General features: G+C 46.2%; 1 protein-coding gene across 5 annotated transcripts; it reads left to right on the forward strand.

The window, feature by feature from the left end:
- Positions 1-23,039: 23,039 nt before the first annotated feature.
- Adck1 (aarF domain containing kinase 1) lies at positions 23,040-112,346 on the forward strand. Of its 5 annotated transcripts, none has more exons than XM_051196117.1 (11): positions 23,040-23,129; positions 30,280-30,425; positions 33,965-34,048; positions 58,397-58,600; positions 83,204-83,362; positions 92,838-92,996; positions 98,163-98,279; positions 105,862-106,011; positions 107,158-107,355; positions 109,644-109,837; positions 111,654-112,346. In XM_051196117.1, exons 2-11 carry the CDS (start codon positions 30,291-30,293, stop codon positions 111,823-111,825), a joined length of 1,572 nt encoding a protein of 523 aa, XP_051052074.1. In that variant the 5' UTR covers positions 23,040-23,129; positions 30,280-30,290; the 3' UTR covers positions 111,826-112,346. The 5 variants fall into 5 exon arrangements, with proteins under 5 accessions (XP_051052074.1, XP_051052073.1, XP_051052076.1 ...); XM_051196116.1 differs by lacking the exon at positions 23,040-23,129 and adding an exon at positions 23,160-23,309; XM_051196118.1 differs by lacking the exon at positions 23,040-23,129 and adding an exon at positions 23,375-23,490.
- The last annotated feature ends 31,833 nt before the right edge of the window (positions 112,347-144,179 follow it).

A 144,179-nucleotide genomic window follows, 5' to 3' on the forward strand; every position in this document is an offset into this window, starting at 1 on the left:
AAAAAAAAAAAAAAAACCTCAATGTTAAGATGAAAGCTTCACCCCAGTCGCTGGCATCCATATACCCAAAGAGTCGGGAATGTTATGGTGGAAGTTCCACCCAAGTCTCCCACATCTCCTTCCAAACCTTGCTGTGTCTCAGAAAGCCTGCCAAAAGAGGACCCCACCCCGGAGCAAATATACTCAAGACCACTCCCACAGGGTATTTAAACTGTTCCCCAGAGCACAGACTTTTTTTCTGGTCTTTTCCTCTTCTCTCCAGGGATCGGGAAGGCTGTCCCGAAGCTCTGTATCCAATAAACGTGGGCTTTTTCTAACTCGGTTTTATTTGGTGTGATTTGGATTGCTGTATTGGCAGAGAGGTTTATCACGGTGTAGAATTTTTTTACTCAAATTCTAAACCGGAAACTTTGGATAGCAAATTTAGGAAGGTTTGCAATCACTTCAAGGCTGTGTGACTCATTCGTTTATTTGCTATAGATTTCAATTGTTCTTGATGATATTATTGTAGGGTCTGGGGTCATAATGCTGTCCTTATTGATGCTTTACCATGGTTCTCTGGTACGAGGTAGAGTTTCTCTGCTTGTCTTTTTAAGATGTCTTTCACAGATGCTTCCAAACTTAAAATTAATTTTTTTTTTTTTTTTACAAAGTATTGGTTTTCATTAAAAGTATGGTTTAAAAAGGCTAGGCTGCAAAAGAAAAAACACTGAAACTTTACAACTTTAGCTATCTTCTGGTTGGTATCACTAGTCACTGGATAGTCTGAAACTAGGTTTATGTAAGAGGTATATCTCTAATTTTCTTTTTTTCTTCGTTTGAGACAAAGATGTTCTCATTATATAACTCTGGCTGGGGCTTGAGATCAACTGCGTAGAAAAGGCTAGTATTGAACTCACAGAGATCCATCTCCCTTTGCCTCTCCAGTGCTAGAATTAAAGGCATGAACCTCCATGCTCAAGTGGTATTTCTACTTTTCTTATCAAGCTAGGCCAAATTTCCAGTTCAGAAAAAATTCAGGAAGTAGTTTGTTTTTTGAGACAGGGTTTCTCTTCAAAGTCCTGGCTGTCCTGGAACTCACTCTGTAGACCAGGCTGGCTTCAAACTCAGAGAGCCACCAGTCTCTGTCTCCTGAGTGCTAGGATTAGAGGTGTGTGCCACCACTGCCAGACCAAAAGACAAATTTTTAAAACTCAAGGAGAAACATAAAGGTCTAGAATGTGATAAATTACATAAGATATCTGACTTCAACTCTTCAGAAATGTAAATACAGGGTTGGAGAGATGGTTCTCAGGGAAGGAGGGCTTGCTGTTTTTAATAGAAGTTCAGAATTGGGTTCCCAGTCCCCACACTAGGCAGCTTCCTCACAACTGCCTGAAACTCTAGCTTAAGACATCTTTTCCTCTCGTGTATGCATGCATATACACACAGAGAATATACCTACATACTTACATATACCCATAAGTAAAAAATGAAAATAAATCTTTAAAAAAGCAAACTTCAAGGAGACAAAAAAAAAAAAAAAAAAAAAAAAAAAAAGCATCAGATGTTATCCATGGATGGGAAAGGAAGATGACTGTTAGGTTGAATGTGTGTTGAAAAATGAGGAATGGTGATAGTTGTAAAGCTCTGTGAATAGACTTCTGAAAAACTGGGTGTGGCAGCACATGCCTTTAATCCCAGCACTGGAGAGACAGAGGCAAGCAAATCTCTTGTGATTTCAAAGTAAACCTGGTATACAGAGTGAATTCCAGGACAGATAAGAGTTACACAGAGAAACCCTGTCTCAAAAAATAAAATATAAAAAATAAAAAAACCCCTCTGATCTGTAGATTTTTAAAAAATAATTGTTTAGAGGTTGTTTTAGTGTATGCCTGTGAATGTTTTGCTTGCACATATGTAAGTGGGATTCGTGCATACTTGTTGCCCATGAAGGTCAGAAGAGGGAACCAGATTGCCTGAAACTAGATTTCAGACTGTTCTAATCTGTCATGTGATTGCTGGGAACAGAACTCAAGCCTTCAGAAAGAGCCCCAAGTGCTCCACAGTCAGGAGATTTTCTTAAAAGGCAAATAAATTTGGGAAGTGGTGGCACTCCCAGCTCTTGGGAGGCAAAATCTTTTAGTTCAAGGCCATCCTGGTTTACAGAATGAGTTTCAGGATAGCTAGGGCTACACAGAGAAATCCTGACTCTTTAAACACACACACACACACACACACACACACACACGCACACACACACACACACACACACACACAGAAAAATAAACAGCAAAATAATTTGTTTACATAAACTAATTAATTATTTTTGTTTTTCAAGATAGTGTTTCTCTGTGTAATAGTCCTGGCTATCCTGGAACTCATTCTGTAGACTAGGCTGGGATCCCCGGCCTCTGTCTCCCAAGTGCTGGGATTGAAGGTATTTGCCACCACCACCCAGCTAATTTTAAAACTTTATTCATTTACTTACTTATTTTTTTGATACAGGGTTTCTCTGTGGCTTTGGAGGCTGTCCTGGAACAAGCTCTTGTAGACCAGGCTGATCTCGAACTCACAGAGATCTGCCTGCCCCTGCCTCCTAAGTGCTGGGATTAAAGGTGTGTACCACCACTGCCAGGAATTTTTAAACTTTATATGTATGGCTCTGTTGCCTTCCTTTATGTCTGTGTATGTACTGTGTGAATGTCTAGTGAGGCCAGAAGTAAGATTTCCTGGAACTAGAGTTGCAGACAGTTGTGAGCTGCCATGGGATACTGGGAATTGAACCCAGGTACTCTTCAGTTCTCCTAGTTTGTTTTATTTTATTTTAATTGTAGGGGTTTTGTTTGGCATTGAGTTATCTGGTAGTTTTATGCTTTAATGTGCTCTCACACACTCAGGAGTATGTTTAGATTTTGACTTATTAAAATTTTCCACCACTAAAAAAAAATCTTTCATATCTTCTAATAACATTCTGAAGTTGGCTTTCCATAGATTGTACACATCTCTCAGGATATGAATCCTTAGGTATTTCATCTTTTTCTCTATCATGAGTACAATCTGTTTTTATATGATTACTAAGTAATCATATAAATTATATATTATATTATATATATTATATCATATATATAATATATTATATATGCTATATATTATTAAGTAAGCCAAAAATGTTCTGGAATGTCAAGAATCAAGTTTTGACTGAAGAAGGCTTAGAGTTGGGGTCACCTTGCGTTGGCTGAGACTCGATCCTATAAATCCTTTGGACTGAGCTGTTCTTTGAGTGGGTGAGTAGGAGAAAAGTGTTTCTATTGGCTGCTTCCTCTCAAGCTCCGAGAGTTCCTGTTTAAAAGCTCTGTGGGACTTGCAGACCCCGTTTCTTCCCAGGTATAATTATTCCTTTGGAACACTGGCTCTAATCTTAAGGGGACATGGAACACAAGGATCTAATGGGGGTGAAGCTTTAGGTCCGAGATAATGATTCCTTTTTCTATTGAATAGCTTAGCAGGGGAACAATTAACCCTTTGTTCTGAGCCCTGTCATTAATTTTGATCGTTTTCATTACTATCCAGTGTTCTGTGGCTCAGAAGGCAGCCATGTAATATCTGAGCCCACTCCTTTACTGTCTGTTTGCTTTCCTGTAGTAATAAGATAGATACCCTATTCAATCAGCATAAGCTTGCCTGTGAGCAGAGGATCTGCAGAGGTGTGGTGTAGATGGCTTGGGTTTAATTACCCTGAAGGGAAAATCAGTGATACAGTAATACTGGTTATTGGGCCGGGAAGGTGGCTCTACAGACAAAGGCACTTGCTGTTAAGCCTACAACCTGAATTGATTCCAGAGACTCACATGGGGGAAGGAGAGAATAGATTCCTGAAAAGTTCCCTCTGGTCTGCACTTAGGCTTTGTGGTGGGTGGGTGCCTGCAGGGATCCAGAGCTTGCTTCTCATCTCTATTGGTATCAGACATGTATGTGATGTACAGATACAAAACATCCATACACACAAGCAAACAATTTTTTTAGTTAATTTTTTTTTTTTTTTGAGACAGGGTCTCTCTGTGTAGCTTTGGCGCCTGTCCTGTAACTCACTCTGTAGACCAGGCTGGCCTCTAACGCACACAGAGCAGCCTGCCACTGCCTCCCGAGTGCTGGGATTAAAGGTCTGTGCTACCCCTGCCCGGCCTTCTTTAACAATTTATTTATTGTGTGTATTATGCATGTAGAGGTCAGAGGGAACTTTCGGGAGTCAGTTCTCTCCATGTACGGTGTGGATCCTGAGCTTCAAACTCAGCTCATCAGGTTTGGAGGCACACAATTTTACGTGGAGATAGAGCATCATATACATAAAGTAAATAAAAGAAAGAAACTAGTTTATCTGGGGCAGGTGGAATTTTCCCACTTCATGTTTCTCCAAACAACCCACCTCTAAACACCTATTCCTAACAAAGGTAAATTTTAAAGGTAAATTTAAAGGTAATAAAGTGCAATAAAGAGACATTTATACACGAGACTGTTTCTTGGGGAGGGAGCCAGAAAACTGAAGAAGGAAGGAATCTATCTTCTATCTAAATGGATAGGACTAGATTTGGCCCATAGGAAAATATGATGTTCAAGACTGAATTCAGTTTACCACTCACTAAGTTGGCTGGAACCAAGCAGACAAAAACAAGCATAAGTCACAATGTGTACAAAGTTGTGTGATAAAACTCTTCCTGGGTTTCTGGGCGTTGTTGGCGAACACCTTTAATCCCGGCGCTCCGGAGGGGTAGGTGGGAGGGGTGGCAGAGGCAGACTTACATTAAATGTTCAGAAAAGGTATATTCACATGGAGTACAGATTGGCAGTTGCCTGGGGCCAGGGTGTGTGGGAAGCAGGGGCTGGGAATGAGAAATGGTTGCTCATGGGTGAGGGTTTCCTTTTGAGGTGATGAAAAATTAAAAAGCTCCAAAATTGGAAGATGGTGGTTGCACATTGTGAATATAATAAAACCACCAGATTATGTACAACTAAAGGGTAGATTTTTCTGGGTGTGGTAGTTTACACCTATATTCCCAGTGATGAGGAGGCAGGGACCAGTGAACCCCTAAGTTAGAGGCCAGCCTGGTCTACACAGATTGAGTTTCAGGATGGCCAGGGCCACACAGTGAAACCCTGTGTTGAAAAACCAGAACCCAAAAAGGTAGAATTTATGATATGTGAATTATATTTCAAAAAGCTTTTAAAAAATAAATCTCTACTCCAAGCATCCTCAGACTGCCTCTAAAATAGTCAGGATCAACAGTGCACTTGGCCTTCTATCTACTTTCTTGATTATGTATTGATTGACTAGTGGGAGTCTCCCTTTATTAAGTTAGCCTGTTTTCATTCCAAGTTTCCCTTTAAGCTGTGTGTGATGGTATACAACTTTCATCCCAGTGTTTGGAAGATGGCGGCAGATGGATCTCTGGGTGTTCCAGGTCAGCCAGAGTGACATAGTAAGACCCTGTCTTGGAAAAAATGAAAACCACATAAAAATGAAGTTCTGATTTAGACCCTGTTCTGGTGGTTATGATTCAAGGAGGCTTACTTTCAAATTTACCACTGTCCCAACACTTTTGTGATCTTGAGTAAGTTAATTTCTTGATCTCAATTTCCTTCCTGGAAATACTAATAGCAGTATATTCTTACTTGATTATTATGTTCTTCTGATCAGCACCTGGAACATTGCAAATTTTATGTTATTTGTAATGACAATTCTTATTTTTTTTTTTTTTCCAAGACAGGTTTCTCTGTAGCTGTGACTGTCCTGAAACTTGCTTTGCAGACCAGGCTGGGCTCAAACTCACGGACACTGGCCTGCCTCTGCCTCTTGAGTGCTGAGATCAAAGGTGTGTGTCACCACTCACTCGGCTAATTTATAATATTTAATGATTATTTTGAAACTTCACATGTGTGTACAACCTGTTGTGATGGGAGAGGTCATTCTGTAAATATGTTTTTCATACTGTTGGCCAATAGGAAAGAAAGATAGGTGGGACTAGGAGACAAGGAGGATTCGCGGAAGTAGTAAGGAGGAGTGAACATGGAGAGAGTCTGGAGAGAGAAGAACACCAGCCCCTCTCTCAGGTAAGATAAGACCACGTGGAAGCACTTAGATTAATAGAAATGGGTTAATATTTAAGACAGAGCTAGCTGATAAGAAACTAGTAACTGGACAACAGCATTATATCAATTACAGCGTCTCTGTGTGTTATTTGGGGCTGGTGTGGCTGTGGGACCGGCAGAGGGAAAAACCTTACTCGCAATGCTGTTGTGATTGCATCTCTCATTCCCCTCCCATTCCCAATGGTCCCTCTCCTAAATTCCTGCTTTTGTGTGTATCCTCTCGTGAGTGTCCCACACGGATCTTATGCATGTAGCTACAGCACGTTCCTGATCACAGTGGCTGTCCCGCGTCCAGAAGACAGTGTTTTATGGCCCTCCCCAAATCTTCTATCTCTCACAGTCCTTTTGCTTCTTCCAGCATGCTCCTTGAGTCTTAAATGGAGTGATAGAGATGGTCCATCCAAGGCCAAGTATTCAACGGGTACGTATTTTCAGCACTTTGATTGTCATCTATCTCTGCATTAACCATTACCCACTGCGGAAAAACAACCAAAAAGAGCACTCCTGTGTCATAGGTTGAGAGCGGCACTAGTCTATGGGTGTAACCATAAATATTTAGAAGGCAGTTTAACTGCATCTCTATTTAACCAAGCATAAATTTCCCCACTAGGGCCTGTGACCTCCCCGGCCATAGGCTTTTGGCCAAGTTTACTAAGCCAGGTATGTTTTCTCTCCCACGGAGCAGGGCTCAAATCCAATCAGAAAGCTCTTGGGCTCTCACTACTTTTGTCACTATTGCATGATGGGCAAATCTTGCCTGGCATGTGATATTGTAGCACCCAGGGTCCGCAGCAAGGTAAGGCTCTTGGTGATTTCTCCCTCCCAGCAGCTTGCACAGCACCTTCTGGGACTGTGCTGTAATCACCAGGGAAGATGCTTCCCACCCAGCTCTAGTTTGATTTCTCTGTATTTTGTTTCCAAAGCCTATGATGTCTTCAGCACTAGGTTTTCACAATCTAGTTTCTTGTGGAGACATAAATTCAACTTTGGGTGTTATTCCTCAGGCAATGTCTACTTTTCTTTTTTGGTAACATAATATTGTTTTTAAATCTTTTTGAAAAATTCATACAATAGATTTTGAGCACACCCACCTCCCACTAGCCACATGACTGCTTCAAGATCTACCCCAACCTCCCTAACCTCTCTCCCCTCTTTTCTGAGACAGGGTCTCACTGTGTAGCTCTGGCTGGCCTAGAACTCACTATAGACCAGGCTGCTGTCCTTGAACTCACAGAGATATACCTGCTTCTGCCTTTCTAGTGCTAGACTTAAAGGTTTGAACCACTGTAACCAGCATTTTTTTTTTTTTAAATAAACTACTGATTGCAATTCGTGCAGCCCATACACTTAGAGAAGCTTTGGTCTTTCCACTGGAAAGTGTGGTTGGCCTACTAGGGGCCTGCATTCCTAACAAATACAGACTCCCATCCCCTAGAAACCATAACTATGAATAGTTCCTCTGCTAGAGGTGGGTACTCATGAGCTCCTCCCCACTCCATGCTAGGGCATTGACTGGATGGGTTTTGTGTAGATCTTGAGCAGCTGACAACAACTGCTGTGAATTCTTGAGTCAGCAGTCCTGTCATGCCCAGGTGACACTGTTTTGTTCTAGACCTTCCAAACCTCTGGCCCTTATAATCTTTCTATCCCTATTTTTGAGATAGGTCCCCGGGCCTTGGTGGCTGGAGATGGGTGGGTTGCTCTCATATGACTGAGCACGCCACTGATGTTTATTCTCTGCATTTTGGCTACTTGGTCAACCATGGTTCACACAAAGAGTTGTTTGTTCTGAAGTGGGGTCTCCTACTGGGACTTGGGGGTTTCCAAGGCTAGGCTGGCTGGATAGTGTATCGCGGTAAATAAGGATCAGGATAAACAAATAGGCCGAATAGATGTTTATTCAGGGAGAAATAACTTACAACCTAGACAGATGAACACCAGGAAAATCAACCCGATCCTCTCCTGTCCGAGTCACGTCAGAAAGCTATCGCCTTTCCTGGCCCCCTCCGACCTCCTTCCACAGGTCACTCCGCCCATGGCTCCACCCCCCCAATGGTCGTGGTCAGTGCCACAGAACTATCTCACTACAATAGTGAGCCCCAGGGATCCATTTGTCTCTGCCTTCTCAGACAACCCCCCCACCCACCTGTTACCTAAAGAGTTACCTAAAGAATCAGATGCCCACTGAGTCATCTTGTCATTCCTACTTTTGATTTCTTTTTCAACTTACTTCTGCGTTGTATGATTTTGATGCCAGCACTTGGAAGACAGTGGCAGACAGATCTCTGTGAGTTTGAGGCCAGCCTTTTCTGGCCTACAGCTTGAGTTCCAGTTCTAGGACAGCTATGGATATGTAGAGAATAAGATTTAACAGGATGGAACGGGACAAGGCCTTTCTTTTCCATGTGGAAGTCAAAGAAGGAACATGGGCTTTGGTTCACATTAGCTTTGTTCTAGTGGTACTAGCATAGTACTCAAGGCCAGAGCCCAGAGAATCATAAAAATAGGCAGTCTGAGTTCTTCGTATCTCCAAGCACTCCAGCTACATCAACTTGCCTTGGAGTTTCTGTTGCTTGCAACTGCTCAAAGCACCCAAAATGTATCCAGGAGCTATCTGAAATGCTCAGTGAAAATACATTCCCTTCATGTAAAGGAAAACCATTACCATAAAACTATTAATTTTATTCCTCCAGTCACCAAGCTACAATAGAGACATGATGACAGTTATAGCTAACATTTACCTAGAGAAGAACTGTCTCCGGGAAAGAATAGATAATATATCATAATTTAATCATTTCATTCAGTGGCCATGACCTCTAAGAAATGTGACTTGCTTGTTCGCTATTTGTGCTTTTGAGACAGGGTCTCATTTTGTATTCCTGATATATTCCTGGAATTCACTATTTAGCCCAGGCTGGCATTGAACCAGAGGCAAAACTCCATATTTAGCTTTCCAAGTACTGGGCTCACGGTGTGACCCACCAAAAAGAAACCATTCATTCCTCTGTGTTAAAAATGAGGAGACAGGCCCAGAGAGATTCCACAACTCTCCCAAAGCAGTACAGCTGATAGAAATTAAAGACAGGCTGGCTCCCACACACTTCTCAGATGCTCTTTTCATTAGGACTCTTTATTAAATCTGGCAAATTAAAAGTGTTCAGAAGGTTGCGCTGGGTGGCGAACTGATTATATGACCAGTTACGGATTTCTTGCTGGTTGTGGCTGCACATCCTTAATCCCAGCATGCAAAAGCCAGATAGTGAGACCCTGTCTCAAAAACAGAAACATTTTAGGGAAAAAGGAAATTTCCTCATTACTCTCATTACTGTTAGGGAAGTGCATTTATAAAACCCTTTGGTGTGGAAGGGGGTTTGGCAGTACTAAGTACTTGAAAAAAATGTTTATATTCCCTCCCTTACTCCCTCCTCCTCCTGGTTTTTTTTTTTTTTTTTTTTTTTTGAGACAGTGTCCTTTGATACAAAACCTTGGCTGTCCTGTAACTCACTATGTAAAACAGGTTGGTTTCGAACTCACAGGCATTCACCTGCCTCTACCTTCCAAGTGTTGAAATTAAATGTTATATTCTCTTTTTAAAGATGGCTGAGTTGATACATTGTTTATGATTCCTTAAAGCCACTGGAGATTAAAATAGCAAAGCAGCCAATCTATTTAGTCATAGAAGTCAGGAAGTGGTGGTACACATCTTTAATCTCAGGACTCAGGAGACAAAGGGAGATGGAACTCTCTGAGTTCAAGGCTACCCAAGGCTACACCATATTGAATCAGTCTATAAGAGTACCAGAGCTCATGCCTTTAATCCCAGGACTCATGAGAGGTATTTAAGACAAGAATAAGCTCTCAGAGCTGGCATTCATTCTCCAGCCACATGGAGGAAAGGCAGCATTTTGAGGCTTGGTCATGGAGACAGGATCAGCCCTTTCAGCCCCAGGTAGAGATACTTGATGGGAGATGTCATTCTGTAAATATGTTTCTCTTATTGGTTAATGAATAAGGCACTGTTGGCCAATAGGTAAGCCAGATAGGCGGGACTAGGAGACTAGGAGGAGAGAGGAAGTAGTGGAGGGAGGGATCCAAGATGGAGGACGGAGAGAGAGGAATGCCAGTCCCTCTCTCCAGTAAGATAAGACCACATGGAAGTACTTAGATTAATAGAAATGGGTTAATATTTAAGACAGAGCTAGCCAATAAGAAACTAGAAACTGGCTTACAGCTTTATATCTATTACAGTGTCTCTGTGTGTTATTTGGGGCTGGCGTGGCGGTGGGACCAGACTGGTGGGAAAAAACTACTCATAACAGGTACTGGCTTGGATGCTTTGCTTCTCTGGTCTTCAGCTTGAAGCTTGAACCCCAAGCTTCTGTCTTTTATTTTGTGTTACATATGGGGTCTTTGCTATGTTGGCATTATAGTTCTGGAAAAATCTCTATATGTACTAACCCGGCATTTTGGCTTCTGTGGTTCTGCTTCTGGCTAACTATTCTTGCTAACTGAACTATGTCAACCAAGGATGTGGTTTTGTGTTTGAAAGTTCACCCTGAAAAAGGCTCAGGGCACACAGGGATCTTGAACAGTAGCTGGCTAATAAAGACTCATTATTGGCTTAAGCCCATGCCTGAGTAGTGTTCTCTGGTGGATAGCACACAACACCAGCACAGCAGGTCACACAAAACCAATGGAGAACACCTAACCTTGTGGCATGCACTCACCCAGATGTATAGACAAAAAATAAAGAGGATTGAATCAATAAATATTAGAATCTAAAAACAGAATTACAAACATTAAGAACAATATGGGGGGGGGGGGCTGGAGAGATGGCTCAGCAGTTAAGAGCACTGGCTGCTCTTCCAGAGGTCCTGAGTTCAGTTCCCAGCAACCACATGGTGGCTCCCAGCCATCTATAATGTGATCTGATGCTTTCTTCTGGCCTGCAGGTGCACATGCAGATAGAGCACCATATACATAAAATAAGTAAGTCTTTAAAACAAAGAATACTATTTTGGTACTTTTAGTGACAAGACATAGTATGTATTTCTTGAATTAAGCAGATTACAAAATAATATTCATAGCAGGATATACGCAGTAGATACCATTTTAAAGGTTAGAAGGGTATGCTGTAAAATGATAAAAGCGATTATCTCTGAAAGGTAGGATTATGAATATCCTAAGATGTATTTTCTGAAATTAAAAGTCTTTTTTTAACACGAACCTGTAGACTATTTGATATATGAAAAGTCTCAAACCTACTCAAAGGCTGGGAAACTAGGATGTAGCCAACATTAACAACATTAAAATTATTTACTTGTATATGATTGTTTTGCCTGCTTGTATGTCTGCAGACCACATGTGTGCCTAGCACATGAAGAGGTCAGAAAATGGCATTAGATCCTCTGGGACTAGAGTTACAGATGGTTGTGAGCTGCCCTGTGGGTGCTAGGACTTGAACCCAGGTCCTCTGTCAGAGCATTATGTGCCCTAAACCACTGAACCATCTTTCCAGCATCCCCCTTTATTTATTTGCATTCACTATTTTATCAAAGAAGCTGAGTCATTTGACTTGTAGAGTTTCCCACAGCTTTGATTTAGTAACTTCTTATTTATTTATTTATTTATTTATTTATTTATTTATTTATTTATTGTGTGCTCACACATGTACATGTCATAGTATATATGTGGAGGCCACAGGAATTCCTTCTATCCTTCCAGTATGTGAATCTTGGGTATCAAACTTGAGTTGTCAGGCTTGGTGGGAAGGGTCTTTATCCTCTGAGACATCTTGCTGGTCAGTCATCTAACAGCTTGAGGCTATTCAACACTTTGTATAGAATTCTGTCTGTTTTACATAGATCCTTCATTAGTTACAGGGAGCAGATAACATTCAGAGATTTGCTTTGTTTGGGCAGTGAGGTGGGACAAGGCTAAAACAATGTGGGGATGTTTGCAGCTTTTTGAAGGATCAGAGGGCTTGCTAGCTATCACTTAGGGTTGATTTTACGTCTGTTAATCATTAAGGATTGCAAGTTGGTGATGGTCTAATTCTGTCATTTATTTCCCCCTTTTCAATTGGAATACTTCTTTAAAGGAAAAAGTTTCAGCAACACATAGTGGCACATATCTGAGCATCTAACACTAGAAAGACAGAGGCAAGAGGATCAAGAGTTCAGTGCTAGCCTTGGATACATGAGATCCAGTCTCAAAACAAACAAACAAAACAACAACCTGTCAACCAACCAACCAGTCAGAAGAAAGAATCCTGCATAAATTTCCTTTCATCAACTATTCTATTGCCTCTCAAAGTAGAGCACAAAGGAAAAGTTTTTGGTTCTCTTTAATAACCACACTTTCAATGTTTATATACATAAACTATATGATCTGTAAAATAAATACATAGACATTTTTGTGTGTGAGGTACTGGTGATTGAACCTGGGACTGTATACGTTACAGACAAGTGCTTTACCACTGATTGGCATCTCCAACCCTCTGCTGTGGTGATGAGTATCAAACTCAATCAGCCCTTTGCATGTCAAGTATTTCACACCGTGGTGAACTTCTGTGGCCGTGACCAAGCACCTGCCATACACAAGTTAGAGGAGGGAAGATTTAATTCCCAGTTTGAGATGGTTTGGTCCACAGTCACCTGGCTGCATTGCTTCCAGTCCCTGCATAGTGAGGCAGAACAGCAAGGCAAAGAGCATATGGTACAAGAAAGTGGGTTGCCTCTTGGAGGACAGGAGAAAGGGGTGAGGATGAAGGCATTCTATGCAAAGGCATGATTCCAATGGTCCTCCACAACAAGGCTTCACTTCAACAGTTCCACTACTTCTCCGAGTCCATCAGTGTGTGAAACCACCGATGAATCAGAGACCTCAAGAACCAGTTATACGCATCCAGAGCTATGCTTGGTGAACCTCCTAGGTGACTCCCAGTGCAAGCAAGCTGACATTCAAGATTAACATCACAAACACTGAGCCACGTTCCCAGCCCCCAGCCCAGGTTTTAAAAGTAATTATGTGGTTTCCTAGCAGCTCTCAGAGGTGACTGATTATTTTTGTATCATTATGAACTCAAGGAGTTGAAAATAGTTAACGTGTTTTAATCCATTCATGGTTTTTAGCTCACTTAACATAAATTATCTCACTGTTTTGTTGAATTGTTGAGAAAGTGCTTTTCTGTGTAGCCCTTCTTGCTGTTATTCGACACGCGGGGTCATTTAGTTCCTTTTGTAATGTTTAAATCATACTCGTCTATGTGTGTGTACTTGTGTACGAGGGCAGGAATACAAGTGCCATGGTCACGTGTGAGGTCGGGAGACAGCTTGTGGACATCAGCTCTCTCACCACCTGACCGTCAGGCATCAGCCTTTACCTACTACACCAATTCACTGTCCCAGTTCCTTAAAAAATAATTAGGGCCAGAGATATGGCTGGGGAGATAGACATTTACCATGTAAGCCTGACAACCTGACTTCAATCCCCGAACCCACTTTAAAGGTTGAGGAGAAAACTCACTACACAAAATTGTGCTCTGACCTCCACATGCTCACTATGGCGCGCAGACCAGCGCATGCATGCAGCGTCCTTGGCAGCCAGAAGAGGGGGGTCTGATCCCCTTGGACTGATGTTACAGATGGTTGTGAGCTGCTACGTGATGAATGAACATGGAAGTAGTTGATACATACCACTGTGATTCTAGTTCTTGATTAAAAAAAAAAAAACCTTAAAAATGTATTAGCTGGTAATCTGTGCTTACTGTCAAATGTAAGAATCTGCAATTTGGAATTTAGCAAAAGGGGCATGAGAGATGATGCCAAAGCCCATTTGTCCCTCCTTCTGCAGAGATGCCAACCTACCCACCTGCAGCCATCAACACATAGACCCTTTCCTCTCTCAGGATGCCAATGGCCTCAGCGTGACTCACATTTCCAATTACCTGTCTCTCCTAGTGAGAGAGCCCTTGCTGTTTGCTCTGTCCTCCTTTCCTGGCAGCGGAAGGCTGGTATGAGACTTAATTTCCCAAGACAACTAAAAAAGACACTAAAGTTCCTAGTCTGCATCTCACATGAGCCTGGTTCTTCTTTGGCTGCAGAGGGTCCAGGAAGACAAAGCAGCTCTCATCACTTATGATGGTTTTTCTGCTTCTAATTACAGAACACATTTAGCTATTGTCCTCTAATTGCTCACTGAAGTTGCATTTGGCCAATTCCCCCCCCCCCTTTTTTTGGGGGGGGGCAAAGGCCTGGTTTTTTCTTTCTTCTTTCCATCCTTTTTTCTTTCCTTTTCCTTCCTTCCTTCCTTCCTTCCTTCCTTCCTTCCTTCCTCCCTCCCTCCCTCCCTCTCTCCCTCCCTCCCTCCTTTTCTTTCTCTTTCTTTTTGAGACAGGGTTTCTCTATCCCTGGCTGTCCTGGAATTCACTATATAGACCAGGCTGTCCTCAAACTTACAGGGACCCACCTGTCTCTGCCTCTTGAGTGCTGGGATCAAAGGTGTGTGCCACCACTTCTGGGAAAGCCTTGTTTCTGATGTTTCCCCTGACCCACCTGCTTTTTCCCCTCTCCCTCTCTCTTTTCTGCCTTGGTCCATTGCCACACCAGAGCCTCATCTTTCTTTTGATGGACAGAAGGACATGGTAGCATTTTTGGAGAAGCCACTTCACTTCCTCTAGTGGTTCTCTGTGGCTTGACAGTTCATTTTGCCAACTCGATGGGGCTTAGAAACATCATGAACACAAACTCCTAGGCATGTCTGATGGACTTTGTAGATTAGGTTAATGGAGGTGGGAAGATCTACTCTAAATGTAGATGATCTGCTCTAAATTAACCATCTAATAGGCTGAACAAAGGTGCAAGAAAGAAGATGTCAGGCTTACCATGAAGGCTGGAAGAGCCCTTGGAGTTTTACCTATGAAATTCTTTTGTTTTACAAGAGAAGACCCTGAGACCCAGTGGTCAATCAGTAGTGTGGGCAGGGTTGGTACTCAATTCTCCAATACCCGTTTGTTCTTTAATTCGTGAGGTATGGTCAATGACTGGCCAGTTAGAAAGAATCACCATTTGTCATTTTGGTCAGTTCTTATTAAAATGGGCTGAAGATCTGAGGGTGTAATTTTCTTTGGCTTTAGATATTTGTCTCTCTTTCTGAATTCATCACTGGTCAGAGTGGGCTTCCCATCCCAGGGGGCAGTCTTGGACTTGGTCTCAACTTGGTGTCTATGGGGTGGCCTTGTACAAATCTTAGGTCTCAGGACCATATTTTGCTCAACTGTAAAATGGGAGGTAATGATGATAGTGACAGCATGTATCATGAAGAGTAAATGTAGAAATATACTAAGCATTCAGGCTACATTGAATGTATACAAATATATACATATTAATCCCACTCCAAAACATTTGTTTAGGATTCTGATTCACACGGGATGCTGAGCAGAGAGCTCAGTTGGGTAAAGTGCTTGTCTTGAAAACATGAGCACCTCCATTTGATCCCCAGACCCCCACATCCCACCTCCAAAAGCCAAGTGTGGTAGTGAAAATTTGTAATCCTAGCGCCAGGGAGATACCCACAGAGGGATTCCAAGAGCTTGTTGGCCAGCTACCCGGCATACTTGTCCAATTGCAGACCTATGGGATTTTGTCAACTAAGGGGTGGTGGCAACTAAGAACAGACATTGAGGTTGTCCACAACTGCTACATGGACACACACTCATTGTAAACTCCCAGCATGTGCACCTTCACATACAGATATGCATTTGCAAAAGCACAAACACAGAAGAATTCATATAGCTCTTGTAATTGAGATGGGTGAACTATTTTCACGAGGGGGTTTTCTTCTCAGGACAGATGAGGACAGGGATATTCCCAGGTGCTGTGGGGTTCCTAAGCTTGATAATTGTGATATTCTAACCTGCAGGTCAGAAATTCTAGATTACTCCCTGCATTGGTTGGTTTTGTGTGTCAACTTGACACAAGCTAGTGTCATCAGAGAGAAAGGAGCCTTGGTTGAGGAAATTTCTCTATGAGTCCCAGCTGTGAGGCTTTTTGTTAAGTAGTGAGCAATGAGGGAGGGCCCAGCCCAATGTGGTGGAGCCATCCTTGGACTGGTAGTCCTGGGTTCTATAAGAAGGCAGGCTGAGCAAGCCACATGAAGCAAGCCAGTAAACAGCACTCCTCCATGGACTCTGCATCAGCTCCTGCCTCTAGATTCCTGCCCTGTTTGAGTTCCTGTCTTGATTTTCTTCGATGATGAACAGCAATGTGGAAGTGTAAGATGAAGAAATCCTTTCCTTCTCAACTTGCTTTTGGTTTCGGTTCTTTGTTGCAGCAATACTGATTCTTTTCAGATATCAAAAACACATTCCTTTATCTCAGAACAGCTTGACCACACTGTAGGGCAGGTTGGACCGATGTCCATGATATAGACTAGGTGCCTAGAAATTGTCCAGACCCAAGATGGTCCCTGTCCTGTCCTCTGGGCCCTGGGCATTTCCAGCCCTCACACACCAGTGCAGTTGGGGTGGGGACTGGCATGTGGATGTCACAGCACCCTCTGAGGGAGCTGGATTGTGACCAGCTTGGGTCTGAGCTTCAGGTAGTTCCTGCTGGGACTTTCTGTCCTGGGCAGGTATTGACACAAGCCTTCTTAGCACTGAAGGTCACACTGGCTTTGCTACTCTCAGCACAGGCTCTTTGTTCTTTCCTTTGCCCCAGAACACAGGTATCTTAATTAGGGTTTTTTATTGCAGTGAAGAGACACAATGACCATGGCAACTCTTACAAACAAACAAACAAACCCCCATTAAGTTGAGGGTGTCTTGCTTACAGTATCAGAAGTTCAAGCCATTATGGTCACAAAGGGGAGCATGACAGTGTGCAGGCAGATGTGGTGTTGGGTACATCTTGGCCAGAAAGTGTCAGGAAGTCAAATGAATCCCATTGAGTAAGGCTTGAGAAAAAGACCCCCAAAGCCCACCCCCATAGCGGCACACTTCCAACAGAAGGTGTGGCCCAGATGAAAGGTATGATCTCCAGCCTCAAGGTCTGGATTAAATGTGTGTGTCACCCAGCCTCCTCCAACAAAATCACACTTCTTCAACAAGGCCACACTTCTTAATATCCTAATAATGCCACTCACTATGAATTTATGAGGACCAAATACATTCAAGCTACCTCACTAGTGAACAGAGTTTCCTCATCACTTCCTCTACAGCCTCAGAGGAACCCTGTGCTTTGAGTCTTCTTGCAGATGCTTCTCTTCTGGAACAGAGACATATAGAATCTTTATTTTTTTTCTTATTTTACATAAGGATCCCAGTTCCCTCTCGCACCCTCCCTCTCTTTTTCTCTCCTTCCCATGCCCCCCATCCCATCCCATCCCATCCCATCCCATCCTATCCCCCCCCCCCATTCCACAGGGAGGGTGATGCCTTCCAGGAGGGATCAACAAAATCTGTCAAGTCATTTGGAGTAGGGACTAGGCCCTCCCTCCTTCCTCCAGGCTAAGGGAGTATCCCTCCATGGGGAATGTGCTCCCAAAAGTGTGCCCCAGGGATACATCCTGGACACATAGAATCTTGGATGAAACCCTAAATACACTCACCAGCCTCAGGTTTCCCTGCTGCAGAAGCCTAGCAGGGTCTCGGGAAGATTCTGAAATGTTCCCCTTCTGGCTTTGGTTGCTTAGTTGCATTTTCTATTGATCTTCTCTGGTCAGATCCCTTCCTGGTTTAAAACCCGCCAGTGGATTCCTATCACACATTGATTAAAATCTAAACCCTTCAAGCTCTATGTGGTGTAGCCCAGGCCGACACTTCCCACCTTCTTGTGCACAACTGTCTTTGCCTCAGTCATACCGAGTTCCTTTCAGTTTCTCAAACACACCAACCTTTCCTCCCTCTTTGAGCTTTTACACTTGCTGTTACTGCTGTCTGGAACATTCTTAGCCCTCTCCCTCCAAGGCTGGCTACCTCACTGTCAGGTTGTAGTTTCCTCAGAGACATCTTAGCTGACAATGCTATCCAAAGTGGGGATCAGTGGCCTCTGCCCAGGTTCTCTCTGTCACACTCCTGCTTCTATCCTCCCTAGTGTTTATTACAGCACATGCCTATCCTGTTATTTCTTTATCTTTTTCTTTCCTTCTCCACCTTTGCCCAAGGATGCCTCTTCTCACCATTCTGCCTTCATCATGGAATAGTGACTGATGTCAGACACCATGGATCCTAATCCTCGCTATCCTAGAATTTCTATTCTAGCAGTGGATAGACAAAACCATTTGAAGAAATGAATGATATCATTTCAAGTAAAAAATGCCATAATAAAATGTTACAAAGGGGGTAGAGTAAGTCTCAGAGAACGTGGGGGTGGCTGGGCAGTTGTAAACAGGGATGGTGTCCTAGTTAGGTTTCCATTGCAATGATAAAACACCATGACCAAAAGCAACGTGGAGTGGAAAGTGTCTGTTATCCAGGTCAGTCAGGGCAGGAGCTCAAGGCAGGAACCTAGAGGGAGGAGTTGATTCGAAGGGCCTGGAGGGGTGCTGCTTACTAGTTTGCTACTCCTGGTTTGCTCAGTTTGCTTTCTTACAGAATCCAGGACCACTAGCCCAGGAAGTACTGCCCACAGTGATATGTCCAGTGCCTGCAGATCAAGATGTAGAACTCTCAGCTCCTTCTCCAGTACCCTGTCTGCCTGATCACTGCCATGAAGATAATGGACTAAACCTCTGAAGCTGTACTCCAGCCCCAATTAAAGGTTTCCTTTTATAAGAGTTGCTGTGGTCATGGTGTCTCTTCACAGCAATAGAAACCCTACCTAAGACAATTGGCCTGGTGAAATCATCCATGGGTCTTTGGGGGGTTATTGAGGTTCAGACCCCAAATTAGACTCTAAAATAAGAATTGTGTGTGTGTGTGGGGGGAGGTCAGGGCTCAGCCACTACTTATTTTAAAAGCACCTCGGTTGCCTGTCAGCTTTGGAATGTCTTTCACTGATTTTTGATTTTTCTGTCTGCTTTGTCTTCTGTGTGTTCTCCTTGGGTGAGACACATTTCCTTCCTTCCTTCCTTCCTTCCTTCCTTCCTTCCTTCCTTCCTTCCTTCCTTCCTTCCTTCATTTCTTCCTTCCTTCCTTCCTTCCTTCATTTCTTCCTTCCTCCCTTCCTTCCTTCCTTTCTTTCTTGTAATTTTCATGAGATTTCAGAAGGGAGAGTGTTTAAGTAGGTGTATTTAATCTATCATGTTTAATTGGGAGTCTGCAAACTTGAAAAATCAATTTAATTAAATTTTAATATGAAAGTTTACACATTCACTATATAAGTTGAAAGTGCTTTACACTTTCTATTCCTCAGTGACAACTAGTGGCCTATAGCACCAACAGTTTCTTAGTTAAACTTACTGTTTAATTATAGCAATCCAAACCAAATTATGTGGTTCCTCCCCACCCCCTCTGCCTCACACACACTAGGCAAATACATTCATTTGCTCTTATCTAGTGTTTGAAATTTTTTTCTTTATTTTCTGTGGTCCTGGGGCTTGAACTCAGGACTCTGGCCATGCATGTGCTGTATGGCTAGGCTCCACCTCCAGCCACTTAAAAATGAAATATCTGTCTTTTGCTCTACTTTGCTCAATCTTTAAAATTTTATAAGTGACTTGATGTTATTATTTTGTCTAAGTTTGTGTGCCTGTGTGTACATGCACATGCACTCATGTTGAAGCACACAGGGGGAGGTTAGAGGGCATCTTGGTGGAACTGAGTCTTTCACCAGTATGTAGTAAGATGATGTAACACATATCACCAGGTGTGTGTAGCAAGCACACATTTACTCACCGAGTGGTCTCACTGGCCTGCTTCTGTTCCAGCTCAATTCTGATTTTGGATGACTTTCTCTGTTCCTGGATTGTTCCCAGACAAGCACCTTTTCCCTGGGGAGTTCCCAGCATACAAGTCACCTTTTAGTTTCCTCTTGGACAGAGTTAGTGCTTTCTTCTTCGTGCCCTATGCCACTTGATTCATACGCACCCTGCAGGCCAGAAGAGGGCACCAGGTCTCACTACAGGTGGCTGTGAGCCACCATGTGGTTGCCGGGAATCGAACTCTGGAAGAACAGCCCATGCTCTCTCCAGATCTTTCTTCAATCTTTATGTGGTCTTTACCCCTCTCTTAAAGTATCCCCCCCCTTTTTTTTTTTGTTGAGATAGAGTCTCTTTATGTAGTTCTGGCTGTCCTGGAACTTGCTTTGTAGACCAGGCTAGTCTTGAACTCACAGAGACCCATCTGCCTCTGTCCCTTAAGTGCTGGGATTAAAGGTGCACTACCACACCCAACAATGTGTTTTTTTTTCCTTTATGATGCTTCTCAATGAAGCTAAATTCTTAAATTTAATACAGTTCCAATTTACCAAGGCTCCCTTTACAATTTGTGCACGTGACTCTTAAGCCCTATCAAACTCATGAGGATGTTTTCCTTTAAACTTACTTTAATTTTCTCGTTGTACTTTTGACTTAAATTAGTTTCTGCATGTGGAGATAGTTAAGGGGTCCAGCAGATAATTAATGTTCAGCTCCTGTCCTGGAACCCCTTATCTTTCCCCAATGATCTGGAATGCCAGCCTACCAGAATCAAGCTTCTGCAGATTTCTGGAGGCTTCTGGGCTTTTTAACAGGTTCCATTCTTCTACCCATGCCTATGTCAATATCACAGTCTTAATTTTCATAGCCTAATTGGAAGTCCAAGTCTTTGAAGCATGTTCTTTAATAATATTTTGATTATTATCCTGTGTTTCCCCGTATAATCTTTAGATTAGCTTGTAAAGGGCCAGGTAAAAATCCTATTGAAAATTTGATTAGAATTACAGATGACAGATGAATCCCCCATTCATTCTTTGTCTTCCCACAGTGGGAACAGCTTCTTATGTTTATAGAATGGGCATCTCATAAATATTTTCAAAGTACATCTTAGAGGTCAATACATCAGGATCACAGATAGCTCAGATCCATCTGACCATTTTTACTATTTAGCAACTATCAGTAAATTTCTTCTTCACCAACTCATTCTAATGCCTACTTAAGATCTACAGTTCTACATTTTCATCCTCCCACTGAATATGAATCCATACCTGATTCCTGAAAAACATTCTGAATAAGATTCTGTTTTGTTCAAGATCCAGCAATTCCACTCTTAGGCACATACCCCAAAGATGCATTTTCATAAAGCAAGGACAACTGTTCAACTATGTTCATAGCAATATTATGTGTAATAGCCAGAACCTGAAAGCAACCTAAATGTCCCTCATCTGAAGAATGGATGGAGAAAATGTGGTACATTTACACAATGGAGTACTACTCATCGGGAAAAAAATGGAATCTTGAAATTCACAGGCAAATGGATGGAATAAAAGAAACCATCCTGAGTGAGGTAACCCAGTCACAAAAAGACAAACATGGTATGCACTCACTCATATATGGATTTTAGACATAGAGCAAAGGATTACCAGCCTACAATCCACACTGCCAGAAAAGCTAGGAAACAAGGAGGACCCTAAGAGAGACATACATGGTCCCCCCAGAGAAGGGGAAAGGGACAAGATCTCCTGAGCAAATTGGGAGCATGGGGGGGGGGAGGGGAGAGGGAGTTAGGAGACAGAGAAGGGGAGAAGAGGAGGGCATGAGGGAGCAGGAAGATTGAGTCAGGGAAAGAATAGAAGAGAGCAAGAAAAGAGATAACCATAATAGAGGGAGCCACTATAGGTTTAAAGAGAAATCTGGCAGTAGGGAAATGTCCATAGATCTACAAAGATGACCCTAAGTAACAATATAAGCAATACTGAAGAAGCTACCTTAAATGCCCTTCCCCAATAATGACATTGATGACTACCTTATATGCCATCCTATAGCTTTCATATAGTAGCTGATGGAAGCAGAAGCAGACATCCATACCTAAACACTGAGCTGAACTCCTGGAATCCAGTTGCAGAGAGGGAGGATTGATGAGAAAGGGGTCAAGACTAGGCTGGAGAAACCTACAGAAACTGCTGATCTGTACAAGGGGAGCTCATGGACCCCAGTCTGATAGTTGGGAAAGCAGTATAGGACCGACCCAGACCCCCTGAACGTGGGTATTAGGAGGACTGGGCAGTCTATGGGGCCTTTGGTAGTGGATCATTATTTATCCCTATTATACGAATGGACTTTGGGAGTCCATTTCATGTAGAGGGACACTCTCTCAGGCTCATGGGGGAGGGCCTAGGCTCTGCTCCAAATGATTTGACAGACTTTGAAGATCCCCCATGGAAGGCCTCACCCTCCCTGGGGAGCAGAATGAGGATGGGATAGGAGTTGGGAGGGGGACAGGGAAGGAGAGGAGGGTGAGGGAATTGGGATTGACATGTAAAACAAGCTTGTTTTTAATTTAAATAAAAAATATTATCATAAAAAAAGAAAAGAAGCTAAAGATAAGTTATTCAGCTTGGCTTTTGACCATGTAAACATTAGAGCAAAGCGAATGTGTGTGGTGGTTATCATCTTGACAGCAATCTAATATCCAGCTATGTTACCATTCAATAGTAGATATCGCTCTGAGGGTATTTAGTCAATAAAAGGTACTTCATCACACACACACACACACACACACACACACACACACACACACACATCTGAGGGTATTTAGTTAATAAAAGGTACTTCATCACACACACACACACACACACACACACACACACACACACACACACACACACAAATTCCGTGTTGGTATCTCAGACAGAGAAATGACAGAGAAAGACTCCGCTGTGGCTCTGGGATGGAGAATGATGGAATTCATTCAAGTGTCAGCACTGCACTGGCTTTGGCTGGTGTCCACGGACTAAGGAACCGAGAACTACAAGTCCCGGCAGGCCGCGCGGCACCGGACCGGCTTTTGTAAGCGCCCGGGTGGCGGAGGCACGGTTTCCTGGAGTTTGGGATCCCGGCTGCGGCGGTTCTGCTTCCCTTCCTTCGGGGTGAGTAGCACCCACGGACCGATCCCAGGCAGAACTCGCTGCGCAGCACGTGGAGCGCGGGGGAGCGGGTGCAGTTGTGGTCCTCACGGCCTGAGCCCAGGCTTTGCAACCCTGGCGAAGCTGGGAGGAAACTCGGGATTGTGACCTTGTCACCCTAGCAGGCGCGATCACGTGGCTCAGGTGACTCCCAGTGCCCCGCCCCCCTCCTCTGCGACTCTGTACCTCGGTGCCCTAGCGGTCGTGGACTTCACTTTGGCGGCCCATCCTTCCGTGCACCGGAGTAGGTGGAGGTGGAGAGGGGCTGCGAGTGGCCCTACCAGAAGTATTCACACCTTGGTGGCCTGTGGGCGCTCACGCAGAGGTAGCTGGGGCGGTGAGCATGGAGTGTTGAAGAGCAGGAGGTTCCCCCTCAGGTCACCTGGGCTTGCAACAGGCGCCAGGCTACTTCTGATCCCCGGGTCTACTTTCCAGATAAAGCTAGCTGATTTGTGGAGAAAAGCCTGCAGAAGACACCTAGTACAGCTTTGTCCCAGACTTGAGTGGCAATTACCAAGTGGGAAGCTTAGCGATTAGTAGGCGCTCAAGAAAGAATTGCTGAGTTGATAGGATTAGATTTTTGTGCTGTCACAATTTTCTTTAAGCGTCTTCTTGTCACTGTAGTTATCAGGCTGTATAGGATGCATCAGAATTGCGTGGAGGGCTTGTTACTATACAGAATTCTGCCCACTCCCCCTTCAAACTTCTGATTCTAGTACGTTATTTGAAGTCTGGAATAGGCATGCCCAACATGAATCCTGGAGATGCGACATTGCTGTCCTGGGGACCATGGTTTGGATGCTACTACTTTATAAGATAAATCCATATATTCTTCATACTTGGTTATGGTTGTGTTTTCTGCTTTTTGCTTTGTCTTTGTTTGCCAGCTTGACTATTGTAGTTGTGCAACCCTTGGGAATTGCTTCACACAGTGTACCCTCCACCCCATTGTGTTACACATGCATATTCATGCAGTTTCTTCATTCCTGTCTTTTTCTCCCCCTGGGTTATATCATAATTTAGCTTACTGTGTTATTTACTTGGTATTTACAGGCCTTATGGTGTGAGATTTTTACCTCTGCTGAGAGAATTTGCATTTCATTTCTTTCCAAATATAACTCCCCCTCATTTTTGTCAGAGAACGGACTGGCGAAAGAGGAGAACGCTTGGTTTTGTCATCCATCTCTGTCTTGTCCAACCCCAGTAGATTGCCTAGGTTTCAATGTCCACCACAGAAAACCACTGGCCGCCCCAAGGCCCAGGCAGTGATTTGTCCATATCAACCTGTTTTGGTGGCGGAGCAGACACCCCTGGATCCAAGCTTCTGCTCCATTGGCTCTTAGCCCTTTGGGCAGATCCTTCCACCTCCTTTCCCCTGCAGAGGGAAACCCCAGAGACAGGCACCCAATGGTCTAGTGCCATTTGTATGACTTGCTTCCTTTGGGAGGCTCCCAAAGGAAGCAAAGGAAGCACCTTTGGGGGGCTCACTCCTCTTATCTGCTGCTTACCCTTTGCTCTTGGCCTTACGCTGTTAGACTCCCTTTCCTGAGATGAACTGAATGGAAGAAGGTTTCTCTTCTGTGCCTTATCTGCTGAGGAACCTTCATGGTAGTTGGGTATTCCTTAACTTAATTAGTATTGAACCAAGCAACTTGTAGCTTTTACACACTAAGAAGTGTAGCTAAAACTCACTCTTGCATTGATCTTTGCCACAATTTGTAGGATGAGGAAGACTATGAGCATCCTCGGGTCAGCTTATTTGTTCTCTCCATGAGTATTTTTGGGTCTTTTCTGGTTTGGAGAGCGTTTTAGAAAATAAAAATAGTGCTTATTTGCTCAATAATCTGTAGGAAGTGGGAGGTAGCTAGGATCACTTTTGGGGAAAATTGAATTGGCTCCCTAAGTGACTTCCCTCGGTGGGGTTTTCTAGTTCACTAGGGGGGTGGTGTGGTAAGTAGGGGTATAATTTCAGGTCTGTATTTTTAGGATGTGACCTGGGAAGGGGGAAGCCAGTAGATGGTAGTTGGAAAGGCCATTTACAGGAAGTGCTTGATTTCATATTTAGTTCTGTCCTTGAGATGGACATTTCTGTTTGACCATCAACTTCCACTTGTCCAACTTCCTGATGTATGGTGTCATGATGAACTGGGGTGTCTCCTCTGGCCCAGGGACAAAGTTCATTCTTCCCATTGATTTGACAATTAAACAGCCACATCAGTGCTTCAGGTCGAATGTCTTATTTCTAGGGAGAAATATTGCTTGATCTTTGACATGTTATTGATTTCCAGAGCTGGAAACACTGCTTTCCACAGGCATCGCTCTATGGGGGCTTGGTAGCAGGTCAGAAGTGATGGTTTCTTTCTGTAGCAACTGTATTTACTTCAAGCCAGTCATAAGGACTTAGTGTCTTGAGGTCCAAGTATCCCCATCAAAGAGATATGTCATAAAAAAAAAAAAGAAAGATGAGGCTGGAGAGATAGCTTATGGAGATGAGCTCAGATGTGTTTCATATCCAGGGATTTTGAGTTTTGTTCCTAGAGCCCACATTGGGTGGCTCACAAATGTGTAACTCCAGCTCTAAGGGATCTGATCTCCATGGGCACCTGTAGAGAAGTTTCTGTTCTACCTGGTCCTGCAGCCTAATAGTCCCAATTTAGCACACAAAGATTTATATTAATTTTTAAACTGTTTGGCTGATGGCTAGGGCTTTTTACTGGCTAGCTCTCTCTTAATTATTAACCCATTTCTATTAATCTAAGTTTTCCCATGTGTTCTTAGCTTACCCGGTAATGCCCTGGCATTCCTTCTGCCTCTATATGGTCCCCCAGGCAGCTCCTTTCTGCCTTCCTCTCCCCATCCTTCTCCTGGTCTGGTGGCCCTACCTATGCTTCCTGCCTGGCTACTGGCCAATCAGTGTTTTATTTATCAATCAATAAGAGAAACATATATACAGAAGGATATTCCCCCATCAGGCACCTGCACACATAGACACAGGCACATACATACACAGAAACATACACAGAGACACACACATACCTAGATATACACACACACAGACAGAGACACACACAGAAATACACATATACAAAGAAACACAGATACACACACAACAGACACATACATACAGAGACACACACAGAAACATATACATGCACAGAAACACACACACACACACACAGAGACACACACAGAAATACACATATACAAAGAAACACAGACACACACACAACAGACACATACATACAGAGAGACACACACAGAAACATATACATGCACAGAAACACACACACACACACACACACACACACACACACACACACAGGCTAAAATAATATTAAAAAGAAAACAAGAACTGGCTGAACATTTGCAGTGGGCAGGCTTGTTCATATCACTTTTTTGCTACTTTACTGGCTGAGCCACCTGGGACCGAACACTTACTCTGTGCCTTCATATCCTCCCTATACTGGAGAGGATGATGCTTGCCTCATCTCTGTGTGAAGTATTAACATGATGAGTGTACCATGTGGGGGATTAAAAGTGCGTGCTGCCCAACCCCACATGTGTGCAGAGGACTCTGTAAAGGTTAGTTATTGCTAATAATGTTATTTAGTGACTACATTTTAGACTCTTGGTAGCCTCAGACCTCCTGAAAGGTGTGTGGCTTTATGAGAGGTAATGTAGGTGAAAGTCAAGGCAAGTAAACAGAACAGACAGGTGATTCATTAGCAGAGGCCTTAATAATGAAAGGTGTTTCTCATCGACAGACATATTTCATGCATGACAGGCCTTTTAAGATATCCCGAGGGAAGCAGCTCATTTATATGTTGAAGACTCTCTGACACCGTATGGAAAACTCCAACTCCAATCTATTTAGATACAATTTGGCTCTTATATCATCTATTTTATGTATTTCAATTCCTACCACTTTTATTACTGAGGATGGGGTTGCCTCCCTGTTCCTTTGATACCTAGAGGTGGTCTCAAGGGTAGGGGAGACTGCAGTCCATCAGGGGCTGCTGTCGGGGATGGTACAACAGGAGGATGGGGTTCGGAGGAGCAGAGGTTGGAAGGTGGTATGGGGGTAACAGGGAGAGAATGACTATTGAGTTGCAGGTCTGGGGTGTTTTCATCTACAGAACTTTGTTGTTACTGGTTCTACACAGGCCTCATGGGGAAATAGTTGATCTGTTCATTGATTAATTCAATGTTTTTGGAACACTTATGGTGTGCTAGGCTAAGGTCTGGCATATTACATCCCGGGGACCGCTTTTGTCCAGGCCCATTGCTTCACGTGCCCTTTTTAGTTGCCTTGCACTAGAATGCAGAGTTGAGTAGTTGTCTCAGAGGTGGGGTATCCCCCAAAGCTAAAAGTAGTTACGGTATGGTCCTTTGTAGAAGAGCTTGCTGGCCTCTGTTCTAGGCAGCGAGATGAGCAAAATGAAACTCTTGGAGTGCGGTATGTGGCATGTTGGAAAACTAGCAAGTTGGATAGAGTGAGTGGAGGCCAAAGTGGAAGGGCTGGAGATCCTTTGAGAAATCTGGAAGACAGATCTGTTAAGACCTTGGTTCTGAGATTATTATTTGCTGAGTGTATAGAAGTGAGTAGTTGGACTTAAGTTTCTAAATACAACTCAACTCAGGGAAGCTGAGTGTGTTGGTGAGTTTGAGGCCAACCTTGTCTACATAGTGAGATCCAGGCTAGCCAGGGCTACATAGACTCTATTTTAAATCAGTCAGCCAATCCACCAGTGAGCCAGTCAACCAGCCAACCAGCCAACCCAATCAACCAACCAACCAACCAACCCAAAACAAACAAACAAACAAACAAACCTACCTACCTACTGTGGGGGGAGAGAATTGCTCTGTCTAATAGCTGACTTACTGTGTTTATCTCTGGTTTGGTCTTGAGGTCTTAGAGCAGTGATTCTCAACCTGTGGGTCATGACCTTTTACAGTGGTTATCTAAGACCATTGGAAAATACAGAGCTTTATATTATGATTCACAACATTAGCAAAATTAAAGTTATGAATTAGCAATGAAAATAATTTTATGATTGGGGGTCACCACCACATGAGGAACTGTATTAAAGGATCACAACATTAGGAAGGTTGAAAAACAGTTTTAGAAAAATGACTGTCTTAGTTAGGGTTCCTATTGCTGTGAATAGACACCATGTCCACGGTAACTGTTATAAAGGAAAATGTTTAATTGGGGCTGGCTTACAGTTTCAGGGGTTTAGTTCATGATCTTCATGGTAGTGTGCTGTCAGGCATGTTGAAGAAAGTGTGTCATTGAGGGTGAGCTTTGAGATTTCAAAAGCCCACACCATACCCAGTCACTCACTCCTGCCTCCTGTCTGCTGATCAGGATGTAAGTTCTCAGCTTCTGCTCCAGCACTATGCCTGTCTACTTACTGCCATGCTCCCCACCATGATTGATGGTCATGGACTAACCCTCTGAAACTGTAAGCAAGCCCCCAGTTAAATGCTTTGTTTCCAAGTTGCCTTGGTTATGGTGTTTCTTCAACATGCCTCTTCAACATGGTTTCTCTTTTTCTAAGGCAGCAGCAAAAGGCAAGGCAATAGAACTCAGTGAAAAGTATCATTGAGTCCATGAAAAGTCTAGAAAGGAGAGAAAGTGAACTGGAGGGATGGCGTGGCAGTAGAGAGTGCTTGCTGCCCTTTCAGAACACCAGATATGGGTTCCTGGGACCCATGTCTAGGGGCTCATAACTGCCTGCAACTGTGGCTCCAGGGACTCTGACATCCTCTTCTGTCTTCCATGGGCATGCAAACACATAGAGATTCATACATATGCACATATATAAAATAAAATCAATTTTGCAAAAAGAAAGGAGAGAAGAAGGACAGGTAGGAAAAATAAGAAGGGTTGGAAGAATTACAATACAGATGTATAAGCTATGTTGAATGTAAGCCTAGAAAGCCAATTATATGCTCTTTAAAGAAATGGTATAAAGGCTAAGTTGAAAGTAAAAGAAAGGAAAAAGATGTGCTTTGTGTATATTTAAAGAAAAGCCTGTGTCTGTATTATGAAGCATGAGTCAAAATAGACTGCAGAGAAATGGAAGACAAGGCTGTTTATAGCAGTAGCTTCCTTGCAGGGAGAAACCAAGTGGCAGAACGGGGCCACAGCAGAAACTTATGAGGTGATGAGCTGCATCTTGCTGCTAGTCTCTGAAGTCTTCGCACTGTTAGAAGGCTTGGTGATGTTCCTTTCTGTCTGGGGCCTGTCCCTTGGCATCTGCTGCTGAGTCAGAGTACTCAGGGATTGCAGAGGAGGTAGTCCAGTGGATGCAGTGTTCCCAAAGAATGTTGGTGTAGCCCCCTGGTGAGTTATGAGTAATGAGGGTAGGGTCTTTCTGCCCAGTGGTATAAGTTTGGTACCCAACAGGACTCCCGGGACTGTATGTGGATAGAGTAGCATCATTCATTCCTCAGGCACACCGCCTAAACTATGTGATTGTAGTAAACATTTTGACTATCAGCTAGGAATGGAGGAACTACTGGCTGCTTCTGCCTATCTACCATTTTGGCAAGGGCCTGCCTACTTCCAACCTGTGCATCAAGGCTAATGGTGCCTGTGCCTGTATGCTGTTGTAATACTAGTGACAAGTGCCAACCATGAGCATTCTTTGCTGCTTTTCCTAGCTAAAAAGCACTCACTTCTGGATCCTTTACCCCTCGACTCTCTGATTCCTACCAGTTCCTGGCAGCTCTGATAGTGCGCTATGTATCTTTTTGCTTCTCCTCTGTCCCATTCTAGAATGTAAGCTCCACATAGGCAAAAACTATTGATTGTTCACCTCTTCTACAGTAGCTGGAACAGCACCTGGTGCTGTCAAAGGAAGGATGCTGGGAGCTGATTTGTACCAGGTGCTACACTAAGCACTGTATGTAATTATTTCACTTCATCTTAATTTTGAGGTTAGGTATTATCTTGTTTTATAAAAGAAGAAACTGAGATCTCATGAGATTAAGAAAATGACACAAGGTCATACGATCTGCGAGCGGCAGAGCTGGGATTTGAATTCTGGAATGACACTCTGTGAAAACCTTAATTGCTAACCTCTCTTAACCTTCCTTTCTTGCACAGGGTCTGGGGACATGGCCAGAAAGGCTCTCAAGCTTGCTTCGTGGACCAGTATGGCTCTTGCTGCCTCTGGTGTCTACCTCTACAGCAACAACTACTTGGACCCTAATGACTTTGGTGCTGTTAGGGTGGGCAGAGCTGTTGCTACGGTAGGTTTTGGGGGTAACAGAGGAGTTGCAACGTTATCTGTAGGTGTTCTATAGGTGTGGCAGGTGGGCATGCTGACATAAATGGAAATGCAGGCATTTCAGCTCTGTCTACAGAGCTACAGGGCTCGGATGTGCACCCTCACAGTTCTGTCCTGTAGCAGCCCATGCCACTCTGCAGCTGAACACAACAAGGTCGTACCAGGCTCCTGCTCTGAAGACTTAGAGGCTCCGTGTCTTATGGTAGTGATGACTCAGAAGGGAAGTGCTCCTGGGAAAATGCCAAGGACAGAAGACTTTGTGGGAAGAAGACTTTCACTGTTCCGTTCTGCCTGCCATCTTTGAGCTTCCTGTCTGCTCTGAGGCGAACTCTTTGGGAGGCTTCCCTCACCACAGGTTCCCACCACCAGAATGTTCCGAAAGAGTGTGGAGCTCAGTGCACATGGACTGAACACTCTGAAATCACAGGTCAAAAGAAATCCATCTCTAGCCAGGCATTGTGGTGCATGCATTTAATCCCAGCACTCTGGAGGTAGAGGCAGGTGGATATCTGTGAGTTTGAGGCCAGCCCGGTCTACAAAGTGAATTCCAGGACAGCCCGAGCTATCACACAGAGAAACTCTGTTTTGAACCACCTTCTCCAAATCCTGCTTTGGAAAGAAAAACTGTCATCAAACTTAATCTCATTCCAGCAAGCTAATCTGGCACTTACATGTTGATTTTTTGGGGCTGGGAGAACTCCATCCATCTCCAAGTAGAGACTCTGATTTGAATATTTGACTTCATATGTTTTCTCTGGTAGTTCAATAGCAATGTCCTTTTGGTGTTATGTCTCTTTAAAATTTTTTATGTAGATTTATTTATTTTATGTCTATGAACATGTTGCTTGCATGTGTATGTATGTTTGTATGCATGTGTACCATGTGTAGGCCTGGTGTTTGGAGGTCAGAAAAGGGTGTCAGATTCACTGGAACTAAAGGTACAGATGATCGTGAGCCACTAGGTGTCGGGAACCGGAACAAAATCAGAATCTATACAAGAGCAGGAAGTCACCTTAGCCACTAACCATCTCTCCAGCACCCACCATGGCTTCTTGACTTACAGCTCTTCTCTCAGACACCGCAATACAGTCTTTGCAGAATAGATTGCCAGCCATGTGCATCATGCTTTTTCTCCTTTGTTGCTGCTGGTGAGCCTAGGTAACAGTTGCTGTTGTGCCCCCATTTGGATATGAATCACGGTGTAGCTTGTTTAGTTTATTTCCTGAGAACTCAGTGTTATCAAGTGTTCTCAAGGGAGGCCCTTGACTCGGTGCCTGTCCTCAAGGAGAAACTGAGTTAAAGAATCAAATAGACAAACGGGCTTTGGAATAGCAGGCTATGGGATATGAAACCATTTCTAACTGTTTACCTAGTGTCCTTTGGGGCCCACTGTTTTCTTTTGTGTTTTGATGGGTGAAAACACACTGTTCCAGCTAAACCCAGCTTTGAAGGAGCCTCTGATCATGGAGCTCTCACATGGATGCATTCAAAAGCAGTCTAAAGCCAGGCACACATCAGGATTGCTGCCGTGGTCAGATGTAGGAGTGAGCATGGGGGTTGGGAGTCAGGATGAGTATCCGGAGGAAGCAGGCTTTGAGTGGCACCTTAGGGATTTGAATAGCCAGAAAGAAGACAGGGAAACATTAGTGGGCACTTTTATAAAACCAGCCACTAATATGTTCATTCTTTCCCTTTTTTCTTTTTGAGACGGGGTTTCTTTGTATAACAACCCTGGCTGTCTTGGAACGCACTCTATAGATCAGGATGGCTTGGAACTCACTGGGATCCACCTGCCTCTGCTTCCCGAGTGCTGGGATTAAAAGCGGATGCCGTCACTGCCCGGCTTTCTTTTCCTTTTTGAGGACAGTTTTATTAGAGTGTAAGGGAAGAAGTTCAGGTTAGGCAAACTGTCAGTCTCAGCTGCCCAGAAGAGGGAAGAGAAAGAAGAACCCATGCCGTCTGAGTTCAGCTGGCATGGAGTCAGCCCCGTGGCAGACAAGCGCCACATGGAATGGGATGGAGCATTAGAAAAGGAGTGAAGACCCCCCCCCCAATAACAGAGAAAGCATACTTGGGTTCCAGCTACCATCTTCAAAAAAAAGACAGTAGGAAAGATAAAATTAATCCCAGCATCCAGGAGGCCTGTGAGTTCGAGGACAGCCTGGTCTGCAGAGAAAGTTCCAGGACATCTAGAGCTGTTACACAGAGAAACTGAGTCTGAAATACAAAACAAAACAAACCAACAAAAAAGGGAGTCTTAGAGTTTCAACTCAGATAGGTGAGAAGACCCACAGTGAGCTGTCCTTTCTCTGAAGGCCTCTGGTCGGAACATCCTGGTCTATTCAGTGAGCAAAACTTGCTGCTAACTGGTGCTCAGCAACTACAGGTGAATGGAATTAGTACAAATGAACACTTTTTTTTTGGGGGGGGGTAGGCATTTGGAGACAGGTTTATCTGTGTAGCCCTGACTATCTTGGAACTAGCTTTGTAGACCAGGTTGTCCTGGAACTCATAGATCTGTCTACCTCTGCCCTCAGAGTGCTGGGATTAAAGGTGGGTGCCACTACAGCCTGGCTGCTACCAAACACTTTTGAATATAAATTTCAGAACATTCTATCTAAGGTACTTAGTTGCTCAGTCTGAAAAGGGAAGTTTGAGCTCAGGGCTCCTCCATGCTGGAGATATGCTGGAAGCCTGTGATTTTCTGGTTGACTGTACATAAGGGCCCCTTATTGGAGGGTTTTGGCCCGAGGCTCTAGAATGGAAACTCAAAATTAACAGCATTCGTTTGGTTACTATTTATTGACTGCCCGCCTGTGTAGTGTAAAAGATGCTGGAGAGAAGTAATAAGTACCAAGGTCCAGCCCTTAAATTCAGACAGTTCACAAACAAGGGCAAATGAGTTGGTTATAATCAATTAGGGGCAGTTTATGGTGTCAGCAACTTGAGGTCAGACCTCTCTGGAGGAGTGTCAGTCATGCCCTTTCCTGAAGGCCAGAGAGGAACAACCCGGTTAAGATCTGGGGGCTGAGCATCCAAGGGGTGGGGCCAGCTTCTATCTCTCTCTCTCTCTTTTAAAATTACTACTTTTAAAATTCATTTGATATACCAACCACAGTTTCCCCCTCCCTGCCCTCTTCCTGCTCCCTCCGTGTCCTCCCACCCCGTCCCCTCCATCCACTCCTCAGAAAGGGTAGGGCAGCCTCCCTTGGGTTGAGGCAGGACCAAATCCCTCTTCCTGCATTGAGGCTGAGCAAGGCACTCCACCATATAGAATGGCCTCCAAAAAGCCAGCTCATGCACCAGGGATAGATCTTGGTCCCACTGCCAAGGGCCCCACAAACAGACCAGGCCACAGAACTGTCACCCACGTGCAGAGGGTCTAGTTTGTGACCAGCTACTCTTAAACACCCAGCAGCTCCTATGTGGGTCTCCTGGCTCTGGCAGAGGTGTGATATTTGATGTCCTCAGTGTTAAGCTTTCTCCTCCTTTGGTTTGCAGACAGCTGTTATCAGTTATGACTATCTCACCTCCCTGAGGAGTGTCCCATATGGCTCAGAGGAGTATTTGCAGCGTCGATCCCAGGTAAGGGACCTGTGGGACCTATCAGAGCTGGGCTAGGATGGGGCATATCTGAAGAGTGGGCATAGCTAGTTTACTTTCTATGGAAAGTTGGGCTGAGGACAGAGTGGGCATTGAGGTAGTGGTCGCTGGCCATGGGATTTTGGACAAAGGGAGCGGAAGGTCACCTGCTCCTTCCTATGCAGGTGCCTTAGTACCTGTGAGTGGGACTGCCATCACACATCAAACTGGGTCTTCCATACAGTGGTGGTTTGAAAGAATGGCCCCCAAAGGGAGGAGGCGGGGCTTTGTTGGAGTGGGTGTGGCTTTTTAGAGGAAGTATGTCACTGTGGAGGTGGGCTTTGAATCGCATATATGCTGAAGCCACACCCAGTGTCTCAGATCACTTCCTGTTGCCTGCGAGTCAAGATGTAAGAACTCGCAGCCGTCTCTTTAGTACCATATCTGTGTGCATGCTGCCTTGCTCCCTGCCATGATGATAATGAACTGAACCTGTAAAATTATATAGCAGTCCCAATGAAATGTTTTCCTTTGTAAGAGTTACTGTGGTCATGGTGTCTCTTCACAGTAATAGAAACTCTAAGATACTAAGGTCATTATCTATAAAGTGCTGTTGGTGAGGTCACTGAGTGTTTCTGGTGACAGTAGGAATGTGAACTGCTTTCGGAGGGATAACAACTTCCAGGCTGTGTTAAGCGGAAAGAAAAGGTCCTCTGGAGGCCATTGGGACCTTTTGTAGGAGTAGAGCTGTGTGTAACCTCACACACCTCCTCAGTCAGAATGTGGTAGTTGATGTAAGTGTATTAGCGATACCAGGGAGATGGGGGGGGGGCGTCAAAGATGAGGTAAAAAACAGAGAGGTGGACAGTAGGCTGGTGTGCCTTTGCTCAGGGGGTTCCTGTGCTGGACTGTCCTTAGACTGCTTAGTTTTGGGCTCAGTGTGGACATCTCCCCCCTGTGCTGCTTTCCTTCCAGGCATCCTTTGTTGGATGGATTAGTTAATTAAAACGTTAATTTAAACTTTTTATTATCATATTTTAACTATCCACAAAAGCAACAGAGAGCAGAGCAGAGTATAATGACCTCACCCCTCCCTCCCATGGAACTGCCCAGCCTAAAGAGTGATTGGTTTGTCATTCTCTGTTTTATTTACTCACTCTGAAGTGTTTAAATGAAACCTCAGGTGCCATGTTGTTTCATATATAAATTCTCTAATAGAGAAAGACCTTGAGAAACCACAGCCATAATATGTGGTCACCTTTAATGAGACGAGCAGTTCCGCAGCACCGTCTGATTCATGTCGATTGCCCTTCTCTCAGAAATGGTTTTTTAAAGTATTTATTTATGTATGGGCATGTGTGAGCTGTGTGAGTGTATACACTGGGTGTACTACTCTGCCACTCTTTGCTTGATTTCCTTATGCCGGGTCTGTCACTGACCCTGGTGTGAGGCTGGTGGTCTGCAAGCCCCCAGCGATCTTCCTGTCTCCGCCATGCTCACAATGCTGGGGTTATAGGTGTATGCCACCACATCTGGCTTTTTACCTGGACTCTGGGAATTTGAACCCAGGTCCTTATGCTGGCACTTTTACACACTGAGCCATCTCCCTAGCCCTGAGATGTCTATTTATGGTTAGTTTGTTCCAACCTGGATCCAGACATGGTATGTATGTATGTATGCATTGCATTTTGTTGACATTCCCTGAGTCTTTTAGAATCTATAACATTTCTTCCCTCTTCCTTTATTTTATTTTTTATTTGGTTATTCACTTGTTGCAGAGGCAGATCATTTATCCTGTAGAATTTCCACACTCATGATTTGGCTGATTGCACCCTCAAAGTGCTATTTAATGGGAAATGCTTTCAAACGACTCGCAATTCAAAATATACAATATTTGAAACAGACAAAATGACCCATGTTCCTCAGGTACCCAATTTCCCTGCCTGGAGGCAATCATCATTTCTTGTGTATCTTTCCAGAGCTATCTTCCTGGAATTTAATCACTCTGTCTTTATTCCTGCCATAGTTGATAGTTAGTTACACATCCTCTCTCAGGCTGTTGCTTCTCTTATACTGGAGATGGGGGCTCTTGATTTGCATATTTAATCTTCAGCAATAATGCCCAGGATGGGGGCTGAAGAGATGGCTCAGTGGTTAAGAGCACTGGCTGCTCTTCTAGAGGAGCCAGGTTCAATTCCCAGCACCCACATGACAGCTCACAGCTGTCTGTAACTTCAAGATCTGACAACCTCACATAGACATACACACACAGGCAAAACTACCAATACACATAAAATAAAATAAATGATAAAAAGTAATGCCTAGGATGGAGTAGATTTAATGTCTGTTTCAGTGTCAGGTTATGCCCTCGCCTTTGGAGAGGCCACAGAAAAGAGTCTAAGGTTTTCATTTAGAAATCCCGAGTTTGTGTCTTGGCTTTGGGAAAGTCATTTAGCCCTGTGGAGTGACTGTTTTCCTTGTTTGTGACTAGAGATGGTTATTCTTACTCACCAAGGATTATGTAGTCACCATTGGAGTCAGTGAAAGACAAAGCAGATGGGAAGGTCTCCTAGAAGGTGTGCTTCATGAGGACAGACCAGTGTACGATGCGAGTTTCCAGGTCTGCAGCGCCAACACAACAAGTACCTGGGATATAGCTAGCTCTGAATAAAGACTTGAGCAAATGAATGAATGGCATAAAGGGTTCGTTGGAATATCTCAAAGCCCTTGTCTTTGAGGTATGGTTGCCCTCCATGTTTCTGCATGTCCTTTCTCCATCAATTCCAAGCTGCATCCCTTGGAATCCTCCAGAGTGACAATTCTTCAGAGGTACCCAGGTCAGGACTAGGGTAAGGGTTGTCTTGGGGAATCTAAGGAGCAGGCGGGCTGTGAAGAGATTCACTCTCCAGTATGCCAGTCATCTGAAAGGCAGTGATGCTTTAGCTCCCCCAGAAGCTGACAGCTCTGGGGAATCTGATGAGGCAAGTACAGCCAGGCCTTTGGTGAGAAGGCAACGTGTGGTGGCTGGATGTATCAGATAATGGAGTGTAGGCTGGTTCCTGGGAGTTGTGCCTGGGAAGAGGATCCAGCAGGCACAGAAGGGCCTGCATAAATACTGCAGGAGTATTCTCATCATTGTGATGGGTAAAGGAGTGATCAAGGAGAAGCATCATTATCTCACTGGTCAAGCCAGCATCTCCAGGTTCCAGAGTGTGTTAGAGCCAAGGGACTAACAGTGCTGCAGTCAGTGACTTGAAGCTCCTTCAAGGCTGGCACTGGCAGGCTGTTTCGTGTCTCACACTGCATCGTGAAGGGGAGGAAGAGAAAGCACATGGTGCTTTGCTAGGCAGCTGCGGGTGTAAGGGTGGGTCCTGGAGAACTGGACTCCTGATGCCTAGATGCTTGTAACTGAGGTTTGTTTGGCTGGAAATGTTCACCATCCAGAAGGAAGTTGCTCCTAGTATAGTCAAAAGGCTGGAGGTGACAGGACAGGATGGAGTTGATTCTGAATGAAGGATTGGGCTATAGTGCATATCCTCTTCATAGGGAACAATTTCTGGACTTTTCTTTGATGATCTACCATATTGTATTTTCTCTGTATGTTACACATACACAGTTGTATGAGTTTTAGGTCTCCACAAGCAGTTGATGGAGTCAATTCTGCTTGTTATAGGAATTATATAAACCCAGGGACAGATTTTGGGGTTCAAGTCGAAGATCAGAAAAGCAAAGCAGCCAAGGCAGTAGCTCTTACCTCTACCAAGCTGAAATGGCAGAGATTCCTTTCTCCACTTAGCCATATCACTCCTGTCTCCACCTCCCTAGTGTTAGGATTAAAGGTATGAGCTCTGTTACCCTTTAGACTGATTCACTCTCGTGTAGCCTAGGGTGGCCTTGAACTCAAAGAGCTCCACCTGCTTCTGCCTCCCAAGTGCTGGGCTTAAAGGCATCCATCACCACTATCTCACTCTATGGCTGTGGCTATCTTTGCATTTTGATCTCCAGAGGCTTTAAATCATAAATAACTAATCACCACATTTGCTGGTTCCAGGTATTGATTTAGGGACGGTCTCTAGACTAGTTCTGACCAATGAACAGTATTAGGTCTAAGACATTTCTTTTGGAACTTCAGCTTCCTCTTTCTGCTGGGTTAACTGAGAGTGTAGGCTGTTGCATCTTGCCACTGTAAAGAAAAAAAAAATCCATTTGTGGGTGAAGTTGGTGCTGAAGAGTTGGATTATTTGAGTTCCTGTATCTAGTCAAACCTGAAGCCAGCCTTTCAGTAGACTTCTCAGTTATGTCTTCCAGTAAATTCTTTTTTGTCGTTTAACGTGATTTGCATTTAATATTAATTCAAACCAATGAGTCTTGGTAATACTGGGAACTCTTGGAGAAGGATGCCTGGGTTGGAAGCATGATTGACATTTTGACAGGCCACAGAAAGATCAATAATTCAAGGGAAATGATGGCAAGGAGAGGTTTGTATGATACAAGGTTTAAATGGAGCCACTGTGGACCAGGAACCATCTCTCTAGCCCTAGTATATTGTCTTTTTTTGTTTAACTCTAGACAGTCTAAGACAGACAAAATTATGTACATTCAGGGTGATATTGCCATAGACAGATGCCCTAAGGCAGATAAGACCTCTAAGGAAGGCCTACGAGAGCAGAATGGCCTCAGATGGTTGAGGTTGTATATTAAGGCAGTATTGAAGCTCAGAGTGGAAAGGTGGAATGAGACATACATTCTCAGGGACAAAGTGATTTTAGCTGAGGCTCATGGGTAAGATTTGGGGGACTGCCCATAAGAAACAGAGGTTAGTTCGGTGTGTTTTGGTTACATTTGTGTTGCTGTGGGCAAATACCTGACAGAAACTTCTTCCAGGAAGGAAGGTTCATTTTGGCTCAGAGGTTTGGAGACATTTCAGTCCGTCATGGAGGGCATGCAAGGTGGCTTTCACCAGCTCTTGCTGCTGAGTTGTCCCTCTGCCTCTGAGCCTGAGTCTGGGTCTAGCTGCTGCTGGGGTGGGACCCGAGGGGTACAGAGGAGGATAGAGCTTCTTCCTAGGAAGTTCCTAACCTACCTGATCAATTAGACAAGCAGTTAATTCCACAAACATTTGGCATTGGTATTCCCCAGTGAAGGGGTGAGTGGACCCTCCGAGGGATGAGTAGATGTCCGCTCTTTGCTTCTGGAAGGAGAATCAACTCCAGCTGTTGAACAGCTGCTTGTGTTGAGGACAGTTCTTCCTCCAGCATAGAGAAAGGATGGCCATTCAAAAAGCATTCTAAGGATCTTGGTTTGCAAAAGGGAACCACTGTGGTACGGGTGGTTCTTCAGAAATATTCTCTGAGATGTGAGTACCATCTGCCCAAACCATTCTTCTTCTTCCTCCCCCAACTTTTTTTTTTTTTTTTTTTTTTTTGAGACAGGGTTTCTCTGTGTTGCCCTGGCTGTCCTGGAACTCATGTTGTAGCTTAGGCTGTCATGCAGAGCTGTCATCTCTGCATATAGACTTGTATTCTAAAATATGTGATGACTGTGTTTGACCCATCAGCCACTGGCTCCCAACAGAGTGGGGGGTGGGGTGGGTGCACGCTGGAGAAAGCCTCATCTGCAGCGTGGGGACTGTGTAATTGTTCCAGAGTTCCTCTGCACACGCAGTGCCTGCCCACCTGGTGGGGGTCCCTTTCAGTGCATTTTCACACCCTGTGCCCCAAAGACCCCTTTTTTTCTGCTTCCCCTGGTTATCAGGAGCGTTTGCCTGCAAACATTCTGCATAGAGAAGGGAAATTGAATCCTCGATATCTCTGTGACTGGCTTTCTCAGGGCTTGTGATAAATTTCACCTGTAATGTTCTGGGGTGGGGTCACCTGAGAATTGGTTCTCTGGGGCGAGGGAGGCAGTCTGTGATTGAGCATGCACCTCTTTCTGGCCTTCTGTGTCCCCAGGTCTTCCCAAGCTCCCAAATCAGTGCAGTTCTCTGTAGAGGCTCTGAGCCTTTCTGATCCTGGGATTGGTTGACAGGAGTAGGCGTAGGTGCAGTCTGGGGGACTTAGAGAACTCTGCCCTCTCTTGTGGGGAAGCATGCTGGGCTGCAGCTTTTCCCTGGAGCTGGGCTCACTGGTGGTGGCCTCTCTGTAGGCCCAAGGACATGCCAGTACCTTCTTCCTTCCTAGGCTCATTCGTGGCCAATGGACTAGCACCCTGTTTTGTCATCTCAGCATACAGACTTGTATTCTAAAATATGGGAAACATTTAAGAACTAGTATTGGTAAAATTGGTTTTGAACTCTTTCTCTTTTCTTTAAATTAAAAAAAATTAGACTCATTAATTTTACTTTATGTGTGCATATTTTGCTTGTGTGTATGTATGTGTGGTCATGTGTGTGCCTGGTGTCTGCTGAGGTTAGAAGAAGGCATAGGATCCCTTTGCCCTGGAGTTATGGGTGGTTGTGAACCACCGCGTAGGTGCTGAGAGTTGAACCTGGATCCTCTTCAAGAGCAACAGTGTTCTTAACCAGTGAGCCATTTCTCTAGTACACACTTTGACGTTTTAAGTAATTACATTTACTTGTTTATGCATGTGTGTGCATGCGTGCTTTCACATGTCTTGCAAGAGCCATCTCTCTCCTTTTGTCATATGGGTCCTGGGGATTGCACAGGCTTGGCAGCAAGTGCCTTTACCTGATAAGCCATCCTGCTGGCCCTCTCTCCTCTTTAATTATAAATTAATGCTAATGGCATTCCTGTACTATCTACAGCTGCCTGTGCACCCCCCCTTTTTTTTTCCACACTGCAAAGGGTCACCTTATGAGAAGCAAGCCTAAACCATCGGTAGGGATGATGGACCAGATTCTGGATGGCACCCACTCACCATTGCCATCTCCTCTCCCCTGCTGAGTCTGGCCACTCTCTTTCCATTCTTCTCCTGATTCTTCTGTTTGCTTTCTCTTTTTTTTTTAATTTCTGGGACTGCATCAGGCTCACAGAAGCCTGGAGTTGGGTTTTACTTCCGCTGTCCAAAGGCTGTGGTTGGAGTGATGTGAAACAGGCCCCTACACTTTCGGCAGTAAGAATGCTATTTCCGACTGTCAGGAGGTCAGGAGCACCTGCATTAGCTGAGTACCTGTATGTACATGTCTGTAGTCGCTTGCCTTCTCACTGTCAGGACCCTTGGGGCTGCTGTCAGCTTGTCCCTGTCTTCTGGCTCCACGGGATGGTGGGGATGGTGATAGTCCTATTTCCCAGAGAGAAACTCATAGACTCTGCACCCAATTGAAGGCCCTCAGCAGGGCGGGAACTGCAGAAATCAGCTTCTACCTGCTGTTGCCTAATTTAGATGCATCCCAGCCTGACAAAAACAGGTTCTCTGATGCTACAGGCAGGTGTTCAAGACAGGTATGATGGTAAGGACTCTGTTACCTGTCCTAATTCCCAGACAGTCCAGCAGTATAGATACGGTTGTTCTCATAGTAAAGAAACTTGAAAAAATAAATTTCCTAGGTTAGAATACAAACTGGGTTTCCCAATGTCATTCTCACACATATGTCATTATATTTTGTTCTTGTTTGTTCCTCCTCCCACTGATCTCTCCTGTGTCCCTCCTCCAGCCCATCCCTTCTTCCCTAGTCAGTCCCCTTTCAGATAAAGAAACTTGGGCACAGGTTTGTTAAGTGACTTGTCTAGGGGTCCACAGCTAATCACTGGGTCCACAGCTAATGACTTAACACAACAAAACTATATCTTCCTATAGTTCCAGAGGCCGGAGTCCAAGTCAAGGGTTGTGCTGGTTCTGGGGGCTCTAGGGAAGAATCTTTGGCTTCCTCTGGAAGCTCCCAGTAGCCCTATGGCTGCATCTCTCTAATTTCCTCCTCTACTTCCTCCTCTTTTCCCTGAAAGGACCGTTGTCATTGGCCTTAGACATGCATCCCTTCTCTCCCAGGTCGCCTAGGCTGATCGCATCCGAAAATGCTCACTAATGTTGGCAAAAGTCCTCTTTCTAAATAAGGTTACAATTTTAGGTTCCAGGGGCTAGGATGTGTCTGCATCTCTGTGTGTGTGTGTGTGTGTGTGTCTGTGTGTTTGTGTATGTGTGCAGATGAGCTGCTTGGTGTGGCCCTTTCTAAACCTGTGCCCACCACTTCCTGACTGGAGCACCCAGGACTCCTCCAGCCTACAGTTGCACAGGCATGGGTTTGCTTGTTGTATTAAAGAGTACGGGCTGTTAAGTCTTGACGTTCTGCTATTCTCCTACCTTCCATGCCTTCAGCTCTTGGCCATTTCTTCTGAAGACCTTTGGTCTGTTCATATCGGATTTAAGGATTCTCACACCTTAATGTGTTCAGGCGGTCAGGCCTCAGGGGCTGTGAGGACAGCTTTGTACCTGGGGAGGTATGATGGATGTGGTACTCTTGCCTCAGTGGCCGCACCTCTAAAATAGGACTTGAGGAGCAGCGCGATCTTACTAATGAAGTGTGGAGGAAAGGGCTGCAGCCGCAAAGGTGGTCTGGCTGCTCATTAAGAGCAGCAGCAATTGAACAGGCTGCTCTTCATTCCTGTTTCTCATTCACTGTTGTGGCCCCAAGCAGCTATTTTCTACCAAATTAAAATCCACTCAGCGCTCTTCCTGTCCCCAAATAAAAACTCCTCTCCAAGCTCTTGCCTGTTACAGCAAGACTTTTTAATAGATTCTGCCTCGTAGAACCACAAGACATATGTCCAATTAGCAGAATAATTTTGCTTAAATATACAAATAAACTGTTGACTGACAACAGTGGCACATGTTTGAGGCTAATTTAAGGCAAAGTAGTTTGGGAACTGGGGTATTGTCGCCCCTCCCTATCTTAACCCATCGCTAGGCCTTTCCTTAAGGCACAGTTCTCCATCCTGACCATTTATATGATGGTGGGGGCATCTCCATGCTATGCTTCATCACTTGGCAGAGTATCCAAGCATGAATATTCATAGAACCAATGGAGCAGCCACTGCTTAGTGAGCATCTTTGGTATGCCAGCCACTCTGTGGGATGCTGGGCTTACAATGGACCATTCCTGAGGGGACAAGAGGTGACTAACAGCTGGGGGACTCACAAGAGCATCTGCTCCAAGAGCACAAGGGCTTGGTCTCTCTTGTATGCTGCTTCGTCGGTACACTTGGCACAGTAGGCTCAGGGTATATTCTTAGATGAGTTGTCGAGGGAAGGAGCAAGATATTTTGAGCTCTTATTGAGTGTCTTAGAGGAGATAAAATGCAGCCACGGGATTAAAGCAACTGAGGGCGGGGTTAAGGAGAGCTCTCTGACCTGGGCTGTGTCTGAAGAGCTGTCCAACAGCCAGCAAGTGGAGAGGGAGGGGGGTTGCTGTCAGAGCTGACTTTGCAGTTCCTGGGGCTCTGTGCAAAAGTGGCTTTGGCTAGGACTAGGTGAGCCTGTTTCCTTCCCTGTGTCTATTTTACCTTGCCACACTGATAATGGGTACTATCAAGAGATTGCAGCCTCCGTGCTAGTACATGGTCAGGGTCTGTGCCTGAAAGTGATGGAAGATCCCTGTCATGTGACCTTTTGACATTGCTGTGGCCATTCCGAGCCATGGTTGGGGATAGATGCTATATGGCTATTGTGTGACCCTGATTCTCCTCGTGCCTGTACGAGGCGCCTTGCATGGCTGCAGGGCAATGGCAGAATGCAAGCCAGCGTGGGCAGAGCTTCAGGGATTTCAGGGCAGAGGTAGGGAGGCTGGGGTTGGGAGAGCCAGTGTGCCCTAGCATGGGGAGTAGCCTCCAGGAACCCACCCTAAGGATGGAGAATCCCCCAGTCTAGACTCCACTGCACTGTCAGATTTCACTTAGAAACATCAACTCAGAAATAAAGTATTTCAAGGCAGCCACTGTGCTAGTTTCCTGTAAAAAATTGCTATTGAATGGTGGCTTAAAACAATACAGACTTGGAGGGTTGGAGGTCAGAAACCCAGAATGATTCTTTGTGGGGCAAAATAAAGGTGGTGTTTCCTGTGGCAGCACGGGAGGAGGATCCAGCTCTTCTTTTTTTTTTTTCCCCCCAAGAGACAGGGTCTCACTATGTAGCCTTGGCTGGCTTAGAACTCATCATGCAGACCAAGTTGGCTTTGAACTCATAGAAATTGTTCTGTCCCTGCTTCTGCTGTGATTAAGCATGTGTGTCATCGTACCTGACTATTTTCTGGATTTTAGAGATGCCCCAGGTTTCTTGGCTCATGGTCCCTCTCCCCATCTTCAGAGCCAGCAGCATCTGATCCAGTTCGTGTGCTGCTTTCTCCCTGGTTCTCTTCTGCCTTTGTCGTTCACTTCTAAGAACTGTGGAGATTACCTGTGGGTGCACCTGAGCAACGCCACTAATCTCACTATCAAGATTGGGGGGTTATTAGCAACCTTCTTCTTTTTTTTTTCTGTAAGCCTGTGAACCGCTGTTGGATCTCTCAAGAAAACAAATCTCCCCATGAGAAATTCCAAATGTCGTCACAAAGAATAGAGAGTAATAAAATGAACGTTGTACCTGGTGCCACCACCTAAAATATGTTGCCGTAATTCTTTTGTTTGCTTACTGCTGGAGAACTTTAAATTGTAATTTCAGTCTACGTCTCTAGACCAGGACAATTTGCTAAGAAGTCACAGTGTCATTAGTACGTGTAACGAGATTAGCAGGCATTAATGTCATCTGTATTCTTAACTTTCCTAATGCTGTGACACTTTAATACAGTTCCTCATGCCGTGGTGACTCCCAGCCATAAAATTATTTTCATTGCTACTACATAACTATAATTTTGCTACTGCTATGAATCGTAATGTAAATATTTTTGAGATAGAGGTTTGTCAAAGGGGTTGCCACCCACAGGTTGAGGACCACTGCTCCAGAGAACAGAAATAGGGCATGACTGTGCCCAAAGTGAAATGATTAGACTGACTGATGTGGACACGTTGGGTAGTCCAACAGTGGCTGTTTGTTCGCTGGAAAGTCTGAGAGCACCATAGCTTCTCAGAGCAGGAGGACAGATGCCTCTGAGTTCCAGTCTGGCATTAAAGATGTAGAAGATTCCCAGTACCCAGTGTTCTTCAGTCCTCATAGGAAGGCCCAAGAAACTGGGTTCTAATGTTAGCTAGCAAAGGTTGGCAGCAGCAGTGGCAGCAACAGCAACAGTAACAGCAACAGCAACAGAGTAGATGGGCTTAACCACAAGAAGCAAAAGCAGGCAGGCAAAAGCAGCTCTGCCATTTCCTCAGATCGATTTATATCTAGGCTGCTGTTGTAAGGTACTGTCCACTCTGGGGGAGTGTCTTCCCACTCAGATAATTCTTCTGCAAAAGTGTGTCTCTTAATTGATTTCAGACCCCGTCAAGTTGGCAATCACATCATCTAATTGCTCCCTGTAGTCAGTTTCTCTACCTAATGCCCTTCACATACCCCTGAACCTGCTGCCTAGCCTCATGCCCTTTCTAAGAGTGAGGCCTTCTTTTCTTGCCTACATTTTTTGGGGTTTGTGTAGGTGGAAGTTTCTGTCCTGGCAGTAGCTCCCAAATAACCAAACACAGAGGCTTATTTTAATTACAAATGCTCAGCCAATAGCTCAGGCTTATTACTATCGAGCTCTTACAACTTAAATTAACCAATTTCTATTAATCTATGTATTGCCACATGGCTCATGGATTTACCTGTCTTCCAGCATATCATGCTCCCTCTGTGTCTCCTGGCCACTCCACTGACTCTGCCCTTTTTCTTCCAAGCACTCCCAGTTTGGCTGTCCTGCCTAAACATCCTGCCTGGCTACCAGCTGGTCAGTTCTTTATTAACCAATGAGAATAATACATTTTCATAGTATACACAAGGATTATTCCGCAGCAGGTTTGGGTTCATTTCCTGCCATCAGCCATGAGAGCGTAAGGCTGTGTAGACATGAAAAGAGACTGTCATCCCACATCTGAGAGACAAGAGGGGAGACAGGCTGCCTGGTGTCTTATTCTGGTCATGGCTGTAGCATTTGTTATTCTTGTCTGTAATCACCATTCTAGAAATGCCCTCACTCTTCCAGCCACAGAGCAACCGTGAGAACAAATTAATTATGCATCTTCGTACCGTGTGTGATTAAGGGGCAGGTGGAGGGAAGGGTTCTCTGCAGCTTTTTTGGCCACAAGGCTCCCAATGGATAGTTTCCAGATGGAAGAGTACAGGTCCCTAGCTCCTGTGGGCATCTGTGGAGGCAGGCCTGCTCTTTGGCAGGAGGAGCTGCAAGTTGCCAGCAATAACATCATTAGTCTCTTAAATTTGCAACTCATTTGCTGAGTGCTTGCTGTCATGACAGCTCATTTGTGTTGATTCCAGGGATGCTGGGACGACTGTCTTTGGTTTGTACCTCCCTAAATGTTTGTTAGTAGTTTTAATTCCATCATTAGAGACTAATTTCTTCAGTCTAAAACTCTGTTCCCTCTTATGGTGCAGGTAGGTATTGGGCTGGGGAGATGGTGCATGCTGTGCAAGCATGAGGAGGACCTGAGTTCAAACCCCAGAACCCATGATCTAAGAAAGCCAGATAGCTGCAGTGGCACAAGCCTTTAGTCCCAGAACCTGGGAGAAAGAGGCAGGTAGATATCTGTGTTTGTGAGGCCAGCCTGGTCTATATGGCATGGTCCATGCCTGCTGGAATTTGGGTTCCTTTGTTTTAGTTACTTTCCAGTGCTATAATAAAACACTGTTGCCAAGGCAACTTATAGAAGGAGCTGGGGACATGCACTTTTTGGTTTGGAAAGTGTCTTTTTTAACTTCTATTTAAATATGGCATTTAAGTATGGTGGCATTATGCACTCAGACTGTCCAACTCACACTCCTCCTGCCTTGGCTTCGATGCACTTTATAGTCTGGACAGGTTTTGAACTTGGGATCTTTTGCATTAGCCTCTGAGTGCTGGAAATACAGGCCTGCATCACCAGGCTGGGCATTAATGTTATTCATTACTAACTGTAGCATTGGTTTCAGGTCTGAGTTGATTTTGTTTGGTAATTTGTCCCTCTTCTCATGACAAGTGCTTTCTTGTTGCTCTGCATATCTGTTCATTTTCCTTTAGATCTTGAAATTTGATCTGGGACATTGTTCAGTTTCTGGGTGATAGTTTTGTTTTTTGTTTTTTGTCTTTTTTTTTTTTTTAAGTCTTTCTTTAATGTTTGTTAGTAGGGAATGAGATAGTATTTAGGCTGTCTCTGGCTACTGAGGCTAGAATTTCTTAGTTATGAATAATGTTCCATGACTTAGGAGACTTTTCCAGTCTGGATGGTAAGAGTAGGCCACATGTAAGTCCTGGAACTTAATTCTAATCTCTGGGGTTATTCTTTTTCTGGGCTCAAGCGGTTTTTGCATGGATGTGTGCTGATCAGCCTAAGTTGAATACCAGGGACTGGCTCTGTGCAGATTGCCAGTTTTCCTTTGTTATTGTTATCCTTTACTTCTCTCTCCTGCCCTGTGGACTCTTTCTAGACTTAACTCCATCTCCTTAACTCAAGGGTCCTTTCCACAGAGACTCTGCACTTAACTGGGGCCACCGTTGGCTTCACTTCTTTATACTGTCATTGCATGATGCATAGGGTTTTGAAAATCACTGTTTCATGTTTCAAATGGGAAGGTAAGGGAAGCATCCTTTTGGGACATCAAGGTCTATGGCCTGGGAGACTCCCAAGTTTAGAGTTGCCATTTCCTAAGGTGGGGAAGCCTGGGGTAGGGGATCATATTTTAGAGACATGGGTGTGGTGGGAAGGACATATCATGTTTGAGGCACTGATTGGATACTAGTGTGATGTCAGAGAGGCCATTGGATCTGTTCAGCTCAAGGCGGAGGAACTTCTGGGTAGGTGATGCTGATCTTTGTGCCCATAATGTATGGAGCTGGAGGATACTGCCCCGGGAGTAAAGCTAGAGGATCATACTAACTATTGTTTAATTTTCTGTTATTTTATTTTTTTGGGACAGGGTTTCTCTGTGGCTTTGGAAGCTGTCCAGGATCTAGTTCTTGTAGACCAGGATGGCCTCAAACTCACAGAGATCTGTCTGAGTTCTGGGATTACAAGTGTTCACCACCTCTTCCTGACTTAATTTTCTGTTGTCTTTGATTCCTTTGAAGTTCTAGGTCTTGTTGGCATTAGAAGGGTTTTTCTTCTCCATAACTGAGTCTGGGAGAGCTAGTACCTCTCCTGGCACTGTGACTTTCACATGCAAACCAACTGATGCAGAGTCCTTATTTCTCAACCACTTCCATTCAGCCTGTACACTCAAGGAGACATTCCCTTAGCTCTAAATGGTCAGGACCAAGTCCCAGATGACTAGCCATAGCTTCTGTGCTCCAGAGCCTGCAGAAATAACTAAGCCAGCCCGTCCTAAACTGTCCTGCCTCACCCATCTTTCCCATAGAACCCGCAACTCAGACTTTTGCCCTTGTTTTCTAGCTACCCTGGTAGTTTCCCACATAGCCCTGTGTGGCATGCACTGACTTCTAGGGGTGTGTGATTAAAAATTCTAAAATTTCCTTCATGATAATTGTGTCTGTGTTTATGAATCTTACCATACTTGTTTAAAACACTTCTCAGGTTCCCTTACAACAAGTATAGATGTACCAGCTTTGACTAAGAGCAGCATTTATCTGACTTCACTTCCCAGCAACCCCCTTGAGGTAGATACTGTTTATGGATGTGAAAACAGTTGGGAAGTTCTGTAATTTGCCCATGGTGATGCTGCTATCTATTCATTGTTGTTTTTGTCTTTGTGCTCATCTTCATCTTCTTTGGCATATGTTAGTATACAGTGCAGGGAGTTCATTATGATATTGCCAAGTGTGCACACATTATACTTAATCACATTCAAGACTCAGTTGGCTTTGTTTGGAATCGATGACTTTGTCTTTCATTGTATCTCCACTCTTTCCCATCTTTGAGTGGGGCACTTGTGTATCTGTCCCCTTGTCTCATGCCATTCCCAATCCTTGATCAGTTCTGATGAGGCCTCTGTGGATTCAGTCTGATGTGGGTACCTTTCTGGCAGGTTTGGGGAGGTGGGGTCCCTGCTCCCAGGGGTTGAGACAGGGAGAGAGACAATGGTCCTGCTTGGGCCTTTGCTTCATTGGCTCAAGTCGGCAATTAATCGGCACCGAGTTTATCTTATTAGTCACTCATTGTCTCCCCTCTCAAACCACAAACCAAGCTGTTGAGTAACAATGCTTTTTAATTAATATGAAGCAGATTAAAAGCCATTACAGCAAGGTGGTAATGAGGTAATCATAAGGCGTGTTATTGAGCTGGGAGTGGAAAGGGAGAAGGAGCCTGGGCAGGGAGACCAGGCCAGCTGTTCTGTGATAGTTCAGTGGGGATGGGAGGCAGGTGTTGGGAATCTTGGTGAGGAGGTGCTGCACCCATACATCCAGCTGATCAGTGAAGCCAGGTAATAGGTCAGGCCACAACTGGGGTCCAGTGAGCAAATAGGTACCAGATGTTAAAGGCAGAGGCAGGAATTGGGAGTTCTCCGAGGGGACCTGAAGTCTATATGTCTAGAATGATACTCTACTTGTGTGTTTCTGTCTCGTCCCTCCCTCCCTCTTCCCCTCTAGCTCCTTCTCTTCCTTTTGCGAGAAGGCCTAGAATTCTCTAGTTAATCCTAGGTCTCAAGCTCATGAGCCTCAGCCTCCAAGTGCTGGGATTATAGGACATGTGTGATTTGCATTTCTTGTATAAAAATGCTTTACAGTTTAGGTGACAGTCTGTGAAAGTAGATTTCGTTTTGTTAGGTTGTAGGGACCAGGTCTGTTAGACTGAATATGCATTTGTAATGGGCTAGACTGGATATGTGTGGGTGGTGGGTTGGGTTTCTTTCTTTCTTTCTTTTTTTTTTTTTTTGCTTTTGGCCTGGAACCCAAAGTGATCTGCCTGCCCCCCCTCCCAGTGCTGGGATTAAAGGAATGTGCCACTATTCATGGTTTTTTGATTGTTTATTTTTGTATTTTTAAAAACACATTTATTCACTATTTAATTAGTTCTTTGAGCATTTCATATATGTTCTGGTCATATTTATTCTCCTTCCCCTAGTTCTTCAAGACCCATCCCCCTCCATTTTCATTTAACTCTTAATCCACCAAAGGACATTTTTCTGTTTACCCTTCCTCTCCCAAAGCAAAGAATTGCCAAGAGCTCAGCTAGGGGTGGATCTGTGCGTTCATGTACTTTCTTGTGATGGGATTTGGTTAGGTTTGGGCTTGCATAGGACTCGTATGTCACAACCACTGTGAGTTCATCTGTGTGGTTGCCTTGCTGTGCCTTACTGTTTCTCTGCAGTCATCCACCACCTCTGGCTCTTAAACTCTTTTAGGTCCCTCTTCCATAGAGATCTCTGAGGATCAGGTGTGGTACTATTTTTTTCTGGTTTGTTTGTTTGTTTGTTTTTTGAGACAGGGTCTCTCTGTAGCTTTGGAGCCTGTCCTGGAACTAGCTCTGTAGACCAGGCTGGTCTCGAACTCACAGAGATCCGGCCACCTCTGCCTCTCGAGTGCTGGGATTAAAGGCTTGTGCCACCACTGCCCTGCTCCAGGTGTGTACGTTTGTTCCCCTTAGGGCTGGCATTGTCAGTCTCTTATTCTCTTCACATTGACCAGTCATGGATCTCTGTGTCACTCATCATTTACTGCAAACAGAAGCTTCCCTGATGAGGGTTAAGAGATGCTACTCTATTAGTATAATGGTGGGTTATTAGGAATTAGGTTACTACCATTTACTTTAGTGCAATAAGAGTGGTAGGTTCTCTCCTATGGTCTATGAGCTGTCTCACCAAGTTTGTGGCCTGATAATGGTGCCAAGTGCAGGTTCCATCCTGTGTAGTGGGCCCCAAGTCCAGTCAGGGAGTGGCTGGTTACTCCCATGACTTTTGTGTTCCTTTTGCACCAGCATGCATGTCTTGCCAGATAGACTGTGATTGCAGTTCACAGATTTCACAACTGGGCAAGACTGCTAATTACTTTTCACCTCTGGTAGTATGCATAGCACCTTCTAGCACAACGAAAGCTAGCCAGTAGGGACAAAACTTTCAGGTTAGTTCTGGCCTGATTTCTTCATGTTCTGTGACACAGTATCTTTAGCAAGAGGGTCTTGCTGTCATGTTCTGGAGAGCAAGCAGTAACACTGGTAATGGCCTGTACTGTGTAGAGGTCTATGGGACCTCGGTAGCCAAGAGAAGTAACCTATTTTTAGCACCAGACTTTTTATTTGTTAGTCTCTGGTGTCTTGTAGGGGCCCTGTTGCCCTTATAGGGTAATTCCAGTTTGACTCTTTTTATGTATGTGTATAGATATATTTTAGGAAGGTTCTTCAGTAGGAGGTTTCCATATTATTTTTCTGAAAAGTTTTTAGAGTTATTTATCCTTCCCAGTTTTCCTCTTCTACCCACCCTCCCCTTCCCCACCAAAATTTATTCCTTCCTGTCCCACAATTCCCTTTAAACCCTTTATATTTATCTCCCATCTCTTGAAAGCCCCTCTCATGGTCTGTTAGTAATTTCCTAACTTCTGTGGGTATTCCAATGAAACACACATATCTAAGGATTCAAAACTGATATCTACAAATGAGGGGAAACCTGTGACCTCTGCCTTTCTGGGCCTGGGCTACCTCACTCAGATGACTGTTTCCAGTCCTTCTCAGTTGCCAATGGACTTTATGATTTCATCTTTCTTAGTAGCCGAGTAATATTTCTTTGTATAGATATACGGCATTTTCATTACCCATTCATCCGGGCGTCTGGACTATTTCCATTTACTGGATATGGCGAACAGGGCAGCAATAAACATGGAGCAAGTGTCTCAGTAGTAGGATAGAGTTCTTTGTGTGTATGCCCAAGAGATAGAGAGAGAGCTGAGTCCTGTGTAAATTATTTTCAGCTTTTTGAGAAACGTCCACACTGATTTCCATGGTGGCTGCATTTGCGCTCCTACCAGCAGTAAATGTGGGTTCCTGCTTTCCTCACATCCATGCAAGCGTCTGTACTTTGGATCTTTCTTCTTCTTCTTCTTCCTCCTCCTCCTCCTCCTCCTCCTCCTCATCATCATCTCTCTCTCTCTCTCTCTCTCTCTCTCTCTCTCTAAGAAAGAGTTTCTGGCTATCCTGGAACTCTGTAGACCAGGCTGGCCTTGAACTCACAGAGACCTGCCTGCCTCTGCCTCCTGAGTGCTGGGATTAGAGGTGTGTGCCACCACCACCACCCAGCTGTAGCTTTGGATCTTAGCCATCCTGACTGGGGTGCAATGAAATCTCAAAGTAGTTTTAATTGTCAGTTTCCTGATAGCCAAGGATGTTTAACATTTAAAAAACTGTTTCTCAGCCACTCTTTTGGGCATTTTACTCCCTGGAAAGATGGATTTGTCCATTCCCCCCCCCCCCCCCCCCCCGCCTCTTTCTGCTAATTTTTGTGCATTGACTATATGCTGGACTTGGAGCTGGGCTTGGTTTTTATGCATTGCTGTATTTAACCATCGTGATGAGCATAATTATGGTCCCCTTTCTGCTCAGGAAGAAATCAAGGTTCTGTCAAGGTCTGATGATTGGTAAGTAGCAAAGTAGGATTTGGGCTCAAGTCTTCCTGCCTGTAGTGTCAGTGACTTTGACTAGCAAGTCATATGACCCCCCCCCCCCAGCTTGGTTAGAAATGAATCCATCTTTTGTAGCCATCTAAAATGTATACGCTGGATCCAACTGTCAGGGCCACCTCATTTTCCTAACCTGGTGACCATTCAGAGCCTGTCACATGGAGTGACTGAAAGCTACCTCTCTAGACTGCTGTTGAAAGTTTTGGCTTTATGTTCATATGCCCCCTGCTCAGTAATTGTAGTCTTTCTATGCAAAAACCTTGGTGTAGAACCCCCCTGCAAACCCAGTACACACAAAACCCACATCAGTGCTCATTTCCTTGCACCTGGTGCACAGGATACAGGGCTGGGTATCTGATGTGTGAAGGCCACATCATGCTTTTACCACTAATTTCCTGGCTGTGAGACTTTGAGATTATCACTGAACTCTGAGGTTATTTAATCTTGATAGACATATCAAAACTCTGTGCTCTGGAGCTGGGGAGGTGGCTCAGGTGGTAAATGGCTTGCCTTGCAAGTGTGAGGCTTTGCATTTGGTCCCCAGAGCCCTTATAAAAAGGTGAGCTTGGTGGTGTATGCTTGTAATCCCAGGGAGGGGGGAGATGAAAGGTAGAGGCGGGCAGATCCCTGGGGCTCACTGGCTCTTGAGCCTAGCCTCCATGCTGACAGAGCGGGAAGGGATAAACACATGGAGAGACACATGGGGTAGAGGAGAGATCTGGTTTCCAGAAGTATGCAGATTAAAAAAAAAAATCTGAGTTTGAGGCCAGCTTGGTCTCAAGTTCCAGGACAGCCAAGGTTACATCCTCCAATCCTCCCCTCAACCAAAGAAATCTGAATCGAGTGCTCACTCTAGGACACGTGTGTACTTACACCAGGGTACTGAAGGGATGCCTTTGCCTTAATTATAGCTGCAGCTGTTTGGTGGGCCCGTGTTGTTCACTGTGGCAGCCAATAGCTCCTTAAAAATCACTATATGTAATGATTCTTTATAAGCAATTTAAGATGCAGTTTCTCAGCCACACTAGCCACATTTCAGGTGCACAGCAGCCACTCTGAAGGCAGGAGAGGCATGTTCATGTCACAGAAAGTTGACTGGGCAGTCTTGTTTGTCAGCTCATCCCTCCTGAACTTCTGTGTGTGTGAGCTCAAGGATGTGTGCTTAAGGACTGGAGTCAAGAGGGTGAAAAGGTCAGGAGCTCCTGGAAACTTTGTTGACCTAGCATATGTGTGTGTCTGGGAGGTGGTCTATGTGTGTGTGTCTGGGAGGTGGTCTGTGTGTGTCTGGGAGGTGGTCTGTATGTCTGGGAGGTGGTCTGTGTGTGTCTGGGAGGTGGAGTTGCCATATGCAGTAGGTGCTAACTCAGTTTCATGGATCCTGGTTTTGTGAGGATACAACCTATCTTTGTCCCCATGAGTCTACATTTTTGGTGTCTGGGTGGCTTGCCTTGAGGTACACAGATTATATTATAGACACATATAGCCTCTGTACCCAAGAGCTGATGTGCCAGCTAATAGTTGAGCCAGGGTTGACTAATCTCTCTGGGCTTGGGTGAACCAAGGATCCCCATATTGCTTAGACAACCTTTGAAGGTGGCCATCCTTTTGTGTCAAGAGATCTCCATTTGACACTATTTCAAGTTACAAGTGAGGGACAATAAACTCTGTTTCCTTGTGGAGGGGCTGAACAGCATGTGGCCAATGTTTTTTTAAGATCTTGTAGCAATAGGGACATGTAGATATGAATCTAGCTTAAAAAACACAGTGGACAGGTCTGCCACACACACATCCACACCCACCCACACCCACACCCACCCACACCCACACACCCACACACCCAGGGTACCTCACAACATTTGAGCACACACAGCAACACATGTTGCAACCTTCAGGATGCACAAACATAGTAACACACACACACACACACACACACACACACACACAGCGGCTTCAGTAGTTCTCTTGATCTGAAAAATCCCTCAGTTTTCATCTTAATCATTGCAAATTTAATTCCAGGGCTTAGCACTGTGTGTCACCCAGCTCCTAATTACATAAGTAATTCGAACAGGGGAAATTGAATGTAAAGAATTATTAAGTAGTGAAAGATGGCTAACTCCTAAAAGAGATCCAATGAGATTCTAATGGCGGTAATGGTAAATACACACAGCAGCTACTGGAGACGATGGGCCAGAGAACAAGACTGGGTCTGATGACTTAGCTGAGTTCTCCTCAACTCTTGGGCAGCCTGTTGGCTGGCAGAGGAGCTTGTTAGTGGATATGACAGCAATCAAATCTGTAGGAACAGTCTATTGGGTGCTCAACATATTATGGAGTGCCTTGATTGGGCTATAGGAGGGGACCACAGGTAGTGGAAGGTATGGGCCACTGCTAACCTGTAAGGTTCTGGAGTGAGCAGTACCTGCCCCAGCTGGCTGCTCATCTCTTATGGATACTGGAGCCATTAAGGACATCAGAGAATCCCCCTGCTGCCCAAACCTGATCCCTAGCTTTGGGATCAAAGGAGAGGTGGATCTATTGCTGAGAGGTAGTGTAGATAGTCCCACTTACAGGGGTTCAATTTACTAAGTTGTTTTTTTTTTTTCCCTTTGAGGCAGGAGGAAATGGCCTAATCGGCAAAGTGCCTGTTGTGTAAGCATGGGGATCTGAGTTTGGATTCCTGATGGGGCATGTCCTTCTGTATGTATGCTTCTGTTATTAGTTGATGAATAAAACACTGTTTGGCCAATGAGGCAGGAAGATAGGCAGGTCTAGGAGATGAGGAGAATTCTGGGAAAGGTAGGCAGGAAAGCCCACCAGAGATCAGACACCATGGAGGCAGCCAAAGGACCTTACCAGGTCCAGGCATTCTCTGGTAAGCCAAGACGACGTGGAAAGACATAGATTTATAAAAATGGATTAATAATTAAGACAGAGCTAGCCCATAAGTAGCTCTAACCATTGGCCAACAGTTTTATAATTAATATAGTGTCTGTGTGCTTATTTGGGGCAGAGAAGATGGGACAAGAAAAACCACAGCAACAGATTCCTGACACTCACGTAAAAATTGGGTGTGGTGGTGTGCATCTGTAACCAGGTGGGTCCCTGTCTCCCTGGTCAGTCAGCCTAGAGGAAAGGATGAGTTCCAACTTCACTGACAGACCCTGTCTCACAAGTTGAAGTGGAGTGTGATTGAGTAGGACACCTGGTGCTGGCCACTGCCTTTCACTGGTACGAACACACTCTGAGTTGTTTGCCCACAGTAGTGTTAAGCTGTATACTGACTGACCACATCATCTCATCTCAGGACTGCAGCGTAGCCTTGACCAGCTATGGCCACTCCATCAGCCAGTCCCATATGTCCTTCCACTGTCTGACCCTGGTCAGCTTTGCCCTTGTTTCAGTTCTTTGTGGTTCTAGGATTGAACCAAGCCCTTATGGATGCTAGATAGGCATTTTACCCGATGAACTGCATCCCCAAGCCCCCGTTTTCCACTTCTCCAGAAACTCTCCCTGCCTCCCAGCTCGCTCCTCGGGGGTCACTCTCTGAGTTAGGATTAATTTATTTCTGTTTCCTGCTGGAGGAAACAAATTATCATTGGTGCCATTAGGATCCTGTCTGCATCAAGGCTGGAGGACTCTGCTGAGGGGTTGGGGTTGGACCATAGGTTGTGATGCGCACCAGAGCTATACAGCAGGGTTAGAAATGGATGGGCTCCCATGGGCCTGAAGACAGCCTAGTGCTGGGATGGGGGTGTTCAGGGCTGCAGGGTTCTTTTCCTTGAATTTTTATTTATTCTATGGGTCTGCATGGTTTCCTGCCTGTGTGGATGTGCACCCTGCATGCCAAGAGCCCATGGAGGTCAGAAGAAGGCACTGGGTCCCTTGGAACTGGAGTTACAGATGTTGTGTGAGCTGACATGTAGGTGCTGGGTACCAAACCAAGTCCTCTGCAAGAGCAGCAAGTGTTCTTAACTGCTGAGCCATCTCTCCAGCCCCCACGCTGTTGTCTTCTTACTATCAAAAGCAGTGGTCCTCAACCTTCCTAATGCTGCGACCCTGTAATACAGCTCCTCATGTTGTAGTGACCTCAACCATAAAATTATTTTTGTTGCTACATCATAATCATAATTTTGCCACTGTTATGAATTGTAATGTAAATATCTGTTTTCTGATGGTCTTGGGCAACCCCTGTGAAAAGGTCATTTGATCTCCAAAGGGGTCATGACCCACAAGTTGAGAACCATTGTCTAAAGGAACAGTGTGCTGTGCAGCTCACCCTGCAATTGATTACACAGGAAGGCATCTCTTCCACCCATGAGGACTCTTCACATGGTCCTATTGTTAATTACGTCATTATTCTTCTTAGCACCTGAGAGTGTAAGTTCATCTTCAGGGTTCAAACTCCTTTGCTACTTTGTTGGAAGAAGCAGCTGGGACTCCTTGTCTCCTAAATTATATGCAAGGCCCATCATTTCTCAGAAGCTATAGATCCAGGGCTGGAGAGATGGCTCAGTGGTCAAGAGTACTGGCTGTTCTTTCAGAGGACCCAGGTTCAATTCCCAGCACCCACAGGGTAGCTCACAACTGTAACTCTAGGATCTGACACCTAATAAAGTAGGACCCACCTAATTTTTTTAGGCTACTTTCAATTTAGTCATATTTTACTTACATTAAATATTATGTACATGTTTATTGCTCTTTGTTTTTCTAAATTTATTTTTCTTATTTTACATATCAATCTCAGTTCCCTTACGCTCCCTCCTCCCTCTCTCCCACCTTCCTATGACCCCCAATCACCTTCTCCCTACACCCCCCCCCAACTCCACATGTAGGAGGACCAGCTTGAGTGAATGTAGGGACACCTCTCAACTCTACTAGGACAGCGTTACATCAGAGTGTAAATGACAGTCTCATCATTGACAACCTGCCCAGATGTCTTGCTCCATGTGTGGGAACAAAGCCCTAGATTTGGAGTGTTTTGTAGCCTTTCCTTGGAAATTCATCTCTGTTTTCTAAATAAGACAGCTGGCTCTCTTATCTTTAAAGATATCAACTCTGCCTCCCTGAACTACTGTGAGGATTGAGAAAATAAGATATGAGTAATTATTATTTACTATTATTACTGTTATCATCCTGCCAGTGGTAGAGTTGCAAATAACTCGAAGGGCCAGATGGTTGAGGAGTGGGTGGCAAAAGCATTAGCTCAGTGTACCCTTGAACGAGTCAGTATATTTGCCTTGGTAATAGCTGTGAATACTCATTTGTGGGGACTAAGGCTCCAACCAGTTAAGCTTTGATAGACTGGGAGGAGACTGGAGTCATCAGGCTGTGTGCAGAGGCTGGCCTTAGTGTGAGATTAGAATTGAATGCTCTGGGGACCAGGAAAGTAGAAGATAAAAAGAAAAGAGGTGTGTGTGTGTGTGTTTGTATGTGCATGTGCATGTGCATTTGCATGTGTGTGTCTGTGTGTGTATATATGTACATGAGTGTGTGTATGTGTACCTGCTCTCCTGCAGAGGTGTGTGTGTGTGTATACATGTTCATGTGCGTGCGCATTCGCATGTGTGTGTCTGTGTGTGTATATATGTACGTGAGTGTGTGTATGTGTACCTGTCCCCAGCACTGGGGAATAAACATAGATGTTTGAGCAGAGAGGCAGAAGAAGGGAATACTGTCCAGGGAATAGTCTCTCACTTATCTGGCTTGCCTGTCTCTTGCAGGTGCATCTCCGCTCTGCCAGACGTCTCTGTGAGCTCTGCTGTGCCAACCGGGGCACCTTCATCAAGGTGGGCCAGCACCTGGGAGCTCTGGACTACCTGCTGCCAGAGGAGTACACCAGCACGCTGAAGGTGTTGCACAGTCAGGCCCCACAGAGCAGCATGCAAGAGGTCCGGCAGGTCATCCGAGAAGACCTGGGCAAGGAGGTACTTTGTTCTGGAGCAGGGAGGGACCAGAACAAAAGTGAGTCTTTGCAAAAGAGTTCCTGCTGCCTGAGCCTAGGGTCCTAAGGGGCCATCACTGGTGTGGAATCAAATGTCTCAGCAAGATTCAGTGCCAAACCGGAAGCTAGAAGAAACCTCAGAGACCACGGTAAAAGATATGTTAGCCGAAATACGAGATGTCCGTATTCAACAGTGTTGGCTGGTAACCTAAGATGGTTCAGATGCTTTGACCTAATACCGTCTGTCAGCTCCTGGGGCATTTACTGCATACTGATGACTGTTGTGTGTTGGAACACAGTTAGTCCTCACAGCAAGTGTGAGAGGAGAACTATTGCTGACTCCATTTTGCAGCTGAGGGTTGATGACTAGCACCTTGCTAGGATGCCATCAGTAAGTCCTCCAGTTCACTGCATTAGCTTCTCTGGAATGTTTCTGGTAGACACTTCCCCACTTTGGTCTCCAAGGATGGGGTGCTTACTCTCTTAGCTGCTGTTGCCCAAGGTCCTCCTCCGTCTATTGCCATGGCCTCTGATACCAGCACTCAGGAGGCAGAGGCAGGTGGATCTCTGTGAGTTCAAGGCCAGCCTGATCTATATAGTGAGTTCCAAGACAGCGCGAGGTACATAATGAGACCCTGTCTCAAAAAAGATAAAAACAAAAGTAAACAAAAGGCTTCCTTAAAAGAAAGGCACTAGAACCGACCTCCTCAAGTCTCAACCTCTCATGTCCATTTTGTACCCTGGAGTGACAGAGAAAGGAGGGAACGGCCCCTTTGCCTCACCTTCACCCTCAAGAGGTTTTGTTTTTTTCTAAACTGGCGTGTTCTGGACGCGGGGGGGGGGGGGGTTGGAGTGCCCATTGCAGGTGGCTGAGCCACAAGTCAGGCCCAGCCTGACACTATGTGCTGTAACTGGAGCACCCTTCCAAGACTTCTGCTAAATCCTAGTTCCCTCACCTAGTGCTTTGTCTTCTGGAGTTTTCTGAGCATGATCTTAAAGTCCAGCCGTCACCTGATGCCTGTTCTGAGGTTGGTTTGTAACTGTTGGTGCCTCTCAGTTGTCCTTAAGTCAAAATCCTGGAAGCTGGAGAGATGACTCAGTGCTTGAGAGTGCTTGCTAATCTCCTATTGGCACCCGGCACTCACACTGGGAAACCCACAGCCATCGCCAACTTCAGGATCTGATGGCCTCCAGGGGTACCTGTTCCTGTCTGGTAAACACACACGCGCATGCATGCACTCGCGCATGCACGCACACAGAGTCCCCACCACCTACCTGTTTCATGACTGCCTCAGCGTGGCAGGGGCCTGGTGACTAGAGTTTGGGTTTTGGAACCATAGTCTTGGACCCAGCACATATTATGTGCTCTTGTACCTTGTCTGTAAAATGAGAAAGACCATAGTGCCCACCTTATAGGGGCGCCTGAACAATGGACAGCAAATAGAGGGTCCTATAGTGATGGCTGTCATGGCCTGTGCTCTGCTCATCATGTCTCACTGTGTACAACTAGCCTCCAGTGCCTGTGGCCTTGATCCCTGCTCTGTCTGGAATGTTTTTTTCTATATTCTTTATCTGCCAAGTGATTCTAGGCCAGTTGTCCATCTGTCCATGGATGCCGGGCAGAGTGTAGGTGCTGTTTATCACATATAAACTGCAGCTGTCCTGGGAAGTCTTTGATCTCCCTAGACCATCTGCATCAGGCCCACATAACTTAGCACCCTCCAAGTGTGGCGGAGCTTGTTGGAAATCAGGCCATTCTATTGCAAGTCAGAAAAATCTTCAGGGATTAAGACCATGACAGTCCATTTTCCCGGGACCTGTAGCACCAGAATAGTAAGGTGTTTGGCAGGTTCCAGTGTTTGTTTAATGGCAAAATGAACTTTCCCAGGTTATTCAAGGCAAGACTGAGGGTGGGGGCAGAGAGTGGATAAATATCAGGTACCCCTCCCCCAAGTATGTGGAGCTGGTAGTAAGTATTCAGTACCCAGACAAGGGGTTTCTGCATATCAGTGATGGCCTGTCCTGCAGAGAGGCTCATAGTCTGACTCTGTGGGGCCCAGGCCAGGCACAGATGCTTCCAAGACTGCCTTGCTCTGAGGAACATCCTCCAGAAGGACAGAGAAGGAATACAAGGCAGATTTGACTTAGGGCTGGAGTCAGAGAGAAAGCTGGAGGCTAGGAGGATCAGGACAGAGGAACCCCTGGACAGCACGGACAGGGTTGGCATGGTGCTAGCCTGCCTGCCTTTGCTTCTTGCTGCAACTGTTGGCTTGTGGCTTCCAACAGTGTGAGATTCACCCCCCCCAGCTGAAACAAAATAACTCACAGTAATAACAGTGCTGAGAGCATCATTGCTAGCATGTGGCAGCTCAGCAGGGGTGGGTGTGAGAGAGGGGTGGTAGGAGACGATTAACCCTTGGAAGGGTGGTGAGGGGTGGGGCAAAGGCAGGTCAGTGGCTCCTTCTAGACCAGGCTAGGGCAGAGGAAGGTGACAAGTCAGAGGTCAGCAGTCTTGGTGGGCCATCCAGCTGGCTGCAGGGTGTTTGGGGTTGGAAGATGTCTCCTGAGTATTCAAGCTGTCTTCTCCAGTCTCCTCTAGCTAATCCTAAGCCTAGGGGCTGTACAGCTACTGTCCCAGTTTGTCTGTAGTCTTCCGCAGAGAGTGAGGCTGTGGTCCAGGTCATAGTTCTGAGTGACTGTGGCTCATTGCTGTAGAGCTTAGAAACCTCCCGTACCATAGGTGGCATTTGTTCTCTGGTGACGTACTTCTCCATCTGTGGGTGGAGGGGAGGGAAAGGGGCTGTGTGGGAGGCAGAGTAGGTGAGTGTGGGGGTGTGAGGGCGGAGGAAATCATTCTTTGTACGCCCTCCTCCCCAGCCCCTCCCATCGTACTGCTTGGGAAGAACTCACTCTTTAAGGATGCTATTGACTGCACTGATTCCTGCCCCCTCCAGCTGTAGGCCCTCCCGTGGCAGCCAGGCTCCATCCCTCATTTCCAGGATGCAGTCGAGTCGGAAGAAGCCGAATATACTGCCCCCCCCCCAAGTCCCTGGCTAGGTTTTAAGGTCATCCCAAGTTCAAAGACTGTGTGAGTGTGCCTGCTTCTCGGACTGTGGCAGGGTCAGGCAGGAGCCAAGGGTGCTTTCTTCATGTGTTTCTTCAGGACCCTTCCCTTCCACAGAGTCCCTCAGAATCAATCGTGTACTCAACGCCTTTTCCTGTTCCAGGTAGTTAGGGCTTGTCCAAGAGGGTTATCTCCACTATGGGGATGGCACATAAGATGGAGGCTACAGCATCCCTGGACTCTTAACTCCATGGTTACATTGGTTCCAGATGAGTCCCAGCCCCTTGACATCTGGTGGTCCCACCATTACAGAGGAAACGTCATTGAAGGGCTTCATCCCACATAGGGACTGGCTTAGAAGAGTTCTGGGGGCCACTTGGCTAAGTTAAAGGCAGCAGAATGTAACGAGAGGAGGCCCAAAAGCTGATCCCTAAAGAGATGGGGACATTTTCTGCTGTCTCAGAAGTGACCTTGGTCTGGACTGAGTCAGCTCTGTTCCCAGACTACCCATAGGGCCCCAGGTCCAAATGCAGTACTGCCCTTGGCCAGCAGATGGCACCTAAGTTCACAAGTCAGGGGTGTGTGGTGGAGCCCTGGCCCTTTCTTGCCAAGGGATGCCCTGAGGGTGGGTTCAGACTCTTTTTATTCTTGGGCATGGTCTAAGGAGGCCAGACTTACCTCTCCTCACCACGCAGGGGACAGGTGCAGGCCTAAGTCATGGAGCTGCTGACTGTTTTGTTCTCTGAAGGTCTGTGTTTTAAAGGCGTGGGTCCTGGACTCATGGCATTCTACCTCTAGTAGAAAGTGCCCACTGGGAGGACCTTAGGCCACTGGGAACTGTCATAGCTATTTTTCTTATTGCTGTGGTAAATACCCGATAAGAAGCAGCATCAGGAAAGAGGGGTTTATTTTGGCTCTCGGTTTGAGGGCACACACAGTCCGTCATGAAGGTAAAGCATGGTGGCAGGAGCGCGAGGCTGTCACAGTGTCACAGTGCACCCGCAGTGCTGCTGATTAGCTCTGTCTCCGTCTTATTCAGTACGGGACCCCAGCCTGCCAGTCTTCTTACGGCAGTCAACCCCACATAGAGAATTCTTTACTGACACTCGGAGGACCGTCACATCGACCGCTACGATTGGCCATCACTGGGACTCTTGAAGGGAATGCTTAGCCCCTTCCTGTCGCTCTCTGATTCCCGGTCATGAGGCACACATTCTGCCCCCTACCCCTTCCCAGTCTTTGGCCTCATGCACGAGTCCCTCTGACGCAAGCCCATCCTTGCATCTTCTTCACTTAGTGAGGTGCCCTCTGGGGCCTCCCACCAGTTCTAACAGTCTGTGAATTGGTGGCTCATTTCCTTCCCTCCTCCTTCCTTGTTTGTAGAAATGGCCAGACAAAGGGACAGTTTTTAGACCCTGATGTGGTCAGTTATGGTTTGGCCTCATTCCAGACCCCCATGGCGGGAGATAGGCTGATCTAGGTAATAAATGGCTGGTCACACGAGGATCCAAGAAGTCTGCAGGAGAGAGAGGGATTCCCTTCAAGCAGGGGGACAGCTGACACTGACCCAGGTTCTTCAAAGATGGGTGGGACTAGAGATGTTGCAGATGGGAGGAGGGGCTCACGAGGGACGACACAGGCCCAGCAAAGGTATAGTCCTAGGAGAAGCAAAAGCCAGGAGATGACTGAGCTTTGTTGACTAGAATGCAGTGTGTAGGAGCCAAGGCTGTGTTTTGAAGGGACTGCACTGTTCTTTTCAGAATGTGAGGGCATTGGTGGCTGATGCCTTTAACCCTAGCACTCGGGAGGCAGAAGCAGGCAGATTTCTGTGAGTTAGAAACCAGCCTGTTCTACAGAGCAAGTTCCAGGACAGGCTCCAAAGCTACACAGAGAAACCCTGTCTCCCCCACTTCCCCTCAAAAAGACACAGCATCATTCCTTTTCAGAATGTGGGCCTGAGGGAGTAAAGGACTTAGAAGTGGGCCTGGGCAAAGGAAGGCCGAAGGGACTGATGTATAGGCCGAAGGGACTGATGAAAAGGAGAAGCCATCCAGAGACTGAGCCTAATTGCCTCAGCAATGCAGAGATGTGGTCATCTTTTATAGGTGGATTAGGGGAGAGTGGGACTTAGGAAGTGATCATGATTGCTGGCCATCTTTGATTACAGACATGCACGTGTGTGTCTGCCCATATACACAGGTGAGTCAGGACACATCACATGTCAACAAATGATCCAAGGATGTAAAAACAGCATGGACATCCAGAACCCTAGCCCTCAGAGCCCAAGTACCACGAGTTTGAGGCCAGTTTGGGCTACATAAGTGAGACTTAGTTGAAATAAAGGAAAATGAAACAGAGCAATCAAGAGAAAAATGATGGCTGTTTATCATCGTCATGGAATGTAGTTGTGCCAGCTAAGATTTCCACCTCTGAAATTTTATGAGAAGCTAAAGAGAATGAAGTCATGGACTGGAGTTTAATCTGGAAATGCCTTTGCTGGGGAAGCACTTATGTGGTTAATGTCCTCTGAAACACGTTGATGTCAGTATTTGAACTCTCCTGCCAGGAGGTATAGGATTGGCCTTATTTTGTGGCTCCCATAGTGGCCAGGGACAAGTGCAGTATGTATGCCTTCATGAGTGCTGTACGTTGCAGGTGCTTAGTGTTCTTGGCGGAACACATGGCTGGGATGTCTGTGGAGACTCAGAAGAGATCTTGGGGTGCCATTGTGTGCTAGGGAGATATACCTATTTTTCTGTGAATCCACAGGGCCATATGGAGGGTTGTTTTGCTCTGGTTGAGTCGAAAGTTCAAAAGAAGAGAGGAGAAGCTCCTGCCCCAAAGATGTGAGTTCATTACTCATCTTGGGGGTATTGGCCAGAAAGACACTGTGGGGGTGTGAGGACCAGCCAGAACAAAGGCAGGAAGGAAGGGGAGGCGGAGGAGGGGCAGCTTGGGCAGGGAGCACATAGGACTGCAGCTGGCTCTGGGAAGCCCTGGCCAGAAGTAGGGCAACGTGTCCCCTGCAGGCAGCCCTTCCTTCAGGCTATTAGCTCTCTGCCAGGGCTGGGAACACTTTCATCCCTATGTAACTCTGGGTTAACCAGGGAAACTGAACTGAGGCTAATATATGCATTTTTATATGTATGCATGTATATCAATACATAGAAAGATACATTTTTTTTTTGAACTGGATTATGTGATTATAGAGGCTAGCAAGTCCAAAACTGGCAGAGTGTCCCTGCCAGAATCTCTGTAAGAGCCAAGGCCGTCGTTCAGGTTCAAATGGGAAGACCCATCCGCTGGCAGAGTTCCCCCTTGCTTCAGGGATATCATCTAATTGCACAAGGCCCACTCACATATGGAGGGCAACCTGCTTTACTAATAAATTGGATGCGAAGGTCTGTAATCCCAGTACTGTGGAGGTGGAGACAGGAGGATTGAGGGTTGGATGCCAGCCTGGTCTACACAGTGAGACAAAGTCTCAAAACCCAAGGGCCTGGTTTTGGATTTTCAGCGTAGCTCAGTGGAGGAGGGCTTGCATAGCATTCTCAAGGCCCCGGCTTTTACCTCAACACTGGGCAAAAGAAAAAAGAAAGGGAAAAATCCATCTAGAGTAACATTTGCTCTAGTATCTGGGCACCGTGGCCCAGCCAGGGTGGTGCCTAGAAAAAGCCCTTGAGGGGAGCTCTGTGTTTGTACCCCAGTCCTCCTTCACGCGACGTTTATTCTGAACTGAAGGGCAGGAGCCAGACTCCCTGTTGGGTTATTCGTTTACTATTTCCCTGCTTCCTTTTTTGTCGACTCTACCGAGGGTGGGCTTGCTGTGGGTGGGCCCAGGTGGGCTGTGGGGACACATATGCCCATCTGACTGTCCCTGTCCTCCTGTTAGGAACATGTTTTTGCTGAGCCCTTCTGTTCAGGCATTGTGTCCGCCCCTGGGAGCCCTTGCTCTTGGGATCCCTTGTTGCCAGTGCTCTTCCTCTGGTAGGTGCCTTACCCTGGCAAGGTCAGCTTGCCTGTTCCCGTGGCTCAGCTAGCCTCACTGGCCTGCGGTCATCTATAGGGTCATATTGTCAGACTCAGCTGTCCTCTGACCTGCTTCTCCTGGCCTGAATGCTACCCTTGTTTGTCCTGGCACCTGGCTCGTCCTGTCTCCCCAGATTGTCTCTAAGAAGGCCACCAAGTGAGTGTTCTGGGAACGGAACAGAAGGATCAGTGGGGAGGGAGTGTACCTCTCCTCCTGGCTTGTCCTCATCCTGCCTTCCCAGCAGATCTCCATCAAAAAATACATTTATATTAAAAACATAATGGAGAATAAAAACATTCTCCCCCAAATAATGCCGAAAATCAAAAGAAGATTTTTATCAATTATGAGAGAGAGAGATTTTGGCCATAAAATGGTAATTTAATGAGTAGGAGACGGATGGCGGGAAGCATTAGTGTCAGCCACAATGGATGGCCTGCCATTAGTCACTGGAGGAGAGGCGAGGCAGTGGCCACACAGCCTGGCTGGCTCTGTTTGGATGCCCCCAACTCCTGCTCAGTCCCCTCGTTCTGTTCCTTTCTCTGTGCCCTGCCAAGTCTCCGCTGTGGTGACGACTGAAAGAAATAAGCTGCTTGGAAATGCTTCAGGAGCTTGGGCTGGGCAGTGATGTTTTAGGCAAGACCTCAGAGGCACAGACAAGAGCAAAACTAGATCACTAGGATCTTGTCAAATGAAAAAGCTTTCACACAGAAAAGGAAACAGCCAACAGATTGAAGCGTACCTGCAGAGTGGGAGAAACTATCTGCAAGCTATCTATTCAATGAAGGAATGAAATCCATGGTTTATCAGAGACAAAATGAAAAAGACCCTAAACCCAACCTCAATAGAAATGACCTATTAAGAAATATGTGTGATGACGTATTCCCTCACTCCCAGAACGTGGGAGGCAGAGGCAGGAGGATCTCTATGGGTTCCAAACCAGCCTGGTCTACATAGTGAGTTTTAGGCCAACCAGAGCCACATAATGGCTGTCTCAAAAATAAAAACAAATAACAAGAAATAGGCAGATGACCTCAAAAGAAGAGACACATATGTGGCTAGCAAGTACTTGAGAAAAGCACTCAACATTGCTAATCATTGGTGGTGTGTGCCCAGCAGAAGGCTGGAACAAGAGGGTTCCTGTATGGTGGAATCCAGCCTGAGGCACACAGTGAGTTCGAGTGTAGCCTGGGGTACATAGCAAAAACCCTGTCTCAACCCTCAACCTCTTTACGACCCAGCCCCTGAAAATGAGGTATCTCACACCAGTTAAAATGGCTACAGTAAAAAGGGTGAGGGCATAGAGAACAGGGAATTTCCCACTTTTTTATTTATTTTTCCTTTTGAGACAGGATCTGGCTATGTGACTCTGGTTGGTCTAGCTATGTAGACTGGATTTCCCAGGTTTTTCCAAGCTCTGGGGTCATTGGTGTGCACACCACTCCCTGAGTCTCCTGTGCTTTCTGATCTACTGTGGGAAAGAGTGTGGAGGTTCCTCAAGAAGCCCAGACGAGACTACCATACTATTCAGTGGTCCCACGCCTGGGCCCATCGCTACAGAAATCAGCGTGCCAAGAGACATCTGCGTTGTCATTCAGTATTCATGATAGCCAAGATTTGGTATCCATCTACGTGCCCAAGAGAAAATGTGGTTATATACGCGAGAGATGACTACCCAGCAACAAAAAAGAACGGAATTTGTTATTTGCAACATACCATTGTGTTAAGTGAAATGAGTCAAGCATTGAAGGGCAAATACTGGCATGTGTTCTTTCATATGTAGAAGCTGGAGAAGCTCAGTAAATAGTCACCAGGGGTTGAGAGGGGCTTGGGGCATAGGGCTGTGGAGAGGTTGGCCAGTGGGTATGGAGCTGCGGTTTGATAGGAGGGAGAGCCATAGTGTTCTCTAGGAGGGTGGCTACAGCTCACAATATTATACTGTGCATTTCAGAACAGAAGCGAGCATATCAGATGTTCTCACCCTACAGGAATGAGGACTGAGCCACGTGATGGACATGCTGATTGCTCTGATTTGATCATCACTTGTTGAATGTGTGTATCAAGATGTCATCTCTGTACCCTCATAAGTATGCACAATTAGTATGTGTCAATTAAAAAAACAGACACAAGCATCCAAAGCGCAGGGCCTGCTGTAGAGAAAATGCCAGGAACTGTCAGCTGTGCTTCTGATGTATGGAGCCCTCAGAGCATATCCAGGAGCCTCCTGGTTCCTCGGTCTTCCTGGACTTTGACAAACAGCTCCTTTCTTTCTCCCTGTCTGTGCACAGGCAAGTACATTAGCTAGAAGCAACTCATAGGAACCCTGGCTGATGGACCACAAGGATTTAGAAGCCTTCTGGTTCAATCCTGAATATCCTAAGTGAGGAAACTTGCGTTGTGTGGCACACCTGGGTGGTAGAATGGGGAGTTGAACCCATGTCTTCCTGTTCTTATCTAGTGCTCATCCTGAACTGTCATGGCCCAGAGTGGAAGCTTAGTGGACAGATGTTGTGGTCACTGCTCTTGGAAGGAACTCCCAGAGCTATCAGAGGGCTGCAGCATCCCTATTGCCTCCCAGAGCAGAGCCCATGGCCTCCCTTGCTTCGATAGCAAGAAGGGGAGTGGCCTTTCAGGCGGCCAGGGACTAGGTCAGTGCATGCGGTTGTCTCTGATGTCTTCTTGTCTCCTCATGAACCGGAGGTGGCTTTGTTGGTGGTGATGGTTCAAGAAGAGATGGCTAGAGGCGGGGCTTAGGCTCTGCCAGTCTGCCAGTGAGCATAGCTGAGAGCATGGGCCATGGCTTGCTTCGTGGTGGATGCTCATCTCAGTTTGGGTTCTCTTGGAAGTAGACTCCAGGACAAGCCTTCCAGAGAATTTTGTGGGGAGCTCAGGGCCTGTCTTGTGGGAAGTGGTCATGTGGCTTCTGGAGGAGGAGGCAACTGATGACCCTGAGCTCTTAAACCAGCTGCCATTGTGGGCAGAGGGCACTTAGTCTTGTGGAGGAACTGGGAGGTGGTGTCACACACCCAGGGCAAGGAGAACGCAGACTTTTTAATTCTTCCAACTTCGTAACATCTTTACACATGGCTTCCCCTGGGGCTGTTAGTTACTGAAACAGTAGCCAAGACACTCATATGAAAGGGACAAGTGGGAAGAGGCAAGTTCCAGGGAGCCAGGTGGGGTCAGTTACTTAATTCTCATGGCTGTTCTGTGAGGAGAAACCCATTTTTGCCGAGGGCCAAACAGTTCAGAGAGGTCAAGTCCTGAGCCTGAGGAGAGGCTTGGTCCCTTACTCAGCATTCTCTGGTCTGTGCTTTTCACGGAGGTCCCGACAGGGTACTGCTTTGCTATGATCCCTAGGAAGGAGGTGGGCAGGCAGATGAGGGGCTGCTGCTGCTGCTGCTGCTATTTATTAAGTGCTTCCTCTGTCTGAAATGGAGACTGGATGTTTTCAAGCATGTGGTCTCTTTCAGTCTCGGAGCAGCTTAGCAAGCAAGGTGTGTTTGTGGTCCCTTCCCCCAGTGTCCCGAGACATGGAAAGGGAGACTTAGAGACACTGGATGCAGTGAATGAGCCGGGGACTGGGCAGATGAGCTTGGATGACACATGACTCCACTTTAGTTAGGTTGCCCCTAAGGAGAGATAGGCCTGGTTCAAGGCCACACTGATGGGTCAATGAGGCTGGGCTGAGCCAGCACCCAGTCTGTCTGGTGAAACTGGAGAAACTTACTCAGGAGAGAGTGAGGCTGTCCTCCTTGCCCTGGCCTCACTGTATCCGCCATCTTGCCTGAAGTGCCAGGCTGTCCTTGACGGGTTACCTCAAGAGCCAGTCAGCTGATGGCTAAGGAGAGGCCTCAGGAAGCACAAGGACAGATGGTCAGGCTCTGGTGTGCGCCTCTGGAGAAGCCTCTGTCCTGTGTTTGCACGCCGTGGTTGGAGGGAGGGCGCTGCCTTCCAGGAAGAGCGCCCATCATTGTTTCTCCCCACCTGCTTCCTACCTGATGTTGCCCCTGGGCAGCAGAGGGAAGTGTGCTCTGCGTGTCTGGCTGATTTATGTTCACCACTGAAACAATAATGTTTAATCTGGAAAGGGCTAATCAATTTTTTATGCTGATTATGAGTCAGCCAGGTGGGCCTGCTGCTTCCTTCACGGAGCTTCAGGAACAAGCCTATTTCCTACCATGGGCCTGTGTGGTGGTATATGCTGGGGAGGCCCTGCTTCAAGGAGAGCCCCTTCTTGGGGCCTGTACCCCATGGCAAGAGAATGAGTGTGTGCCTGTGTATGTGAATGGATGCATGTGTGAGTGCATACATATGTATCCACATACATGTGTATACACGTGTTTGTGCATGTATGTTGTGTGCATGCGTGAATGTATCACCATATACAGGTGTGTAGGTGTGTGTCTATGTCTAAATGTGCATGTATGCCTATACATTGCACATGCACACATGTGTACACACATGCAGATATCTGTATGTATATATGTGTACTGTATCTGTATGTTTATGTGTGTGTATGTGTGTTTACGTTTCTAACTAGGGAGGTAGCCTGATGTCTAGTGGAGGGCCTGATTCATGGATGTTTGTGTGAGTGCACATATACACTCATGTGTGTATATGTATCTCACCAGGGAGGTAGCCCAACTCCAGTCGGAGAACCAGACTTGGGTGTGCATGTGTGTTTGCACAAGTGCATATACTCATGTGTCAGCTTATGTGCCTGTGTGCACACATATTTACCCAGGGTTGTAGACTGAATCTAGGTAGAGGTCCAGGCTTGGGTATACATGCTTGTTGACTATGTGCACATATACATTGCTGTGTGTAGATTGGCTGCTCTGGACCTTGGGCATAGTTTGGAAATTGCAAGTTGGAAGGAAAGGATTACAACATTTTGGAATTGGAAAGGTCGGTGCATCGTCTAAGGACTCTGCATTTATAATTTAGAAATCAAGGCCAAAAATGGTAAAGTGACTTCCTGATGTCACCAACTTGATGGCAACGTGGGTCTAGCTTTCACCCCTGTGTCCTCCAATGGCTGCATGTGCTCCCATGGTCATGGTCATGGTCATGGTCATGGGGAGAATCAGAGGAGGGGGCTTCATGACCGGCTTGGGTTGGCTAGTTTTTTGACTGTGCAACCATCTTAACATTTCTGAGAGCTGGTACTTCAGGGAACAAGGCAAGAAGTGACATGCCTCAATGTAAGGTCAGTGTAGAATGAGAGTTTCCCCGAGCTTCTGCTTCCAGTGCTCTTGGGTCCCACAGAAGTATGTAGAGGGGGATGAGCTGGAGTTTTCTGGAGGAGGGACTAAGGAACATGGCATAGAGAGAATGAGCAAGAGGGCTTTTGGGCACCTCTACATAGGTGACATGTCCTGAGCTGGCTGCCAGTTTAGTCAGGACAGGGCATCACGCTGGAGGGGCCACCCCAGCGAGGTATGTGAATCTTGAGTGAAGGTAAGGAGGACAGTGTCTCCAAGTCGGCATAGCACAAGTAGTCAAGCCTTGGGCACTGGGGTTTGTCATCTCTTATGCATTGTCTGCTTGTGTGCTCCCTGACTCCTCAGCTGGCCATGGAACTTGTTGTGTAGCTCTGTGTTATACAGTTGAACAAGCCGCCGTGAGGGAGCTCGTTTTTTGGTTATGGGAACCACAACAATAAAACTCCAATGACACTTGCATTAAAGCGTCACACGGAGAAGTACACAGTGTTCTGGATAATAAGTTCAGGAGGTGAAGCTGGCCCGTCAGAGCAAGTGGTTTGGACATTGTGATCCAAGGGTAGTTAAGGGACAGAAGGATGTGACATACAACTGGAAATTGTATAATGCCTCAGGGCGTAACAATCTGGTCAGGGACAAGAAGGAGGGTGACTGCAAGCAGAGGCTGGAAGAAGTGAGCTGGGTGTGTTAAGGTGATCTGAGAGTAGCAGCCGTTTGTTGGCCCCGTGAGGAGCACGGCATGGTCTAATGTGTGATAGCTGGTCTATGGAACTATCCGGAAGACCATCAAGTGTCTTCAGGGTCATCTAGGCAAGAGGTGGTGTTAGTTGGACCAAGGTTGGGGAGCTGGAGAGGATGTGTTGGCATACTTGGAGACTGAATTAAATGGGGTGGGCATTATAGGAGGGGAAGGTGCCGGATCCAGCCTTGGTACTGAGTCCAGTGCTGAAAAGAACAACGGAAGGCAGTATTAGCCAGCCATCAGAGGAGGCGTCATCTAAAACACTGGCATTTACAATTGCTTCCTCTCTGCAGAATGGAAACTGGTAGTGAGGGTTAGAATGGCCCTGGGTTCATGTAGAAGTGAGTGGTTGAGGCTGAACCCGGGGAGCTAGCTCAGCCAGTGTGCTGCTCGTAGAACCCAGGTTAAGTTAGGTGTAGTGCTCTAGTGATCGCAAGGCCTATCACTGGATCTCCCTGGCTAAGCCAGTCTAGTCTACTTGGCAAGTGTCAGACCAATGAGAGACCCTGTCTCAAAAAAAGGTAGGCAGTGCCCAAGGAATGACACCCAAGGTTGTCCTCTGGACTATGCAGGGCTGTGTGCATGACCACGAATACACACTAAGGCTGAGCAGACATAACACATTAGCATGTCTGAAGCTGACATAACACATTAGCATGTCTGAAGCTGACATAACACATTAGCATGCTAGTGCCATGAGAGCTTTGGGGTGTTTCTCTGTAGTCATGTGTGCGGAAGGAGAGGCTTTTTGCAACTACTGGGGAGCCTGCCTGTCAGTGCTGCAGTCATGACAGCAGGCTTTTAGGGGCTGGGTAGCTCTTCCTTAGGGCCTGAGGTTGGTGACTACCTGAGAAGCTGCAGAGAAAGCAGGGTTTCTGCCAGGGTGGGTGCCATTGAAGCCCCATGGGCTTGGCCCAGGGGTTGGGAAGGAGAAACCTGAGGAGACAGCTTGGAGCAGACCCTTTGCATGGGAGGGGGATTGTCCCGGTATGGGAGACAGCAAAGCTCTGGCATCCCGCCCCCCATCCATATTGTGGGACTCATGTTTGGCTCATGTTGCCCTGATATTGTCCCCAGGTTTCAGGCACACCTTTGTCTGGGGGAAATGTGACAAAAGGCTAAAAACTATACTTTGATGCTCATATTGTGTGTCAGGGGTCAGTCAGCAGACACTGGAAATGGCCTGCATAAGATTCCTGCTGCGGTGGTGACAAATCTCTGCACATTTAGTGGCTTCAGTCAACACCAGCTTATTGTATCCCTGTTTTGCAGGGTAGGAATCCTAAAATTAAGATGTTACCCAAGCCACATTCCTTCTGGAGACCCAAGAAGAAACTTTCTTGGCCTTTTGTAGCTTCTAGAAGCTGGCTGAGTACCTTGATCAAATCCCTGTCTCAGCCTGTCACCTCCGCTCCTCTCTTTATTAATTTTGACTCTTATGCCCACCCTCCCCCCATCCTCCTTCTCCCTTCCCCTCCCCCTTTCATCTGTTCCTTTCCTTTTCTCTTCAGTGCTGGGGACTGAGTCTAGGGCCTCGTTGATGTTGGAAAAGCCCTCTGCCACTGGGTTATAGTATGATTTCCTCTTCCTACTCATATGTTTAAAATCACATACTCTCTCTCTCTCTCTCTCTCTCTCTCTCTCTCTCTCTCTCTCTCTCTCTGTGTGTGTGTGTCTGTGTGCGTGTGTGTGTATACATGTGTGGAGGTCAGAGGACAGCTTATGGGAGTTGGTTCTCTCCTTTCAACATGTGGGACCTGGGGATTGAAACAAAGTCATCAGATTCAGTAGCAAGCACGTTTACCTACTGAGCCAGCCCTGTGACATTGGGTCCTGGCTGCTCTCCTCACTTCAGGATCTCCAACTTCACCAAATCTACAGAGTCTCTTTTGCCATGTAAGGTCATATTTATAGCTTTTGGTTTGGGGACATAGGCTATTTTTTTTTTCCTGCTTACCCTAAGGCCAGAAAGCCTGTATTTTGACTTTCACAGGTCATATTCTCTTTGTCACAGTGACTCAGCTTTGCCTGGTATGATGGGAGCTGTGAAGATGGGCATGTCATTGGCAGGTTGGCAGAGAGGTCACCCACCCTATAGCTATTTTGTATGTGTGTATGCATGTATGCTTTTCTGTGTGTGTATATATGTGCTTATGTGTAGAGGCCAAAGGTCAATTATTAGGTGTTGCTCTCCACATTTTTTTCCTTCTTTTTTAAAGACAGGGTTTCTCTGTATAGCCCTGGCTGGCCTGGAAGTTGCTCTGTAGATCAGGCTGACCTCAAACTCATAGATCTGCCTATTCCCCCCCTGCCCCCCTTACATTCCTGGGCCCTGCATCTTCTTCACTGGAAATCGAGTCCAGAAAACTTCTTGCTTCATGTATTTTCTGAATTCCTTGCTCTGGGCTCTGATGCATGGGAACGTAGCTTAGGCTTGCTGCCACTTCCCAAAGCCGAGGAAGCCTGTCCCAACAGCAAATGGAGCATCTATACATGGAGGACGCCATGCTTCATATTCTTCCCCTCTTTCCTTTTGAGCCTAGGGACATCTGAGGGTGGTTGGAGTAGGCCTGAGGGCTTTGTGAAGCTGAGCCTGGTAGGTTTCAAATTCATGAGCTGCACAGAACACTGGGCTTGCTTTGTAGTGAGCAGGAGGAGCTGGGGAAGAGCTGTGGTGAGGGGCCACGGAGCCCAAGTTGGTCTGCGTCCCGTATTGGGAGCTGCTCGCCATCAGATCCTTGGCTCTGTTGTCATTGCATTGTGTGCTGTTGCTTAGTTCACAGTTCTCATCCCTGGAAGGCTCTTCCTTCTCTCCTTTAGCAACTTAGCTGACTCATCAGTCTTCAGGTCTCATTCTAGTTATTTTCTAGAGAAGTCCTCTATCCATTTTCAGTTTCTTGAGTACTAGCTCTTTGTTCCTCTCCCTTCACAGTGCTCATAAGGACCATCCATTGTACCCTTCATTTGTGATGAGTTGGTAAATTCCTAACTGCCCCCACTGCCCTTTACATGCTGCTAGTGACTTCAGAAGACAATGGCTGGATTCATTTTGTGTAAAAGAATAATGGTTTTTGGTGGATATGTTGTCCTAGGTAAAATGGGGTTGGTAATAGCTCCCCCAGCTAACTTCAAGAGTGAGTGCTTTGTGGACACCAAACATGTGATGTGTTGCCTGTGGTTGATTTGAACATCCTGTCCTTGAGAAGCTAAGTTATCTTGATGTTCCCTTGGGCATACCTAGGTTCAGAATCAAGGAAGTAGAAAGGCTTTCTATGTGCCAGCTGGCTCTGGAAGGCAGAAAGCCATATCTTTGTTCTGTGGTAGAATGACAACATGTAGCTTGCCTAGGTGCACTGTAGCTTCAAGAGTAGCTCATTACTTATGCTCTCATCACCTGGGGCACAGCTGCTCAGGTTGAACCCTGTCTGTGGGTGGGTGGGGCATGATTTCATAATCTTCTTTATCCAGGATCTCTGGTCTCTTGTCCCAGAGACCTCTGTCATAGGCAGAGGCATATACAAGGCTGTAAGAGTTATTAAGATGGGAAAGTTGAAGGATTAGATTTATGATAGGCAATGGTGGATTATGAAGAATAATTTATCAAATGTCAGTGCCTGAAGCCTACAATTTACAGAAGGTTTGCTTTAGCTGAGGAGATCTGATTGGACATGCCCCTCTCCCACCACTAATGAATGACAGCTCTAATGGGACGGCTTCCAAGGCTGGCCAGCCACCCTGGGTGTGGCTTTTTATTAATCATTATTAACATAAACATTCCCTAGAGTTTCTCCAGCCATAGTTCTCAAGATACTCAGTGCCAAGGAGCCTCCCTTGAAGGAACTGTGGTCACCTCTGGGAGGTGTTAAAGTTACCTTGGTCAGAGGGAAGATCTCAAGTTCCTTTTCCATGATGGGTACCGGGAACCTCATCTCAGCTTTAGGCATTCACTAGAAAGTACCTAACTGACTGGGCACAGGTCTGTGTCAGGCACTTGGGTTACAACACTGTGAGAAACCAGAAGCCTCTAGTTCAAGGGGCATGAGGAGAACTGAGGAGATGCAGGAGGAGGCAGATGTGCAGTCATGGCACTGTCCTCAAGGAGGGCGTGAGCTCTGAAGATGCGTTCAGGAAGTTTCTCTGAGTAGGTGACAGGTGAGGGAATGTGTGAGCCTTCCAGATGGAGGGGGTAACACATGCAAAGACCTGTAGGGGCCCAGGGAGGGGCGGTCTGGGGTCTAAGAAAGCCTCCTGGTTGGGACAGAAGGAGGAAGATGGAAAAGGGAAGCAGGTAGCCCAGCCCTGGTGGGCCTGCTAGGGATTTGGACCATAGGTATCTGGTGAGGTGACTGAAGCAGATAGAAGTGACACGATCCAGGATAGGTCGGAGGAGATGGGAACCTAACCGGGCGAGTTGGTTAGGAGGCCAGTGTAGTCTCTGGGTAAATGAAGACAGTGGCTTACATCATGACAGAGCAGGATGGAGATCTGCGTCTCTGACTGGCCTGTGCTTTGCATCATACCACTGTGCTCATGGCTGGAGCCAGAGTGCAGTCATTTCCCCTCTACTTCTTCTGCAGTTGTTGGGGGGTCTAGGGTCTTCTATGCCCTCTATGTGTCTGATGTTGTGTGTCAGCCCTACAAAATTGTCTTATTGTGTCTTAGGCGGGAGGGTGTGTGACCTGTTTGAGCTGGCACATCACAGAATCAGGATTTGAACCTGGTATTTATCAGCATTGGCACTGAAATCTCCACAGTCCCTCAGGTCTGATTGTCCTGACCAGCTGTTGAGCATGCCTCAGAGGCATGCACACAGCCACCACACATTGTACCTGCTGTCCCTGGGCTCTTGGTATTTGCTGCCATTCTACAGGAAGAAAGATGCTTCTAGATATAGCTCCGCTGATAGAGTGCTACCTAGCGTGCAGGAACACACCTGACTTTGGTCCTCTGCCTCACACAAACGGCTCAGTGGTACACGCCTGTAAGCTGAGCACTTGAGAGGTGGAGGAGAGGAAGTTCAGAGGTTCAAGATCAGCTTTGTAATGAGTTTGGGACCAGCTTGGAGTACCTGAGATCTTGTCTTCAAAATTAAACCAAACCAAACCAGCAAGAATCTAACCAGCAAACTGAGAATGGAGAAGAGAGAAGACCAAACAAGAAGAGAAAAGAAAGAAGCTTGGTGTGAGTGGAGAGGCCCTTGGGAGAGCCGGGTAGATGATTCCCGGAGTCTGGAGCCATCAGCAACTGCAGGTTTGTCCTGGGTTGGCCTCCTCTCAGCAATGTTGCCAAGTTGACCTCAGATTCTGCTGCAGACCTCCCATTCCCTCCCAGTTCAGTAATACCAATAGATAAGGGCTCTGCAGAGCTGACAATCTGATCCCTCGGAACCCCAGAGAACATGATGTGGATCATGGAGGTCCATGTTCTTGCTGTTAGGCTTCTCCTTAGATTTACGTTGTGGCAGTGAGTGGGAAGCTGAAGATGGGGATGTCTCATTTTGAAAGCAGAGGTGGAAAGGGAAAGACTTTGATGCACTGTCCTCTTGTTGGTCTCCTTGCCTTAACTTACCAGGTGTGGCCTTCAGGATTAGGTGATGTGGTGAATTTGGGTGAGTTACCTGCTGTGGCACTAAAGCTCAGGCATGTCCTTTAAGGAGGTGATTGTCTTCCTACCGAGGTCTCTTTCGGGTCAGAAAGGCATTTTTTGTTGGCTCAATGACCTAACATGCTTTCTGTCATGTTACTGGTCTGCATTAGGTGAAGAAATGATGTTTTGGCCCTGTTCCATTGACAGGGGCTGCCTGGAGCACTGTATTTTGAGAAATTGTAAGGCATCATGATACTACAGTAGCAATGAATACTGGATGGAGTGATGTCTGACACTGGATGTATCACTTGGCTATCAATGTATAAAGAGTTACCCCCAAACCCAGTGGCTTAAAGCAATAAACATTTTTCCTAAAGTTTCTGTGGGTCTGTGGATCAGGAGTTCAGGAGTAGCTTACTGGATGGTTCTGGATCAAGGTTATTAAGGTTCTCCACAGAGACAGAACCAATTGAGTAGATTTAGTAGAGGTAAACATTCATGGGAAGATTCATTAGGAGAATTGCTCATGCAATCATGGAGGATAAGAACTGTGATTGGCTGCCTGGAAGATGGAGACCTTGGCTAGGATTCTGTAGCCAGTCTCAGCTGACGTTGGAAAGCCTCAGAGCTGGAGTACCACTGGCTGTTTCCCATCTGTGGCCAAAGGCCTGGTAACTCAGGAGTGGGACTTGGGGGGAGTACTGGGGTCCCCATGATCCGAATGTATGGGGCCTGAGGACAACATGGTCCCAACTCAAGAATGGAGAGGAAAGTCCCTTTGTGTCTGAACCCTTAGCCAAATGGATGGCACCAACTTGGAGTTTAGATCTTCTCACTCTTCTGACCCCCAGGTCTCTGTTCTCTGGAAACACCCATCCAGACACAGCCAGAGGAACACTTTGCTGGGTCCCTCTGTGGGACTTAATTCAGACAAACTGTCATTTAACCATAATAATCATGATCAGGGATTCTCATAGGCCGTGGTCATCTGATGGTCTGTCTGGAGATGGAAGGTCTGTGTCCAGGGACTGTCTGTGTGCAGAAAGTCTGGCTCTTTGCCATAGGAATGACCTGAGGTAGGACAGCTGTTCCCTCCCCCAACCAAAACCAAACCAAACCAAACCAAAACACCCAAGACAGTGAAGGAGAGGGAGATAGAGATAGATAGTTAGATATAGATATATAGGGAGGGGAGAGACAGAGACAGAGAGAGAGACAGAGAGAGAGAAAACACACATGACTGGAGTGCTTTTGTAATTTAGGAGTAGTTTAGGAATGGGTCCTAAGTTCACACATAAGGGAAGGGGAATAGACTCCTTAAGGGAAGGAACATTTAAAAACTCAGAACGTATTTTAAAACCATCACAAGGGGCACGGGAATGCCCCTGTTGCCACTCATTTGCTGTCAAGGGTCAAATGTGACCTTAGAAGGCAAATGCATGGCCTCGAAGGTGAGGGTGGGGAGCTACAAACCGGGATATGTTCTAGAGGGAGGGGCAGCATTGCACAGAAGAATCAGCTGCAAAGGAATGGTATACCTGGGTGGGGCACATCCCTGGTCAGTAGGTCTTCGAGAAGCAGAGGTGGGGGATGGGTTCAAGGTAGAGGTGACAGAAGGTGACAGGAGGTCATTGGTATTGTTTCGTTCAAGGCGGTTTACTAAGTCCTGGCTAGCTGGTGCTACCCTGATTGCCTTAGGCTAAGGTTTGTTCTAGCTACTCCTTAGCATAGACTGAGACTTTGTCCATCAGACTTGAATGGATGGCAGCTGGAGCCCAGTCGGGTATGGACTAGGCCAACTCCTCAGGAGAGAGAGCCAGATGTTCTTGATTGCTGATGCTATGGTAACCTGCTTCCTCCTCCCACCAACAGCCCTGCTGCATTGGTCTGTGTTAGGTACCCAGGACATCTCAGCTCTCAGAGAGCTGTCTAGCCTTGGCATTTAGGCTTGCTTAAGGCAGGCTCCTATCTTCACCCAGAGCTGGGCTGTCCAGGGCCTGGGAGATGCATTGTGCCTATGATGATGACAACTCCAAAGCTAAAATTGATCTGATGTTAATGAGTATGGGGAGCATGGGATGGGATATTGGATGTTGGGCCTTATTAGAAAGTCTATCCCCACTCAGCCCTAACCTGTGACCTTGAGCCAGTGGCCTTCAGGGGCGTCAGGCTGGCCAGGCCTTTAGACAGTGGTGCGGCTGGCTAAGGACTCCCTATCTTCTTCAGGGCACCCTGACTCTTGTTATCTTATTTTGGGCCAAATGAGTCTCCTGGCCATTTCACGTGTTATTTTGGAAAAGATGCTTGGTGGCCCTGCTTTCTGGGAATCCTCAGGCAGTGTCACTTTCAAATCCTGAAACCCCTTCTCCCCAAGACAGACAACTGAGGACTGAATGGCCAGGACCCCAGAGAGGATTCTGATGTTGCCTGGCCAATGTTTTTCCTCATAAAAGACCATCCCCCTTTCCATTTATGTTCTGTCTGTCTGTTTCTCTCTCCAAAAAGCTGGAGCAACTTTTGCAATGATAATATTTTTCTTTTCTAGGTGACCATATAGGCATATTTGAATCTCAGACTGATGATCATTAAAGAAGCACACAACTAGTCTTTTTAAAATTCAGCTGTTTTACCTAATTGATTTTGCCTCCAGAATCAGAGAGAGAAAGAGAGAGAGAGACAGAGAGAGGTCTCTACAGAGACAGAGAGAGGAGAGAGAGAGAGGAACAGGGAAGCAAGCCCTAGAGGGGAGACAAGTTTCCATGAAGGACTGGAGGCAGCCGAGGGCCCTGCTTGAATCTAATTGCTGAAAATGCCGCCGTTTGTTTCTGCTAATGGTTTTCTGCCGAGAGAGGGCTAGGGAATGAGGCAGGTCCTTGGCGATTGGAGAGGAGGGGCAGCATTTGTTTTAGCTGCACGGGGGGTATAATTCTGCTTTCGGGACAGGGTCTGTTTTTCCTTACTATCTATCAGCATAAAGTACTTTCACTGAACACTTTGAATTAAGGTTCCATTTAGAGATACTTTATTCATATTTAATTACAGGCTGTAGCACCGATCTTTAATTACCTTTTTTTATAAGCCAGCTAGAAGCATCCACTAGCGATCAATTATTGTGTGTGTGTGTGTGTGTGTGTGTGTGTGTGTGTGTGTGTTTGCATGAGCCCGGGAGGGTGGAGGAGTTACTTCTAGTTAGAGAAGGAAAGATGGCTGCACAGATGCTTGGGGCTTGGGGTGGGACAAGGGGTTTGCCCCACAAGATCTCTCATACCCTTTCTGTGACTCCTTTGCTTCTCCTGGTGAAACGGAGAGTTTGGTTAACCCCTTCCTGCTAGGGCCGGCTCAGATGCTGAGTTAGCAGCTGGGGCTAGGTGGTATCTTGGGGTCTTCCTCATCTCCTTGATGGGGCAGGAATTTGTGGGGGTGGGACCTTCCTGTCCCTGGGTGAAATGGCAAGCCTGGCTTCCTCTCATTCTGGAGATTAGGATCTGCTTGCCTCAGCCCTTTCCTTCCTCCACTTCCCTGTGGGGAGCTCTTGGCAGCTGTTCTAGTCACACAGCCCTAGAGATGCCATGTCACTCTTTGGTTGCAATGACTCTGCAGTGTCCCTGCAATGACACAGGTGTGAAGCTGGTTGTCCTTCTCAGAGAAAGAGAGGATGTTCCCTGGGCCAGGCAAAGGCTAGGGTTAGAGAATAAGGCCACAGGAAGATTTGGCAAGGCCCATAGCTCTGCCTTGAGAAATGGTCTTGTTGGTGGCCCTCCAGGCATTACTCGCCTCTACAGGGATCTGTGTGTACTTCATTATGCAGTAGCAGAAGCTCTGCTTTGGAATGTTCCTGAGTCCTTGTTCCAGTAAGGGGGCAAGGAGGGCCATGCCTGTAAGGGGCTCTGGGCCCGTGTCTCCCTCAGTCACCCCTTTGGGTACCTGAGAGCACATGATATTAGAACCCTTCAGTTGTCTCTGTCACAAAACTTTGCTCAAATTGACTCAGGCAAGCAAGCAAGCAAGCAAACGAAAAAGGAATTACAAGATAGGTATCGAGGGATGGCTAGATCAAGGGACTAAAACTAACCAGGATTTATTGCCCAGTTCTTGACTTGCTCCCTTTGTTTCTATTCTGTGACCCTTGGCATGCCCAGAGTTGTATTTTCCTTCTCAGATTCAACAGAAAGTACATCTCCTCCCACCGTTTAAACGGACACAGAAAAACTGAGTCTGATTGGGTGAGTTTGAGTCTGATTGGACTAGTTGGGCCACGTGTCCACTTTCTGAGCCAGTCAGGGTGGCTGGGGCTGCTGAGGGTTCCCACAGGCCAGGCTGAGGTCTCACCTGGAGTAACAGGTGAACTCTGCCCAGATGAAGTTCAGACATGGTATATACTTCCCCCATTTTGGACAGCAGTCCATTGGAGAGTTTGTGTTAGTAGCACTGTGGGAACAGGGAGGCTGAGCAGTTTCAAGGGGAAAACCAGGTTGATTCTGCTCTCTAGTGGAGAGGACACTGTATTTAGCCACTCAGCAAGTACTTGCCTGACTCTGACTAGTTCCATCCCTGTACAAATTGCAGGGTTACAGCAGTGGCCAGAGTAACAGCCCACTAGGTCACTCGACACACGGGGGGAAGTGGTTGTCATGTTTTCCCATCCAAAGACCAAGTCCATGATGAAAGTTCTTGTGCTTAGCGCCCCAGAGTGAGTGAGTAGATAACCCAAGAGACTCTTGCCCTCAGAAAGCCTAGAACTCCCAGAGTAGGGAAAGGCAAGTGTGTTGTTGGGGGGGGGGATAAGGAAATTAGACACCAGGATGGGGAGAAACCATCAACTGGAGGGCTGTCTCTCATGACCCACATTTGAGACCCTTCCCTGATGCCTGGGTCTTGTCTTCTGGGAATGTTGGTAAATGTAGCGAAACTTAGTGGAAGGTATAGGATCATGGCAGGGAGGTGGGAACCATTTGTAATGTGAGATTAACAGGGAAATCCTGGCAAACAGAATTGGGATGGTAGCTGTGGGACATTTGGAACCTCAGATTTGAGGTGAGAAAGGGTCAGGACAAGGTGGTTGGAAGTGGGGACAAAAGCAGGAAAAGGGTGGGAAAGAGGACTAAATTGACCTTGAGTAGGAACCTACAGGGAAGCAGAGGTATGTGATTAATTGCAGTACATATATTGGTCTGTATTTGTCAGCAAAAGTCGCCAAACTGAGCACAGAAGAGGCGAGGGGACTCACAGAGGCTCACTTTAGGTTTCTCTGGCAGACCTGGGATCCCGCTAGGGTGTGGTCAGGCCAGCAGTGGCTCAGAAACCTACGTTGAGGCTGCTGCTCTGGCAAAGTAATTGGTGGCTATGATTTCAAGCCTCCCGCTCAAGGTCCATAGGCTCTCTATGTTTGTGGGATCAGAACATCTTGTGCTGCTGTGGCCCAAGTTCTGTTAACTTTTTTTTAAAAAATATTTTGTTTATTATGTACACAACATTCTGCCTCCATATCCATATGTATCTGCACACGAGAAGAGGGCACCAGATCTCTTCACGGATGGCTGTGAGCCATCATTTGGTTGCTGGGAATTGAACTCAGGACCTCTGGAAGAGCAGACAGTGCTCTTAACCTCTGAGCCACCACTCCAGCCCCTCTGCTAACCTTTTATGATCTATATGTGAAGGTTCAGCAGACTCAGCGGTGGATGGTTCAATGGGCAGATGATATGCAGTCTTTCTTTGGCTGTTGACGGGGGTTACAGGACTCCTGTGCAGACCTACCCTTCACATGTCCTGTCTTATCCATGTGCCTGGTGTGAATCCCGACCATAGCAAAAGGGCCAGCTGAGACCCACACAACCGATAAGGCAGTGAAATCTGCTGTGGGACACTGAACAGCTCTGGCTCATGGTTCCCCTGGCTCCTTCCTCTCAGTTACTCCGTTCTCTTTTCACTCCTGACAGATCCATGATTTGTTCCTGAGCTTCGATGACACCCCTCTGGGGGCAGCCTCCCTGGCCCAGGTCCATAAGGCGGTGCTGCATGATGGCCGGACAGTGGCAGTGAAGGTCCAGCACCCGAAGGTCCGGGCGCAGAGCTCCAAGGACATCCTCCTGATGGAGGTGGGTGCTCCCCCTTTCTCTTTCCTGGTCCTCTGATTTTTCTCAGGAGCCAGATATCCTCTCGGATACTTACTCAGGCTGGTGGGTGGACTCTGGCCTCTGAGGAACTGAGTGGGAGAGGAGAGCCGAGGCACGACCAAGGCTGTGTCATAAGAACTTGGACTCACACCCTGGTAAGGCTGGTCAGTTCTTGATTTGTCCTGGAAATGCTCTTGGATATGTCTCGGAACGCGATGAACAGCTGATGGGGCCCGGCTGATTCAGATCCTGATGGGGACCTGAGTCACAGGGAGAGATGCAGTAGAAATGAAAGGAACCAAAGGTGGTCTCCTCAGGGGGAGACCAAGTTGCATCATAATGGATTCGATTATAGCATGAGGAAAGTGTGTGATAAGCCAAGGCACAGAAAAACGGTGTGGTAGAAATACTTATGCAGATGACTCATTTGCTTATATGACATTTGCTTTGAATTGAGAAACTTACATTCTCGTGAATGGCTCTTGGGAAGTCCCAAGAGGGCCTGTGTGCTCCTGTAATCTTCTACGTGTGTGTCCACCAAAAGAGGGAACGCGTGTGCTCCTATTACTGGAGAAGAAGCCAGGACTTCTACATGGAGGTCAACAGTCTGTTGACCCCACATGCCCCTCTCTGTCCTAGTCTCTCTTCCATCCCTTCTTAATCTCTTCTCCCTGTGTATTACTCAGGTGCTGAGGGCATGTGAGTAAGCTAGCTCTGTCCCCGCCCTCCCACCTAGCACAGGAGACTATTTGTAAACAAACAGCCATCAAGTAGGAGCCTGAGCTCTTAGCCACTGAGTCAGGATGTATGGAGTCCACAAAGGGCCTTCCCTGCAGGGTTAGTATTCTTGTGGACTTGGAGGACTCAATGAGACTGCAGGCCAGTGCATGGATAGCCCAGCATGTTGGACCCCCCCCCCCAGGCTTTTAGGAGCAGAGGGACTTTGGAGAATTCCCACTAGTTTAGATAGAGGGAGGGATTGGGAATGAGGCTGGGAATACAGGCAGGACAAGTGAGGACCCTTATCCCAGGCTCCGGTGTGGAACAGTAGCCATAGTCAACAATGACATACTTGTGCAACTGACAGCATCTGATTTTTCTCAGTATTCAGTCGGGGGAACCATTTAAGAATTCTAATCAGGGGACTATAATGACCAGATATGCACTGGAAATAAAAGCGTGTTGGCAGTCAGGAGAATGCATTGGGAAAGCATAAAGTCTGTATAGTCAGGAGACGAATTGAAGGGCTGCTGTGTTGGTGTGAGAGAAGTAAAGTTTGCCAAGATCGTGTCATGGGTTAGAGGAGGAGTGGTCTGACTTTAGGACTAGCTCTTCATGGGGAGGGGGCCCGAGGAGGAGGTAGAAGCATATCTTAGGTTTCTGGTGTAAGTTATTACCTTGAGGCATCTTTGCCTATGTCTATCAGCTAGAGTCTGGTTGGGGAAAAAGAAATTGCTTTAGGCCAGAAAAGTATAAGTGTATGGGGGTCTCAGAAGCATGTTGGAATGTGAGCATTGTTGCAGCCATTTTGGAGAGTAATTTCCCAGAATTACTTAGCGTCATGTGGAAGGACACACCAGGAAGGCATTGAGAAGCGTATTTGGGGCTGAGGGAGGGGGTGGGGTCCTTACAATTGTTAGGAAGAGCAGCTAGGAAGGTGTGAGGGATGAGGGAGAATTGAGACCCAAGGAAGAGGGGTCACAGTATAAAATCCTCCTGTCCAGTGTTTAACCATGGGAGGCCGGGGATTGTTAGCCTGTGACATGAGTAGGCCTTCCTTAGAGACTCAGCAGAGAGACATAATTAAGAAGGCAAGTCCAGGAGGATACTCAAGAGTCTGGGTACCAAGAGCACAAAAAGACATTGGCCTTTGGTGGGTCTTTGCTTTGGACATAGAAGGCGTAAGGCTGAGCATAAATGAGTGTGTGGGGCCCTAAAGAGGGGAGGGAAGGTGGGCAGCAGAGTGTGTACCAGCCTGATAGCCTCTATTTTTTCTCTGCTGTAGGAGGCCAGACCATCTGCCAAGAATGAGAGGGTAGGAGGTGGCATTGGAGGCTTGAGGGGGGGTGAAGGTTTGGAATAGCTGCTGCGTGTCTGTCAGAGGGAGTGATGGGCCAAAGGACCAGGACTACGGGATGGCCTCGGTCCTGTGCTGCAGACCTAAGGTTTCAGAGACTCTCTCAAGACATAGTCACAAGAAGGAGAGAACAGGGGCCATGGAGGATCCACGGGTTTCTGGTGTCTCTAGAGCCAGGCAAGAGCTCACCTGTACCCAGCATAGGTATCATAGCCCCCTCAGCCAGGAGGAGAGCTGTCACTTAGCTCTGTTCAGATCCTCAATGGCTCCTTAAGGAATGGTGGCCATAAAGTCAATGGCGATAAGAACAGTATAAAGGTTTGGCATCTTCCTTCCTGAGGTAAGCGTCAGATGCTTTTGTCGAAATGTATACCTGGCAGGTCCTCTGCAGAGCACACAATGTCCTCCTGGCAGTGGCTGGGAGGGCTATGGTTAGGAGCACAGGATGGCCTGATGCTGCTACCCACACAGCCGTCAGCAAGGACCAGGCTGGGTCCTTGGTGGTAAAGTTCTGTCCTGGTTACCTTTCTCCACTGAGAAACCCAATTAGAAAACTTTTGTTGTTTGACACTTGAAATTAGTTTTTTACCCCCAAATCCAGATCTAACTGATATCTTTATTTTAGGGATGGCAACCTTAGGAAGGTGCTTAATCATTCATGGCAGGAGGAGAATGGTTTATTTCTAGGGGACATTAAGGCCACTTTAGTTACCAGAAGCTTGTGGGCAGGTGTAGGTGGCTGGCTTTTCTGCATAGACTGTTGGGCTTCCTTCCATGCCAATCCCAACTATTGGGTGCATTCAGGTTTGTCTCTTACTGTTGGAAAGGCAATCTGATTAAAATAATTCCTACTAAACAGAGAGGGACCGATGGGCTTAGCCTCTGGATATTTGCTTCTTTTAGGAAGGCAAGCTTATAAATCTAACTTATATCTCATCTAATGATGGAGGGCATAGAGGCTTCATGGATTGAGAGTTTTGAGAGTGAAGATGTGAAGACCATGGGCTGTCCCGCTAGGATGCTTTTGGTCGCCACAATTAGAGTATCCACAGAGAAACGAGGCAGATGGGATACCCATATCTTCTCAGGCATGGAAGCACTTGTGCCCAGTGTTCCGAGGTTGACTAACTGGCACCTCATTGTGGTTTGTAAGGACTAAGGTTCTTCCCACCTTTAGTTGGCCATCAGCTTCCTCAGCCTTCCTGGCATCTCCTAACAGTGTTCCTCATGGGCCCCAAATAGCTGCACAGCTCTGGTGTCATCCAGATGCCAAAGAAGGCCTGCTCTCTCTCTTATATTCTCTGCACTTGTTGCTGCTTGAAGTAATAATACCGTGACTGTTTGGGCACAAATTGTCCTGGTGAGAGGAACAAATCACCTTGAACGGCACAAGCCTGGCCAGTGTCACCTTCTCATCGAAGCGTGTCTTCCCTGATAGACAGGAGGATGTGCTAGTATCATCTTAGCCAGAAAGGTGGGTGGGAGAGGTGGCTCCTGGGTTGGTCCCCAGGAACATGTGCCACCCTAGGATTTGCAAATCAGGCCATACCCTTGGGTCTCTGGGACAGAGTGGAGTGAGATGCCGGAGAAAGGGAAGTCACTCAGAGCACAGCACCTGACAAGTCTGATGACACCGGTGACTTTGTGCAGAAAAGAGAGGCTCAGCCAGGGACACTTTTCAGCTTTGTCATTATCACCCGATACTATCCCCTGAGCAGTTGGGGTAACTCCACTTCTGGATGCACAGCTAGGGACGCTTATTGATTTGTATGGCTGCTCAGAGCCAGACTAATTGGGCCCCGAGATTGGAACAGTGACTCAGCAGGAAGGACTGAGGGGACGGGCACTGTCTTTCCACCAGCTGGCAGGGCTGCAGTTCTTTCCTACCCAAGGTGGTGGGGGGTTCAACAGGCCATATACACCGCCCTGGTCGCTGCTGGAGCAGAGTGAGACTTGGTGGGCTCTGAGCTGGCACTGAGCCCTTCGTCTCCATTTCCCACAGCACCATCCTATGTCACGGCCCCCCCCATCCCCCATTGTCTATGGAGCTTCTGAAGCTGATGGAGAACGGCCGGCCCTTACTCTGTCACCCCCTAGGGATCTAAGTCATGGCCAATGCCGGGCCATGCATGTGCCACAGTCTGATGCATTGAGGCAGAGCTCTCCAGCCTGAGTGCCAGTGTCTGATCTGTCGCTTGATGCCACTTGGCCTTTCACAAGGATCTTTTAAAGAAATGACTGGTGACAGTTCTCATCTTAACTTTTTAAGTAGCATTTCCCCAGTGTCTGTCATCTTGTTGCTTTTCTAAATGTGCTGATTGAACAGTGGGTGGCAAGGTAATTCCTGGATTGGCACAGAATCCAGCAGCCGATTTTAGTTAAAAGAAACAGATACATAAATATGCAGGGATGTAAGCCATCCCATGGGCAATGTGTTCACTCTGTACTTTTGTGTTCTAAAAGGCATGAGCTTTAATAACTTTACCCGGAAAAAGATAAACACAGCCAGTGGCAGGTGTTTGCTTAACCCTGAGCTGACGACTGTCTATCCTCGTCAGCACCCATCTTTACCAGCTCAGATCAGTGTGGGCCCTCTCTGTGTGCCGATTTCCACTGCGCAATATCCACCTTACAGCATTTGATAGCAGTAACCTCAGCTGCGCTTTGCCGATTGCACAGCTCTTTCTGTGCCTCACCGGAGCTTCCTCTTTGTATTAGCTCACACTGTCTCCTAGGCGGCAGGACTCTGGAAAGGACGGAGAAAAACCTGGGTCCAGATCCTGGCAGAAACTGTTTCATGTGCTCAGGGCTCCCAGAAACACTTTCCTTCTTTGTAAAGTGGGCAGGATGATTAAATGAGAGCATGTCTATAAAGTTCTGTGTAGCACAGAGCTGGCAAATCGTGGGCACTAAGTGATGAGCGTTTCGTTTTTTTATAAATAAATGTCACTGCGGTGCACGACTTTGATCCCAGCAATCAGGAGGCAGAGGTAGGAGGGTCTCTGTGAGTTTCAGGCTCACCTGGTCTACATAGCTAGCTCTAGGAGACCCAGGACTACATAGAGAGATCCTGTTTTCAAAAACCCAATAAATAAGTAAATATGAAAGTAAATAAAAACCAGTACTTGCTTTCAAGCTTCCACATTATTCTATTTTTCCATTGTATTTTTATATGTCTCACAACTGATTTTTCTTTATTGTGAGGCAACTACTTTATAGGAAAATAATTTCATTACCTATATTTTTCTTTTCTTTTTTCTTTTTTTTTTGATGAAGATTTCTGTATTTGTAGCCCAGGCTGTTTGTGAACTCAGAGCAATTTTGTCCCAGCCTTCCTCACGCTGGCACCACCAGGCATGGGTCACGGTGTCTTGCTCTATTTTGATTACTCCACTTTGAAAGAGGCATTAGTTACCCGCTGTTTCTTGATTGATAAGGCTCTAGATTTGGAAACAGATTCTCAGTTACTACTCTATGGTTCTCTGGAATTCAGAGGTAACCCTTTTCTGACCCAAATCTCCAAACCAAAACCTAGCCCATTCCCATCACTCAGCTATGAATGTAATTGTCTGAAGGAGAAGCTGAATACTTTGAGGGTATTTGTGTACTCATTTGCTGGTTCATTTTTTCGATCATGTGAGTGTCCAATGAACACCTACAAGTGTGGACTGAGTAAGAGCTGGCTGCTGGTGGAAACACTGGCTGCTGGGAGAATTTTATGGAGAAAGTGCATTTTGGGAGAAAAAAGTTGAAAAGGCAAACAGAAGACAACACCTATTTTATTTTAAGTCAGTTGCATCTGTTGTGAAAAAGAAACCAAAAACGAGTCTACTTCGGTCGGGCTCTCAGATGGATGTGCATGAACGCAGAGGTGAAGTAGGGCTTTCTTTACTCTCATAAGTCAGGATAAGCGAGAGGAGAAGTAGCCAGACCCATGAACCCCGAGGCTCTCCCCTTCCTCTTCTTCACCTCCTGAGTGTTAGAGGTTGGTGAATCCCCCAAGTTAGGGGCAAAACTGTGTGCTTCCCGGGCGTTATAACCGACATCAGAACTTCAAGTTGGCCACCCCACATAGGGAGATGGCGATCTGCTGTAACTGTGAGACCGATGACTTCCCTAACAAGTGCGTGCTTGCGTGCTTGTGTGTTTGTGCGTGTATGCTTCTGGCTTAGTTAGGGTTTTTTATTGTTGTAAAGAGCCACCATGAGCATGGCAACTCTTATAAAGTCAACATTTAATTGGGGTGGCTTGCTTACCCCAATTTCAGTTTCAGAGGTTTAGCCTGTTATCATCATGGCAGCATGCAGGCAGACATGGTGCTGGATAAGTAGCTGAGAGTCCTACATCTTGCAGGCAACAGGAAGTTGACTGAGTGTCACATTGAGTGGTATCCTGAGCACAGGAAACCTCAAAACCTATCCCCACAGTGATACACTTCCTCCAACAAGGCTCTCTCTCTCTCTCTCTCTCTCTCTCTCTCTGTGTGTGTGTGTGTGTGTGTGTGTGTGTGTATGTGTGTGAATGTGAATATGGCTGCCTGCTTGCCATGGCATTGTGCAGGTCAGAAGACAACTCTCAGGTCAGAGTTTCCTCTTCCACTGTGGATTTTGGGGATTGAACTCAAATCATCAGGATGTACATTTAGTTGAATTTCTCTCACTGGCCTGCAAACCTCTCAGTTTGAAGGACAGAGGTTCCCTTTATCCAGTTTGATTTTTCACGGTTTTCAGGTGTCTGTGGCTCACTTAACCCACAGCCAACCACAGTCAGTTCAGCACAAGAAGATATTTTGAGACTGCATCTGTATAACTTTTATTGCAGCATGTTATTATAATTACTTATTTTTCTTAATCTCTTGCTATGCCTCATTATGAGTTATAAGCATTTATGAATAGGAAAGAGCAGCACATAAAGGACTTGGTATCATCTACAGTTTTGGATGGCCTCAGGGTTCTTGTATTCTCCCCTGGTAAGAGGGTGTATGTAACCACCGAGGGACCCACCACCCACACAATGACTTGGAACTCAGTTCTGCGAGTCCTGTGAAGGTTTGGGGTTATGAACTAATGTACTAATTAGTTATTAGCAATGAATATTAATAAAGTGTCTGCCTTTTTGATGAATGGCATAGAGTACTTACTAATGGTGTTCAATAGCATTAGGAATGCCAATTATATGAATGATTAGTGATAAAAAAAAAACCCTTTAAAAAAACCTTTCAGTATGCTTGGATGGATATTAAGGGTAATTAAAATTTTTACAAATAGCAGGAACATACAGAAAGTAGTGAGTAATGCCAGCAGCTTCTCCTGGTATAGACCTGTGTAGGCTACAGCTACCTACATCTCTTTGTGTAGCCAGAGGTCAAGTCCTGATTGTACAAGTAAGGGAGGTCACTGTGCTGCTTTCCTGCACCTCTAGGTGAGGCCCAGCATTCAGACATGAGCAAAATACCCCAAGTTTTGTTGTGTTGTGTTGTGTTTGTTTGTTTCTGAACTTGGACCCAGAGACAGGAATTCAGCTGCTTTTAGTGGCCCTGGTGCCCCAGGCTGGGCTTAGATCTAGGACAGCCACTTGTATTTTTGTGTACTTGCTCTATCCCCACTTCAGTGGCAGCTGAGGGCCATCTGAAGACGCCTGATGAGATGCGGTGCCTGGGAGCTGTTATGTTCAGTGCTTGGGTCTGATGCTCAGTACCCTGGTCACTGCCCCCTTCTTGTTCCATGAGACACAAACAGAAACACAACAAATGAAGCCAGTTGGTGTAAGGTCACAGGTCTAGCCCGCGAGTGACTGGACAAGACTGAAAAGAAATTAGACCATGTCCCAATGTAATTAAAAATGGTTTAGTTAGAAATTGACCATGGAAACCCATGTGATGGTTCTTAGAATGGCACCTGGCATATTACGGAGATCACAAGGTTTCAAAACAAAGCAGCAAATGCCTTTTGGGTGATGGCTTTCCCATAGATATTTGAATTTTCTTTTTCTCACATGTGTCTAGTACAATGTGCATAATCTGAGACCAGCAGAAATGGAGGCATGGGACCAGCCTGTCAGGGGGGACTCAGTGGAGTCCTGTTGGGGATTGGAAAGGGAAGGTGGGGAGTGAGAGGGACATTGGCACTGAGTCCCCATACCTGTGGGGGTGTGGTGTGTGCCTGGCTCCTCTCACTGGGTTCTTGTCTTCTGCCTCTGATCATTATCGAACTCATACCATCAAACTCAAACTCAGATGCCAGCTAAAACTCCAAATCCCCCATCTCATAATCTTATCACTCAAGAATCCACGGTGAACCTCTGTCAAAATTCTATGTTTTTCATCTAGATGGACAAACCTTTGTCTTGCCAAGCCTGCATCTCTTTATTCCAATTATTTTAATCACAAAAGGCCTTATTTTTATGCAGACAACAGAAAATAAGGCAGGGTTAGAAATATCCCTTATCAAAAATGCTAGGGACCAGGAGTGTTTTAGGCTCTCTCGGATTATGGAATTTTTCACCTGTATAATGAGGCATCTTGGGGATGGTCCCATGTCTACAGACAGAATTCATTTATGTCTCATATGCATTTTATACTCATAGCCTGAAGGTAATTTCGCACACTGACTTTAGTGCTCTTGTGTGTTGAATGCAGCCCATCATGAGGTCAGGAGTGGAAGTTTCCATTTGTGATGTCATTCGGGCATTCAGGAAGTTTCAGATCTTGGGGCATTTCTGATTCCAGCACGTTGTGGCAGCCACGCTCAGCCAGTATGGTAACTTCTCCAGCCCCAGCCATGCAGCTAAAGAAAGTGAAAGTGACAGCTATGACTGAAACACCTCCTCCACTCTTTATAATTGGTGGAGAACAACTCTGGGCTAAGGATTCCGGTCAGTTGTTAAGAGCTTGCCTACCACATGTGCAAGGCCCTAAGTTTAGTTCCTAGACCCCCAAACAACCAAACAACAACAAAACAACATCAACAAAATAAGAACAAATATGGGAGTGGCCTTGGAAGCCTGGTAGGCCCATCTGGAACTGGCCTCAGGCTTCCTTGCTGGGAAGCTTTGGAAAAAAAAAATCACAGGAACTCTCAGAGCCCCGATTAATGACATGACATGTACCTACATGTCTCCCATAATTGTGTGGATTAAGAGGAACATTGGTGCTCATCACAGTGCTGGGTACCCAGCCAGGGAGCACCTAGTCAACGGTCGTCAAGGTTACTTCTGGCTGCTTCTCATCATCTTGGACTTGGTACAGTTATAGTGACAGAGTCCAGGAAAACAGTTTCCCCTCCTACGTGTCCTCTAGGGGAGACCCAGGTAGAGGGTAGGAAGCGTACCTTCCTTGGCTAACACCATGGGCTGACTGACAGGTTGCCTGGTGGATTTCAGGTGCTTGTCCTGGCTGTGAAGCAACTCTTCCCAGAGTTTGAATTCATGTGGCTGGTGGATGAAGCCAAGAAGAATCTGCCTCTTGAGTTGGACTTCCTAAACGAAGGGAAGAATGCAGAGAAAGTGGCCCACATGCTTAAGCACTTTGACTTCCTAAAGGTAGGATGGCAGGGCAGTAGGGAGTGAGTGTGGGGTGGGGTTGAGTCCCTCCCACCCTGGATATCCCCACTTAGAAGGTGTGAGTTGGGACATCTCTTTGCCCAAGTTTTTTTCTTAAGGTGAGTGATTGGTAATTGGAGACCCACATTAAAGCCCTTGAAGGCAGTTTCCAAAAGAACGAACCCTAGGATGACTGTTGACCTGCCAGTCAAGTAAACCGATGTGTTCATTGTGTGATTGACACTGAGTGCCCCTGTGGGACTGTGTGCTGTGGCCTCTGTCTCCATAGAGCAGTGAGTGATACTGGTGACGGTGACAGTGATAGCTAACGTTACCGCACGTGGATCCTGTTCCAAAGTTACTTACTGTATTTGCTCATGTTCTGTTACAAGTGATCCTAGCCATCGCTACAATGTACAGAATTGTTCAACAGAAACCTCAGGGTTCATGAGAGAAACACTAAAACCTCCATGATACAGAAAAAGGTGCAGGGGCCTCAAACGTGTGTCCACTGCATGTCCCATTTTTCTTATTCCTTTTCCTGTATTTATTGTTGTCTTGATCTCTTGCTACGGTAGGCACTGCAGGGTGGCCCCTGCTCTAGAAACTTCCCATTTAATGGGAGCAAGCAGACCCATGTGTTGTCTGTCTCACAAAGTGTTTTGCACACAATGGACACTTAGCTTCATTTTTGGTGGCTTCCCATGAGGAAGTGCTTAATCTACCCAGGACAAAGAGCTCGGAGGGCTTCCAAAAAGTGTTGACTGTAGAGAGGGGACAGCAATGTTTAGTGAGTGTGTTAGTGTATCAGGCGCTGACGCACCCACGGACAGTGCGGATACATCTTGGTGGTGGCCTCTTCCAGCCAGTGCCCATACACAGCCGCGTCTTAGGTAGCAGTTCTAGCCCAGCCTCTCTGACTGTGTCTGCTGCTCACTCAGAGTTTCTGCCACCTTTTACCTGGCAGAGGTGCCCCTCAGTGCCAGAGCGCTGAGCCAGACAACCCAACAATCTCCTCCAGTGTTTCCATGGAAACAGCAGAATCATCCCCTGGCTGGAGCCAGCTAGCAACTGCCAAACCAAGACATGTAATAATAATAACAACAACACAGATTTTTGAAACAAGGATGCCAAATTGGTAAATAATTGACATACTGATCTGACCCACGGCTGCCAGAACTCACATACCATTCCTAAGACAATGGAGGAACGAAGGCTCCAGAGTAATTAATTTTGCCTAAGCACATCATAAGCAGGAAGCAAATTTTGTGCTGCAAACCCAGCTCAGCTTTTAAAACTCTAGATAGATTGCTCTTGTATGCTGGCACCCCATCACAACATCTGTGCGTAATTAAGCCTCAGCAAAGAGTTTGCCTCTCATGTGCAAGGCTCTAGTGCTTAAGGGGGGGGGGTGGTTTAATAACCTCGACCCTTCACAGTGAGTCTTTGGGCTTTAGCCCGTCACTGAATAAATAGAGAGGAGGCCAGAAAAAGGTGAAGGGCAGCCAGATTGAACAGTGTGGAACTGAGCATTCATGGAACAGGGCTGTGCCAGGCAGTCAGGCTTGTGATTACCCTGAGGCATTGTTGGGGACAGACAGGAAGGGAGAAACTGTCCGGGCAGAGCATAGGTTTGGAACTGGAAGAGATCAGAGCATGCCTGTGGGTAGAGTGGGGACAAGAGTGGGTTGCATCGTGCAGGGTCATGCCAGATTATCTCTGTGTGAGGTCAGGAGCCTGAGGGATATGTGCACTTTTGGAGAAATGTCATAGCTTATTAGGCTCTCAGATGAGTAACACGTATGATAACAGCTGACCTTTTAACGTGTTAGACACTCCTAGAAGTGTTGCACATGTATTTCCTCTTTAATCCTTAACAGCCCCATGGTGTCGTTTTAAACCCCATGTCATCAGTGGGGAAGCATAAGTCCCCTGCGATCAAGTCATCAGCTTAGGGTTACACAGTGAACCAGCAAGGGGCAGAGGCAGGGTTAGGGCAGAGAGAGCCATGGCTTAAAGCCCGCACGTCAAACTGCCTTTGTAGTACTTGTAAAAAATTTTGAATCACAGAGACACGTAAGTTTGCATGAATGTATTGCATTGACTCAGCCCTGAGATGGATCTGGACCCGCATGAGTCACTGTGTAGCCATCACAGGATAGCCTGTGTTTGACCAGCAGGTCAGCGTCTGGTGTCTCCATGCCCACGGTAAGTAAGGTGGAGCAGCTTCCTCCATAGCCATCAACACAATCTTATCCGGGGTGCACTTGGATGCAGAGAGACTATGCATGTGTCCACAGCACGTAGGAGGCTGAGCTGTGTTCTGCTCAGGCCAGGCTTGGACTGCAGAAGGAATGTACCCTAGGGGATAGCTGAGGGTCTAGACAAGCCACAGCACACGGACAAAGCAGAGAGAGGTTCAAGGCCAGGCCCTACCACGAGGCCAAGGTTACCCAAGGTCTTGGAATGTTTTTTTTTTTTTTTAATAGACTGCTTCTTGGGGTTGGGATGGTCTTGATGTGGGAGCAGGTGGAACCCTCAGATAGGTCTCTATGGGGTTGTACTGTGTGACCTAGATCATGGGACAGGATCCCATAGGCCAGTGGTGGCCCTGCTGGGGCCAGGGAGGACGTGGTGAGATGCCTCCCAGAGCTTGCTTTCTTTATTGCTATGCACCTATGTTTGTCTCTAACTTTTCTTCCTGGATGGAAGAAGTAGATGGGTGGTGAGATATAGCCATTTGGGGACATGAGAGCAAAGTCATGCAGTTTGCTGCTTTGTGATCTTTATGGCCATATCCATGTGCTAACCCACTCTACTTTCCAGCCCCAAGTAGCTGAGGAAAAGGACATGTGATTATCATACTGGAATGGTCACATCGTAGGGAATGAAGGTATGGGAGGGAGGCCCCAGCGTATCCCTGCCCCTGCCCAGGCAGCCCGGAGAGCTTGAATCCTTGGGCTGTCACTCTGCCCTTGGTGCTCTCCTGGCTGTCTTCCCAACGGGCCCAGTAGGTTCTGCTGGGGCTCCTGCCTAATGTTTACAGAGCTCCAGGGCCCCCTGCCAAGCTCAGGGCTCCAAATCAGGGGAAGAACTTAACCCCCAGGTCATGTACCTTTCCTCTGGAGACCAGGAACAACTCTAACAACAGACACGTCCTGGTTTTGAGTGGACAACAGTGTCAAAACAACAGAAGCAGCACAGATTTCTTCATCAGTCTAGGTTTCCAAACGGTGAAGACCTAGCTTAGGCTCATCGGGGTCTCAGCACAGGGGCTTCACTTGCCTGAGTAGCTCCACCCGGGTGGGGGTGGGGGGGTGGGGGGAGGGTGGGGGGGAGGCAAGAGGAGGGAAGAGAACGATATCGATGGTTATGTACGGGAAAGCTGGACTTGAGAGCTGCCTGGATGAGTCTTGGGGATGGATGAGTGAGGACTCAGTCTCCAGAACACTTGAAGTCATCACCCGTGGTTGTTCTCCTTAAGAGGAAATAGTTTACCAATGTTTTGGAGAACTAGCATGTTGAACGCATCGGTGGTTTTGGTACTGATTGCATCTCTTGCCTATGTGGCATCATGCAGCCCCTGCTGTTCCTGAGAGGAAACCTGTTTTCAGAGTCTCAGAGGTAGGAATGTGTCCTTTAGCTTATAATTTGTTTGCAAATAACTGAAAGCCAACCCAACCGTTTTTTTTTTTTTTTTTTGGTTTGGTTATCTGGACTGGAGGGATGGCTTGGCAGTTAAGAGCATTTACTGTTCTTCCAGAGAACCCTATTGGGTTCCCAGCACCCACATCACATGGCTCAAAACTGCCTGCAACACCCAGTTCCATGGGATGCATGCCTCTGGTCTCCTTGGACACCTGTACCCATGGGCACATACCACCCCCTTCATATAATTAAAAATAAGTTACAAAGTGTTTATTGTCTCTATGAAGCAGGAGGGAGTGACTCAGTTGCCTGCGGACTGCTGCCTGTGATTCTCTGAGTTTTTTTTTTTTTGTTTTTTAATCCCTTATGGTTGCAAGATAGTGGTAGCTGTTTCAAGAGTCACATTTGCTTTCAGGATGGGAGAGAAAGAAAAACAGTGCCACAAGCACCCTTTTATGAAGAGAAAACAACCCTTTCCTGAATCCTCTAACCAGCTGCTACTTACATTTGGTTGGCAAGTGCTACGTGGCCACCTGCTATGGGGCAGGCAGGGGAAGGGTTAAGTTTCCCATGTAAGGGGAAGAGGAAGACGAGTCATAGGCATTGGGTTAAGATCCAGTGTTGTCGGCCACAGGAGGCTGGTAGGAAACTAGCAGAAAACAGAATTTATCTTCTAGTTCCAGCTCAGTCCATTGCTTCAATGTATCAATCCCCAGGTGCTAACACTGTGACAGAGTTAGGCCCCTGCCAGGGTCTGGAGGAGAGAGAGGCAGAAGGAAACAGTTCTTAATACCTGTGTTCCCTATGTGTGCAACACTGACCATGGTACCTGATGGAAACAACCTAAGGAAGGAAAGATTTGTTCTGACTTCCGTCTTCAGAGGATTTCACTTCATCATGGTGGGGAAGTCATTGTGGAGCTTGTGGCTTAGAAGGGTTTATCAGATGCTCTTTCCATCATCGGGAACCAGAAAACGGAACTTCCAGATACAGGGCCTGAGCTCCTGTACCAAAGGCCTGCCTCTGCCGCGGCCTTCTTAACACCAGCCAGGACCCACCTCCTAAAAGTTCCCAGACCTCTCAAAGTAACACCCCCAGCTGGGGACCAGGCCTTCAAAGCATGATGAGCCTGTGGTGGGCATTTCCAATTAAGTCTTAACAACAGCAGCTTCCAGGTAGGTAGGAAACATTTTGCTCCCAAGTATCTATTATAGTGTCTGGTTTGCAGTAAGATGGAGTGGGGGGAGGGGTGGGAGGTGAGTGGTGTGGAAGATAGGGGTTTTAGGGGAGTGGCAGTGGGGGGATTGGGAAGCTGCTCCCACTTTTATGAAGGACTTGTGAGTTCTGCTCTGCTGTAACGGCCACCTGAGTCAGTCTGCCTAGTTGTCACCCCGGCTTTCCTCTCTGGCAGTGGCTCTGTCCCAAAAGCAGTATGTACCAATGACTGGCTCCCCCACACTTGATTAGAAGCCAGCCCTGACCACAGCCTCTGATGCAACCCACCTTTTCCTTCTCCAGGTCCCCCAGATCCACTGGGAGCTGTCCACCAAGAGGGTGCTCCTCATGGAGTTCGTGGAGGGGGGGCAGGTCAACGACAGGGATTACATGGAGAGGAACCGGCTGGATGTGAATGAGGTGAGGTGGGGCTAGGGCTGGGGACGGAGGGACAGAGTGTGGTTGGGGCTTCTTGGCTAGGCCTGGGGCTCCCAGGCCCTAAGAGCCTGGTCGGTAGCCTTTAAAAGAATTATGCATTCGTCAGGGAGGGGCTTCCTAGGCCTCCCCATCCAGCCCTGGGCTATCTTGGCAACAGGGACAAGCAAGCCTCTCAGAGCACAGGGTTGCTGTTGGCTTCTTTTGTCACAGCAGCTAAGTCCATACAGCTTAGCAGCGGTACCCAGTCTGTCTCTTTGATGCCTGTTTATCAACTACCACCCTTCCCTTCTGGGCCACCAGGGCAGGCAGGACTCAAGCTGTGGGACAGAGAGGACTGCAGCAGTCACCTGGGTCATTTCACAGAGCAAGGGAGAAGACGAAGCTGTGTCTTTACCCCCTCTTCCCTGGGTATCAGGGAAACTGGCTGGTGGACCAGGTTCGGTATCCAACCTTTTGCTTCTTGGTCACCCCGGGTTTTTCACACACATCCGTTGTTAGGACAGTCCCCTGCATGTGTAGGGGCTGGGCACTCAGGGTGCCCAGGCAAGATTCAGACGTCATCTGCTAAATCCTCTGTGGGAATTACAACCAGGATTAGAACCCAGGTCTTTTCTCCTCCACCTTCTCTGTCTCCCTCCCATATGGGTCTATGGTAGAATTTGAAGTCACTTGGATGGCTACATCAGTAACTGTGCCAGGAAATTGGCAGCACACTGGGAACTTCCATGTTCCCCTTGCCTTCAGGTGCTAAGGTGGTGCCTGTGTGGTTCACACGGTCTGGCTAAAGTGGGCTACTGGGCCTCTGCTGGGAGGCTACCTGTAGAATCTCCCTAGAAGGAAGCAGAGCATGTGCCTGCTAATCAGGAGGCCTAGCATCTCTGCCCTGTGTCATCGCTTGTGACTGAACTAGCTGGAGAGCCGTGGACTCTGGGCAGGGTGGATCCTCTGAGCCTGGGCCCCTTTGTTCCTGCCACCACCATTCATATATATATGGGAAAAGCCAGTATCCAGGCAGACAGACCTTAATGGACATCCTGATTTTTTTCAAGAGTGAAACAAGCCAGACTTACCTCTCTGGTGGTCAGTTTTCCTAGTGGAGGTGATGGGCTAGCTGACCTCTAACCAAGGATCCTTTCCATCTGAATATTTTATAGACTACTAACTCTGTGGCTTAGTCAGCACTGACTCAGGATGGTTTAGGAGCCATCTATTTCAGAACTTTTAGGGGAGCTTGTTTGTGTAGCTTTGTGGATTCCTGGGAACTGCCCCAGGGTGCACTTGAGGATCTGGGATGGGGATGGTTTCAGAGTCTCTAAATAGGTTCATGGAAGACCTCTCCCCAGTATAAAGCCATCGAGGTATTAGTGCTCACCTGCCATTTGTACCTGCAGCATAGGTGGCCCTACCTAGGTGTGTTCACTTCGAGGAGCCAGCAGCCTGCCCGGGTGCCTCTGTTTATGTCCCTGAGCCTGGCAGCATATACATCTAGGAACCATATTTGCCAGGAACTGTAAGAGCTGGTGATAGCATTTGTCACTGATCTCATTAAAAGCAAAGGCTGTGGCGGTGTCTTCTCAGGCAGATGGGGCTTCTTGTAGCCACAGAAGGACTATCGATTGTAAGACCTTTATTGAAGGTTAATTGGATTTCAGTGAGAGTGGGTTGAAGACCCTGCCTGGGCTGAGGCCTGGCTTAACTGGCATGAAATTAGCCAAGAGAAAAGTGACTAAGTAGGTACTACAGGGCAGCAGGGACAGATGCAGGAGGCCTGGTGGGAAGACGTCACCTGTCTATGAGGACTGATTGGACCCAGATGCTCTGGTGTGAGATGACAGCCAGGTACTTCCTTAGGGAGAGAGCCAGTTGGAAAAGAGGGCCATAGTTACATGGTCTTGGATTGAGCCCTGGTCCTCATCTTCCATCTGGGGATCCTGAGGACCAGGGCTCAATCCAAGACCATGTAACAAATAGGAGAATCCTTTTCCTGGCCTTTTATATTAACCGAAGCAATCTGTGTGTGTGATGAGAAATGAGATTCCAGATGCCAACAGTTCCTTCCCCTCATACGTGTTCTTAATGGCAATGATCCCTGGGACTCACTTTTGCCACTTTCTGGACTTGGGATGACTTTCAGGGCATCTCATGTGGAGAGATAAAGGCTTTCTTGTCTCACAGGTGCTTATGTCTGGCTCTCATGTTAAGCTTGGTAAGGCCTGAGTAAAGAAGCGGTATTGGTTTTCTTTTTGTGATAAAATGCTTACTGTTGTTAGAGAAGTAACTTGAGGAAGAGTTTATTTTGGCTCATGGTTTTTGAAAGGTTGCATCTGTCATGGCTGGAAGGCATGGTGGTTGGAGTGGCTCTGTCTGTGGAGGGGGCCATGACATGATGGTTCTTCATACAGCCAGAGATTAAAAACAGCAGAGACCTCAGACAGAACCAGGGCCAGATGTCACCTGAAAGGACCCACTTTCACCAGCCGGGCCCCACTTCCTAAAGACTCAGTCTCCTTCCACATAGTGCCACAAGCTGGGGACCAAGGACTGAAAGCATCAGCCGGTGGCAGTGTTTAAGACTTCAATCCTAATGGTAGGCTTTTGGAGTGCCACCATCAGAGCCACTCCTCAGTTTCCCGTGACCCACCAGCGCTTCTGTTCCTGTCCTCACTACCACAGTGTCTGGGTGTGCAGGGACATCATCTCACAGCTTGCTCATCTAAAATCACTGTGGGCCGTGGATACATTGACTTCAGCACTGGGCAGCTGCAGTGGTCTGCAGGTTTTCTCTGTCTCAATGTTTGTTCCTGGCGACAGGAGGAGGGTGATGGTGATATGCCCCAGGCAGCAGGCTGGTCTATCGGGAGAATCTGGCAGACTCTGGGGACAGATGTGACAACAGCAGCCTCCCCTTTCTCTCACAGACATTGGCCTTGCGTTGGAGACACCCCTACCCAGGAACATACATAGACTTTTCCTTGGGGGTAGGAATGAATTAATTCACACAATTATAGACCAATTAAACTACTTTCAGCCAATTCAGGCCTTGAGAAAAGTCCCAAAATAACTCCTTGATTTAAATATTATTTACTCAATTAATTCTTTACTCAGCCTTTTTATGGAGTTCTGTTTTTCCCCCCTCTTCCCTACTGTTAGAGAATGGAGGCGTTTGTAATTAGTGAAATCACGTGTGAGTGGCATGTTCTTTTCACACAGTACAATTCAGACTTCTCAGTGGCATTTTAGTAAAGGACCCTGTCCTGTGTCCCGTGCCCTGTGTCTGGACTGGGGGAGTCACTCAGCCACAATCTCCTCTTGATGTCTCTTTCTTTAGACAGACAGTACCTCAGAAGTCAGCCTCAGGGAAGCTCTCCCTGGAGCGGAGAGGCAGGTGGCCTGACCATTGGGCACCTGTTCTCCAGAGCCAGGTCACCTGACAGATCAAGGACACTGACTGTTGAGCAAGTGATCAGGCTTCTTCCTGTCTTTTAATCCTACCCCCCCCAACCCCTTCAGCCATTTCCTGCAGAGAATGGCTAAGGGTGGAGCAGGGCCTGGCCCGTCGTGGACTACCCCAAAAATGTGCCCGTGCCCATCATCGTGTGTATACCACATCGCTGCGGATGGGGCAAAGGCAGCACCGGGGAGGAGGTGGTCTGTCCCTCGGTAGATGATGTAGCTGAAGTAATATGGAAGGATAAGAGAGGGCTCAGGGTATTGATTGGCCTTGCTCGTGGGATGCCACCAGCCCAGCAGAGGCCGGAGCTTCTCTAGGACCCTGAAAACCTGTGTTGGTGGGAAGGGCTGGCTGCCCTGCAAAGACTGATTTCCAGAGAGGTGTCAGCCCAGCTCTGCAAGCTGTAAAGGAAATTCAGCCAAAACTAAGAAAACAGAGCCACAAGCGTGACATGCCCTTCCAAAGTCATTCTTATGTGTAGTTCCACCAGCAATGTGCCAGTTTCAACTCCCTTTCCCCCAGGATTTTTTAATATCTAGGGAAATGTACTTTTCTTTGTTACCTACAATTATGCGCTCAGCCTGAAGCCATGCATCAGCTCGTAGCTCTTTCCCAGTTGAGATGCAAATAGTTTCTGCCCAGTAGAAAAGATGATCCCAAAGGTTGATTTTTTTTTCCCCCCTCAAGATCCTAGAGGACAATAAGTAGTTCACATTTCAGGAATTCTCCTTTCTTCCTGTTTAAGTGTTCCGAGTAAGTCCCGGCTTCCTCACAGTTGTTTTCGAAGCATGCCTGCCATCATACTTGCTTCCTAACTGTTGAGTTACAAGCCTTGGGCACTACATACTCTGTGTTTGTGAGCTGTGCTTATAACACTGACAGTAAACCTTAGTAGGAACAGGTACACATTTTTCCTCTATGCCTGAAAAACTAAAGCAATGACATTTGTGTGTCTAACACTGAGTAATGGCTTTCTCCTGGGTAATGTTTTCTGACTTTGAATTGTGAGGTTGCCCCGCGAGAAGGTCAAACAGATGGCGTTAGTCCCATCTAACTGCTAATGGAGATTGAGGACTGGGATGACTTATCTCTCAGGACACCCGTGCCCAAAGTGGCAACACCAAGATGGCTTCAGTGCTGAGCTATTGGCATCAGCGAACTCCTGTTCCTTGTGCTTTGCCTTCTATACCTGTCAGTCAGTCCTCGTGACATCTGGTTAGCTGAGAATTCAGAACAGCTCCCAAGTAGGAAGGTCTCCAAGTGGCAGCTGGCTGCGGGGTGTTGAAATGGTCTGTGTGCTCGCATGCGTGTGCACGAGAGAGACAGAGAGACAGAGATAGAAAGACAGAGAGGCAGAGAGACAGAGTGCATGCATGTGCTCTCTCTGGTGGATCCACTCATGTATATGTATATATATCAGCAGCACCTCCACCCACCCCATGGAAGATCCGCCCTCAGAGATATGAGCACCCCCACCCTGAGTCCCCATGCCCCCAGGGGCCATCTTTCATTGTAGAAATAAGGAGCCCAGAGTGATTAGCAATATTTCAGAAAGCTTAAGGGAGATCATACATCTCCCTGTGACAGGTTTGCCCAGACTAAATGAAATGTCACTTCTCCACATTTTGACTGGAATTCCGTCAGCTCAGTCTGGCTGCGCTTCTTATCTTGGGCCGATCAGGAGCCCTGATTGGACTTTATATGCGTCCTTGACAAATAAAAATGAATGATTACTTAATAAATGGGTTCGGTTTGTCAGATATGGCCTTTTGAAGCGTGGCTCTGAGGAGCTCCAAGGAGCCTAACAAAAAGGATTCTTGGTCTCACAGAGGTGGGAAATGGCTGGCTTATCCAGGCCCTGCTTTGGCTGACACCCATCTCCTTGGAAATAGAAAACTGTGGCCCTGGGACCGCTGAGATTCAACCTGGGGTAAAGTCCTATTCCTAAGGAGAATGACAGAGTCCCAAGACATGTTTCACCCGAGGCAAATTTCAGGAGTCAGAATGACGGTGTGGCAGGGTAGTACCTTTGGTATCTTCCTCCCTCCAGGCCTGTTATGAAGAACCAGTGACAACTACCACAGGTGCATCTACAAGAGGTCCAAAGCCCTGTAACATGCTTCTTCACTTCTGTAGCCACCCGTGAGAATTATGATGTATTGAAACCAGTAGTGTAAGCAGCTGGTTCAAGGTCTCCAGGGGAAGGTACAGAAGTCGATGTGAGCCGTGTAGAGGGGCTTTGTTAGGCAGCTGGGGGTCATACCTGCTTTGAACAAACATGGCTTTGCCATGTGTAGCTTTATCCTCAGTGCTCTCAGTCCTTTGCCTGCAAAGGTGTGTGTGTGGGGTCACATCGTTCCTACCATTTGAGCATTACTAGTAAGGATGGCGGCTATTGTTCTAATGTAGTATTATTTTTATTCAAGTTTTCTGCAGCTCAGCCTAGCCCTAGGCTTTCTACCCTTTCATCTCAGGCTCTAAGATGCTGAAATCATAGGTCCATGCCACCGCTCTTGACCATTAGGGCATTCCTGATCTTTTAACTTGGAGCTGATTACAAATGGTTGGGTCTTAGGGGAGACTGGTAGGATTAGGATACACACTGGGTAGGAAACACAGCATCTTAAAGCCCACGGAGAGCTCACTCACCTTGAGTGCAGAGTCTTACTTTGCTGGTCTGGTGCTGGTACAAGCAAATGTATGTGTAATAGAGCCAGTCTACAGCACATCAGTTACACCTCAATAAAGCCGTTTAACAAAACAGAGCCAGTCCCTGCTGTCCTAGGAGTTTATGATGGTGAACCAGATGGTCATTTGTCAAATAATCACACGAGTAATTGCTAGCGCTGTAAAAGAGAACGCCAAGTATCCTTTAGGACTTCACGGTGAAAGCATGCTTCTAGCCCTGGATAGGAAGGAAGGGGGCCTGGACCTAGAGATGGGGGGGATGGCAGAGGTGCTTTGTGGCAGCGGGGATGGTTTGCATAAAAGGCCTGGGGGGGAGCGAGGCACTGGCTTCACTGAAGGAGAGAAAGCTGAGTTGGCCTGTGTGTGTGTGTGTGTGTGTGTGTGTGTGTGTGTGTGTGTGTGTGTGTGTGTGTGTGATATGCAAGGCGAGAAAAGGGAGAGGCAAGACCTAACTTAGGTCATAGAACTTGTTGCACAGGACTTAACTGTTGAGGAAGAATCTTAATCTTGAGGTCCCCTCCCCATGAGCCCCAGCTCCCTTGTCTCCACCATGTTCATTTGTTAATGACCGTGAGGTTCAACTGAGGCTGGAAGGAATGGCAAGGACAGTCGGTGTCCTAGGGCGTCTACCTTCTGGCTGAGCCTTTGTCCCCTGGACACCCATGGACAGATCATCTGGGGCCCTGGTCTGGTTCTATTCAGTAGCTGCTCCCTAGCTGGGAAGAGGCTTTTAGCTTTAATAAAAAAAGGGAGTAGAGATAAGAAGGCTGCCTTGGCAGGGCGCGCAGAAGTGACAGGATGATTTAAATGGCTTCTCCAGTGTCGTTTCTTCTGTACAGACATCATAAATCAGATTAGCATTGGGCTCTGGGGGATGGGGAGAGGGCAGCAGGGCCTGGACTCTGGGTCTGCCTAGGACTGGCTTGGTGGCAGGGCAGCTCCAGAGGAGGGCCATCGTATCTGTCACCTGTCCCTGACCTAGCCCTGTTCTTTGAAGGAGTGGGTGGGATTGTTCCCACAATACACCCTCACTTTTGGGAAAGAGTGAAGAGGGGCAGGGTAAGACAGCGGGGAGGAGAGAAATGAGGGGGAGTGGGCAGGACAGTGTGGGAAGTGAAGTCTGACAGCAATCAGGAAATGGAGAAGCAGCCATTCTCCTCCCTCACATTCAGGGAGTCCCATTGGGAACCAGGGAAACACTGGAGGCTAGCGCTGTCCAGGCACGTCTGAGTCCCGGGTGGTTTTAATGTGTGGCCGAGTTTGAGCTGAGCCTCTCTGTGTTAGATGTGAGAACTGCATTACCTCAAACTGCTCTGGTCCAGTGGTCCCTGCCGTCTCTCCAAAGTGGCTAGAGTGGGTGATGAGGGAAGTCCCTGGAGCAAGTATGGGCAGGGCAGAGCGCCCACTGGATTGCCCCTCTTTCAGATCTCCTGCCACCTGGGCAAGATGTACAGTGAAATGATCTTTGTCAATGGCTTCGTGCACTGTGACCCCCACCCAGGCAATGTGCTAGTGCGGAAGCATCCGGACACGGGCAAGGCTGAGATTGTCCTGCTGGACCATGGGCTTTACCAGGTAGGAGAAAACTCTGCGCCTTCATGGGATTGGAGCCCACTCAGACTCTGCTGTGTGAGAGTAGGAATTTCAGGAGACAGGCAGCTGCATAATCAGTCCTAGTGAGGAAAACAGGGTTGGAGACCCTAGACTTTGTCTTCTGGAACTCAGGATAAATAATATAGTATGAAGGGGCCACAGCCAGCACCACCATAGTAGGACACATTCCTATCAACCTGGGACCCTGGCTTGACTTGATTCCATGAGGCACATGGTCCTGAAGAGATTCCATATTCACCTCAGCTTCATTCTCAGGCCTTGATACTGTATCCCTAATCTCAGCCTCCTCTGAAAGGCTTGGTAAAATAGGGTGCAGGCCAAATTAGGCCAGCTGTAGTCACATGGAGCCCCAGTGACAGATGGCCCAGACTTGTCGGAAGTTAGTGGCCTGCTCACATGCTAGTCCTGGGTGTGGTGGTTGAGTCTTCAGGGCTCTGTCTGCTAGGACTCACAGGAGGTGGTAGCAGAGGGGAGGGAGGCCTAGGGGATTTGTGGGAGAGCCTAGAGGAAGGAGAGGGCTGTGGTGTCTTTGTGGGAGGCCAGGGAAGTAGCCTGAGCCGGAAACGGAGATGATAATGTAGATTTTGGAGAGCAGTTAGCATTTTTTTCTGCAAGTTAGGACCAAAGCTTTGCTAGTGCAGGGTGAGTATCCCTCATCCAAAAACATGCACTCCCAGTGCTGGAAGCTTTTGAGCATGGTGACACCATAAGTGGAAAATTCTACGCCTCCTAACTTTGTTTCATGCTCACAATTGTCAAACACATCGTGTAAGACTACCTTTAGGCCATGTGTGTAAAGCATGTATGAAACAAATGAATTTCATGCTTAGATGTGTGATCCAGCCCCAAGATACTATGCATATGCAAATCTGAGAAAGAAACACCGACATCTAGAACATTTCTGGTCCCGGGAATTTCAGACTCATGATAGTCAAACCCTGTTAACTTTGAACTTGGGCCCCTAGGGAACGGCTGAGTGTTGGGGGAGCGATTGTCCTCCTCATGCCCTGTGCAGTGCTCAGTATCAGTCTGGGCTTCGGGCCTTGGGTCAGGTTCAGGCCTTGGGTCAAGAGAGACTGCTTGCTGACTGTGCTGCCCTGGCTCTAGGTGCTCACAGAGGAGTTCCGCCTGGACTACTGCCATCTGTGGCAGTCCCTGATCTGGACCGACATGGAGAGGGTAAAGCAGTACAGCCAGCGCCTGGGGGCTGCAGAGCTCTACCCACTGTTTGCCTGTATGCTGACAGCCCGGTCCTGGGACTCAGTCAAAAGAGGCATTGGCCAAGCTCCAGTCTCTGCCACGGAGGTAGGTGGCCCTCTCACAGATGCAAGGATCAGGGCCTAGGGATCCCTTCCAACCCAGTGTCTAAGGTGGATGATTGGTGGGCTGTGTGTGTCTCTGTAGGGAGGGCCATATTGGAACCACATAGGATGAGAAGTAGGGAGGAGAGTAGAAACTATGGCTCTGGGGTGAGGAGGGCAGGGGAAGAATAGCTTTTGTGTCCCCTGGGACCTCATTAGCCTGGAGGACAGGTAAGGCTTTGGACTTAAAATCCTAGTTGTCAGAAGCTCAGTGAGATGCCAGGCTTTCCTCCAGCACCTTCCAGGCCCTTCTTACTCAGCGGCTTTTACGCTTCTCCCACTCACTGAGCGCAGTTCCCTTTGTCTGCATCCCTCTGGCTTCCTCCATCTGTAAACAGCTCTGTCCAAGTGAAACAGCCCCTTTGCTTTACTTTTTGCTCCTTCGTTCATGGGCTTCGACTATCTAGACAGGACACAGGCTTTTGGGAGCTCCTGTTTCCCATGTTCCTGCCTACCCCCGTGTGCCTGCCCAGCTTCATGGGAGCTTATTTGCTTATTTCTTAGTGGTGAGCAGCAGACTCAGGCTCCACCAAAGCCTCTTCTCACTGCACGTAGAGATATGGTCCTACTCATGCTTTTGAAAAGCCTGGGCACTGCTTCTAGCGCCCCCTCTCCCTGGTCCTGTGACCTTGAGTATTCCCTTCAGCCATTTGGGCTTCAGTTTCCTTCCCTGCAAGCACCTCTAGCAAAGGGTGGGTCCAGAGTCTCAAAAGATGTCTTAGTCTGTCTCTTGGCTGGGTGGTGGCAGCACACACCTTTAATCCAGATACTTATTCTGGAGGCAGAGACAGGAGAATCTCTGTGAATTCAAGACCAGCCTGGTCTACAGAGCAAGTTCTAGGACAGGCTTCAAAGCTACACAGAGAAAACCATGTCTTGATAAACAAAACAAAACAAAAAGTCTGTCTCTCACCGGTTATTGGTTCCATCTTCCTTCAGACAGGCATGTTTCTCCAGCAGGCCTATAGTGGCAGTGGTGAATACTTGCGTGCTATTCCAGGCTCTACAGCCTGAAAAAGCACCCCGGAAGAGGGGCGATCTAGGGCTGCTAGGAGCTATGCTTTCTGTTCTACTGTCATTGCATGTAAAGTGCCGACTCACAATTTCTGGAGTTCATTCATTCAATAAACATTTGCTTTAGCTGGCCCCTGAGCGTGTGTTTCAAGGCTCCCGCGATCAACAGACAGACAGGCCTTTTGTGTAATTTACACTTTGGTTGGGAGAGACAGACAGTAAACAACTGAACAAACAGGCAAGTGGGATAATTGCAGGCTACAGGTACCTGGCGGAAACAAGGAAAGCGATGTGAGGAAGGGGTCCAGAGCCTGCCTCAGAGACCTGAGAAGGTGGTTGGCATACATATGAACCGAGGTGTGGAGGACGAGAGAGACACCAACCTCAGGAGCGCCTGAAGGATGCACTCCCAGCACACTAAGGCCCAGGGCAAAAGCGTTTGGTGTGGTCTGGAGGGTGGTGGGCCACAGAGAACACCACATGGGGCTTTATGTGCTGCGGGAAGAGGTATGGACTCAGCTCTCAGTGGGAAGCGAAGCCCTTGGCAGGCTTTGAGCAGGATGCTCCTATCTACTGTTTTAAGGGTTTCTGTGGAGTGAGGTGGGATGAGCCAGTCACTTAGAGAGAATCTATGCTTAGAAGCACCGCTGACTGAGAATGAACAAGATACCAGGAGCCTGGGACTAGCAAGTAGCTCTTGGTTCCTGAAGGGTGTGACTCGAAGGGTCAGATAAACAGTTGGGGTCACTTTCAGAAAGAAGGGGCACTGGTTGTCGGGCAGGCACCCACCATCAGGACCCAGGCAGAGGTAGAGCACAGGGGACAGTAGTAGATAGGATGTGGTGCAAGGCTGGGGTGGGATCTGAGAGTTCTGTCCACGAACTGTATAGGGCTGGGCTTGCTTAGCTGGTAGGGCTTCTTCCAGGTCTGCCTTGAAATTGGCATCCAATAAAGCCTTTCTCAGAATATACCAGTGCTGTTTCCAGGGCTTGCCAGGGAGCCAGGCTGGGACCTCTGTCTGGATGGTTAGGCCCCAGGGCCCCAGTGCTTTTCTTTTCTTTTGGGATGATGCTCCACAGGGTGCCAAGGCAGCTGTGCTAGAAGCTCCCACCTGGAGCTTGTTTGTGTTCTCTTGGCCACAGGCTACCCTTGCTCCTGGCACTGTGACCTTCATATGTGCCATACCAGCCATTCTCATGTCTTCTTGCGGCTCTCTAGGACTCAGAGATTCGCAGTAATGCGGCCAACTACCTGCCTGAGATCAGCCAGCTCCTTAACCACGTGCCTCGCCAGATGCTGCTCATCCTGAAGACCAACGAGCTACTCCGCAGCATTGAGACCACTCTGGGCACCAGGTCCAGTGCCAGTTCCTTCCTCAACATGTCTCGGTGTTGTATCAGGGCACTAGCTGAGTGAGTATGCTCCCATCTTGGCCACCCCCCAGTTCCAGGGACCGTTCCATGGGCTCTGCATTCCCCACCATTCAGTTCTTAGGACCCGATCTTGGCTTCTCACCCTCTGGATCTCCCATCAGAGAGTCACAGGGGCAGTGGATCAGCAGGTGCTTTGAGACGATGTCTTTGGATAGCCTAGAACCCGTACTTTGCCAAATGATAGCAACCAGGATCTCATCCTCCCAGTCCAGCTTTCCAGATGATTCTTTCCCTTAAAAGTTGGCTTTTGAGTATCTCAACCCATCCAGGTGTCCCATGGACTCGTGGTCAGGAAGCCCCAATATGAGCCTATTTTTAATTAGCCCTGGGACTTGGTTCCTGGTACCATTGAGGCCATTGCTCTTTATCCTGGAGATGTAGCTGTGACCTGGAGAGGTGTGGCTAGAAGGCTCTCTCAGGGTTACAGAACTTTTTAGTTGCCTTAGCATCCTTGAGACACTGATGATAAGGAGAATTGTGCTTCTTCAGGAAGGGTCTAGAGGAGCAAGCTGTAGGCTTCCATTTGAGTACGGTGAACACACCAAAAAGGCTGTGGTCTGGCAGAATTTTCTCAGCCCAAAGAGGAAGCCTGGCTTGTGGTCACATTCCAGCCTGTCCATCCTGGGGAATGCCCTGGGTCACTGTGGGCAACCAACAGATTTGGCCACACAGATCATGTATTCACTAGCAAATATGAGATTGGGTTACAGCAAAATACTCTGGTCAATGAAGGGCAGAGTGTGATTTATCTTTTCTCCGAGGGCAGAGGACATCCAAGTCTTAAAAAGTGAAAGGTCTTGGGTTTGGAGCTCAGTGGGGTCTGGGAGGTAGACAGCCATTTTGGGTGAGAGACTGTTAGAAGAGTTACCAACACCATAGACAGATAAACAGGAAGACAGAGCATGGCTGGGCCTCCAAGGAGGATTTAGGTCCATGTAGCAGAGTGGGAGTCCCTTTCCGAGGAAGAGGGAGGTTTCAGTCTATATAGTTGAGCAGTAGTCCACACCTGGGGCCTATGTAGGCTATCCCTGATTATCAGACAGCAAGGGTTGGAGGGGAATGCTATAGTTCCTAAGGATGTGTGACCCCAAGGACATGAGGGAAGAGGAATGTTTAGTTGAGGTAAACCCATATGATGGAGGATATGCCCTCTGATGTCTTGGCATCTGACAACCTGGGTCTGTAAACTTCCTTGGGGAAATGAGAATTGATCCAGACACCGGGGGAGTCTTCCAGGTTACAGGTTCACACATGGGTTCTGATAGGGGCCTTGTCCTTTCTTTCATAGCAGCTATGAGAAAGACCGCTGTGGCTTGATTAGCTCCTAGCTGAAAACCTAACAAGAGGTCCGTACCATAAATTCCAGTTTTCATTGTGTCTTGTGTTTGGTTCAGAGACACTGAGATAGGTTGACACATAAATTGCTCAGCCTTGCAGAGTCAGCGGACCCTCTGCAGAGACTCTGACCATATTTGTATCAGGGTGAGATGGGGCTCTGGGTTGGTATATTTACTGTTCTTTTGAAAAAAGAAACCATTCAATGTTCTGCTGGGTGAGGGGGTCAGAGCCTTGATACCTCATTATTTTACTACTTTGAATATCTTCTTTGGGATAGTTGAGTTCCCCTGGCCTTCTGACTGGGCAGTTGTGTAGTTAGGTAACCAAGAGGTCGCCGGGGCCAGGGAGCTGGTGAGCTGGCCAGGCCACCTGCCGTCTTTATTTTTCTCCATGGTGCTGAGCTCGTGTCTCCTCACCTCTGTTTCTTGTCTTCCCTTCTTTCTCACCCCTCCTCTAGGCACAGGAAGAGAGAGGCCTGCTCATTCTTCAGAAGGACCCAGATATCGTTCAGTGAGGCCTTTAGCCTTTGGCAGATCAACCTTCATGAACTTCTGCTTCGAGTAAAGAGCTTGAGGCTAGCTTGCTGGGTCTCAACTCTCCTGGGCTGGCTGACTCGGGCTCCACACTGAGTGTGACTGTCGTTCCTTGCCCCTTCCAAGTGTCTTTCCACACCTCATTTGTTCCCTTATGCCCCGAGTGTCCACTGACCCTTGTCTGCCTAGGGTTGGCCTGTGGTCCCAGTGTGGTCCCATGGCACCATCACGCTCTACCGTTGGAGCCCCCCACTGCAGACTTGTCTTGGGGCGCTGGACTATACTGGGGAATGAGTTTCTTTTCTCTAAGGAGGGGATAAAGCAACCTTCTTCCCGTTTCCTGTAGGTGCCATTGGCTTGGTCATTCCCACTTTTGTGGGGATTGTCAGAAAGGACCAACCACATTTGCCAAAAGGACACATTTGACTTGTAGGAAAAAAGTAGGTTCTTGGAACTTGAAGAACAGACTTTGTGTTTTTGCCTTATCACTCCCAAAGGAGTCTCACCACAGTGAGGGCGGCTGCATCTGAGAGTAAACTGTGCACTGTGGGTTCATGCTGTCATGGTGACACCTCCAGTATTGTGTGTTTCAATAAATCCTTTCAAGGTTGCAGGGACTGTCCCTTCTTACTCATTGGCTCCATTTGGACTTTTAGTTGCTCTTGGTACCTGCTTCCTTGGGAAACCCCTAGATTTCTCAGGAAGACCTAGGAGAGTGAAGTCTGGTTAGGTTGTAGCACTTACTTGCTAGGTTGGGAGAAAATCCACATGTTTTGCAGTGGACCAGGACACCATGTACCCCGAGGCCTTGCGCCTATGAGCCAGGCAGGCTGTAAGACCCCACCCTTGACAGGGCCACACCCTGCTCCTTGAAGGCTTCTGTTCTTCCATCTCCATCCCAGAGCTTCATTGGCAGTATTAAGAAGCCCAAATCTTGGACTTAAAGGCAGAGATCGTCTCCCACTTGTTTCTGACTGGGGCACCTGCCTTGTTTAACTGGTTAGGTCCTGACTTACCCTCTGGTTCTCAGTCAGTGACCTGAGTCTCAGGTCTAAGGCTGTGCATGGTTCTTCCAGGTCTTGGGAGACATCAACCTTCCTGATGAAACCACTGTCATGTGGCTGTGTACATTCTGACATACTCATATCACCAGTTGAAATTCTGTTTCTATCCTAGTCCCTTGTCAGCATTCACCCCTCTCAAATCCAGTATCTGCCCCTGTGTCTGCATGGCCTCTGAGATCCCACACATGGCAGGCTAGCTCCATGGTAGCCCGTGCTTGCAGATGGGTAACTCTCTGATCAGAAAACCCCAAATCTGAGCCTTATTTTGTTCTCTTTGTCAGTGATACAACAAGCAGATTTTTCTTTCTTTCTAGGGATCAGGGACTATTTGCATTCTTTTATTTTCTGAAAGAATCGATTGTTCTTGGTGACCGGTTGGATGTATCCAGGGACCCGGGGTTTGCAAGCTCTGTTATTAATCACGAGGATACACGCTGCATATTCTATTTTATGGTGTCTTTTACAGCCACTGAAGTAAATATAAATGTCCCCTCTGTTCAAGATAATGGTCACTTGCTTTTCACTGTGGCTGTAATGGTTGGCTTACTCTGGGATTTAAAACATCAGCATGTTGCCTGTAGGCTTAGCACCCAAGACAGTTTTCTGGCTAGGAAGGGTGGTTGGGAGTGCAGGATAACTTGCAACTCTAGGAGTAGGCTGATACTTATGAGTGACCTGTAGATGATGCTTGCTCCTTGAGTTGTCCTGTGTGCCTGAACTGAGTACCTCTAAGCACCTGGTACATAGATGCCCTGGCCTTTGGTTGGTGCATGGGGATATTGGGGGGTCTTGGCAGACTTGGTGGTTTTCAGGGAGGTTGAACTGTTTGGAAAGCTGCATATGCACCCGCTGGCTCACAGGAGGTGCTGCGAGGATGGCCAGGTTAATATCTGCAGCATATCTTTTCCAGGATCAGAGCTGGCCAGCCTCTACACTGCAGGCTGTAGGGGCCTTCTTGCCACCCACTGCACAGGGACACCCTAGAAAGGCAGAGCCGCTCTGAGAGGTTCCCCAAGCAAATTCTGGGTAGTGGGGTTGATGGGGAGTTTGCAGCAGGTGTGGACACCTGTGGGAAGACTGGTACTAGCTGGGCGAACGGTCAGGCAGGTGTGGCTGGAGCAAGAGATGGGCTCTGAGTCAGTGCGTGACCCGAATAAATAAAACCAGAGTGTGGTGCATTCCTGGCAGTGGGGACACAGGGCACATTGGCTGCACAGGAGGCTGCATATTTAACAGGAGACCTTGGACACCAGGTGACCTGGTGCTACTGTTCCCACTTTGTGAACTGAAGGAGGCCCCTTCAGTCATGTTTGGCAAAGAGCCATTTGCTCATCAGCCCTCTGTTGTCCCCTCTCCACATTTTGCTCCTTCCAGTTTCCACTTGTTCATTTCCCCCCTTCTTCTGCTTCGCCCTACTCGACGAAGCAAAGCCTGGAGGGTCAGGCTGTCTTTATCTGATAGAAGGAGAGCTCAGCCCCCAGAAGAGTCAGTGGGAGCCCTGGGCTGTGCCGTCACTGCTGTTTTCCAGGGTCACTGCCTTCTGGTCAGGCCTGGCTGCCCCTGGAGATGCCATGGCAGCCCAGCACCAGCCTGCTTCCCCTCTGTGCCAGGTTGCCGTCATTGACCAGGACTGTAGGGATGAGCAGACACTACTTCCTTTCAGCTCAGTTGTGACTGTTCTTTCCATATTCCTCTCTCCTGGGGAAGGATGAGGCTGCTGAGTCCAGCATAAGGATGGGTGTTCAGCCCTGCCTTTTCGGCTCCTCCCTGTCCCTCCCCTGCCTGCACCATGCATGGTCTTTCTATAGATTTTCCTGTGTAAACCGGCCACTTGGGGTCCTATTAAATTCCGAATTTTGCCTCTGTGAGCCTGGGTGACACTGCATTGGTAGTCAGCCTCCAGGGGATTGTAGTTTGCTGAACCAGGGACCATACGGAGTTGTAAGGATGGAGAATAGTGGTTTTGGGGGTGTGGCCCCAGGACATCCACCGGTCCATCACCCGGGAACTTGTTAGGAATCTAGTCCCTGTCCAGACTCACTGAACCAAACCCTGGCTTGAGGCCACCAGTTGCTTTAATAATTCTCCCAGGATGTGCTGACGCGTCCTCACCTCAGAAGTTCCACCTCGATGGCTCTCAGCGCTTCCTGCACAGCAACTCCCTGGAGAGCTCCATCTGCCTGAGGTTCTGAGTTAGTTGGTTTGAATGCACGCCAGACCTGTCCTAAGATTTGTGGCTAAGTCGTTACTCTGAAGCAATTTTCTATTGCCGGCCAGTTTGCAAATACATTATCCCCCTTTCCCTAAGGTCAACGTCTCATGCAAACAGGCCATTCACTTTGGTTCAACAGTGTTAGTAACCAAAGGACAGGCGCTGCTCCTGTGAGCAGTTCCTCCGGTGAGCCAGTTCCTCACTGATGGAGCTTCAAGAAGGCACAGCTCAGTTGCCAGGGCTATTTAGCTAGTTAAGAGCTCCTTTCCAGCCCAAAGCAAGCCATCACCAAGTCGGTTTAGGGTAGAATTGAAGGGCAAGGGCAGGAGTTGGCTGAAGTTCTACTCTGCTTTCTATGTATTTACCCTATATTGCCAGTATGATCTTGGACAAGTAAGTTGGGCTATCCGGGCCACAATTTCTCAGTTAGAAAAGTGGAGATACACCTAGGCATAGGCATAGTGATTCACATCTTTAATTCTAGCACTAGAGAGGCAGAAGCAAGTGGATTGCTGAGTTTGAGGTCAGTCTGGTCTACAGAGTGAGTTCTAGGACAGCCAGGACTACTCAGAGAAACCCTGACTCAAAAAGGAAAAATGGAAAAAAATGGAGATAATAATGTATACCTCTTATAATTACTCTTGTGGGTCACTTGTTCTTGAGGAGGACATGGTTATGGTTCCCAGCACCTACATGGTAGCTCACAATGGTCAGTAGCTCCAGTCTCAGGGAATCCAGTGCCCTCTTCTGACCTCTGTAAGCACTAGGCACATGTGGTACATGTACATACATGTAGGCAAAAACACTCATAAGTAAATCTGGAAACATTTACATTTGTAAAAGAGATTAAAAGCTGAGATTTTGCTTTCCAACAGCTTCCCTTGCAGCTAGGTCCACTCATGACATGAATGATGAGAGGTCATCTTAGGAAAGTGGGAAATATTTTCTTTAGAAAATGTTAAAGGCATATTTGTACGCATTGCCTCTTCCTTTCAGCAGAAGAGGCTGGTGTGTGGTTTGGGATGTCTGAACCTATAGCTGCTATTTTATGACCTTAAGACAACTAAGGACAATGTATTTTATTGGTATATTGCTATGGACTGAATTATATCCTTCCTTCTGACTCTTAAGTTGAACCCTTACCCTCAACATGACTGTTTGATAGTAGGACCTTTAAGGGAGTAATTTAAAATATGAAGTCTTAAAGATGAGGTTCTGATCCTATTGGGGAGGTCTCTTCACAAGACGAGGAGGAGACACCGGAGGTCCTTCCCTACCCATCCAGGGAGGAGACATGAGAGTGTGAGAAGGCAGCTGTTCACAGGAAGATAGACTTCACTGGAACCCAACAGCGCTGCCCCTCGCTGGACTCCCAGCATCTAGAGCTGTGGGGAAGTAATTTCTTGTTGGAAGCTACAAGTCTATGGCAGTTAGATGTGGAAGCCTCAGTGAATACAGGCACTGAGCATCCTCTGCCAGGTGCTGGGCAGCCTCATATCATTTCTTGTTAGAGCAATGCCACACTGCACTCATAGATTTAAAGTAAAGCTCATTATATAGGTCATGCAAGGTAGAGGGATTCCCCTAGGAAAGGACTCAGGTTCTGTCTGGAATGGGACCCAAATAAGAGACAGACAGATGTTGGCTTTCATTGTGGTCGGGTAGGACGGTGGCTGTTTGTGAGAGTAGACACAGGATACATACCTGTTGTAGAAGATGGGACTAGGGGCCTTTTAGAGCACCAGGAGAACCCATGTCTGTTAATCTGATATCCCTAAGCCTGTGGTCTGTGGTTGGCATCAGGAGATCCACATTAGATTTCAAAAATCCTGGCAGTTTGTGTTAGGAATGATTTATTTGTTTAGTTGCTATACTGAATTTGCATGAACTTAGGGAGTGGCATACACATCATTGCTTCAGTTTCTCCTGGCTCTAGAGGTCAGAATTATGAAAGCACACATTGGTCAGGCTACAGAGAAGGAAAGGAATGTATTTTCTGGTCACAGAGGCTGTTTGCATCCCTTGCTTGTGGCTGTATCACCCCATCCTTGTCTCTGTTGTCATGATTCTCTTCTGATCCTCCAATTCTCTCCAGAAAAGATTGTTTTAATGGACACTGGAGTCATCCGACTAACCCAGAGGAATCTACCTTGTTTGCAAAGCAGTTTGACCATGGAGGGTAGGGTACCATTTGTGGACATCTTTGAGGGCCAAGAGCAGTAATAGTGCTAAGCTGGTAGTATTCTGAGTGGAAGACTTAGCTACCAGTAAGTACTATTTTAAAGCAATAAAGATAACAATAGCTAATACTGAGCACTGATCACATTGCCTCTTCATGGATTGGTTTATGGGGCAACTCTCCGTAGTCTAGGGAGCACCACTGTCAGCTTGAACAGATGAACACACTCACTGCACAGAAGGCCTATGTCACTGTGGGAAGCAGCCAGGAACCAGCAGTGGAGAGAGAATCTGAACCGAGGCAGCCCTCAGCCAGCACTTGTCCTCAGCCCTTGGTTGCACGATGCATTGCTTTGACTCTCTGTTTCCCTCCACTGGAGTGCACAGCTTGACCCAAATTTCCTTTGGCTGCTGGAGGCAAGGCCCACCCCCTTCTTTCCAAGCCTCCTTGGCCTGGGGTTGCTGGGCACTTGCACAGGGTACAGCTGAGTGTTATTTCTCATCTAAGCACTAGGTCCTTGGAAGCCAGGCCCCTTGGAACACTGCCTACCAGGACACACCCTTTCCAGAAGGTTCTCATAAGGGGAGTTAGTATCAGAAGTACCATTTTTCTTTCTATGAATATAAAAGTAGTTGCGATTTTTTTCCCCCCTAATTCTTTCCCTCCATCTCAAAAATTCAGGCAAGAGTGACTGAATGTGAGGCGATTAGGAGGGAAACCATATCCATTCAGATTTGAAGGAACTGAGTTCTGTCACGGCGTAGTTCTGATTCATAGGTGTCATGGCAGCTGCACCTTGAGTAGCCTCTGTTCCTTTCTCTCCTTTGGCCTGGTCCCGAGTCTCTGGTGGTAGCCAGCATCACCAAGCTGGGCCTGGCAGCCAGAGGTTAGGCTGTTCTTAGCTCTCCTGTCACCGGGTCTCTAAGCTGCGGTTTCCCTTCTGTGGGATGGCGGCAGCTGTTCCCAGGTGTTCTCCACTGGTTGTAGTGATTGTGAATAGAGCTGCCAGGACAAGAAGGACAGCAATGCTGTAAACCCATCACTGGCAGCTTGTTTACCCAGGAGCCCTGCTGCTTTCACAGACATCATCTCTACAAGTGTACAGACTCCCCGCCAAGCCATGCAGGTAGACAGCCAACCTCTGGTCACAAAGATGGCATCCAGTACCAGTGACACTCCTGAGCAGGCTCTATTGGGAGCTATGGAGAATGACCACTTCCCTCGGGCCCCAGCTCCAGTGGCTAATCCTGGATCCCACCATTCCTGCAGGCCAGATCCTCCCTTGACTTTTCAAGTATATGAACCAGTAAACCTGCAGTCTGCCAGGTAGCATCCCGCCATTCCATTATTTTATGAGTTACTTTAAATTGGTTGCTTTTGGAAGGAATAAGTCCTGATCATTTTCCTAGGGGACCTGGATCTATTTTGAAAGGTAACAGGGAGCCTAGAGAATTCCAGAAGTGAATAGTGAATCCCTGTACAGGGATAGAAAATGACTCCACAGGCTGGGGTCTCTGCAGAGAGCCCAGCAAGAACAGTTAAGTGGCCACACACTATTACTGTCATTGCTGCTGCTGCAGGTACAAATCGGGGTTAAAGACTGAGCGCTTAACACACCATCTGTAACCCTTGTCACTTTAGATGCCAGCTTCGTATGCTATGTCTCTTTTTCTAATAACCTGGGTTGCTGGAAAGGGAGTTAGGACTGGCTATTTGGCTTAATTTTTCCTATTGATTCTGCTTGCTGGAGTCTACACAGGTGATCCCCAGAGAGCTGGCAGGCACTGGTTCCTTAATCACTGAATTATTTGATAGAGACATCCTTGGAAATGTTTAAGATAAAGACAGACTCCCACAGGTACTCCTCCTCCTCCCGCTGTGGACTAGGCCACCTAGTTCACAGGACCCAGCTCAACCATTCACGATCATGGGAACTGGGGTCTGTGTGTATTGTCTCCCACCATCCTTCATTCCATACACTGGGATGGGTCGATTGTAGAACTCAGTGGAGAGTTGTCCCTCCTTTCCCTGTGTCATTGTTTATAGATGCATGAAAGGTCTGTCTTGGCCTTCCAAGATAGCAGGTTCACCCCAAGTCCATGGCCTGACTCTGCTTCGCAGGGAGATTCGAGCCCCTTGCTCCCTGCTTTGGTGACAAGTCCCAAGTCCTGCCTTCTGCTGGGAACTCTCTAGACCCTGTCTGTGTCCCTTATCTGGCCACCGTAGTCCCTCTGGCCCTCTTCTCCATTTCAGTCACCTAGCCCCCAGTTGTTCCCCTGCCTGTATTGTCTCCAGACAACGAGGTCCATGATGGCTTTCTCTCAGGCCCTTCTACCCCAAGACAGCGGAGGCAAAAGTCAGTTCATTTACATATGGCTGTCTACTCTTGCTTTGGCCCCAGCCTGGAGAAGCCAGGTTAGTCAGACATGGTGCTGCCTTAAAGGCCTGGAGCCTTGGACATGAAGTGGCTTTGTCTTTTGCTGGAGGGAGCAGTGGAGAGTCTTATGGTCTGGAGAGAAAGGACATTTGACATTTGTTCGGGACCAATAGTTTCTGTCGGCACCCTTACCAGGAAGGAAGATTGGAGCTCATCTCTGAGGAACAGAATGTCTCAGCATTTCATTATGATCAAAGAGCATGCAGTCATTGTCCTAGTGTTTTAGTGAATAAGCCCACCAGCAGCCATTTGCCCAAAGGCCAGGGCTCAGGTGTCAGGCTTTGTTCCCTCTTGACGTACACTGTACCCTTGCCCCCTCTCCCCCATGCCCTACCTTTTTCTCTCTCTAGTACTCACAGACTTTTCCTTTCCCCCCTACCTCCCCCCTCCCCACAATGTGGTCCAGAACTGGTATCCCCCATGGCCTCTTCACCTCTTGTATTGTCCCTCCTTATCTCCATCACTCTTCCTAACAAATTGCTCACTGACCTGTAGGTTGCTGTAGTTCATAATTGCCCACCTGCCTGTAGGCACATAGCCCCAAGCCTATTTGTTTAAGATTTCTTGCAAAGATCAGTTTACCTAAAATTAAATACTCTTGACTGTTTTTGGAGTCATTAGACCTTTCTGTTTAAAGATTTTTATGGCCAATTCATGAAAGATCATTTGACTTAATTTCACATTCCTAATAAGTATTTATTACGTGTGCCGCTTTGGTGAATGATTAGCTTGCGTTCTTACGGATATATTTTTCTAGGTTACCTACTTTCATTAACTTTAAAGATAACCAATATTGTACCTAAAGACACTTTCCTCAGAATATAGCTGCCCTAGCAATAAATACCTAGGACATTAATTATAATCAATTTCTATGCTCAGTGTCATAAAACCCCCTTAACTAAGGGCATATTAATTTCCAGTGGAGGGAATTAGTGTCGGCATTGAGTTTTGTGGTTCATACTATGTCATGATTTATGGATCATCCTCCCCCCCCAAAAAATGATGATTCTTGTGAGAGTAATAGTTTGTTAACTCCTCTTACAGCCAGTGATTGGGATCGCATGTGTGCTTGGCTTGTATGGACTGAACCAGTAAGAGATGACTGGGCTGCAGCAGCTTGTAAGGAAGAAGATGGCTTCAAGGTTTATTCCATGGCATGGAAGGAATGAAATAGAATTCTAGCAGTGAGAAATATGTGAGCTTTTGATTCAGGGAAGTAGACCACATTTGTCTGGGGCCCTAAAAACGATTACAGAAAGTATTGGCATGGTGTCCCTTCCTATTATGGCTGATGGTGACACCAGAGTCAGATGACTGCATTCTTCCATTCCAAGCTGGGATGTGGCTGCAGAATCCTTCTTAACATAGCATGCCGGTTACCTGCCTGCCATTAATGGAGCAGGGTGGCACTTGTGCCAGTTGAGGCTTTTCTAAGTCGGAGACTTTCTCTACTGGGGATAGACTTGGGGCTCTCAAAAATGAAAGGGCAGTGACCTGATCAACTTCTCCACTATGCCAGAACATCCCTGTCTTTCTGTGATGAGGAGTCAGCCTCACTGGAAGATGCTGTGATTTAAAGGCACTGTGGTGACATTCCCTGGTGAGGTAATACTGTCACCAGTGCTGTGTGGCTGTGCCATCTGCAGGGAGTTTGCTCTTCTGAAATGTGAGGATCCATCTGCCCTATCTAGTTGTATGTTAATTTGGTACAAGCTAGAGCCATTTTTGAAGAGGGAACCTCAGCTGAGGAAATGCCCCTACCAGATTGGCCTGTGGACAAGGCTGGGGTGCATTTCCTTAACAGGGCCCAGCTCACTGTGGGTGCTGTGGTCTCTGAGCACCTGGTGGGCTGAACAAATCTTGAGGAGGAAGCTAGTAAGCAGTCTTCCTCCGTGGCCTCTGCTTCAGCTCCTGCCTCCAAGTTCTGCCCTGACTTCTTTCAATGATGGGCTGTGATAAGAATCTATAGGCTGAAATAAACCCTTTCCACCCCAAGCTGATTTTGGTCATGGTGTTTCCTCCCCCCTTTCCCCAGCCTCTTCATAGCAACAGTGCTGTAACTAGGACAGCATGCTGACTCACACTGGAGTCCAAAGGAGTTCTGAAAGAGCCCATCTCCTGAAGTTGTGCGGGTGGGGAGGCTCACTAATGGAAGTTAAAACTTGTACGTGTTGATCATTTGCTAACTTAGGGAAATTCTGCACCCTAACCTTTCTCTGATGTCTCACTTGTCAAATAAGGAGCCCACATTACATCAGTGGCTTCCAGTGAATCTGGGACAGGTTGGGGGGTCACAGATTCGAGATAATCTTTTTGGGGTCACTTCGGACTCATTCAACAAATAATTTTTCTGTGACAAGTATGATTCACAGATGTCACTTAGCACACTTCTGTAACAAAAGTCCTGTTTATTCCTAACTTGGTTTTAAACTTACAGACAAAACATTCTCTGCATGGTTTTAATAACCTGTTGAGCTTTCCAGGAACTCAATGGGCACAAGGGTAGAGGGCTGGTTTGTTTCTTTGGGGATCATTGTTCACTATTTTGGGAGACTAATGGCTACATGGAACCTACATTTGGATGACCAGTGCAGCCCACCTGTATCAATATGTCTTTGTGTGTGCTGCCAGAAAAGCTAGGAAACAAGGACCCTAAGGGAGACATACATGGTCCCCTGGAGAAGGGGAAAGGGACAAGATCTCCCAAGCAAATTGGGAGCATGGCTGGAGGGGAGAGGGAGTTAGGAGGAAGAGGAGGGGAGAGGTGGGCATGAGGGAGCAGGAAGATTGAGTCAGGGAAAGAAATAGAGGAGAGCAAGAAAAGAGAGACCGTAATAGAGGAAGACATTGTAGGTTTTAAGAGAAATCCGGCATTAAGGAAATGTCCAGGGATCTACAAGGATGACCCCAAGTAAAAGTCTAAGCAATAGTGGAGAGGTTAGTCTTTATGTAGTAGCTGATGGGTGCAGAAGCAGACACCCACAGCAACTGGAATCCAGTTGCAGAAAGGGAGGAGTGGTGAGCAAAGGGGTCAATTGACGACCAGGCTGGAGAAGCCCACAGAAACTGCTGACCTGAACTAGGCGGGGCTCATGGACTCAAGTTTGATAGCTGGGAAACCAGCATAGGACCTACCTAGACCTCCTGAATGTCTGTGTTAGTTGGGAGGACTGGGCAGTCTGTGGGGCCTCTGGTAGTGGATCAGTATTTATCCCTAGTACACAAATGGACTTTGGGAGCCCATTCCACGTAGAGGGACACTCTCTCAGCCTAGACACACGAGGGAGAGGCTAGGCCCTGCTCCAAATGATATGACAGACTTTGAAGATCCCCCATGGAAGGCTTCACCCTCCCTGGGGAGCAGAAAGGGGATGGGATGGGGGTTGGTGGCAGGTACAGGGGAGCATGGGAGGGTGCAAGATTCGGGGACTGGGATTGACATGTAAAACAGGCTTGTTTCAATTTTTTTAAAAAAAATAATTTTCAAAAAATAAAAAATATGTGTGTGACTGGTTCACAATTTTTATAAATATCACTTGAGGATGGTGAAGGGACATTTGTTCTAAAAAGATTGTTCTGTGCTTTATTAGTTTAAAAACCACTAGTGTAAGGGTACTTTTTGAGCCCTAAACCCTTCTCAGTTTGGGAGAGTTGAGAGGAGACGTAGATGCCATGTACAACTGAAAACACGCAGCCCTGGAAACAGGTCAAAATTGAGTAGTGTTCATTGCCAAGACAGGACCCTGATGCACAGTCCAGGGACTGGAGAGAAGCAATTAATTTTGGAGTGACGGTCAGAACCTACTAGTTGTGTAACTGATTTTTTAAATTGTTAAGTATTTTATTGCTGTTAACAGTTGTTGTGTTATGGACTGAATGTATCTGCCCCTGGCCCCAATTACATATGTTGAAGTCTACATCTACAGTTTGGATGTGAGGTCTTGGTATAATAATTAGGTCATGAATGTAGAGGCTATCGATAGGATTAGTGTTTTCATAAAAGGAAAGAGTTCTCTTAACCTTGGAAGGACACAGGAAAAAGTTCCCTGTAGGTCAGGGAACAGGTTCCCCAGCAATGCTAGTGTCTGGATCTTGGACTTCCTAACCTTCTAAACCAGGCTATGGTACGTTCGCTTTAATATCCTGACCTCAGCAAATCACCCGACTCCAATGTGTGTCCTCTATATATGGAAACATTGCACGTGGCTCCTTTCCTTTCATTCGTAGTCTTTCCTCATGCCTTGTTTTCATGATGCAATTTGAATGGAATTAAACTTGAACAGCTCCAAATTATATAATTAATTACATTCAACTTCAATTACAATCACTAATTGATCCAACCCTGCTAGCACAACACTTTCATTATTTGGCACACAATTATTGAGCGCCTACTTTGTGTTAGGAATAAAGTAGGAATTGGTCAATTTCTCATGGGAAGGGAGAGTGGGAGAGCGGGTGGGGTTGTTGAGAAAAGCTATCTAGGGACAGCTGGCTGTAGTCAAGGATTTGGTGGGAAAGGAGGGAGCTGGGCAAATCCTGCTGGACTTAGAGGTTGCCTTTGAATGTTTGTCACTAAAGCCTCAAGTAGACCACGCTCTGGGATTGTGCAGGTTTGGTCTTGGCACTAGATGTTATATGTTACAGTCCAGGTCGTTCTGGTTTTCACTTTCATTGACTCAAATAATTAGCTAAAACATTAACAGACACAAGCTAGGCGTGATGGTTGTACCTGTAGCTCCAACTACGCAGGTCATCGAGGCAAGAGGACCACTTTTGAGGTTGGAGTTCAATCCCATCCTGAGTAAAATGGTGAGATGCTGTCCCAAGATTTAAAACAAAAATTAACTATTGGTGGTGGTGGTTCAGGCCTTTAATCCCAGCACTTGGGAGGCAGAGGGAGGTGGATCTCTGAGTTTGAGGCCAGCCTGGTCTACACAGTGAGTTCCAGGACAGCCAGGGCTACATAGAGAAACCCTGTCTTTTTTTTTTTTTTTTAATTTATTTTATGTAACAAAGTCCAATTAAATGAAAACAAACATTTATACACAATATTTGGGAATTTGGGCGTTGTTCTTTCCAAACTACTTCCTGCTGGTAAGGGGCACTGTCATGGGGGATTCGAAGAAGATTCAGAAATCCTGGCTGTAGTCTGTAAGGCTGCTTTGTCCAGGTGAATGTAGGATCACCTGGTACTCTGTTTCAGGTGGTCTGGCTTGATCAAACCACATTAGTCTGGAAGGAATCCACATCTGAGAAATCCTATCTTAAGAAACAAACAAATAAACAAAAGCCACAAACCAACCCAAACCAAACCAAAACAAAAAATCAAAACTAAAAACCCACAAAATTAGTATATACATGAATATTTGCTACTCTAGGTGCCCTGGGTCACTTCTCTAAGCTTCCTTCTCCTAAACCTCTCTAATTTCTTCCCACCAATGTATTTCAACCTCTGGCTTTGTTCCCCAAACCTGAACATGTACTGGCTCCCTGTTTCACCTGAGAGTCTTTTTTCATCAGCTGCCTTCCAGCTGGTGTTGGTGTGGCTGGCCTGTCTGAAGCATTTTGAAGTTGTCAAGTAGTAGGTGAAGTTGTCAGCTCCTTTTAGCTGTTGTTCCTTAAGGGAGAGGCCAGCACAAAGTTACCGAGTGCTGAATCTTAGTTTGTGTGGGATGTGACAACAACATACCAGGAACTGAATGGCTGAAATGGCATAGACACTTATTTCTCACAGTTCTGGAGCCTGAGAAGCCCAAGATCAGGTGACAGAACATTTGCCGGTGAGTTCCTCGTCCATGAATCCTGCTTTCCTGTTCTCTCGTGTCAGGAGTCAGGCTCTTTGCCTGACTTTCCTCTCTTTCCATCCTTCCCATGCCAGCGTGGAAGCCAGTCCTCCCTACTGCTGGGAATACAGATGGCGTGCCATTATAACTTGCTCTGAGGTCTCCTTTATAAGGACATGAATCTTAGTCATAAGGGTAGAGCAGCCTCTGCTTTTTAAGCAGCCATGTTGGGATTTAGGACTCTCTCTCTCTTTCTCTCTCTCTCTAAATATATATATTTATTTATGGTGGGGAAGTGTGGGGCACAAACATTCAACCCATGTTCTTGAGCTTTTGCTTGTGGTGCTTGGCAAGGAGGTTGCCCTGTTATGGCTTCCCAGGTTGGGACAATTACTGCCTGATTGCTATGGGGGATTACTTCCGGGTCCTATGTTCTCATCTGAGGAGGGGAATGTCTTCTGGTAGTACTTGTACTAAGCAGCTCACTGAAGTTTGAGTGAGTTCGGATGTGGTAAGAAAGATGATGTGTTAGGTTAGGTATTTGTTGAGTGACTTAATGATGTTGTTCTTTCTGTCCACCCTTGAAGAGCTGGGCCCTACAAAAGAAGGAGGCGCAGGTCAAAACAAAGATGAAACGTGGGAATGAAAAGGCAGACTTGTGTATTACTGTTCTCATCAGCATTCCCCATGCTGCATTGTTCCTGCTTCAGAGCACAGCCAGTGGTGGTCCATCTGCCTTATCGGGGATGGTAGTAGCATGGTCTACTTGGGAGTCAGAGGGCTCCCTGGGAACCAGCTCAATCAAAACAACCAAGAGTGCTTTATTCTGCAAGTTCTTCCAACATTTGCCTCCAATTTGCTCCATGTCCTTTGTCCTCCACTTTCAACAAAATCCAAGAAGTTAGGTGTTCAAAAACATGAGAAGGATCGGTGGCCAAGGACAGAGGAAGAGCATCAGTCAACTGTGTTATCACTACTAGTGTGTCCGACAAGGCTCCTCAGACTGGCCTTTCCTCTGGTGTCTCCCTTCCTGCTCAGGCTCCACAGCATAAACACCACTGCGTTTTTACCAGAAGTATTTCTCTCCTATGTCCCCTTCCGGGGTTCCAGTACTTCGCAGCGAGGTGGAGGTCCTCCAGAGAGGCTCTTGGATCTCCACAGATCCAAGCCTGCCAAGCTGGGAGATTGCATCATCACCTTTCCTGTCAGCTCATTTCTTGGATGACAGTTAATCCAGAGTTTCCTTGGAGATGGGTCTTGCTCTCTATGTTCCTAGCTGTGAAAGCATCCACTGGTGAAGTCTGGTCTTCCATCACTGAGAGCTACTCTTTACCTGTCCTGGAGAATTGCCATGGTAACCCTCCAACACCATGCTTTCAGGTAGGTCATGACTTTTGTGCACAGCAATCCCAGGGTCTACCATGCCTGAGTCATGCTGGGGCATGGTGAGGCTCTGAGTTCCTAAACCCATCCGAACTATGTCTCCACAGGTCTATCATCTGCCTACTATATCTTCCTATTATCCATCAACCATCAAGCCATCTCTATCGTCTGTATATGTATATTCAGTTTAAACTGGAATGAGGTGGTGGTAGAAGAGGTAGGTAGAAGGGAATGTTACTCTTAAGACGCTTTTCTCTGGACTCTTTTAATGTTTATATTATAAACATCCCTTTCTCTTAAGAAAGATCCAGATACCTGGCATTTTGACCCCAAATGCCAATGACTATTCCCCACCATCCTCCCTCGATGTCTGCACCCCACAGTCTCTTCTCTTCCCTGAAGTGAATGTGAAGAACAGTCTGGTGTGGTTGCTGGGCTGAGCAAGAGGCAAATGGGAAAGGAAATGGTGAGAGGGGATGAATTGCATCACAGAATTGAAAAACTTTAGTCTGATGTAAACGTGTAGAGTCTTCCCTTTGCTGAAGATGCTACTGTGAGGAGTTTTGGCTTGTGGGAGTTTCAGCTGCCAACCAACACCGCCCATGTCCTCCTCAACCCCTTCTCCGCTACAAGTCACACACTGCTTGGGTCCAGCAGAGGCCTTAGTGATTTTTGTTCTGTTTTTCATTTCCTTCCTGTTCTCCCACTCTCTTGGGCTTGTTTTGGACAGATCTGAGCTCTAAGGATAGCTGTCCTCTGTGTGTGTGTGTGTGTGTGTGTGTGTGTGTGTGTGTGTGTGTGTGTGTGTCCCAGTCTTCCCAGACCTGCTGGTGCTCCCAGCAATGCCAGTGGGCTGAGGCTGCATGTGTGAGGAGGCTCATTGGGATTTTTACCTTTTGCTTTACTTTTTAGTTATTTTGAAAATTTGGCATCATCCATCGTCAGGTGACACTGAGGATGTGAACTATATGAAGCCACCATTGTGTTGGAAAATGGAAGAGAGAGCTGCAGGGGTGGGAGAGGCAATAAACAAAAGGGGGCTATTCAGTAAGCCACCAAAGAAAAGAGCCCCAATCAGAGAGCTGGAATTCCCACTGGCCACCTGCACTTGGCTATACTGCACTGGCGGAAAAGGGCTCCATTGAACTAGTAATCTGTTGAATTGTACCCAGATTCCCCCAATGAGCAGGGGACAATGAGTAAACTCAATTACTATCAAAATTAGCAAGCTCCATCCAGAATGCCTCAATAGATAAAAAATGACTTCCCTGAATAAAGCACCGTGAGGCAGAAGAAATCTGTAAGACACTTCACCACACTGAACTAAACAGGCGCAGGCCAGCATGGGGGAATAAAGCTCCCTACTAGGAATAAAAATGAAAAATTTAAAAGCAAGGTGCAAAACTTGGGAGAACTAGGACTTGTCTGATTTGGGGGATCATGTCAACATTTCATATAACCCCAAATAATACAAACCAGCTTGTAGCACAAATAAAAAGAACCCGGAGACAGATATTGTGGTTCAAGCTGAAGATCAGAAAAGCCAAGCAGTCAACCATTAGGGAGTTCTTACCTCTACCAAGGCCCGGGTGATCCTGTCCTCAGCGTGACTGAAGACTGAATATCAGACTGAGGCACTGAGCTCTTGTTTTATATTCCTCTTTGGTGCTGGGATTAAAGGCATGCACCACCACCTCCCAGCTTCTATGACTAACTCGTGTGGCTGTTGGGATTAAAGGTGTATACTACCACTGCCTGGCCTCTATGACTGTAACTAGCTTTGCATTCTGATCTTCAGGCAAGCTCTATTATATCATAAACAAAATATCACCACACCTGCTAGAATGTGGAGGAACTCAAAAGGAGATACAAACAGCAACAAATGATTCTTACTCTACAATTGGATAATACAACCACACTGAAGGGTGGCAGGTAGAGTAGGGAAGTGTTAAAAATAGAATTGGATGATATATCTTAAAGCCACAGACAGAGAACTATACCTAAATATTGTGCTCATCGTTAACTTAATTTTACATAGGGAGTTTGGAATAGCAGTGCTGAAGCCATTATGATTGAATAAGTAAACACTTTGTGGATAAAGAGAGTCAGGTTCCTCATTGTCAGAGAAGGATGTTACAAATGAGGCAAGGTGGCTATTAAAAATGAACCCTGTAATTGATTAGAGGTGTCAATGTAATTAATAGTTAATACTTAAGTAGATAAATAGGTTAATCTATGCATATGCATTTATGTGTATGGAATTTCCAATCACATTAAGGAGGCCTAGAAGCAATGAAGCCTCATTCTGTAATCTCAGTTCTTCAAAGTCCGAGGCAGGAGAATAGTGATTTCAGGCTGACATAAATAATTGATTGAACAAATAAACAAGAAAGGCTTCTGATAGAATTTTAATTGTTATGTACTCTAGGTTTGTGTCATTTTAAAATTTAATGTTGGGACCTAACATCCATGGGTGTTTGGAGATGGGGCCTTTGGGAGGTGATCAAATTTATATGCAGCCATGAGGGTGGAGTCCAATGACAGGGTTACTGCCCATATAAGAAGACAGACTATAGATGTTTTTCTCTCCTCTGTCTTGTGAGAATACAACAAGAAAACCACTGTATGCATACCAGGACTGTCCTCATCACACCTAAGATCTGGTTCTTGATCTCGAGCTTTTGAGCCACAAGAACTGTGGGAAGTGAATGAATGATTTCTTTAACCACCCAGTCCATAATAGTCTACTATAGCAGCCAGAGGAAACTTGGACATGAATGTAAAAGAAATAATGGAAATTAAAAAAATACTGTTTTTCAATGGACAACTGATGCATAGCACCATGGATAATCTTACAAACAATGTGAGCTGAGAGAAGACAGAAGAATATCAATGTATGGAGACATTAGTTAGAACAGCGGGTACCTTGGGAAGAGGAAAAGGAGAAGGTTGAATGGGTAGGAGTGGGGACGGGCTTCTGGAGCACATATTCTATACCTTTATCCAGGTGTAGTTCCATACGTTTGTAAAAACTACACATTTAAAAGAGAAAAATCACCTTTTGGCAAATAGTAGCAAATATTGAACGCAGGGATTATCAATGGATGCTAATATCAGGGGATACATGAGGAAAAAATAGATTTTGAATATTTTCAAGGTATCTTATAAAATATTTAAAATTAAAAAAAAAAATAAGTTAGCACAGAAACTCATTGTGCCACCCTAGTGATTTAGGTTAACATCACCAATGTCAGCAGTACCAAGAAATATGTAAACAATGTGTCTTTTGATAGGGATGGTCATAAAAGGACACAACATTGATTCTGAGATTTTATTACCCAAAATGCATAATATAAATTTACTCATGAGGAAACATCATGGGCTCAAATTGAGAACATTCACTCCTCCTTTGTTTCCCTTCAGAAAAAAAAAATCATCCCAGGGATTTCAACCAAGTATAGCATAACAAGTTACAATAAGACTAGGGATAAACAGGCATAAACATATCAAGGCTGAGTGAGGCAACCAGATAGGAGGAAAAGGGTCCCAAGAGCAGGCAGAAGAGTCAGAGACACTCCTACTCTCACTGTTGGGAGTCCCACAAAACACAAAGCTAACAATCATAGCATATTTGCAGACCCATTCAGGCTTCATGATGGCTGCTTCAGTCTCTGTGAGCCCCTATGAACCCTGCTTGGTTGATTCTGCTGCCTGTGTTCTCCTAATGTCTGGCCCCTTGGGCTCCTGCAATTCTTCTTCATGCTCTTCCACAGACTTCCCTGAGCTCCGAGGGGAGGGACCTGATGGAGAACTCCAATTTAGGCTCTCTCCATCTAGCATTTAGCTGTGGATTTCTGCATCTTCTCCCATCAGCTGCTGGAGGAAGCCTCTCTAATGATGACTGGGCTAGGCCCTGGTGTGTGTTTCTAATGGCCACTTGGAGGAACACTGTCACTGGAGCCTCTCTCATTCATCCAGAGACTTCTGAGCCTCGGAAATCAGTTGTCATTAGGATGGGGCTCACTGGTTCTTTCTCTTCTTTGCTTGCCACTGTCCCCTTCAGACAAGGCTCTTCTCTGACCTTCTCCTTAACAGCTGTTGACTCTATTCTAGTGGGCTTTCCTGCTTTGTACCATGCCTGCTCACCAAGTCTCCCCCTCTCCTGCCATCACAGCTAGTTTGCCATAGCTAGTCAGTAGTGCCAGGCTGGAAAATCTCTAGGTCCAGTTACCCAGGCAATCTATAAGCCATGCTGTCATATTAAACTCATACAATTTTTTTATTTTTTGCTTCCATAAGAAATCCACGGTCTCCTCACCACCTCTAAACTCACAGCTCTGTCCTTTATGTCTGTTATCTTTGTTCATAGAAACAGCACAGCGTGTGGTAGAGCTCCCTCGATTAAGGGTGGGACACACAAGTCTGGCCTTACCCATCACAGCATCTCATCATTCTAACCACAGCAATTGGGTAAGGATGGTTGGATGAGCTGATTTGGCCAATCAGACTCCTCTCTTAGGCTCTACTGCCATCATCAGAGGAAAGATTGTCCTCTGGGACTAAGTATATCTTAGCTTGTTGACAGCTCTTCCTACCTGTAGTGAAAGGGTGATGCTAGAAATGGAGGCCTGGTGACACCGAGTGAGCTCCTGGGCCCTGCAGTGTCTCAAACCTACCTACTAGCGGCTACACTCTGGGGTCATAAGACAACCAAACCTCTCCCTTTCCTTTACAAAATAAAGCTGTAATCTTAAAAAAATTCTTTTCAAAAAGTGTATGTATATGAGTTTGTATGCACCACATGTATGTGGAAATCAGAACAGGGCATTGGATTCCTCAGGACTGGAGTTCTAGGCGGTTGTGAGCTCCTTACTTGGTCTGGTTGTTTTTTACTCTTTACTTTTTGGGGGACCACCACCCAGCTCCAAAATAAATACACACAGATACTTATTATTATTTATAAATGCCTGCCCTTAGCTTGGCTTATTTCTAGCCAGCTTTCCTTAACATAAATTATCTCTTCTACTTTTGTCTCTGGGCTTTTTGCTTTGCTTACTTCTGTCTCTTACTTTCACTCTTACTCTGTGGCTAGCTGTGTGGCTGTGTGGTTGGCCCCTAGTGTCTTTCTTTCATTCTTTTGACCCCTCTAATGTCCTTCTATTTATTTTCTCTGCCTGTCAGCCCTGCCTATTTCTCCCTCTTGTTGCATCATTGGCTGTTCAGCTCTTTATTAGACCAATCAGGTATTTTAGACAGGCTTCTGTCTGTCTGTGAAGTATAACAGCTTCACAGAGTTAAACAAATGCAACATGAAGGAATGCAACACATCTTTGCATCGTTAAAACAAATGTTCCACAGTGTAAATAAATGTAACATATCTTAAAACAATTTACCACAACACCTACTGTTGGCTCTGGCAACCGAACCTGCATCCTTTGTAAGAGCCATTCTGTAAAATATCTTAAAATAATATTCCACAACACTTACTGTTGGCTCTGGGAACCGAACCTGGGTTCTTTGTAAGTACCATTAGGGCTCTTAACTGTTGAGCCATCTCTGCAGACCCTAAAGTGAAATCCTATGTAAGAATCAGTGTTGTGGAAACATTTATCATGTGTCAGGCACTGGGCTATGAATTGTAGAAGTTTTTAGACTTATTTTATGTGTATGAGAGTTTGCCTGCATGCATGTATGTGTGCCACATGCGTGTCTGATGCCCATAGATGTCTGAAGAGGGTGTTGGATCCTTGGGGCTGGAGCTATACATGATTGTGAGCTACCATGTGGATCCTGTTACTTGAACCTGGGTCCTCTTTAAGAGCAACAAGTGCTTTTGGACTGCTGAACCATCTGGCTCATAGCTATATAATTTTTTTTTAAATCATCTGTTTACAAACCTTGGATATAATAATGCTTTCCTCAATTTGAGGAAATTAATGAGGAAATTTGTCATAAAATTTCCTTAATTGTATTTGCTCAGATAAGTGAAGTAGGACAGAAATCTGTGCTTTCAGTCTGAACTCTGTAATGAGTTCTGTCTTCCTATTCACTGGTATTTGGTTTTATTTTACATTTTAATGAACTTATCCCTCATGAAACCATAAACCATGAGTTCGTAATGGCAATTACCAAGACTCAGGTTCTGTTTATCATCTACATCATCTTCAAGGCATCTGACACTGGACAAGACTCATTACAGATCCTGAAGAGACCCTTGCTGAACCTACAACATACCTATGGCCCTCACAACAGCTTCCAATAAAAGGGATTCACATTGGGCACAACATGAGGTTATGCCCATTGAGCTCTACTCTGTAAGCACTATTACCCAGTCTCCCTTAAAGCTGGCCTCCTTGGAGTCCATTCATTCACTATCCATTCATTCTTTACTAATGATATGTTGAGGAATTGAATAGTGCACAGCCTGGGTAGCTGTGCATGGTGGACTTGAGTGCCCAACAGGACTGATTCCTGCTAGCCCTCCCTTCCACCCCCGTTCAGTCTTATCTGTAGAACATTGTACAGTTTACAAGGAATTTCACCTCCATTATCTCAGTTGCACCGAGAAGTTCTATTCTTGTTTCCCTAATGCAGTCTCTTTCCACTGTCCTTCACCCCATGGGACTCTGCTGCCTCCCTGGAGCCCCCTCTCCACTGACAGGCTACAGCAATAGCAACAGTTGCCAAGGACCAAGTAGAGTTAGCAGCCCCAGGCTTTCCCCTCTGGGGCAGCATTTACCTAGAATTAGCAACAGTCCCTGCTCAGCAGAGGTGACTGTGCTGACGTTGAATGTGGTCCTTGTTTGTCTTTTTCAGCCCAGAGATCCTGTCAATGTGGAGAAGCGATAATAGCATGTTATTAAGTTCTTTCTGGTAATGTAATTCAGAGTCAGGCAGCAGTTTGGTCACCAAGGTCTTTGAAAAGCTTAGAATAATTTCAGTGTCATTATCTCCCATTTTAAAGAGCTGGGCTCTAACATATAAACCTATATCTGGCCATTTATAGTATATATATATATATATATATATGTATATATACATATATATATATACATGCACGCACACACATATACACAACACATATATATGTATACATATATATGCTAGGAATATATATATATGTATATATATGTATGTATGTATATATATATACAAATTCTGAAATACATATGTATCCATGTGTGCACATGTGCACATAAGCACAAGGGTGTGGGAAACTGTGTGCATAAAGCAACCCCAACTCCAACTTATTTAGAGATGCCAGGGTCCACACTAAATGCTTCCTTTTGGGAAGTGGGGACCTCCATTATTGGGTGCAAGAATTTTTACCCTTAGCTTTTTTTCTGCCATATTGTGAAGTCTCCATTTTTGCTTAGAATTTTAATTATTATACTTAAAAGAATAAGAATTCTGGCTAAATTACATATTCAGGATCAACAGTGGAAACTCACAGAAACTCAATTTTAAGCTAGCATCTCCTGTGTTTCTTTATGAGTTGCTTGTGGGGACTTGGACTTGGTGTTGTTATCCTGATACAGTTCTAACCAACTCTAGAAGCTTCTAACAGCTTGGGCCAGGTAGCCGGGGAATGTTCTTAGAGCCTGTGTGCTCCTTTGTGGGTTGGCCACAGCACTAACAGTTAACTCCCAGTGTAGTGTGCTTTAATCAGCCCTCAGAAGGGAGTGATGTGTTTTATAGGTTGCTTACTACTGTTTACTTTGCTGGCTTTCCAGCCCATTCACTAAGTCCCCACTGGGCTCTCTGTCCAGTTCAGAAACTGGTTCCCTTACCCCCTTTTCTAAGATCTCATGTAGCCCAGACTGGACTTGAACCAGGAATTGCCTTGAGCTTCTGATGTTCTCTCCTCTACTTTCAAAATGCTGTAATTATAGACATTTAAAACCTCTTTTATGTGATGCTTGGGATGGAACCTAGAGCTTCATGCATGCTAGGTAAGTGCTCTTCTGACTGACCTACATTCCCAGTTCTAGATTCCCAGTGTTTAGCCTTGCCATGCAAGTTGGTATTTCTTACCCACAGTTCTTCTCTTTAATAGTGCTCCTTCATTTTTGTCTCTGCTCTGTAGCTGCTGTACATACTCCGTGTGTGTGTGTGTGTGAGAGAGAGAGAGAGAGAGAGACAGAGAGAGACAGAGAGAGACACAGAGATTTCATGTAGGTCACATGATGTGACTTAGGTGTTAAGGGAATCATTCCAATGTTTGCACTGAGAAGGCTTATAGGACAAGAACCAATTAGAGGCTATTGCACCAAGCCAGGAGCCATGGTAGGTCTTCAGACATCATGTTTCAGGTGGATTTTGAAGGGATGTATGATAAATATCTGAGCATAAAAGGAGGAATAAGAAGAGTTGTGGTATGGACAGCCAGTGGATCCCTGTGGGCAATGAACTGAAAATGGAGAAGCCTGTGTGTGTGTGTGTGTGTGTGTGTGTGTGTGTGTGTGTGTAGTTGGGAGTTTGATCTAGACATAGTGAGTTTGAGATGACATTTAAGCCTCCAAGGGGATAGGCTTGAGTTGAAGGTGGAAATGTGGGACCCTCGGTATAGGAATAGGTGAAGGCCATGAGACTGGCTCGCACCATGCGGGGATGGGTGTTGGTAGGGAAAGCTTGAGAACTGAGGCCTGCAGCAGCTGAAAAATAAAACATTGAGGAAGCCTGATGAAAAAAAGTGAAGGAACAGAGAGGTGGGACCAAAGTCACGTGCTGGAATGTTAAATGCTGCTGAGAAAAGAGTGCGGCTGGCTGGTTGGAATTGGTTATGTGGAGATCTTTGGTGACCAGTGCGATCTAAGCCCATGTGGCTATAGCTGTGTCACACAGCAAGCTAGTGGCATCATTCATAGAAGAGGACATCAGGGCTTCTGGACATGTGACAAAGCACTCACTCTCACTCACAGTGGACTAAATGCAGGCTGAAATGTATCAGGGACACCTGTTTCTTATGGATCTGAATGGGAGCCAGGCACCCCGAGCCTCAGGTAACTCTGCCTGTGAGAATGTGAGTCGGTGTGAAGGCTATGGCAAAGTTTGAATCTGGAAAACAGGAGGAATCTGAAAGTTTCCAGACAGAAAGACATGCAATGCAATGTTGGGGACAGTATAACAATAAATGTGTTGGAATGTCTGGAGGGACTTAAATTAGTAGTATTGTACCACCCTTTTTGTGTCACGTTGCTATTATCAAGTGCTCTTAGAAGCTGTTGTTTTCACTCAGGTATTAGGAAGCCACAGTCAAAGTCATATCTGCCTTGTAGCCATGAAGCCAGTGACAGATGGTTATGGTAAAATGTCATAGTGGCCAAGAGCTGCTTGTGTGTGGCCTCCAGAATGGAGAAAGACCCACACCTCTAGTCTCACATCTCTTGTAAGCACATCTTACTGGGAGAGGCTAACTGTACTCATGATTCCATTTGGGGAAAAAATTCTAGGAAATATAGTTTCCCAGGTTCTAGCCATCAGGGTCTGTCTTATCTTCCCATGGGAGAGTAAAGGGGAGAGCAAGAGACATTGGGTGGGAGCACAAGATCCTGTTGGCTTCTTAGCATCCATGCATACACTTTTTGCTCATACTTAACTATTATTAGGAACAATGCCAATAACATACTTTTATCTAAAATAAATCATGGGTGTACAAAATAATGTAATCTCCATCTCAGGCTGATGCTGTTTATTTTCTAGTTAGTTGTAATCACATTTGCTATTCCTGTGTGTGTGTGTGTGTGTGTGTGTGTGTGTGTGTGTGTGTGTGTGTGGGCTGTTATTCAGATACTATCTATCTGTTTTTTTTTTTTGAGACAGGGTCTCTCATTGGTGGAACTTGCCAAGTAGCCTAAGATGGCTAGTCAGAGATATTCATCTCTGCCTCTCTACAGTTTAGATTACAAACACATACCACCATACCAGAACTGTCTTTTTTTAAAATTATGGATGTTGAGAGATTGAATTTAGGTTCTGATTAAGAAGAAATTATACTGACACTCTTTTTCTATAATGACAATAATAATAATAGCTAAAAGAAAGAAAATAGCTAATAGCAAAACAGGAAAATATATAAATACCTACTACATTTTTATAACGAGTCATTGTTGGCCATTCCTAACTTCTTCCTGGTGTATACCCCTGTCCCCTTAGTTTTTACTTGGCATTCAGTACTTTGGGTTTCTCTGTTTGGTGGGGTAACCAAATCTTCCTTTCTAAAGGATATGATCTTTGGAGAACCTACCTGTGTATAAGGTTATTGTAATTTTCAGCTAACTTTTTCTAATGGACTGTGGTGGTTTGAATAAGAATGGCCCCCATAGGCTCATAGATTTTAATGTTTATTCATCAGGGCATGGCACTATTTGAAAGGATTAGGAGATGTGGTCTTGTTGGGATAGGTATGGCCTTGTTGGAGGAAGTGTGTCACTGGTTTCAGAAACCTAGGTCAGGTCCAATACCTCTCTCTCTTCCTGCTGCCTGTGGATTCAGATGTAGAGCACTCAGCTCCTTCTCCAGCACTCTGTCTGTCTGCATGCTGCCATACTCCTTGCCATGATGACAATGGACTAAAATCCATTGATTGGCAAGCCCCAATCAAGTGCTTTCCTTTATAAGTGGTGCCTTGGTCATGGTGTCTCTTTACAGCAGTAGAATCTGATGAAGTTATGGACATAGAGATATTTATTCAGGAATTTGTACATAATCAGATTCTCTCTGTTTCTCTACTCTCTTCTCTCTTCCTCCCTTCCTCTTTTCCTCTCTCCATATTTCTCCTCTCTCTCTCTCTCTCTCTCTCTCTCTCTCTCTCTCTCACACACACACACACACACACACAATCTTTTTCAAATGTCTGGAGCCAGAAATGTTTCAAATTTAAGAGTACTCCAGATTTTTGGATATTTCCAGAGAATTTATTGTTTTAGTGTTTCTAATGAGAAAAATCCTAAATTCTAAATGCTCTAAAATTCAACTTTTTGAGCATGAAATAGAAACCCAAAGAGTTTTAGATTTTTGAGTTAGGATTTTTCAATCTATGATTTAATATAATATAGTAATGCACATACAAAAAAGATGGAGGGAGAGAAGCTGAGGGAATGGCAGGACCCCCCCCCACACACAGAGAGAGAGAGAGAGAGAGAAAGAGAGAGAGAGAGAGAGAGAGAGAGAGAGAGAGAGAGAGGATATGATGATCTGGCTCAGTGTTGGAGGCTGTGCAAGCTCATAATCTGCCATCTGCATCTGGGCACCCAGGAAAGCCAGTAGTGTGATTCAGCCCCAGTCTGAAGGCCTGAGAACCACGACAACTGATGGTGCGCATCTCAGTTCAAGAGCAGGAGAAGATGGATATGGCTGGTCCAGGGCAAGGCAGGCAAAAAGCCAGAAGGAGATTCTTTGTCCTCTTCCTTCTTGTTCTGCTGGATTGAGCCTGCTCACGGAGGACATCTGCTTGACTGTGTTCACCAGTTCAGACACTAATGTCCTCTGGAGACTGTTTCTGTGGTGATGTTGACATAAAATTACCATCAAAAGGTACAAGTAGGCACCCTCCAGTCAAGTCTGGGTTTCAGATCTATTTGCCCTAGCCCACCAGCAAGCAGCTTCAGTCTTATTTCCCCTTGACACTCAGTATCTGTCAAATGGAATACTGCCAACAACCTTTAATGAAGTTGGGAGAGAACTTCAAACTCCAGGGGAGGACAGAACTACACCTTGATTTTAGCCTTGTGACACCCTTCGTGGAGGCCTCTCTTCTGACCTACAGATTTATGGGTTGTGTATTTTGTTAACCCATCAAATAACACATTGTACAGCAAGAAAAGCAATATATTTCAGAGGTCAGGATGCTATCAAACCCAGTATTCAAAATTAGTGGTGTTAATAGTGGAACAACTACTTACTATGTGTCTACTAATGTGACAAAACTGGATAGGAAGTTCACAGCATGGTTTACTGTGTTTTGATCACACATGTTAAACTGGAGTCACACCAAGCTTTTAGCTCATATGATTATATTTGTTTACCAAAACACATAGAACTATAAACTAAAACAGAAGATATTTATTGTCTATAATAATTATGTCTCAGTAGGTCTACCTAGGAAAACGAGGGTTTAGGGCCTGGAGAGATGGTTCAGTTGGTAAAGTGTGTGCTGTGCAAGCTTGGGGATCTGAGTTGTGAAGCTGGTACCCTGGCACATGTCTGTAACACAATGATGCTGGGGGTGGGGGCCAGGCAGCTCCCTAGAGTGCATTGGTCAGCCAGCCCAGCTGAACTGGGCAGCTTCAGGTTTAGTGAGAGACTCTGTCTCAAAAAGTAAGGTGGAGAATGATAGAGGATGATGCCTGGTATTGTCCTCTGGTCTCCATATACACACACATGTATGCTCATGAACACACACACACATGCGCGCGCACACACACACACGCACACGCACACACCAAGGCTTTAGGTCTACTTCAATTTTCCTAAGTTACCAGGGCTTCTTAAGTACCAGAATGAGACGTATTTAGAATGTGGGGCATCCTTTGTGAAAGTTGGCCTGATCTCTTCAATGAGTCAATGTCACGGAACAAAAATGATGAGGGGGTTGTCCTAGAGCAGACAAAATTTAAGAGATACAATCAACCAATTTACTGCATGAACCTTATTAGATTCTTGTTTCAAAGAAACAGCTCTTAGATTTTTTTTTTAAAAACAATTGTAGAAATTTGAATATGAAGTGGGTTTTGGATGATATTAGAGATTAGTGCTAGTTTTTGTTAGGTGTGAGGTTGTTAATGGGAGAAATTTTCTTTTTAGCAGTACGTGTTGAAAGGATGAGTTGTCATGATGTTTTTCATTTACTATAAAATGGCTCAGTTATGAGGGAAAAAACTGGCAAAGGAATATAATTGTTGAAACTAGGTAGACTGATGCTTATTTTGCCATTTTTTCCCCTTTCAAATTAAAGCTGTTTCTACTTAAAGTTGAAATTCCAGTGAAACAAACAAGCAGCAGGAGAAAGATGCCCCTGGGCCTGCAGAGTTAGCTGTAGCCCGTGGCCTTGGGGTGGGTGATGGACTGTGGAATATGGAACTGAATGGCTGCTGCAGAAACACATCTGTTGAAACCGGCCTGGGCCAGTGCCACTGCGGAGGGGAAGGGCCTCTGGCCACTTGTGTTTTCTTCAGTGCATATGTGTATGAGGAAGGGTTTGTTTAGAACCCTGCTGGCCAGAGGCATTGCCATGTGGGTAATGGACCTGCCACAGCCAAGGCAAGTGTCTATGTGACAATGGAATCACAGGCTTTAAAAGTAACTGTCTTTGTCTCAGAAGTAAGATAGTTTTGGGGAAGTGAGTGTGGTCTGTTCAGCTGGTATTTAGTGGCATATTTTCTGCCATTTGCTGGTCATCCTGTGGTTAGAAGGGCTTGCATGAATATCTGTACTTCACACAGTGCTGACAGCCTGACTTTGTGACACAAAGCTTCAGGGACAAAGATCATGAGAATGAACCCTATGTCCAGCATCAGAAGTATTTTGGTGGCAGGGAAGAAAACAAGGTTAAAATGTATAGGCAGAAGCTAGTGTATATAATGTCTTCCCATTTATCAATTGTGGAAGAAAGTAATTGGAGAATTGGGTACTTGTTGATGTCTACTCAAAATAGAATATTTATCTTACCAGGAATACAGTTAATTTAGTTTATATACTTAAAAAGATCCAATTTTAAGTGGGCATCATAAAGCAGAGTTTATCTAAGTTTTTATAGTATTGGGACACAAACCTTTAGTCTTTCTACAAATAATGAGTATGTCTCCTGTGCCATATACACACAAAACTATCAATATTGAAAATTTAGGCAGACCCAATGGTGGGGACTTGTAATCCCAGCTACTCTAGAAAGTAAGGCAAGAACATCCCTGGTTCAAGGCCTTTTTAAGCTGCAAGTGAGTTCAAGGACAGCTCAAACAACTTATGAAATTAAAGGAAGATTGAGTGACAGAGTGCTTACCTTGCATGTAGAAAGCCTTAGGTTCAATGCTCAGTAACACACACACACACACACACACACACACACACACACACACACACACACACACAGAGAGAGAGAGAGAGAGAGAGAGAGAGGAAAAAAGCCCATTATAAAGGTATGTTGGGCAGTTGGGTGGTTGTAACATTATCTTTCCCATTCCCTTTATATTTTCAGCTATTTAAAATTATTATAAGATACTGCGCTTCATCCTCTGCTTCATTCCAAGTAATTATAATTTTTTTTGAGACAAGGTCTTATGTAGCCTAAGTTGACCTTGAACCTATGATCCCCTTGTTTCAGCCTCCCAGGTACTAGGATGGTAAGTCTGTACCACCATACTTGGTTATAATTTTTGAACTGGCTTAATAAAAGAAGGCTTATGTTATTGTGTAAGCTGTGGGTGGAGAAAAAGAAGACAGGATCATGGTCTCTCATGGCGCTGTGGCCCTATGGCCACTCCAGACAGCTTATTTCCAAACCTCTTTTATTTGAAGGAGAAATATATCTCTATCTAAGTGACTGTTATTTTGGCTCTTCTTGTTTTGAGTAGCCAAACAGAATTCTAACTGAAATATGCTTTTGCCCTTTGACTCAGAAATTCCACTGCCAGGAATTTGTCCTACAGATATTTTAGCATTGTGCAAAATGATGTGTGCCCAGGGTCATTCATTGTAGCAAAAGATGGAAAACAAACTGTTTCCCTCCATGGGAACTGGTTAAATAAATTATGGACATCCATAGTGATATAGCAGGCATCATGTATTTGGAGGAAACACGTACGTCATTGTGAAATGATCTCTAATGTATGTTGTTAAGAGAAAATAGAAAGCATTATGAAGGATCCTTGAAGAGATGTAGGTATAGGCTTGTATATGCCTAAAATGCTTTTGCAAGCAACCCAGAGGAATTGGTGTCTCATGAGAATTGAATGACTTGGGAGAGGATGGGGAGGGAGTGTTTTCATTGTATTCCTTTTGAGTAATCACATGAACTTTTAAAAATTAACTTTATTGTTTTACATCCCTACCACAATTTCTCTTCCCTCTTCTCCTCCCATTCTCTCCCCTACCTCCTTTCCACTCTTCCCCAACCTATTCCTCCTCTGTTTCTGTTCAGAAAGGGTCAGGCCTCCCATGGATATCAACAAAACATGACATATCAAGTTTTGATAGGACTAAGAACCTCCCCATGTGTTAAGGCTGCGTAAGGTGACCCAGTATGAGAAATAGGTTCCCCAAAGCCAGCCAAAGCATGAGGGTCAGCTCCTGTCCTTACTATTAGGAGTTCCACAAGTAGACCGAGGTACACAACTGTCACATATATGACATGGACTTTTCTGAGATAAAGTCTCACTATACAGTGCAGGCTGATCTCAAGTTCAAAATCTAACTGCTCTGTCTCACAGGTTCTGGGATTATGGATGTGTAATATTCATGCCCAACTACTCTGAATTAAAAAACATTATTCATTTTATTGATTTTTGAGGCAGGGTCTTACATAGACCTAGGTGGCCTTGAGTTTACTATGTAACCAAGGATAATCTTGAACTTCTGATACTTCTGTACATCTTGAGTACTGGGATTGCAGACCTGTGCCACCATGTCTGGCTTATCTGGTGCTATGGATCAGGGCTTTGTGTTTGCTAGGCTAGTGCTCTACCAACTGAGCTATATCAGCAGCTCTATCGTATGAAATGTTAATCTATTAAGCAACCTTTAAAAATAAAAACACCCTCACATTTTAACACTTGTAGAACAAAACATATGATTTCCTTAAATATATTCTCTTTTCAGATTAGAGAATAATAACTATCCCCTAGATTATTCAGTGATGGGTGTGCCCCATGTCTGGCCTGCCAGTATACATTTCATCTTCTGTCTCCTGTTCTGGTGTGACCATCAGTCGTGGTTCACTTCACTCTCCACTGTCCAGTTGCCTGATCCCTACCACACATACAGAGTTCAGTCCAGGATGAGGCAATAGAATCATGGCTGATTGCTCACCAGATGAGCTGTTGGCTTGACTTTAGAGAACTAGTGTGAAGCAAAAAGTGAATTTTTAGCAACAAATGAATGTCAGTGAGTTCACACCAAGAGGCCCCCTGGGGGGCTGCATAAACTGAAGAAGGCTCACTGCTTTATTTTCCTGGATTCTGTCAGTTGCTTGGACATTGCCTATTGAAAGGGATGGTGCTCGAATCTTTTTGTGTTGTTTGATCTGAGAATTTCACTCCTCTTCTCTCTTGCTATAGAACACATACTTAAATATCACATGTACCCATCATGATTCAACTCTGCAGAACCTTCCCATGTCATATTTTCATCCTGCCTCAGTTTCCTGATTGCGAACTCTCTGTCCCAGCGCACAAGCAGAGTCACTAAGTGTTTGTTAAATGAACAAGTGAATCCTGTAGAGACCTAGGTTACCATCTCATACTCTCTTCCCCACAGGATCTGGTTATCATGTATAGAGTTCTTAATTGGTCTTGTAATAAAAGCTGGAGTCAGATATAGAGGGAAATGCTTAAAGATCAGAGAGAAGGAGCAAGCCACAGCACACCTTACCTCTTTAGCATCTCAGCAGACAAGGGATCAATTTCTTGTTTCATGTTTTTGTCCTGTGTCTGCTCAGCTACCTCACTTCCAGTCTGTCTGTATAGACCTCCAGACCTCTACGGTTAGCTAGTGGCAAGCTCCATTCTCTGACCCCCAGACAGACTTTATTTGTACAAACAAGATATCACCACAGCCATGGGCATGGCCATATTTGAGACTGTAATCTTTGTGAAGACCTGACTCAGTTCTATAACCCCATAGCAGGTACCAATAAACAGCAACTCAATGCATGAACAGATGAATGGATGAGTGAATGAATGAGTTGTACACCAGCGCTCTGAGGACCAAGTCCATTGCTAGTCTACCTGGCTTTGCCTATGAGGAGACAATTTTCACACAGCTGGAGGAAGTGCTGGAAGACTACTTGAGAAAAGATGGAAAGCATCTCACCGTCTTCCTGGGTGTGCCATGTGTCTTGGCAAAGAAGCTTCCTCCATTTCTGTTAGTGTTCCCCAGTCCAGCTACTGTATTCATGATGGATGAAGTTCCTATGTCTGGGAAAAGTCTCTCATGAGGATACTCACATTTTGATAAAGTCCAAAATAAATTGGGATAGAGTAACTGCTGTAATAATTCCTAAATGCCATAACTATTAATAAAATCCCAGTTATTATTACTGTCTTGGATTGTGACACAGTAAAAACGAATTGTGGTTTAGTTAATATACACAGTGAAGTGTCTGTCATCCTCTCTTGTTTCTTTCACCAGGAATGCCTGTCAGGTTCAAGTGAATGTGATGTTGCTTCAGGAAGGAACT

This window comes from Phodopus roborovskii, unplaced genomic scaffold (genome assembly GCF_943737965.1).
Source record: "Phodopus roborovskii unplaced genomic scaffold, PHOROB, whole genome shotgun sequence".
Classification (NCBI taxonomy): Eukaryota; Metazoa; Chordata; class Mammalia; order Rodentia; family Cricetidae; genus Phodopus; species Phodopus roborovskii.

Bases quoted from the DNA above. Each gene is read 5' to 3' on its own strand.
- Adck1 (XM_051196117.1), top strand. From the start codon at position 30,291: ATGGCCAGAAAGGCTCTCAAGCTTGCTTCGTGGACCAGTATGGCTCTT. The intron at 30,426-33,964 runs GTAGGTTTTGGG...TTTGGTTTGCAG, and splicing joins TGGGCAGAGCTGTTGCTACG to ACAGCTGTTATCAGTTATGA. The intron at 83,363-92,837 runs GTGGGTGCTCCC...GGTGGATTTCAG, and splicing joins AGGACATCCTCCTGATGGAG to GTGCTTGTCCTGGCTGTGAA.